This window comes from Gossypium arboreum, chromosome 8, assembly GCF_025698485.1.
Source record: "Gossypium arboreum isolate Shixiya-1 chromosome 8, ASM2569848v2, whole genome shotgun sequence".
Taxonomy (NCBI): domain Eukaryota; kingdom Viridiplantae; phylum Streptophyta; class Magnoliopsida; order Malvales; family Malvaceae; genus Gossypium; species Gossypium arboreum.
In genome coordinates this window covers 95,607,109-95,751,287 of record NC_069077.1, presented here as the reverse complement: position 1 = coordinate 95,751,287, position 144,179 = coordinate 95,607,109, and the positions used below count along the sequence as shown (strand labels likewise).

General features: G+C 35.5%; 1 non-coding gene across 1 annotated transcript; it reads left to right on the top strand.

Annotated features, from left to right (window-relative positions):
- The first annotated feature begins 88,684 nt into the window (after nucleotides 1-88,684).
- LOC128279760 (small nucleolar RNA R71) lies at nucleotides 88,685-88,791 on the top strand. Its single transcript, XR_008269956.1, has one exon. It is a non-coding gene; the product is annotated as a small nucleolar RNA R71 (small nucleolar RNA).
- Nucleotides 88,792-144,179: the final 55,388 nt, after the last annotated feature.

Here is a 144,179-nt window from a genome sequence, read left to right as displayed (position 1 = left end):
TTAAAAGAGTTCCTGATGCTATAACAGTTATAAAAAGCTCCAAAGCTCACTATTACTTAGGGACTCGAAACTCTACTGGGAAAGGTTCTCCACGATTGCCATGTCCTGCTCGACCACGACCATAACCAATTTCAGATATAATATTCTTTTGGCGTAGGACTTATGGACTAATGAACCTCTACCACCGCCGGAGTATCCTCCTCCACCCTCATGCTGATTATTCTCTGAAACTCCAGTTCAAGGAAATTGATTCATCACTCAGGAAGTTTCACTTCTCTCCCTATCTTATTTTGACATTCTTTTCTATATATCTATCTTTGTACAATAAGGGCAACGTACATCTTAAGTGTGGGTGGTATTCATTTCATTATCAAAAAAATCCCTGAATGACTGCCTTGTTCTCTTGAAAAGCTCTCATATCATATGTTGGATAAATTTTGATTGATTTATGATTTTGATTGATATATCTTGAATTAAAACATAGGCATTTATGCATTGATTGTTTAAACTTTAAGACATTAAGAGAATCAAGCATGATAAGTTGATTTTTAAGAATCTAAAATTTTAGGTTGTTTCCCTAAATTTTAGGTATTACTTTGAGTTGGAATTCGCAAGTTTTAAACATCAAAAAGCCATAATTCTTGTGAGATTTTTTAGCCTTTTGAGCATCTATTAATTCTTTCATGCTCACTTTTATTATTGCTTTGAGTGCGTCAGTATTGAACTGTTATTCTAGAACTTGCTTGATTATGCATGTCAAGACCACACCATTTGATTTGATATGTCTAAATGATTAAGGCACTTAGGATTAACCCACTCATGCCATGAAAAGCCTACCTCCACGATTAACCCCTAGTGAACCCCCTTGAGCCTAACAAGCTATTTCTTGTATTACCTTTAATATTAACCCTTAACCCATTATTGTTGAAATCCTCTAAATTAAATTTGATCCCTATTTTTGTCGAGATTTGAATTGAAATAGTTGCTCAGCTATGTCTTGTTCTTAATAGTTAGTCTATGTTATTTGGCTTGCTCTTAAAAAAAAAAAACTGTGTATACACATTAGTAGTAATCTTTTGTTTTTGAGCTTAAGTATTTAAATTCCATATTCTGAAAAGAAGCTCTGTTGTACACAAGTGATGATTAAATCTTTTTCTAGTTAAGTGATTTTTCAATTCAATCTCGATTCTAACCGTTTCTTTCAGCTTATGACCACACCCCCTAACCAAAGCCATGTTACAACCCTCTAAAGACCTTTTGATTGATGTATCATCTAAATTTATAGTGGTGAAGATGTGATTTTCATGCAAGCCTATGGTAATAACTTTTCATATTGACTGATGAGGGCTACTTTCATTGTCCTTAAACACTTTGAGTGATTTGAGTGAATCTTTAGTGAGGATATTAAACTCCGTGAGATTTCGAATCGAGGTAACCACTTAGATAAGGGGAGATGCCTAAGTTTTGCATGATTAAATACTCAACTTGGAATGTTTGAAGCTCTAATGTTCTTTTAATTGAATTCTCAATGTACGAATACTCATGAATTAGTTTGAGATATTTTCGATAGAGATTATAAGTTAAGAAGAATTTATTTTGATTATGAGTTGAGAATTTTGCTTGAGGACAAGCAAATGCTTAAATGTGGGGGTATTTGATAAACCGTAATTTTATACATATTTTTACCCAATGCTTAACACATTTTATGGATGAATTTTCCTTAGATTTGGTGAATTCGATGCTTCTGATGCCTTAATTGCATGTTTTATACTTAGGAGAGCATAGGAGAGCGAAAGAAACGAGAAACAGGCCAAAAACGAAGAAAATGGATCAAAGTATGAAATCAACATGGCCTGGACTTCCTCACATGGGCAGAACACATGGCCGTGTCAATTTGGCAGAATTGAAGCACGACTCACACGGATATAACACACGCCCGTGCCATTCTAACAGGTTCCAGCACGGCCTGAAGTAATCACACACGGGCGTGTCACACGGGCGTGTCCCTGCCGAGCCCAAGTTGAGTCCAATTCAGAAAAGGCTAATTTTAAGGTCTCTTAGGCATTCCAAAGCCTATAAATACACCCTAGAGGAGGAAGAAAGAGGCACACAGAGAGAAGGAGGCAGGGAACTGCTCAAGGGAAGCTGATTGATCCATCTCAGAAGCCGGATTCACTATCAAGACTAAAGATCTCCCCTCAATTTCCCTCTAGGAGTTTTGGGTTTTCTTTATGTTTTGTATCCATTATTCTTCTGAGATGTTTTCCTCTTTAGTTATGAACTAAATCCCCTAAATACCTAAAGGGAATGAAACCTAAGACGAATCTTGTTATTATTTTCTGAATTGTATGATAAATATTTGGCTTGTTCTTAATTATGTGTTCTTAATTCTTGTTTTTATATTCCAGGATATTGATTCAAGTTAAGCTTTTATTCAAAGGAGGAATAGACCCTGTCTAAGAGTACAATTGTCATACTTAAGCGGAGTTGATTGCGCGCCTAGAGATAGTGTATCATCCCGATTTTGGGCTTAGTCGGAACAGTGGTTTCGGGACCACAAATTTGATGAGGAAAATTTCATTTTTATTATATTTTTATGGCCTACGATTTCACGAAATGATTTCATGGAAATTTTGTTCAAAAATTTCGACGTTTGGGCACTCAATTTAGTAAAAAGGACTAAATTGTAAAAAGTACAAAAGTTGAGTTTTATAAGTTAGAGGTGTCTAATTGTCATGAAATTTTAAATAGGAGGTCCTTAAATGATAATTAAACCATTTTATAACTTGTTGGACAAAAATGGCCTTGTTTGGGTAAAATTTGAAAGAATAGTAAAAAAGGACATTGTGGTTATTTAAGGGTAAAATGAATTAAAATACAAATTTTAAACCCCAAATGTGTCCCTTTCTTTTTGCTACAGAAGAATGTACCAAGAGCAGCCATGGTTAGGGTTTGGCCAAGCTTCCAAGCTTAATAGTAAGTGATTCCGAGCTCCGTTTTTAATGTTCTATGTATTTTTGAAATCCCAGTAACATGATTTTCTTATTTCTACCATTATTTTGAGTTTGGATTTATGTTTAAAATTTACCCATGAATGATATGCATGTATATTGATGTTTAATGGTAGAATATGAAGCTTGAAATTGTGTTAAACAACTTTTACTAAGCGATTTTACGTGAAAACGAGTAAAACAATATAATCGGTAAAAATACCTAATGTTCATAAGTACACGTTAGAGTGAGAATTTGATGTTGCCATAGAAGGGAAAAATGATCAGCATGTCATAAAACATAAGAAAATAGGAAGAAGTTTAATTTCCGAACCTTGGGGCAAAAGTGCAAATATGCAAAAGTTTAGGGGTCAAAATGAAAATTTTTAAACATATGATTTTTAGACCCATATGAATAGTGTGACTAATTAGTAGGCTAAATGTGATATTATAGATCAAGGAAATCGAGATTTGGGCTTAAATCAGGAAAATACAAGGTTATGGACGAGAATGGTAAATTGCCATTTCTGGATCCAAGGTAAGTTTGTACGTAAATAATTTATCGATTATTTTTATTTTATTATATTTTGTTATCATATGAAATGTGGCTGCCTATAGAATGATTATTTTTTGTAAATTGCAAATTGAAAAAGGACTATGAATAAATTGTAACATGTTGAAAAGTGATGAATTTCCCGGTTAAGCCTTCGGAATAGAAATGATACGAATGATCTATTGTGAGGTCACGTGTGTAGTACTAAGTGCAGGCTACTACGTGTACCGGATAATTGGTCGCATGTGTAGTACTAAGTGCAGGCTACTATGCATACCAGATAGCTTTGGCTACAAGTGTGAAAATATGTGCAGGCAACTGAGTATCAGTTATTATTCCGAAGAGTCCAACGGGAAAATTGATTAAGTAAAAATACATGTGAACATGATTATATGATGAATAAGTGAAGGTATATGTTTAAGAAAATTTTGAGCAATATGCTCGATATTTGAGTGAACTTTGATAAGAAAAAATGAATTAAGGGAAATTATGTAAGAGTGAATTTTAGTAGTAAAATAGTGTTGGACAGCAGCAGTTGTGTGACTTTGAAAATTCACCAAAAATTGTGTAAGTTGAATTAAATTTCAAATAAATTATGAAATTAAATATTAATGAGTCCATTTTTATATAAAATAAACATGGGGAGAAAAAGAGTTATATATTATGTGATATTCTAATTTTTGTGAGACAGTGCTAGAATGAATTCGAGATCCCCTGTTCTGACTTGTAAAAATTGTTAAAAATTGTAGAAAAATAATTATGGGTTATAATTTATATTCTTAGAATTATTAGTGAGTTTAATTTTAGTATAAAGAGACATGAACATTATCCGAGTCTCGTACTATGAGATAAATAAATTTTAGTGAAGAAAGGTTGAAGCTGTCTAACAGCAAAATAGGGGAGAATTTTAATAATAAACTGTACTTATTAGCTGGACTAAAAATTCTGAAAATTTTATGGTGAAAATATATATGAGTCTAGTTTCTGGAAAAATTTACAGATCTTAATTTAGAGTTTTTTAACTCCAGATATAAATGATTTAGTGACTGTAACTCAAGAAAGTAGCTTAACCAGAACATGTGTAAATGTACAATTGAGTTAGTTTTACTATGGAAAGCATGTTAGTAAATTGCTTATTATTTTCATGTGAGCTTACTAAGCGTAAAGCTTACCCCCTCTTTTCCATTTCTTTTAGTGTTTTTAGGTTAGCTCAGGGTTGGAGATCGTCGGAGGCAGCATCACACTATCAAGCCAACACCTTGAGAGTATAAACACATATGCTGGAATTATCAAGTGAGTGGCATGTATAGGGACCTAGTTTTATAACATGTGTGTTATAGGCTTCAAAGGCCTATATAAGGGACGATATGCATGTGTTTAAGATGTTTTAATTTTGGACAAAAATTTTGAGGCCTGATTTTGCATGTTGTAAATGTTTAAGTCCGGTAACGCCTCGAACCCTATCCCGGCGTTGGATACGGGTGAGGGGTGTTATAGATAGGCTGACAAGATTTTGCCGAATTAGGGTGAAACCTAATAAGGGGATCCATAGATCGAGTTAATGCAACCCTAGGGTGTTAATTAGAGAAAAGCCTCAATTATTCAATCTAGGGATTAGACGTTATTAACAACCCTGGGGTGAAGTCTAGACGTTATTCCTCAATTATTCAATTATTCAATAATAGTTAGTTTCATGAACGATTCATTATAAATATTTAAAACCTGTCACGAAAATCAAGATGAATACCTATTCACCCATCACAATTTTCTAATTTTACTGAAGAATTATTATCCTCATCGAATATCATAGATAACAATATACTTGTCATAGTGTGGTAGTTACTTTGCATTTGTATGTAATGGCAAAATGAATGAAAAAATGCATGAATACTAAAACATATATCTATGCGTACTATATTTACAACACAACACACCCCTAAACCTAAGGGATGCATTGTCGTTAATGCATGAACAATGAAACATTACAAAATGAAAAAACAATAACTTACAAATATAAAAATGCAATGACAACCAAATATGAGTGTAACACCCCTAACCCGTATTCGTCACCTGAAAGGGTTACAGAGCACTACCGGAGTTTACAAATCAAATAGATAGAAATTTCAAAAATTTCATATCATATCAATGAACATATTGAAACTAAGTTAAAACATACATATTGTCCTTTATACGAGCCCTCGAGGCCCAAAATATGCGTTAGAAATAAGTCGAGACTAAATCGAAAACTCAGAGAATTTTTCAGAAAACATTGAAAATTTTAAACACTGTAAGGGTCACATGGCCGTGTGGCTAGGCCATGTGACTCACATGGTCAAGAGACACGCCTATGTGGGCATTCGAAGTAGGGACACACGGCCGTGTTCTAGCCTGTGTCCGTGCCCATATAACTCATTACTTGGTCACACGGTTAAGCCACACGCCAGTGTGCTAGGCTGTGTACCCTTCAAAATAACCTCATACGCCCGTGTGCCAGGCCGTGTAACAGCCTGACTTGCAACCCTTTGAAAGCTACAGGGGACACATACCACGTCGTCTTGCCATGTGTCACACACGGCTAAGACACACGCCCGTGTGGACGAAAATAGGCCATTTTACAAGCCATTTTTTTCACCCAACTTGTCATGTACCTGTAACCAAAATTGCAGATATGCACAAGCCATAACAATGCACCAAAATAATGCATAATCAAGTCATATTCATAGATAATGTCATACAACCATTATGCCCTTAGGCACCTCAAATGATGTAAAATCATGTAATCCATTTGGCCAAAATAATAAACTAAATTACAATCCAGATTGCATAAATTCAAGCTATTACAATCTAGATTGCATAAATTCAAGCTATTGAATTAACTTACCACAAACTATCAATTAGTACCAATTATGCCATTCGACCACTAGCATCTAAAACCATATAAGCCATTCAAACAAAGTGCCATTTCACATCAATTTCAAACATCAACCATTAGAAAACTAATATTCACTTGCGATATACTAAGTTCATCTCATCATCAAAGTGTTAAATCACAAGCCAAAACAAATGGCCATTTCAACAACCAAAACACATGGGCAACACTAACCAAAATACCTATACATGCCGTTATAATCAAAATTAAAACAACCGAATGTACCAAAAAAAGCCGATGGATAGTGTGATATAGCTCTGACAAGCTTCCAACCTGAACGAGCTTCCGGTTCTCTATAAGACACGAAAAATAACAGAGTAAACATTTAAGCTTAGTAAGTTCGTATAACATAGAACATAACTTACCATTTAGTCAAATAATAGGTAAGTAAACATAGCATATCCCAACATAACTTGGCAAAATGCCTAAGCACATATACATCAACCATGTTAGCCATGTAAATACATATATAAACCAAAAATCATGGATCAACACAAAAATTGATTAAGTTTCATATACATGTATCATCCAATTCAAATTTCATATACCAGGTAACAATATTTCCATGTAATTCATATATGTCCTTGTAATAGTCCGTATCGAAATCTTACCAATTCGTATCACAATATTGCCCATTGAACCATTTAGAATATTGTTAGATACCTGGGATAGCTCACACATAGTGTGCTAAATCATATAACTGTAATCTGTCAAATCCTGTACATGTATGCTCACATGAGCTGTAAATCGGTACGCTCTCACAAGCTGTAATCGGTATGCTCTCATGAACTGTGGCTTGGAATGTAGCTACACGATACTACTCACACGAGTTGTGGAGCATCTGAAACACATGTCGAACCTCAGCCATCGGTAGGACATTCGGGACCAGCACCAAAATCATGTAAACCCTAATGACATGTCATTTGTATCCTACGTATTCCTAAGGTTCAAATTGGGCTCGATAATTATCGTACATCATTGGATATGTAGTTGTTATATATGTATGATATTTCATAACACATGTATAATTCAATTAAAAACATATATACACAATTTAATTACACAAGCTTACCTCGACGAGTATATGTAGATACGGAGGCGATCAATCCGAGACTTTCTCTTTGCCCTGATCTAAAGCCATATGAGGTCTATCTTTATTTATTCAAATAAATTTAACTCAATTTAATATATAATTCATTCAATTTAGCCAAAAATCATATTTTGGAAAAATAACTATTTTACCCCTATACTTTTAATTTCATTACAATTTAGTCCCTAGCTCATAAAAATGGAAATTCATGAAATTCCACCACAACCCACTATAGCCAAATATCAATTAGGTCTCTAAATATTTCATTTATTTCACAATTTCACCATGTAAAAATTTCAAAATTTCAATTTAATCCTTATTTGACAATTTCATCAAAAATCTCTTTACAATTTTTTTTTTTATTTTTTTTATCTAACAATAACCATCCATTTTCTAACATCAAACATTAAAACTCATGTATATTCAATAATGGTAAAACCCTAGCAGTTTAACAGTTTCACAAATTAATCCTCAGGCTAGCTAGATTAAGCTATAACGATCCCTAAAACATAAAAATCATCAAAAACGGGATAAAAATACATACCAATACAGGGGAAATTAGGGTTGTCGAAACTTCAAACTCCCATGGCTATTCTTTCCTTTTAATTTCATTTGAGAAAGATGAACAAAGGGTGATGGCTTTGTTTAATTTGATTAATTTTATCATTATTAACCTATTTACTAATTTAACCTTTAAAAACATTAAAAATTACACAATTGCCAAGCCATGTACATCCACTATCACTATTTATGCTCTAATTACTATATAAGGACTTCCACTTTAAAGTTCTATAACTATTTAATACCTTTAGCTATTAGAACTCAACTTTTGCATTTTACACGATTTAGTCCTTTTTTTATCAAATTGAGTATGTAAATAAAATTTCTTAATGAAATTTTTATAGGGTATTACTATCATGTGTTAGGCAATAAAATAATAATAAAATAAATTTTTTGACTTTGGATTTGTTGTCCCGAAACCACTATTCCGTTTTCACTGAAAACGACCTATTACAACTCTCCCCCTAAAGGGATTTTTGTCCCTGAAAATCTTACTAGAAAAGAGGTTTGGATATTGCTTTCTCATAGCTTCTTCGGTTTCCCAGGTGGCTTATTCTATTTCTTGTCATTGCCAATGAACTTTTACTAAAGCTACATTTTTGTTTCTCAATTCTTTCACCTCTTGTGCCAGAATTATGATCGGTTCCTCACTATACGATATATCAAGCTAAATCTCGACATTCGTTGGTGAGATAACATCTGAAGGGTTAGATTGGTAAGGTCGTAACATAGACACATGTAATACATTATGAATCTTTTCTAGTTCTATCAATAAAGCTAAATGATATGCAACAGGTCCGATTCTTTTAGTAATCTCATACTGCCTGATAAATTGCGGACTCAGTTTTCCTTTGCGACCGAACCGAAGAACTTTCTTCCAGGGAAATACTTTAAAGAATACTCTATCGCCGACTTGGAATTCTATGTCTTTTCATTTAAGATCTGCATACGATTTCTGACGGTCTAATGCTTCTTTCAAACTATCTCGGGTCACTTTTACTTTTTCTTCAATCTCACAAATCAAATCGACCTCGTGTATCTTTTTCTCACTGAGCTCGATCCAGTACAATGGAGTTCGGCATTTACGACCATACAGAGTCTCATACGATGCCATCTTTATGTTCAATTGAAAACTGTTGTTATACGCGAATTCAACCAACAATAAATATTTCTCCTAGTTACCTTCGAACTTTAATACACAGAAACGAAACATATCCTCGAGAATCTAAATTACTCACTCAGATTAACCATTGGTCTGAGGATGAAATGCAATGCTAAAATGTAACCTCATACCTAGAGCTTCCTATAACTTTCTCCAAAATCATAATGTAAACCATAGACCTCTATTTGAGATAATGGAAACTGACACCCCGTGTAATCTGACTATCTCAAAAACATATAACTCAGCTAACCTCTCAAGGGAGAAATCTATATGCATCAGAATAAAATGTACTAACTTTCTCAAATGATCAACAGCAACCCAAATGAAATCTTTCTTTTTTGGAGATAAGGGTAAACCCAATACAAAATCCATAGTAACTAGATCCTATTTCCAGTCCGATATCTTCACTGGCTGTAATAATCCAAAAAGTACCTGATGTTTAGCTTTAACTTGCTAACATACTAAACATCTCGATACAAAGTCAGAAATCTCGTGTTTCCACCAGTACATTTGTTTCAAGTTATCGTACATCTTATTACTTCCTAGATGAACAGACAAGCTACCACTATGAGCTTTGTACAATATTCTCTGAATAAGCTCTAGATTCTTCGATACATGAATTCTACCTCTGAACAATAAGCAATCATTGGGTCCTATCTGAAATTCTGAATTACAAGTTGACTCACACTGTACCCATTTAGCTAGCAACTCGTCATCACATCTCTAAGCTTCACAGATGTGCTGTAAAAACATCGGTCAAGCTTTCAACTCGGCTAAGATTGAGCCATCATCAGATAATTTCAGTCACGTATTCATCGCTCATAGAGAAAATAAAGACTTTCTACTCAGAGCATCAACAACTACATTTGGTTTTCCTGAATGATAATCAATGATCAACTCATAGTCTGTTAATAGTTTGAGCCATCTACTCTGTCTTAGATTCAAATTCTTCTGAAACATTAGATACTTCAAACTCTAATGATCGGTAAATGTTTGACACTTTTCACAAAAAAAATGATGTCGCCAAATTTTCAATGCAAACACAATAGCTGCCAACTCTAAGTCATGTGTCAGGTAATTCTTTTCGTGCAGTTTTAACTTTCTGGAAGCATAAGCTATTACTTTGCCTTCCTGTATCAAAACACAACCTAAACCATTAAAAGATGCATCGTTGTAAAACACAAATTCTTTACTCGATTCAGGCTGAACCAAAACTGGTGCCTTAGTTAACGGTGCTTTTAACTGATTGAAACTTTGCTGACATTTCTCGGACCATTCAAATTTCACATCTTTCTGTAATAGTCGTGTCATCAGTATAACTATCATCGAGAACCCTTTGACGAGTCTTTGGTAATAACTGACTAACCCTAAAAAACTTCTAACTTTGGATAAATTTCTTGGTGGTTTCTAGTCAACAACTGTCGAAATTTTACTTGGATCAACTCTGATGCCTTTAGCTGACACTATATGTCCCAGAAAATCGACTTCTCGGAACCAAAACTCACATTTGTTAAATTTAGCAAAATGTTATTTATCTCGCAGGGTTTGCAACACAATTCTCAAGTGTTCAATATGCTCAAACTCGTCTCGTGAATATATCAGAATGTCATTAATAAATACTGCAATGAATCTGTCTAAATACGGTCTGAAAATTCTATTCATCAAACCAATAAATACCGCAGGTGCATTTGTTAAACCAAATGGCATCACAAGAAATTCATAATGTCCTTACCTGGTTCTGAATGTAGTTTTTGGCATGTCCGAATATTTAACTTGTAACTGATAGTAGCCAGAACGAATATCAATCTTCGAAAATATTGTGGCACCTTTCAACCAATCAAACAAATCGTCAATTCGAGGGAGTGGATACTTTTTCTTGATTGTAACTTTGTTGAGCTAATGGTAACCAATACACAATCTCATCAAACCGTTCTTTTTCTTAACAAACAGAACTGGTGCACCCCAAGGTGAAAAACTGGATCGAGTAAAACCCCTATCTATCAAATCTTACAGTTATTCTTTCAATTCTTTCAACTTTTTAGGAGCCATTCTATAAGGTGCTATTGATATCGGTTATGTCTCCGGTACCAATTCAATAGCAAACTCAACCTCTCTGATCGGCGGTAATCTAGGTAACTCCTCTAAAAATACATTAGGATACTCACAAACTACTAACACTGATTCAAGCTTCGATTCAAACATTTTAGAGTCCAATACATAAGCAAGGTAAGCATTGCAACCTTTTTCACATATTTCTGTGCTGACATAGCTGAAATAACCATAGGCAACCCTCTCAGATTATCTGATTCAGTACAAAGCGTCTAATCATTCTGACATTTCAATACAATAAGCTTTCATCCACAGTTTACAATAGTGTCGTGTAAAGTTAGTCAATCCATGCCCAAAATCACGTGGAATTCATCAAACAGTAATAGCATCAAATCAGCTGGAAAATTGTAATCCCGAGTAATCAAAGAACAATTCTTACAAACTTTATCAACTAGCACATACTGACCTAGGGGGATTGATACTTTAACCACGAATTCAATGGATTTAATAGGTAAATTCTTACTAAATACTAAATTCATGTAAACATACGAATGGGTTGATCCTGGATCAATCAACACAGTAACATCAGTATAAAAAATAGAGAAAGCATCGTAACAACATTTGGCGCAAAAGTATCCTCTCGTGCGTGTATCCTATAAGCCCTAGCTGGTGCTTGTAACACCCCAAACCCGGCCTAGACGTTATGACTGGATCTGATGCGCCACATCGAAGCGTTCAAAACATTCCGTATTACTTAGTTGGAAAACTTAGTTGGTGTTGTAAAAGAAACTTTTTAAAAGTAGGTTAAAGTGAATGGAAGCTGTGCACCAGGTAGGAAACCAGGAAGAAGAGGAGGTGAGTCCGTCGGACTGCTTAAGTACCAAGCTCCCTTCGGATCCAATCCTAGACATGCACACCGCCATTGCCACACTCTAACATCTCGTATAATTTTGAGAAAAACCATTTGGTTATGTCCATCTTAAGAAAATGATTAAGGTTGAAAACATTTGCTTAGCTGAAGTCTTACTTGTGTTCGTGTTATTTTGAAATCACTTAACGTTTTTGAAAACGCATCCTAGATCTAATCCATTCCGTTAATTATCATAGTTCAGTTTTATCATAATAGAGTTAAATAGTAAAGAAACAACCCAAACCATAAAATAATTAGCGGCCTTATTACAAAAAAACCCAAAACCAGAAACGAAAAATATGGAAAATCTAGTTCACCAGAAGAAAACGAATTTGCAGAAAACGTGTGGCCACTCCGAATCCCACCCAGCTCCAAGTCCACCAACTAAGGCTCACCTGCAAGGATGGAAGAAAATGGGGTGAGTTTGGGAAAACTCGGTGTATCTGAAACCCATCCAAAGCCCAAATCAGCTCGAGCCCATTGGGCCTAAGCCCCACTCGAGATAACAAAGACACAATGGATGAAGCTATTTTCGAATCTGAGAGCAAGGCCTTAGCCCTTTTAACATAATAGTGTGGCCCATAGGCCCGATTCAAGAACATAAGTAACAATAATAGTAATGAATGCAAGCCCATCCTGGGAGACTACTTAACCCACCAACCGCTACATCGCCTGCATCATTTCTACACTCCATGTGGGGAATATCTCAACCCACCCAAATTTACACTCCACAGTTTTAAAGAACGCACTCAAATATCGAGAAGTTGAGGCAAAGCCTCCAATACGTGGATGAACCACTTTCAATACTTCCTCCATCAATACCCCAATCCCATGCAACAGATATTAATAAAGCATATCATGTACAATACAATAATAATCAATCATGCAGTTTAGCTAATTGAAACCCTAGGGGTACATCGGTAATTTTGCTCTTTAGGGGTCATTTTCGTAACTTAGCAACTACACAAATTACTTCAAAAATTTTCAACAGTTTTATGCAATTTGGTTCCACCATCTAACTAACAGGCTAATTTGCCCATATCTTACCCATATTGGTCCGTAAGCCCACTGGGCCCAGTTTTGGCCCATCTGGCCCCTTTTTCCGAAGTACGCTAAAATGTCACACGAACTTGCTTACCACCTTGCGGTGTTAGATCTAACAATTACTCTATGTCTTGAGAGCATTCGCATACTCACAAGCCTATGAAATGCCGGAATTTCGGCATTTCGGCTTTTGCCGAATTGAACTAAGGAAGGGTGTTCGGTACACACTTGATTCGCGACGACTGCTACCGAGATCCCTTTTGATGTCCTACAATTGATTAGCACAGTTCTTATTTACAAACCGTAATCACTAAACCCAAAACTTGCTCAACCAAAGTCGAACCATATTCCTAAAAAGCCTTTGAACCCTTACCTTTTTGCCAAAATCGATAGCTAGCTCCGAATCCGATTGTTCCAATGATTCACGCTTTTGATCCAACGCTTAAGAAGACTCTAATCACCGAAAGAAAACATCAGTTACAAACCCTTAAAGCCTTATGCTCAAATCGACAGCCTCCCTAATTTTTAGAGACTTTGGCTTTTCCTAACATCGTAAAATAAGAACAGATCTGAGATGATAAGTACTTACCCCTTACTCCTACTTGATTTCCACGCAATCCGGTGCAGATTTATCCTGAGAACAATGGTAAAACCCGAATCCAAGGGTTGAAGAAGTTTCGACTATAAGCCCCTAAACCAATGGTACTTTCGGCTTTTGGGTGGTGAAGGAGATGACGATATGAGGCTATGACCTTGAAGTAGAATTGCCGTCAGGTATCTAGGATTAAGAAAAGATAATCATAGATTTAATAAAAACAAAAGAACATAGAAGGACACGGCTTTGAAGAAATCGACAAGCAAAGGATCACAGGATTTCACTTTTTGCGACTTGGCAAAGGTGCTTGATAAATAGCGAGTTTGATGGACGGCTTTGGAGAAGAAAGTAGAGAAAGAAGAACAGGATAGGTGAAAGTTTGACTAGAGAGGAAAAGAGAAAAGAAAACTCTTGTGGTGCTCGAAGCGTGACGGCACCTCACAAAGCCTTAGGTGCCGAAATATTACCTAAACCCTCTGCCGAATTTTCCTCTTCAATTCCCTAAATTCGGCCAACTCTCAGTCTCTCACCCAATCCCTTAAATCTCTCCCCTTATCACTCCTTAATTCAAGCATTTGACTGGTTCAAACTTTCCTTTAGCAGAATCCACTTGGACTCCAACACTTACCCCTCCTGCACTTAAAAAATAAATGCATCTATTTGTCAACACAGGGAATCGATCCCATGCCTTCCCCAATGCTCCACACGCCACCTTTTTAGGAGCCTAGTGGCGTCACCCTTGCCACTTTACTAAGGCTCTTTTTGTGATGCAATTTACCCATCACTCCACTTAAGGGCCACTTAGCCAGAACCCCTAACTCCTAAGTCCAAAAATTCAAAAATTCAACCAGGTTTTGGCCAACACATGTGCCTTCTATAAGCCCATTTACATACTCAAAATATTAATTCCACATCCAAATACAAAATTTTAAAGTCTTTACAAAATATTGAAAACCGCGAATAAATCCGAAAATCAGGATGTTACAACTCTACCTTCCTTAAAGAAATTTCGACCTCGAAATTTTACCTTATTAGAATAGTTGAGGGTACTGTTGACGCATAGCCTCCTCAGTCTCCCAAGTAGCTTCTTTTTTGCCATGGTTCCTCCAAAGTACTTTCACTAGTGGAACTGATTTCCTTCTCAACACCTTGACGTCACGATCAAGTATTTGCACATGTTTCTCTTCGAAAGTTAAATCTGACTGTATCTCGATTTCTGCAACTGGTATGATATGAGTTGGGTCAGATCGATACCGCCTTAGCATGGATACATGAAAAACGTCATGGATACAATACAGTTCTGGTGGTAACTCTAGCTGATAAGCCACTGGTCCAACCCGCTTAACAATTCAGTAAGGCCTAATAAACCGTGGGCTCAACTTACCCTTCTTACCAAATCTCAAAATTTTCTTCCAAGGGGAAACCTTCAAGAAAACCATATCCCCAACAGCGAACTCAATCTCCTTGCGCTTCAGATCTGCATACGACTTCTGTCTATCGGATGCCTCCTTTAACCGATCCCTTATCAGCCTAACTGTGACAGCCTTAAAACGACCCTAGTTGGAATGTGGTTTCGGGACCACAAAACAACCGAGGCATAAAAATAATTTAATATTTATGTTATTGCCTATAATATGTGTTAACTCATGTGTGACATTTTTGATGTTTTGATTTAGAGTTATAAATGTGAATTTCACTAGAAAGGACCTAGTAGAAAACTTTGGAAGTATGATGGGGGAATGTGTAATGACTAATTAAAGCATGCATGCAAAACAATGGCCTTGCATGTCAAATATCCCTCTTTTTATAAGAGGTGGCCGGCCATGACAAGGAGGGATGGGCAAAACATGTCATAGACATGTTTTGTTGGTGCATTAGGGAGAAAAGAAATAAACAAATAAGCATGGGTAATAAAGAATGAAAAAAATGTGTGAGTGAACCCCCTATTGCCGTGTATTGAAGAAAAGAAAAGAAAAAATTGATCATCCTTTCATTCTCTCTTGACCGAAAATCCTAAGGAAGAAGAGGGAATTTTTGCTTCATGTTTGGTTTGGAAGAGGATTAGGAAGGGTTTGGCTATACTTGCATCAAGATTAAGGTATGTTTGAGGTTGTGCCATGAGATTCATGCATGTTTTTAGTTACTAGCTTGATGTTCTTATTAGCCCATGGTTCAAATCTTTGTTATATCATGGGGATGGTATTTGGCCAAGGTGGATTTTGTGTTAATGCCATTGCATGTTAAATCTGAAGCTTGTTAATGGTATATGTGATGGGGATTGATGGCTCTTGGACTTTCTTTTTAGTATTTTTGAGTAAGACATTAAGTTCTTTGCTTAATCATGACCAAAATTATGGTGTTGTGATGTATTCGGTCATGGTATATCCATAAGTATGATTCATGCATGTTGCATGGTAGGTAAAATTTGAGCTTTGGATATGTGTTTATATTTGGATATAAACAACTTGAGATTGACCCTTGCACCTACATGAATATGTGTTTGCACATGATGAATTGGTATGACATATATACTATTTCAAGGTGTATATTTGCTTGTGATGATGTTTTGGTTATGTAGTAAATGAGAGATGTGTATTGAGCTACAATATGTAATGCGTTAGTTAGTAAAATGTATGCTGTTTTTTTGTGTGGTATTAAGTGTAAATTGGCCTCAACATAGACATGCATATTCGGCCAAATGAAGTAGATTGGTGTGCATGTATTCTATTAGAGGCAACCGTATTGAAGCCTTATCTTGGCTTAGATAATTGACTAAATGGGTAATAAGTGAGGATAGTGGCTGAATATACAAACATACATATGCATGTGTAATTGAATTATGAATGTTTAGCAAGATGGTTAAACTAGTTGATTTATTGATTAAGCTCAAGGAGTTAAAGAAGGAGAATCAAGCAAGAGAAAGACGAAGGTCATCGAGTAGCCGACTTGGACTGTTTTACCCAACACAAGGTAAGTCACTAAGCATATATTTTGTATTGATTTGAATAGACATAATGTCTATGTAATTATGCCAAAAGGAATGATGAATTCATATACATGTGTGTATGTGGTGATGGAAGTATTGAATGGAAGGAAAAGAGGTGAGATGTATTGAGTTGTTGATTTTGGCACTAAGTGTGCGGGTATAAACATTTGTGATCATGAGAATGGCACTAAGTGTGCGGGTTTAAAACTTGTACAGCACTAAGTGTGCGAGTTTGATCATGTAGCACTAAGTGTGTGAGTTGATTATATAGCACTAAGTGTGCGGACACACTATATGCTTTTGAATCACTATTGACACTGAGTGTGCGACACTATTGAGTTGATCACGGACAGCGGATCGGGTAAGTACCTTGAGTTCATGGCTAATAGGCGCTATGTTTATATTTGGGGTCGAGCTTGGTAAGTTTGAACCTATGTGACAATGTAAATTGAAGTCACGTATATAAGAATTATTGCAGAATGAGTGAAAGGTCATGTAGATGTATGATTGAATCGAAAGGTCTAAGGAACTATGGTATAGTTCGGTTTGAATGGAGTAATTCGCCTCGTTCCATTTTGTTTCCTCTTGCGATAATGTTATTAATGGTTGTTAGTGCATTGCTTATGACTTACTGAGTTATATACTCATTCGGTGTTTGCTTGTCACCTATTTTAGGTTTCTTGGACTCGACTTTTTGCATATTCAGGACCGTCATCAAGTCATCACACCGCTAACAACTTTTGGTATTTTCTTCGTAGTTGGTCTTGGAGTACATTTCGCATGTATAGGCTATTATGTTTTGTTTGAACTTGGTATGTAAAATTTTGAATAGCCATGCGAAAATGGCTTATAAATGTTTTGAGCATAATGTTATAATCATTTGGTATGTATATGCTCATTAAAAGCACGAAATGTTTGGCAATGACCAGCCATTAGAATGGGTCATCATGATTATATTTTGGACTATATATGTAAAAGGGTGGTTGAATCATAGAAACTATGTGTTAGAGAAAGTCTACCCTAGAAATAGATGCTGGCAGCAACAGTGACGTGGATGTGAAAAATCACTAAAAATAGTAGAAATGGAATTAAATAGTGAATAAATTATGTAAATGAACCTTGATGAATCCATTTTCATATGGAAGAAACGAAACTGACATATGAGTTGTATGTTAAAAGATATTCGGGTTTTCGTGAAACAGGGCCAGAACTGTTTCTGGATTCTCTGTTCCGACTTTGAAAATTCATTATAAATTAACCAGAGATAATTAGGAGTCATACCATATATGTATAAATTCCTATTTGAGTCTAGTTTCTATAGAAACAAACGGTATCAGTATTGAAGCCCTGCACAGGGAGTTATTCGAGTTTTAACGCACGAAGGTCAGTTTAGTCGACCCCTGTAACATGGGAGACTTTAACTAATAAAATGTACTAATTGGCTTGACAAAAAATTATAGAAAAAAATCTGTAGATGGACATATGAGTCTAGTTTCAGGAAAAAATTACAAAACTGATTTTCAAGTTGTAAAACTCAAGTTATGATTTTTGAAGTGACTAGTACATAGATTGGCAGCTTGTCTGGGAAATTCTCAATAAGTGGTTTGAAGTCTGTTAACACCTCGTGTTCGACTCCGGCGACGGTCTCGGGTTCGGGGTGTTACACTAACCTTGCTTTCAGTGTCTGCCACCAATTCTGGTCCAATCACTCGTCGTTCACCCAACTGTGTCCAACACGTCGGCGTACGACATCTTTGCCCATAAAGCGCTTCATATGGTGCCATCTGAATACTTGCTTGATAGCTGTTATTGTAAGCAAACTCCACCAATGGCAAGTAGTCCTCCCAACTTCCAAGAAAATCAATGATACAACCTCTTAACATATCTTCCAGAACCTGAATAAACCTTTCTGACTGTCCATCTGTCTGTGGGTGAAAACAAGTGCTAAAATCCAATCGTGTACCCAACGCTTCCTGCAACTTCCACCAAAACCGAGATGTAAACCTAGGGTCTCGATCAGAAATTATCGATACTGGCACCCCATGCAATCGCACTACCTCCGCCATATATAACTTGGCCAACTTTTGCAGTGAGTAGTCGGTACGAACAGGTATGAAATGAGCAGATTTTGTTAACCTATCCACAACCACCCACACCGAATCTTTCTTGGTGGGTGTCAAAGGTAACCCACTCACAAAGTCCATTGTTACTCTTTCCCACTTCCATAGCAGAATTTTCACAGGTTGCAGTAATCCCGAAGGCAATTGGTGCTCAGCCTTAACTCGCTGGCACGCCGACATTTCCCAACAAATTCGGTCACTTCTCGTTTTAATCCGCCCCAAGTACACTTCTCGCAAGTCTCGATATAACTTATTCCCTCCAGGATGCATGGCACAGAGTCCACCATGAGCCTCTTTTAGAATTAACTGCCTCAATTCAGGGTCCTTTGGAATACAAACCCTTCCATGAAAGCAAAGAACTCCTTCAGTGTTCAACCCAAAATCCTCGTTCTCACCATTCTTAACTTGTTGGAACCGAAGAGCTAATGAATCGTCCTTCAACTGTTTTTCCTTAATCTGCTCAGTCCAAGTAGGCCTTACTTGCAGTTCTGCCAACAAGCTTCCATCATCGTACAGACTTAATCGTGCGAACAAGGCTCTCAAATCAGTAAAATCCCTTCGACTCAACGCATCCGCCACCACATTAACCTTTCTTGGATGGTACTCTATCGAACAGTTGTAATCTTTAAGCAACTCCACCCATCTTCGTTGCCTAAGGTTCAACTCCTTCTGAGTCAACAAATACTTTAGGCTCTTATGATCTGTATATATAATGCATTTTTCCCCATATAAGTAATGTCTCCAAATTTTTAATGCAAAAATCACCGCTGCTAGCTCCAAATCATGCGTAGGGTAATTCACCTCATGAGCCTTAAGCTGTCACGATGGATAAGCGACCACCTTGCCCTCTTGCATCAGTACGCATCGCTATATACAGTAAAGTCCTTCCCAGACACCGGTTGAATCAACACTGGCGCTTCGGTCAATACCTTTTTCAACCGATCAAAAGCTTTTTGCTGTATCTCAGTCCAGACAAATGGTACTCCTTTCCTTATGAGTTTTGTCAAGGGTGCCGCCATTACCGAGAAACCCTCCACAAACCTTCAGTAGTAACTCGCTAACCTAGAAAACTCCAAATTTCCGATACTGACCTAGGTGGCTTCCATTCCAGAATCGCTTCAATTTTACGAGGATCCACCTTAATCCCCTCGGCAGAGACCACATGCCTTAGGAAGGTTACCTCCCTCAACCAGAATTCGCACTTGCTGAATTTCGCATAGAGCTCCTTTTCCCTTAACACTTGCAGCACAATACGGAGATGCTCATCATGCTTCGCCTCCGTTTCAGAGTATACCAGGATATCGTCGATAAAGACGACTACGAATCGATCCAAGTAAGGTTGGAATACTCGGTTCATCAGATCCATAAAAGCTGCAGGTGCGTTCGTCAGCCCAAACGGCATGACCACAAACTCATAATGTCCATATCGAGTTTGAAATGCTGTCTTATGAATATCCCCTTCTTTTACCCTTAGCTGATGGTATCCAGAACGAAGATCGATTTTGGAGAATACCGAAGCTCCCCTCGATTGATTGAGCAGATCGTCAATCCTTGATAGTGGATACTTATTCTTAATCGTCGGTTTGTTCAATGGCGATAATCGATCTAAATGCGCATCGTTCGTCCTTTTCTTCACAAGCAGGATCGGTGCTCATGAGGAGACACACTAGGCCTAATGAAGCCTCTGTCTAACAACTCTTGAATTTGAGCCTTGATTCCACTAACTCCTTGGTGCCATCCTATAGGGTGCAATAGATCTGAGTATTCCAGCAACAAATCGATTCCAAACTCAACTTCCGATTCAGAGGTAATCTAGGAAGCTCGTCCGAAAAAACATCCGGAACTCCCCAGCAGATTACGATGGTCTCCATCGAGATCCTCGATTTCACTTGGCTTACCAAAGCCGATATGCCTCGCACTTTGCGCATCGGTTTCTCGACCCTCAACGCCAATACTATATTGGATAAGTAATCCCTTCGTTCTCCAATAATCATTACCTCTTCATCATTGACAGTCCTTAACACCATCCTCTTAGCTACACAATCCAAAGTTGCCTTATGCTTGGTCAACCAATCTATCCCTAGTATCAAATCGAATTCTTCAAGCGGTAACTCCATCAAATCCCCACAGAAAACCCCGCCTTGAATCTCCAGAGGCACCTCCTTGAAGAGTTTCTCTACCTTTAACCGAATGACCTAAAGGGCTTATCACAGACACCCCACACACAGTCTACTCGAAGTGCACACCCAGTGCCCCAAAAATGTTATATGCCACATATGAATGGGTTGATCCCATATCAATCAGAGCAGTATAAGGTACACCATAGATAAAAACTTACCAGTTATGACATCAGGTGCGTCACCCTCCTCGCGGCGATGAGCAGCATACACCAAAGCTGGCTGACGAGCATCCGCGTTACCAATACCCCTGCTGGGTGCCCCACGTCCACGGCCATTACCACTACGACCTTGTCCACGACCTCTTGGCAGCGGCGGTCCATCCCTCACAGGTTGAGCCGGTCATGATCGACCCTTGTTCGCCACCGAGCTCGAGTGGCCCTCCTAGGACAATCCTTAATCCTATGCTCCTTAGACCCACAACGAAGACAAGCCCCAGAATGCTTCCAGCACTCTCCTTGATGCATTTTGCCGCAATCCCCACAAGCTTGCGGTCTACCTGTGTTCACCGGAACTGCTCGAATCGGTTCCTCCATCCTAGCTCTCTTAACATTTCGATTTGCAGTACCCGCTGGTCTAGCATCCCTCCTAAACCGATTCCAATCCCTATCACGATTCCTCCGTTCGATTTGCTTCACCTCCTCGGCTATCTTAGCCTTCTCTACCAGTGCAGCGAAATCTCGCTCTCTCTGCGGAGCTATGAGCACCCTTAACTCATCTCTGAGGCCATCCTCAAAACGAACGTTGTGCTCGTATTCGGTGGAAACGATGCCATTAGCATACCAACTCAATCGTAGCAACTCCGCCTCATATTCAGCAATGATCTTATTTCCCTGAGTCAGATTCAAGAACTCCTTTTTGCGTGCATCCATATAGCTAGCTCCAACATATTTTGCCTTAAAGGTGCATTTAAACGGCTCCCATGTTACCCTCTCGGTGGGGTACCCTCTCTCACGATAATCCACCACCGACACGCTTCATCCCGCAAAGAACGACACCACCCCTTTCAACTTCATTCTCTTGGCGGTCCCGGTCATCCATGATGCGCTGCTGGCTTCAACCGATGATTACCACATTTGGGGCCACTTCAGATCGCCCTAAAATCTCAAGCTCAGTTGTTCAAGTCGTTCGAAATGGACCCCTATTCATGGGCCCGATGTTAGCTCCGCCACCCTTTCCAAAACCCTCAACATGGCACGAGACAAAGCGTCATCCCTGCGTCCGGCCATACGGCCCATTTTCATTAGCGGTGGTAGACGTACCTCGCCGGTGGTATGTGTTCAGATGACTCAGATCCGGCTTGAGTGCTACCTCGGCCTCTTCCCGAGTAACCCTTGTACTCATAATGATTTATCGACACGAATTTTATGACATTAGTTCTTGGTTTCACTGTTTATTACTGAGAATGTCTTATGAGCAGATAGAGTTTGAGTTATTTTCGGCAATCACAATTTAGCTACGGTCCAGTTTTGTAGCCCTAATACTACATTATCACTAGCACTATCTTTAAGGCTCAAGACTATCTACGATATTATTTCGGTCAGTTCCATATAAATATTTAAAGCGAAAAAGAACACTTACAGACTTGGTGCCGGGGATTCAGTGTGCCACTTCCTTATCAGTCCATTTAACTTCTTTTTTTTTTAAAAAAAACCATGTTTTTTTTGTTTACCGAAAAAGATTTGTTTTGAAAACACTTTTATTTTAAAACTATTGATTTAACCCCGTTTAACAATAGAAAAACTTGAACATTCTTCGAAAAACTTACCATTTCCAAAAATACCCTTCTTAGGCCCAAGTTTTTGAAAAGATTTTCGGACCCGATCCACAGCCGAGTTGTTGCAACCAGGCTCTGATACCACTAAATGTAACACCCCAAACCCGGCCTAGATGTTATGACCGGATTTGATGCGCCACATCGAAGCGTTCAAAACATTCCGTATTACTTAGTTGGAAAACTTAGGTGGTGTTGTAAAAGACACTTTTTAAAAGTAGGTTAAAGTGAATGGAAGCTGTGCACCAGGTAGGAAACCAGGAAGAAGAGAAGGTGAGTCCGTCGGACTGCTTAAGTACCAAGCTCCCTTCGGATCCAATCCTAGACATGCACACCGCCATTGCCACACTCTAACATCTCGTATAATTTTGAGAAAAACCGTTTGGTTATGTCCATCTTAAGAAAATGATTAAGGTTGAAAATGTTTGCTTAGCGGAAGTCTTACTTGTGTTCGTGTTATTTTGAAATCACTTAACGTTTTTAAAAACGCGTCCTAGAGCTAATCCATTCCGTTAATTATCATAGTTCAGTTTTATCATAATAGAGTTAAATAATAAAGAAACAACCCAAACCATAAAATAATTAGCGACCTTATTACAAAAAAACCCAAAACCAGAAACGAAAAATATGGAAAATCTAGTTCACCAGAAGAAAACGAAATTGCGAAAACGTGTGGCCACTCGAATCCCGCCTTGACTCCAAGTCCACCAACTAAGGCTCACCTGCAAGGATGGAAGAAAATGGGGTGAGTTTGGGAAAACTCAGTGTATACAGAAACCCATCCAAAGCCCAAATCAGCTCGAGCCCATTGGGCCTAAGCCCCACTCAGATAACAGTACACAGTGGACCGAAGCTATTTTCAGAATACAGTAGCAAGGCCTTAGCCCTTTTTAACATAATAGTGTGGCCCATAGGCCCAGTTCAGTAACATAAGTAACAATAGTAGTAATGAATGCAAGCCCATCTGGGGAGACTACTCAACCCACCAACCGCTACACTGCCCCATACCAGCCCTACACTCCATGTGGGGAATATCTCAACCCACCTAGCCCTACACTCCACAGTTAACAACAGCACTCAAATATCGATAAGTTGAGGCAAAGCCTCCAGTACGTGGATGAACCACTTTCAATACTTCCTCCATCAATACCCCAATCCCATGCAACAGATGTTAATAAAGCATATCATGTACAATACAGTAATAATCAATCATGCAGTTTAGCTAATTTAAACTCTAGGGGTACATTGGTAATTTTGCTCTTTAGGGGTCATTTTTGTAACTTAGCAACTACACAAATTGCTTCAAAAATTTTCAACAGTTTTATGCAATTTGGTTCCACCATCTAACTAACAGGCTAATTTGCCCATATCTTACCCATATTGGTCCGTAAGCCCATTGGGCCCAGTTTTGGCCCATCTGGCCCCTTTTTTCGAAGTACGCTAAAATGTCACACAAACTTGCTTACCACCTTGCGGTGCTAGATCTAACAATTACTCTATGTCTTGAGAGCATTCGCATACTCACAAGCCTATGAAATGCCAGAATTTCAGCATTTCGGCTTTTGCCGAATTGAACTAAGGAAGGGTGTTGGTACACACGATTCACGACGATCGCTACCGAGATCCCTTCGATGTCCTACAATTGATTAGTACAGTTCTTATTTACAAACCGTAATCACTAAACCCAAAACTTGCTCAACCAAAGTCGAACCATGTTCCTAAAAAGCCTTTGAACCCTTACCTTTTGCCAAAATCGATAGCTAGCTCCGAATCCGATTGTTCCAATGATTCACGCTTTTGATCCAACGCTTAAGAAGACTCTAATCACCGAAAGAAAACATCGATTACAAACCCTTAAAGCCTTATGCTCAAATCAACACCTCCCTAATTTTTAGGGACTTGACTTTTCTAACATCGTAAAATAAGAACAGATCGAGATGATAAGTACTTACCCTTTACTCCTACTTGATTTCCACGCAATCCGGTGCAGATTTATCCTTAGAACAATGGTAAAACCCGAATCCAAGGGTTGAAGAAGTTTCGGCTATAAGCCCCTAAACCAATGGTACTTTCGGCTTTTGGGTGGTGAAGGAGATGACGATATGAGGCTATGACCTTGAAGTAGAAGTGCCGTCAGGTATCTAGGATTAAGAAAAGATAATCGTAGATTTAATAAAAACAAAAGAACATAGAAGGACCTGGCTTTGAAGAAATGGGCACAAGCAGTGATCACAGATTTGGCTTTTGCGACTTGACAAAGGTCTTTGATAAATAGGAGTTTGATGGATGGGTTTGGAGAAGAAAGTAGAGAAAGAAGAACAGGATAGGTGAAAGTTTCGGCTAGAGAGGAAAAGAGAGAAAAAAAACTCTTGTGGTGCTCGAAAGAGCGAAAACGGCACCTCACAAAGCCCTAGGTGCCGAAATATTACCTAAACCCTCTAGAATTTTCCTCTTCAATTCCCTAAATTCGCCAACTCTCGGTCTCTCACCCAATCCTTAAATCTCTCCCTTATCACTCCTTAATTCAAGCATTTGGACTGGTTCAAACTTTCCTTTAGCAGAATCCACTTGGACTCCAACACTTACCCCTCCTGCACTTAAAAAATAAATGCATCTATTTGTCAACACAGGGAATTGATCCCATGCCTTCCCCAATGCTCCACACGCCACCTTTTTAGGAGCCTAGTGGCGTCACCCTTGCCACTTTACTAAGGCTCTTTTTGTGATGCAATTTACCCATCACTCCACTTAAGGGCCACTTAGCCAGAACCCCTAACTCCTAAGTCCAAAAATTCAAAAATTCAACTAGGTTTTGGCCAACACATGTGCTTTCTATAAGCCCATTTACCTACTCAAAATATTAATTCCACATCCAAATACAAAATTTTAAAGTCTTTACAAAATATTGAAAACAGTGAATAAATCCGAAAATCAGGATTTTACAGTGCTCGTGCTTCAGATCTCATAGAAGAATCTTTTGTTCCACCATGGCTACCACTCATATTTTTGGGATTATGAGGTGGTCTACCTCTCGCAGCAGTGTTACTCTGCCTCAAAGTCTGAACTTTCTCTTTTTTAGATTTCTTTGGGCAATCTCTAAGATAGTGGTCTACGGAACCATACTTGAAACACGCTCCATTCTTCAGTCGACACTCACCATAATGTGGTCTTTTACAGTGCTCGCACTCGGGACAAACATTTCTAACACTACCCACCCTTGCTACTGATGTAGCCTAGGGTTTAAGACCCAAACGTCAGTTGCCTCTGTCTCTACTAGAGTACCCCCATTGAAGCTGTAGAATGGTTTTCATGTTTTTTTGATCTCTTAGATGTCGATTGATATGACTTCCTATTTTATCTCTTTCTCGAGTCACTAGCTTCACAATCAACATGTCTTTTCTCTTTACTTAACTCTTCGGCTTTGTGCGCTCAATCAACTGAGATATCAAATTATTTTAGCTCAAGAATTCCAACTAGAAGCTTTATGTCCTCATTTAACCCTTCTTTGAATCTTTTACACATAATAGTCTCGGTCGGGATATATTCACAAGCATATTTACTCAATCTGACAAAATCCTGCTCGTACTCTGACACAGTTATACGGCCCTGTTTGAGCTCAAAAAATTATTTACGTTTTTGATCCAGAAATCTTTGACTAATGTATTTCCTTTAGAACTCAGTTTGAATGACCGCTCTCTCAGCACAACAGAAATCAACGTATTCCACAACTGATAAGTTGAATTTTTCAACAAAGATACTGTACACATAACATATTTAGCTGATAAACAAGACAATTCATCGAAAACTCTGATTGTATTATCTAACCAGAATTCTACTCTCTCGGGATCATCTTCAGCAGTAGCTCAAAATTCTTCATCCTCGTATTTACGAATCTTATTAATAGGTTGCTTACAAACTTGTATAGGTTCCAAACCTTGAGGAATAATGGGAACTAGTTGAGGAGAAGGAGGGGGTGGAGGTTGTTGAGCAGCCGGGTTCGTCCGTACAAACTCAGTAAACCATTTGTTCATCATTTGAAGAAGGCTTCTGTATCCTCTCCTCCTCGACCCTCAAATACAGGCCTTGTACCACTCGATGCTACTCTGTAAACGGAGGCTTTAGTATTACTCTCAAATTTATCAGAGTCAGCTTTGTTGGATGTCATTGCTATATGAAAACATGTTTTGAAACGACTAGGAGATATCATACTATCACGGGTTATATCATGGCATGTATAGCTAGACTCATACACGCTATGTTCAGTCCAAGAATTGACTAAGCCATAACTCTGATACCAATAAATGTAACACCCCTAACCCATATCCATCACCGAAATAGGGTTATGGAGCATTACCAGGGTTTATAAATCAAACGAATAGAAATTTCAAACATTTCATATCATATCAATAAACATATTGAAACCAAGTCAAAACATACATATTTCCCTCATACGAGCCCTTAAGGCCCTAAATATGCATTAGAAACAAGTCGAGACTAAATTGGAAACTCAGAGAATTTTTCAAAAAACATTGAAAATTTTCAACATTGCAGGGGTCACATGGCTGTGTGTCCAGGCCTTGTGACCCACATGGTCAAGAGACACGACCGTGTCTCAGGCCATATGGGCATTCGAAGTAGGGACACACGACTATGTCTCCGCCCATGTTCATGCCCATGTAACTCATTAACGTGGTCACACGACCAAGCCTGTAACACCCCTTACCTGTATTCGACGCTGGAATAGCGTACAAGGCATTACCAGATGTAAACACAAGCAAACATACATTCCGAGTTGTAAATTTGGCACGAAATTAAAACTTTTTAACAATCAATCACATCGTCCCAAAAATAAGCCTATAGGGCCCAAAACATGCTTTGGAAGTGGTTTGGGACTAAACCGAGAACTTTAGAAAATTTTACAACACTTAGAATTTTTTCCTAAAACAGGGGTCACACGCTTGTGTGGCTTGGGACACGCCCGTGTGGGCAAGCCGCATGGTCACACACGCCCATGTCCTTAACCTGTGTAACTCTTTGTTTGTCACCCAAGAACAAATTGAAGTTCCATGGCGAAGACACACGCCCGTGTCCCAAGCCCGTGTCCTTCACATGGCTGAGACACACGGTCGTGCCTCATGCCCGTGTGCTCGATACTGAGCTTTCTGTTTTGCAACAATTTAGGTGCAGGGGGCACACGACCGGATCACACGCCCATAGGGCTGACCGTGTGTCACACACGGCCTAGACACATGCCCGTGTGTCTACCCATGTGGACAATAAGAGGGCTATTTACCAAGCCATTTGCCACCCTTATTCACACATACACTTAACCCAATTGAAAGGTAGAAAACAATACATACTTAGGCAACCAAAACATCCACATTCATGGTTAAAACATATCAACTTTATATATTTATCTAACATATTCACTACATTTATTAAGCCCTAAATCAAACATACAAATCTCACATTCACTAGGCTTCATTCAATTACTATCTAGTTACCAAATTATACTCAAATTCCTCATCTCATCAATAGGTCACAATTCCAAACATTACACAATCATGCCATAAATCACATTTCCAAATATTTCACATTAGCCAAGCATACCATGATTATATCACCATAGACATTGACACATATATGAATATACTGAGGCTCACAACCATGTTGCCACTATAAGCCAACTTACATGGCCAAATAGCAAAACAAGCCTTTGACGATTACAAGCCATTACATTGGCTAAAATCATATGACGTATATAACAAAATGACCAAGTCCATATACTTTCCATAACTCAAAATACTTGAATTCATCAATTCCCAAAATGATAGCTTGATAGTGTGATAGGATCTCCGGCGATCTCCAACCCGAGCCAGCTTGACGACACTATAAAACATGGGAAAGGAAATAGGGTAAGCTATATAGCTTAGTATAATAAGCAACTCTTACCAAACATTTACCAGGTCTACAATATAAACACGAAACGAAATAGTATAAATTGCTTTAAACCTCATAGTTATAAATTTTTCAGTCCCATTGTTTGCTATATCAATTTGCAAGCATAATTTAACATGTCTTGACTTTAGCCTAACAATCGTAATATCTCCATTATAATCGATTACCACAATCAACCATTCATTTCAAACCTCATAATAAACATACACATTAATTATGAGTATTCACTTTTCAAGCATATATTTTAACATCTTTCAATTGTTAAAGCTCATATCTTCCCATACTTCCATAGTCATTTTAATAGGCAATTATGCCAATCATTCCTTTTTCTCATATCCAATAAATCACAATTTGTGTGAATAAAACATGCTATATCATAACTCAATTTGGCCCTGAAGCAAATCACATGATCCTCAACCAAATTTATCATGAATTTCATTCGTCACAAGTATAGGCCAAAAATCACAAGGTTTTCACAAAATCATTCTCATGGAAATCATGAACTCACAATTTCATAAAGTCAATGCATATAGACTTTACGAACATACCTGTACCAATTTGTAATACTTACATACTTTTTCTCTTCTTTGACATACCTGCTGAATTTCCTGTTGAACCACTTGGAATACTAAATGATACTCGGGAATCTCGTACACACTGTACCATACCAATGCCATATCCCAAATATGATCTTATATGAAATCTTGTATCGATTCCAATAGCGCAGCTACAGTCTTACACAAAGTCTTGTATCGATGCTATATCCCATATATGGTCTTACATGTAATCTTAGTAAGCTTAACGTCATGACATTTGTATCCTATCTATTCCTAAGGTTCAACCGGGACTTTCTCTGTATCGAATCTCTGTCAGTCATTTCCGTAGTATCATACTCAATAGCATTCATATTTCATTTCAATAATATAGAATTTAGCACAATTATATCAATTAAGTGTTTATACATATATAATTTAATGCTTATTAAATATACAAACTTACCTCGGCATAAAAATGAAGAAAATGGCCTAACCGTCAAATACTTATTTTTCCCACGTTCTATTTCTATTTTCGAACCTCGTTTTTTCTTGATCTATATTATCACATTTAACTTATTTAATCATTATACTATTCAAATCAGGCCAAAATCATATTATAGAAAAAATTACATTTTTTGCCCCTAAAGTTTCACATTTTTTACATTTTAGTCCCTAGGCTCGTAAAAAGAAATGTACTCAATTTATTCAATACCCATGCCTAGCCGAACCTTATACTTGCTTATAGTAGCCCACATTTTTCTTTTATTCGCATTTTAATACTTGTTTTACAACTTTTTACAAATAAGTCTTTTTTAGGCATTTTCATCGACTAACATGCATTTTCTACCATTAACATCAAAATACACAAATATCCATCTTGGGTAAAATTTTAGACTTTGATTATGTCTTAAATTAGTGGTAGAAATAGATAGATCATGTTACAAGGATTTCAAAAACATAAAAGTCATTAAAAACGGGGCTAGAACGGACTTACAATCAAGCTTGGAAGCTTTACAAACCCTAGACATGGTTTCCCCTTGTGAATTTCGTCCATGGGAAGAAGATGGATAAAAATTGGCTTTTAATTTGGCTTTTTAATTATTTAATTACCAAATTACTAAAATGCCCTTAATGAAAAACTTTAGAAACATACCTAACCACGTCCATTTTTTCCACGAACTTAACCAATGTATAATTACCATTTAAGGACCTCCAATTTAAAATTTCATAATAATTAGACACCTCTAGCTTATAGAACTCAAGTTTTGCACTTTTTACAATTTAGTCCTTTTGGCCAAATTGAGTACCCAAATGTAAAAAATTTTAACGAAATTTTCATGAAAGCATTCCATAAAACTGTAGACCAGAAAAATATAATAAAAATAATTTTTTTACGTCAAATTTGTGGTCTCGAAATCACTGTTCCGACTAGACCCAAAATCAGGATGTTACAAAGCCACATGCCTATGTGCTAGACCGTGTACCATTCGAAATAACCTCACACGCCCGTGTGCTAGGCCGTGTGGTAGGCCATGTAACAACCTGACTTACAACCCTTTGAAAGCTACAGGGACACATGGCCATGTGTCACACATAGCTGAACACACGCCCATGCCGCCTAGCTATGTGTCATACACGACTAAGACAAATGCACGTGTCTTTGCCCGTATGGATGGAAATAGGCCATTTTACAAGCCATTTTTCTCACCCAGCTTGTCATGTACCTACAACCAAAAATGCTTATATGCATAAGGCATAACAATGCACTAAAATCATGCATAATCAAGTCATATTCATAGGGTATAATGTCATACAACCAATATGCCGACATTATACCCTTAGGCACCTCAAATGAAAAAATATAAACATGTACAATCATGTAATCCATTTGGCCAAAATAATCAACTAAATTGAAATAAAGATTGCATCAATTCAAGCTATTGAATTAACTTATCACAAACTATTAATTAGTACCAATTGTGCCATTCAACCACTAGCATCTAAAACTATATAAGCCATTCAAACAAAGTGCTATTTCACATCAATTCCAAACATCAACCATGAGAAAGTTAATATTCACATACCATATACTAAGTCATCTCATTATCAAAGTGCCAAATCAAAAGCCAAAACAAATAGCCATTTCAACAACCAAAACACATGGCCAACACTGATGCGGTCATGGTCTAAGACTCAACCAAGGCTACTGAAGAACCGATAGAGCTACCAATAGGGCCGATTACTCGTGCTTGAGCTAAGTGGTTCAAAGAAGCTGTTATGGGCCTCATTGATCAAATTTGAGGAGAAGCAGTTGTGGGGCTCATTGATCAATCATGGACATGTATTCCATGTGTGCCATGCAACTTGCTTCAAGCTAAACTTTAGTTTCTTCAGCTTGTGAATTTGGTTGTTGAAATAAAGAATTAAATTCAGTTTTAGTTATTTTAGTTAAATTGGTTTAAGTCCTTAATTAAGTCATAATCTGAACATATTTAATAAGGGTTTTTAATTATGTCATAGTTTAGGATATCTTTAATATATGTTTTAAATATGTCTTAGTTCAGACATATTTAACACATGCTTTTAGTTCAGACAAATTAAATTGTGTTATTAGTGTATTTAAGCAGAGTTTAATGTGTCTTGTAGGTTGTTCACATTGGCTACCCAACAAGCCTATTCAATGGACGGCATTTAAAGGAGAGACATGCATTTGGACATGCATGCATGAGGGAGCTGCCGATTGCTTTCTTCCAAGCAACTTTTCATGGAAGGCAATGGACACAAGTGTTTTCACACTTGTCTAACCAGCTGGTTGCTAAGTTCACACCAAGTGACCGTCCAATTTTGGCTATTCACACTTGAAGGCTATTTGTGCACCACAAGCAACATTAAAATGAATAATGCACATTCAGCTTCCCAAGAAGGCATCAACCCATATTCACACCTTCTAAATCGATCAGCTACTTGAACATTCAGCTCAACTTAAAGTCCACATAGTTTGGCTGTTAGGGAATTGCAATTGACATGGTTGTTGGCGTCTTCAAGAGCTTTGTTGGATAGTTCTGTAACACCCCGTACCCGAGACCGTTGCCAGAGTCGAACACGAGGTGCTAACCGACTTAATTCATTTACTCTCACAGTCCATTTAAAAATTTTCCAGACGACTGGCTGACTACGTCACTGTTACTTTAAAAATCATAACTTGAGTTCCACAACTCGAAAATCAGTTTCGAAATTTTTCCCCGAAACTAGACTCATATATCCATCTACAAAATTTTTTCTAGACTTTTTGGTCAGGCCAATTAGTACAGTTTATTAGTTAAATCCTCCCAAGTTACAGGGTGCGACTACACTGACCTTCATGCATTACGATTTGGATATCTCCCTGTACAGGGCTTCAATACTGATGCCGTTTGTTTCTATAGAAACTAGACTCAAAAAGGAATCTATAAATATATGGAATGACTTCTAAATGTCTCTGGTTAATTTATAATGAATTTCCAAAGTCAGATCAGGGATCCAGAAACCGTTCTGGCCCTGTCTCAAAACTTTAACATCTCATAATATACTGTTCATATGAACGTTTCGTTACTTTCCTATGAAAATAGATTCATCAAGGTTCGATTACATAATTTATTCGCTATTTAATTCCATTCCTACTATTTTTAGAGATTTTTCACATCCATATCACTGCTGCTGCCAGCATCTATTTTAAGGTAAACTTTACCTATTTCATGATCCTCCATGGATCAACTAGAGTTTGTCATACATATACCAAAAGTGATCATGAATAACCATTCCCATGACTAACCGTTACCAACATTTCCATACCTCTCGACGATTCGACATACAAAACGATTATAATGCTATGATCAAAGTATACTTAAGCCATTTTCGCATGGCTATCCAAATTTACACAAAACCGAAAGGTACATGACCTACAACAAAAGGGTAGTCCTATACATTAACCAAAATATCCTCTCACTACTAGTCTATTCTATACATGCCATAAGATATTCCAAAACGTAGTAGTACCAAACAGTGGATGGTGATAATGTGACTAGTTGCTGACGATCCCCGAGCCTGTAGCTTCCAAATGAGATCTATAAAACAAAGGAAACAAAGTACACGAAGTAAGCATTACAATGCTTAGTAAGTTTCAAGCAGTGTCAACAGATAACAATCAAATTATAACATAGTTGTTCGTATTTTTATTTCACTCTTCCTTCGGGCATACCATCCCCTTTTCCCAATATGCACGTCTCATCATATGTAATAGGCAGATAAATTCTCACTTGATGGTGACCTCTTATGATCATAGGTACATTACATATTTTTTTTACTTGTCTTTCCACATTGACCAAATGCACAATAATCATAGAACAGTCTTATTGCTTTACTCACATGTGCATCACATGACGACCTTGTGATTTAGTTTAAATCAAACTTAAATATAATCTCAAAATACATACCTGACCAACTTAACGCATTGAACGTATTTATTACTAATTGTCACTGTGAAGTCGCATAATCTTACGCTTTACTTGAATCTTCAGCAAAACCTTTAGTTCGGGGCTTACCCGGACAAAATCTCCACACGTAGTCATCGGGTCATTAGAGCTCGGATATAGTACGAGCATGAAGCCTACGGTCATTAATCAGTGATAATATTCTCGCATAAGGCCTGCGGGGTTTTAACCCGGATATAGTACTGACACAAATGCCCATCGGGACTTATCACATTTATACACTTTCACATCCATCACGTTGGCCACTCGGCCCTATCACATATATACACTTTCACATTCATCACATTGGCCATTCGGCCTTATCACATATATACACCTTCACGTTCATCACATCGACCATTAGGCCTTATCACATATATACACTTTCACATTCATCACATCGGCCATTAGGCCTTATCACATATATATATACACTTTCACATTCATCACATCGGCCATTAGGCCTTATCACATATATATACACTTTCACATTCATCACATCGGCCATTAGGCCTTATCACATATATACACTTTCACATTCATCACATCGGCCATTAGGCCTTATCACATATATATACACTTTCACATTCATCACATCTACCATTAGGCCTTATCTCATATTTATACACATTCACATTCATCGCGTAAAATCTTAAATCAAAATATAAATTTTCATGTATTCACATCACAATTATTCAAATATACTTCACATACCACATATACTATCATGTACAGACTTGGTCTTGGCCGAATCTACATCAATCATTTTCCAATGAATAATTCAATTTCACGCCATACTATCATTTCATATTCGAATACTCATAAACTTACAATTTCACAAATTTTAATATCAAAGATCCATCTAACACTCATATATCATTTTACAATATCACGAATTAGAATTCAAGTATGGGTTTAATCAATAGCTTATGAGCAACTAAAACAAGTTTTATCCATGTTTACAACAAAATCACATATTCACTACAAGCTATTTTCCTGAGCAATGGTCACTAAATTATTTATAACCGGAGCTAAAAAGCTCCAAATCACTTGCCGTTAATTTTCCCTGAATATAGACTCGTATATCTTCCATCCATAAATTTTTCAGAATTTTAGGTTTGGCCAATCAATACCAGATTTTTCTTAAAATTTCCACTGTTTGACTAACCTGACCAGTCTTCACTACGAATCAAAATTCTCATTGTACAGAATTCAAAGTATGTTCTATTTGATTTCATTTGAAACTAGACTCATTAAGGAGTCTAAGCATATAAATTTTATCTTGTAACCATTTTGTACAAATTATAGTGATTTTCTTAAAACAGAACAGGGGATTTGAGTCATTCGACCTGTCCCACACAACTTTAAATATCTCTTTATAGGAAATTTCTTTGCTTCCACGGTCTCTTTTATAGGAAACTAGACCAACTAAGCTTTGATTACATATTTTATTCAGCCTATAATTCCACACCAACAATTTATAGTGATTTTCTAAAATCACATTACTGCTGCTGCCCAAGCAAATTATTACAATTTGCTCTTAAATTTCAAGTCCAAACACATATGAACTTACCATTTGAGTTTAAGACATATCATGGCCACATCATATCTTATTAAATCAACTCATTATGTCCTATTATGGTTGAATTTACTCAACGTTTAATCGCTTAAAACTTACCTCGGAAGTGGTCGGCGATTAGATGTCCACGACTATTCGTTTACTTCCTCTTTTCTCCTATCCGACTTTGATCCTCTTTGCTCTTAAGCTAATTCAAACAAATTTAACTTATTAAAGTCTCATTATGCTAGCTTATGGCGAATATGACAAGGAGTTTGATAGGTCATATGGCCACCTTTAGCTCAAACACAAAATGGTCATACGCGTTTTTAATCACATTGAGTAATTTAATACAATTAATCTAACATTTCCTCATGTGCACCTTTATGACCGAATACATGCAACACCAAGCTATCTATTCATTCATGTGTGCATCTTATTTAAGCATGTATATCCACAGTCAAATTCATCATATAAATATCTATGATTTCACTCAAATAATCTCATTACAACACATGGTGCTCCAACCATTATTTAAATTCAAAGCTCGGCTAGTACACATATATACACTAGCAATCCATTACTAACATTTGCACTTCATCTTAATAGCTAGCTTAGCAAACCTTAATTTAACACATAATTCATACATATCACATTCCAAGCATTCACTCAATTCTATCACTTAAAACACACACATTACTCAATAACTTCATAGTTCAAATTCGGCAACTACACCACTAATATTCAAAATCATATTCGGCCTTAGTACTCCCTTGTTAGCCGATTTTTCTTCATTTAGCAACTAAAATATAATAAACCACAACATTTAAATTCATCTCATTCTTCTCCCATTTGACCGAATGAACATTTATCAAATGAAAATTCAACTAAACAACAACATCTTTCTTTCTAAAATGTATATACACTCACACGGCAACTTTCAATTTATACTTTTCAACCATGAACTCTACTCATTCAAACATCATTTAAGCCACTTAACAATTAATTAACATCTTTCAAAAAACTTATCAAAATGACACCAATTTAGCACTTGCCGAATGGACATTTGTCTATTGATGCATGAAATTAAACCATGGGTTAAATAAGCTATGCACTTATCAATCTAATCTCATAGTCAATTAAAAAGAAAATCACAATGCATACCTTAAACTAGGATAGCCATGGCCGACTACCTTGGTTTTTTTCCTCTTCAATATTCCCTTTCCCACATTCGACAATCAAGAAGAAGGATGAGCATGCATTTTTTTTGTTTCCTTTTTGTTATCTTTCTTCAACCCACGGCAATGGAGGGGGGGGGGAACATGGATGAGACAACTTTGTTTTCATCACCCCTCCCTTTTCATTTCTTTATTACCAACCTTTTTTTTCTTTTATTGTTTCCTACATACCCCATTATCACAAAGTGTTTATAATATGGTTAATCCCATAGCATGGCCGGCCACTAGTTCATCTTTTGGGTATTTTGACATGCAAGGACAACATTTTCTAAGATGCATCAATAGGCCACTTTAACATTTGCCTAGCACATTTCTAAATTTTCTCACACAAATCCTATTTAGCAAAATTCACTTACAATTAACAAAATTCAAACATGAAATTTTCACACATGCCTATATACATATAATAAGCATCAAATATAATGGTTAATTATTTTTATGACTCGGTTTTGTGGTCCCGAAACCACTTTCCGATTGGGGTCACTTTAGGGGTGTCACAACTCTCCCCCCCTTTAAGGATTTTCGTCCTCGAAAATTTCCACCGATGCATAGTTTAGGATAACGTCCTCTTATTGAATTATATTCATATAAACATTAGCTCATTGATAGCAATTGTAATTCATTATTGATTTCGCATCGATCTATAAAAAAATCATTTTCTTATCTTAAAACAAATACATGAACATTTCTACAAGTATGCACATATATCTCATTCTCTTGATTTCATAAGCAATAATCACTTAATTTAATTCACAAATGCATTTCAAACACATATTAAGCACATATTAATATGTATAATTCACATCATCATCCCACATATTTGTAACCCACATTTTATTCATGTATAAGTCAGTAACTCGACCGAAAGTACACATATACTCAAACATCCCAATAAATATCCTTTATAATTCCATCATATCTCACTATTCAACTTAACCTCTTTCCAACAGTAAAATCAACTTCCACATACGAACATTGAATTCATTTAGCACATTCAATCACCGTTAACGATACCCGTTGAATCATTCAAATCATTACGGATACTCATTAAGCACATATAGCTCTTACAATGCCATATCCTAGATATGGTCTTACATATTCTCACATATCGAGCCGATGCCATGTCCCGGACATGGTCTTACACACTATCTCAAATCAATGCCTTCGTCCCAGACGAGGTCTTACATAATTCCACTTCACACACTTAGTGCCCATCGACCGATCTCGCACTCATAGTGCTCGGTTAAAGGATTTACACACACAGTGCCTCTAATCATTCACACACATAGTGCTCTTATTCATTCGTTATTACACATTGAAATGACTTAACCAAGTCGATAAACATCATGTATGTACACTTTTAAACATATCATCTCATTTAAATTTGAATTCGTATAGTAATGAACACTTAAACTTTGCTCAAATTACCGGCACGAAGCCTACTAGGCACGAAGGCCCGAATACACGTCACCAGCATGATTGCTCTTTGGGACCTAGCCCGGATACATCACTAGCACGAATGCTCTTCGGAACTTAGTCCGGATACATCACTAGCACGAATGCTCTTCGGGACTTAGTCCGGATACATCACTAGCACGAATGCTCTTCGGAACTTAGTCCGGATACATCACTAGCACGAATGCTCTTCGCTTAGTCCGGATACATCACTAGCACGAATGCTCTTCGGGACTTAGTCCGGATACATCACTAGCACGAATGCTCTTCGGAACTTAGTCCTGATACATCACTAGCACGAATGCTCTTCAGGATTTAGCCCGGATATATCACTCTCAATTCTCATGTACATATACACATATAGCAATACACATTAGTATATCATTTACGTTACTTGAATACAAACACAACATGCTTATCGACCATTCAACTTCCAGTTCCATAGCCACATACAAAAATCACATTTATAGTCATAACACTCTTTCAAAATTGCATCACTTATACCCTTAATTCAATCCAAATCAAAATTCAAATACGAGTACATGATCGTGCACTGATCAACTTAATAATTTAGGCATATCTAAGTGAAGTTATATCGCAAATTCTCATAGTCAGAAGCTTGCTACAGCTCGATCGGGATCAAGATTCATTACAATACAGCAACCACATTTTAATAGTAAAAAATCATCACTCTATCATTTTATCACTTTATGGCATGTATAAATAGACTCACGCGTGCTACGCTAGTCTTAGAATAGACTAAACCGTAGCTATGATACCAATATAATTGTAACACCCCGTACCCGAGACCGTTGCCGGAGTCGAACACGAGGTGCTAACGGACTTAATTCATTTACTCTCACAGTCCATTTAAAAATTTTCCAGACGACTGGCTGACTGCGTCACTGTCACTTTAAAAATCATAACTTGAGTTCCACAACTCGAAAATCAGTTTCGAAATTTTTCCCCGAAACTAGACTCATATATCCATCTATAGATTTTTTTATAGAATTTTTGGTCAGGCCAATTAGTACAGTTTATTAGTTAAAGCCTCCCCAGTTACAGGGTGCGACTACACTGACCTTCATGCATTACGATTTGGATATCTCCCTGTACAGGGCTTCAATACTGATGCCGTTTGTTTCTATAGAAACTAGACTCAAAAAGGAATCTATACATATATGGAATGACTTCTAAATGTCTCTGGTTAATTTATAATGAATTTCCAAATTCAGATCAGGGGATCCAGAAACCGTTCTGGCCCTGTCTCACAAAAACTTTAACATCTCATAATATACTATTCATATGAACGTTTCGTTACTTTCCTATGAAAATAGATTCATCAAGGTTCGATTACATAATTTATTCGATATTTAATTCCATTCCTACTATTTTTAGAGATTTTTCACATCCATATCACTGCTGCTGCCAGCATCTATTTTTAAGGTAAACTTTACCTATTTCATGATCCTCCATGGATCAACTAGAGTTTGTCATACATATACCAAAAGTGATCATGAATAACCATTCCCATGACTAACCGTTACCAACATTTCCATACCTCTTGACGGTCGACATACAAAACGATTATAATGCTATGATCAAAGTATACTTAAGCCATTTTCGCATGGCTATCCAAATTTACACAAAACCGAAAGGTACATGACCTACAACAAAAGGGTAGTCCTATACATTAACCAAAATATCCTCTCACTACTTGTCTATTCTATACATGCCATAAGATATTCCAAAACGTAGCAGTACCAAACAGTGGATGGTGATAATGTGACTAGTTCTTTGACGATCCCGAGCACTGTAGCTTCCAAATGAGATCTATAAAACAGAGGAAACAAAGTACACGGAGTAAGCATTACAATGCTTAGTAAGTTTCAAGTAGTGTCAACAGATAACAATTAAATTATAACATAGTTGTTCGTATTTTTATTTCACTCTTCCTTCGGGCATACCATCCCCTTTTCTCAATATGCACGTCTCATCATATGTAATAGGCAGATAAATTCTCACTTGATGGTGACCTCTTATGATCATAGGTACATTACATATTTTTTTTACCTGACTTTCCACATTGACCAAATGCACAATAATCATAGAACAGTCTTATTGCTTTACTCACATGCGCATCACATGACGACCTTGTGATTTAGTCTAAATCAAACTTAAATATAATCTCAAAATACATACCTGACCAACTTAACGCATTGAACGTATTTATTACTAATTGTCACTGTGAAGTCGCATAATCTTACGCTTTACTTGAATCTTCAGCAAAACCTTTAGTTCGGGGCTTACCCGGACAAAATATCCACACGTAGTCATCGGGTCATTAGAGCTCGGATGTAGTACGAGCACGAAGCCTACGGTCATTAATCAGTGATAATATTCTCGCATAAGGCCTGCGGGGTTTTAACCCGGATATAGTACTGACACAAATGCCCATCGGGACTTATCACATTTATACACTTTCACATCCATCACGTTGGCCACTCGGCCCTATCACATATATACACTTTCACATTCATCACATTGGCCATTCGGCCTTATCACATATATACACCTTCACATTCATCACATCGGCCATTAGGCCTTATCACATATATATATACACTTTCACATTCATCACATCGGCCATTAGGCCTTATCACATATATATACACTTTCACATTCATCACATCGGCCATTAGGCCTTATCACATATATACACTTTCACATTCATCACATCGGCCATTAGGCCTTATCACATATATATACACTTTCACATTCATCACATCGGCCATTAGGCCTTATCTCATATTTATACACATTCACATTCATCGTGTAAAATCTTAAATCAAAATATAAATTTTCATGTATTCACATCACAATTATTCAAATATACTTCACATACCACATATACTATCATGTACAGACTTGGTCTTGGCCGAATCTATATCAATCATTTTCCAATGAATAATTCAATTTCACGCCATACTATCATTTCATATTCGAATACTCATAAACTTACAATTTCACAAATTTTAATATCAAAGATCCATCTAACACTCATATATCATTTTACAATATCACGAATTAGAATTCAAGTATGGGTTTAATCAATAGCTTATGAGCAACTAAAACAAGTTTTATCCATGTTTACAACAAAATCACATATTCACTACAAGCTGTTTTCCTGAGCAATGGTCACTAAATTATTTATAACTGGAGCTACAAGGCTCCAAATCACTTTCCGTTAATTTTCCCTGAATATAGACTCGTATGTCTTCCATCCATAAATTTTTCAGAATTTTAGGTTTGGCCAATCAATACCAGATTTTTCTTAAAATTTCCCCTGTTTCACTGTTTGACTAACCTGACCAGTCTTCACTACGAATCAAAATTCTCATTGTACAGAATTCAAAGTATGTTCTATTTGATTTCATTTGAAACTAGACTCATTAAGGAGTCTAAGCATATAAATTTTATCTTGTAACCATTTTTTTACAAATTATAGTGATTTTCTTAAAACAGAACAGGGGATTTCGGAGTCATTCTGACCCTGTCCCACACAACTTTAAATATCTCTTTATAGGAAATTTCTTTGCTTCCACGGTCTCTTTTATAGGAAACTAGACCAACTAAGCTTTGATTACATATTTTATTCAGCCTATAATTCCACACCAACAATTTATAGTGATTTTCTAAAATCACATTACTGCTGCTGTCCAAGCAAATTATTACAATTTGCTCTTAAATTTCCAAGTCCAAACTCATATGAACTTACCATTTGAGTTTAAGACATATCATGGCCACATCATATCTTATTAAATAAACTCATTATGTCCTATTATGGTTGAATTTACTCAACATTTAATTGCTTAAAACTTACCTCGGAAGTGGTCGACGATTAGATGTCCACGGCTATTCGTTTACTTCCTCTTTTCTCCTATCCGACTTTGATCCTCTTTGCTCTTAAGCTAATTCAAACAAATTTAACTTATTAAAGTCTCATTATGCTAGCTTATGGCCGAATATGACAAGGATTTTGATAGGTCATATGGCCACCTTTAGCTCAAACACAAAATGGTCATACGCATTTTTAATCACATTGAGTAATTTAATACAATTAATCTAACATTTCCTCATGTGCACCTTTATGACCAAATACATGCAACACCAAGCTATCTATTCATTCATGTGTGCATCTTATTTAAGCATGTATATCCACAGTCGAATTCATCATATAAATATCTATGATTTCACTCAAATAATCTCATTACAACACATGGTGCTCCAACCATTATTTAAATTCAAAGCTCGGCTAGTACACATATATACACTAGCAATCCATTACTAACATTTGCACTTCATCTTAATAGCTAGCTTAGCAAACCTTAATTTAACACATAATTCATACATATCACATTCCAAGCATTCACTCAATTCTATCACTTAAAACACACACATTACTCAATAACTTCATAGTTCAAATTCGCAACTACACCACTAATATTCAAAATCATATTCGCCTTAGTACTCCCTTGTTAGCCGATTTTTCTTCATTTAGCAACTAAAATATAATAAACCACAACATTTAAATTCATCTCATTCTTCTCCCATTTGACTGAATGAACATTTATCAAATGAAAATTCAACTAAACAACAACATCTTTCTTTCTAAAATGTATATACACTCACACGGCAACTTTCAATTTATACTTTTCAACCATGAACTCTACTCATTCAAACATCATTTAAGCCACTTAACAATTAATTAACATCTTTCAAAAAAACTTATCAAAATGACACCAATTTAGCACTTGCCGAATGGACATTTGTCTATTGATGCATGAAATTAAACCATGGGTTAAATAAGCTATGCACTTATCAATCTAATCTCATAGTCAATTAAAAAGAAAATCACAATGCATACCTTAAACTAGGATAGCCATGGCCAACTACCTTGGTTTTTTCCTCTTCAATATTCCCTTTCCCACATTCGGCAATCAAGAAGAAGGATGAGCATGCATTTTTTTGTTTCCTTTTTGTTATCTTTCTTCAACCCACGGCAATGGAGGGGGGGGGGAACATGGATGAGACAACTTTGTTTTCATCACCCCTCCCTTTTCATTTCTTTATTACTAACCTTTTTTTCTTTTATTGTTTCCTACATACCCCATTATCACAAAGTGTTTATAATATGGTTAATCCCATAGCATGGCCGGCCCCTAGTTCATCTTTTGGGTATTTTGACATGCAAGGACAACATTTTCTAAGATGCATCAATAGGCCACTTTAACATTTGCCTAGCACATTTCTAAATTTTCTCACACAAATCCTATTTAGCAAAATTCACTTACAATTAACAAAATTCAAACATGAAATTTTCACACATGCCTATATACATATAATAAGCATTAAATATAATGGTTAATTATTTTTATGACTCGGTTTTGTGGTCCCGAAACCACTTTCCGACTGGGTTCACTTTAGGGGTGTCACAAGTTCAATGGCCATTCAGCTCAATTAAGCTAATTTAAATCATGTCCATTCGGCTGGTCTTTTGTACAACCTATAAATACTAGGCTTAAAACATGTAATGGGAACTTTTAAACCTTTGATGAATTTTATATCTATTTAACTCTCCTTGTTCTTTTGTGACTCAAATGGACTTATCCAGCTAGTCTATTGGCATCAATCTGATCCTTTGTGAACTTATCTCTTTCATGAATGTGGCATTCAGCATGTACAGATTGGTTCTTATCTTTTATAGATAGAGGGTCATGGTTATCAAGCTATCAATTCTATTTCCACCTAAGAGATAACATAAGAATTGGGTCAATATTCCCTTTAATATTGGTTCGTTCTTCAGCCCTTAAGCCCATATTTAAATCAACCACCCTCCATACCAACTAAACAACATTTTTTTCAAACCAAACTTATTCGATTACAACCCTTTTCAAGAACTCAGCACATACTACTTAATTTTACGATCGGGAACACGACCGACTCGATTAGTCCAACAAGTACGAGATCAAATCAAACACGAGTTGTATGCTTTCACGAGCTGTAATCGGTATGCTCTCATGAGCTATGGGTCGGAATGCAACTACACGATGCTGCTTACATGAGCTGTGGAGTATCCGCAACACATGGCGGGCCTCAGCCATTGGTAGGACGTTCGGGACTAGCACCCAAATCATGTAAACCCTAATGACATGTCATTTGTATCCTACGTATTCTTAAGGTTCAAATGAGGCTCGTTAATTGTTGTACGCCATTGGATATGCAGTCGGTATATATGTATGACATTTTATAACACATGTATAATTCAATTAAAAACATATATTATAACACTCCTAACCCGTATCCGTCGCCGGATTAAGGTTATGAGGCATTACCGAACATATTCCAATTCACACAGATATGCATAACATTATATAGTTCAAAATTTTAATCACATCAATTATTATAACTAAATCAATTAACAAAACTCATAATATATGCCATTCATAGCATGATATAGATTACACATAACCCATCATTTATACATATACGAACATATAACACATCAATAATTTCATTGTTGAATATTAGACCTATTTTTATAAAAGTCCCGCACATGCATAAATTATACACCATTTAAAATAAAATATATATTATCAACCTTTTGTTTCATATATATACGACACCAACATATTAATCTATATGAAACTTGTATATTTTGCATATTAACACCAAATATAATGAGCTTCCATTTAAAAACAAACTCATTCTAGTTACTAGTACATTCGGCTAACATAGATCATTGCCTTAGTATATATGATAAAAGTACACTAAATGGTATCATGTTTGTGTCTTAGTTTTTAATTAACAATCACATGGCCTACTTTAACTTATTTAACACTCAATATAAACATATAGCAGAAATACAAAACATTTTCACATGCATCATATACTTAGATACACTTCCACTATAAGCTCAAATCAAGATTAAATATTTATATGTATTTATAATCATATAACATAACCAATTTGTTCATGCCACATTCGAAATCAACAACCAATCCTCAAGACTTTCATATAACAGAAATTATGATCAACCATGATATATAGCATGATAACCAAATAAACTTTAACTATAATCCAACCAATACCGAATTTAAACCTAATAATAAAGCCATTTCGAATGCATAAAACATTTACCAAAAACATCAACCATCCATAGTACTTAACACTTTAACTGAAATGAATTTTTACCACATTCATGCATAGCTCATTAATCATAATAACTAAGTACACATAAAACCAAGACTAAGTATAAATACCTAGACATTGTCGCATGGCTTTATACAAAACCAAAGTTCGTCGTTTCAACACATGTTCTAGCCTATACATGCCATAAGTTTAAAAATTCAGTTTATAAAATACCGAAGGTGATCGATAGTGTGTTAGACTTTGCTGACGATCCCCGAGCTTGTAACTTGAATCTGAAATCTATAAAATAGAGGTAAACATAAATACACAAAGTAAGCTAATTTAGCTTAGTAAGTCATAAGCAAATTTTGTAATAGCCCAAAATTGGGTCTAGTTGGAACAGAGGTTTCGGGACCACAAAATCTGAGATATAAATAATTATTTTATGATTATTTTGAGGTCTATGATATGATTGCATGATTGTGTGAAAATTTCATGAAGAAATTCTATGCATAAAGTGCTTAATTCGAAGTTAGGGACTAAATTGAATAAGTTGCAAAACTTGCATTCTAGAAGTTTCTAGTATGAAATTGATTTGAAATATTAATTAGGAGGTCTTAAATAGCAATTTTACCAATTTCTAAGTTATGGACAAAATTGGACATGGATGGAATTTTGGAAAGTTTAGTAGTAAGGGTATTTTGGTCATTTAGGGTAAAATGAATTAAAATACAAAATTAAAAGCCAATTTTGCTCATCTTCTTCACCATGGACGTGTATACCAAGGGTGACTCCATGGCTAGGGTTTTCAAGCTTCCCAAGCTCAATTGTAAGTCCGTTCTAACCCCGTTTTTCAAGTTCTTTACGTTTTTGGAGTCCCGGTAACTTGATTTAGCTTATGCTAGCAATAATTCAACCTAGGGTTCATATTTGGAAAAATACCCATAGGTAAAATTTGTGTATTCTGGTGTTTTATGATATAATATGAGGTTTTAAGTTATGTTAGACAACTTGTGCTACTCGGTTTTAAGTGAAAACGAGCAAAAGGGCTTAATCGGTAAAAATACCTAATAGTCATAAGTATATGTTAGAGTGAGAATTTGATGTTTCCATAGAAGGGAAAAGTGATCATAATGTAATAGAACATAAGAATAAGGGATGAAGTTTAATTCCCGAGCCTAGGGCCAAAAGTGTAAATATGCAAAAGTTTAGGGGCAAAATTTTAATTTTTCCAAAGTTTGAGTTAAGGACTGTTTTGAATAGTACATTAATTAAATAAGTAAAATATGATGTTTTAGGTCCCGGAAAACGAGATTTGAACCTAGAATGAGAGAAAAATTGAAAATTGGGAAAGTTGGTAAAATGGCCGTTTTAATATCAAGGTAAGTTCATATGTATAATAAGCAATAATTTATGCATGTTTCAATGTAAAATTGATATATTTACTATGATCTCCGAGGTGTTGAAAGTATGTAAGTTGGTATGATAATAATACAACAATAATTTGTAATTTATATTTGAAAGTTAAATTTAGTGAATTAATTGAATTATGTTAAATTAAATGATTATGGTGCCAAGTTTATGAATTGATTTAAAAATATGTCTATGGTACATGAAGTGCATTGAATTATCATACATAAATGTGATTTCTATGATTATGGATATTATGGGAAATTGTAAGTTCATATGATTTTAATAAGACAATGTGTAATTTAATGTTATTGCGTTGATATTAAATGAGATGTAAGTTTATATGTAAGTAATACATCACTATTACTTGTATTATGATATTTTATAAAAATATTGGAAATATGTTTGTGGATAATTACTTGATTGGTGAAATTGTTGGAAAAGAGAGAAATCCGGTTGAACCTTGGAAAGATTGGATGATCTGAGATGGTATGTAGCTAGGTCACATGTATAGTCTTGAGTGCACATCATGTGTACAAGAGAGCTACAAGACATTATGATGTAGCTAGGTCGCATGGGTGATACTATGTGAACACCATGTAGACAAGAGAGCTACGGGATATATGTAGCTAGGTCGCATGCGTGGTTCCAAGTGAAGGACACCATGTAGACAAGAGAGCTACGAGATAAACTGGCTAGGTCACATGGGTGGTACTAAGTGTTCACCATGTGTACAAGAGAGCCGAACTATATGATGGGTGGAGCTATGTGCTAAAACCACCAAGTATCGAGGATTGATCCGAAGTGTTCAACGGGAGACTCTCTATGTATTGCTTTGTGAGTTTTGTGATGAATAAGTGCAAGAACTTGGTTATGTGAATTATGTGTTCATTAAGTGACCAGGATGTGGTAAGGTTATAAACAAGTAAGTTATACATGAGGATGATTTTATGGTGACCTTGTGATCATGGGCCTATACTTGTGATGTATGAAATGTGGTGAAAATGATTTGTGATACGTATGTTAAAATGAGGTTAATACAAAGAAAGTGTGAAAGAGTGAATTAGCAATAAAACTGTTTTGGGCAGTAGCAGTGACGTGATTTTGAAAAATCACCAAAAATATTATAAATTGAATCAGAGACTGAATGAGATATAAAATTAAATCTTAATGAGTCTATTTTCATATAAAAGAAATATAGAAAGCAAAGGAGTTCTATATTTTGAGATATTTATGTTTTTGTGAGACTGATCCAGAATGATTACGTGATCCCCTGTTCTGACTTTGGAAAATCACAAAATTTGGAGAAAAATAATTAGAGGCTCAAAATTATATTTTTAAAATCCATAATGAGTCTATTTTCAAGATAAATCAACAAGAACATTATCCGAGTTCTGTACTGTGAGATAATTATTTTTTAGTGAAGAGAGGTCAGAACTGTCAGAAAGTGAAACAGGGGAAACTTTAATGAATAAAATGTACTAATTGGCTAAACCAAAAAATATGAAAATTTTATGGTGGAAAGATATGTGAGTCTAGTTTCAGGGGAAATTTACGGATCTTAATTTGGAGCTCTGTAGATCGAATTATAAATAATTAAGTGACTATAACTTGTGTGGATAGTTTGATGTGAACATTTATTAGTAAATTGTGAAATCGTACTTACAAGAATGCTATATACATTAAGGATGTGGAATGGAGAGGAGGAGGAGGAAAATAAATATATGTGGAATACATGGAAACTATGGTATATGAAATATTGATATAATGAAATAAATGATATGTGTTTATAAGAAAACAAAAGAGAATGTTATGTATCATGACATGTATATATATATATATGACTAGTCTCAATGTAATGCTTGTTGGGTATGGAATTGAATTGAAATGTTTCAGAGCAAACATGTTATTCTCATGATCTGAATCGTGGTATTTTATAAAGATATGATCTAGCTTTAAATATGAATGCTTGATGATTAAGCTGAAGATATTTGGTAAGATGATAATCTTGGTATAAATGTATAAGTGGTACTATAATAAGCAAGGTAAAATGAGTATGAGAGACACATGTATGATGACATACAAATGCTATGTTTTTGGTTTAATTGAGGATGTTTAATTGAGTATGAGAGACACATGTATGATGCCATACAAATGCTATGTTTGTGGTTTAATTGAGGATGTTTAATCATTAAATGAATACCATGTTATATGCTTTTGATTTTGTATAAGTCTGTAAGAGATCAAGGTTGACCAAAGCTTGGAAAATAGCCTAGGTATATTCCACACAGGCAGAGACACGACCATGTGTCTCGGTAGTGTATGGAACACGACTTTGGGACAGGCGTGTGGAGCCTTAAAGCATGAAATTTCCAAGATTTTCGTAAGTTCTCGGTTTAGTCCCAAACCCTTTCTAAAGTATGTTTTGGGCTCCGTAGACTCAAATAAGGGACTATGTGTAAGAGAATGAACGCTTTGAAATATGAATAAAATTTTATGGCTCGTATTTTAGTTTAATGTTTGTATGTTTGTGCAGTAGCATACTGCACCTTAGCCCGGCCTCGAATACGGGTAAGGGGTGTTACATTTAGTGGTATCAGAGCAGGTTTAGTTAATTCTCGGACTAACATAGCAAGTGTAAGAGTTTAGTTATACATGCCACAAATATGTGATAGTGTGATGTCTCCCGACACTAATAAGGACTATTTTGTTTAAAATGAAATATTCTCCAACCGAGCTACATCTGACCACTTGATAGTGATATTGAAGTATTTGAATAAAGTGTAGCTATGATGTGTTAAACTCGGAAAGGTATGAATAAGAATTCGTGATATATGTATATGTGATAATATGTGAGATGAAAGTTTATATAGTGATATATTTATTCATATTTGTTTGGCCTTCATATGCTGTTGCATGCTTGACTAAATTAATAGTAAATGTGATGATTAAAGTTATTCAAAATTTGTAGAATGTATGAGTGAGTGCACTTGTTTGAAATGAGATAATTGGAAATTTTATGTAAGACAGGTATGAATAATAAATTGTTTGAAGTGGATAGTATGATTATAATGACATATGTGGATAATGAAAAAAATGTGTCATATAGATATATGTCAGAATCGAGTTAGAGATCAGCGACCTCACCCTCTTACCGATGAGGTGTATATAACGGAAATTCATGAGAATCATGTTGACTATGTTCCTAAGTGTGGAATCAAAGAGTTCTGTGATAAAATAATTATAGATATGACCAGAGTCTGAGAATGGTTGACAAGTGAAGGACGAGTTAGAGAAATATCGAGTTTCTTGAGTTATCTTGGGATTCAAATTGATGGCAGAGTGTTTCTGAAAGTATCATCTTGAAAATAATTAGTTAGTAATGCTGGAAATTATGAGAAAGATACTAAACCTCACTCCGGTAAGATTTTCGAGGATGAAAATCTCTGAAGGGGAGAGTTGTAATAGCCCAAAATTGGGTCTAGTTGGAGCAGAGGTTTGGGACCACAAAATCTGAGATATAAATAATTATTTTATGATTATTTTGAGGTCTATGATATGATTTCATGATTGTGTGAAAATTTCGTGAAGAAATTCTATGCATAAAGTGCTTAATTGAAGTTAGGGACTAAATTGAATAAGTTGCAAAACTTGCATTCTAGAAGTTTCTAGTATGAAATTGATTTGAAATATTAATTAGGAGGTCTTAAATAGCAATTTTACCAATTTCTAAGTTATGGACAAAAATTGGACATGGATGGAATTTTGGAAAGTTTAGTAGTAAGGGTATTTTGGTCATTTAGGGTAAAATGAATTAAAATACAAAATTAAAAGCCAATTTTGCTCATCTTCTTCACCATGGACGTGTATACCAAGGCGACTCCATGGCTAGGGTTTTCAAGCTTCCCAAGCTCAATTGTAAGTCTGTTCTAACCCGCTTTTCAAGTTCTTTACGTTTTGGAGTCCCTTAACTTGATTTAGCTTATGCTAGCAATAATTCAACCTAGGGTTCATATTTGGAAAAATACCCATAGGTAAAATTTGTGTATTCTGGTGTTTTATGATACAATATGAGGTTTTAAGTTATGTTAGACAACTTGTGCTACTCGGTTTTAAGTGAAAACGAGCAAAAGGGCTTAATCGGTAAAAATACCTAATAGTCATAAGTATATGTTAGAGTGAGAATTTGATGTTGCCATAGAAGGAAAAGTGATCATCATGTCATAAAACATAAGAATAAGGGATGAAGTTTAATTCCAGAGCCTAGGGGCAAAAGTGTAAATATGCAAAAGTTTAGGGCAAAATTTTAATTTTTCCAAAGTTTGAGTTAAGGACTGTTTTGAATAGTACATTAATTAAATAAGTAAAATATGATGTTTTAGGTCCCGGAAAGCGAGATTTGAACCTAGAATGAGAGAAAATTGAAAATTGGGAAAGTTGGTAAAATGGCCGTTTTAATATCAAGGTAAGTTCATATGTATAATAAGCAATAATTTATGCATGTTTCAATGTAAAATTGATATATTTACTATGATCTCCGAGGTGTTGAAAGTATGTAAGTTGGTATGATAATAATACAACAATAATGTTTGTAATTTATATTTGAAAGTTAAATTTAGTGAATTAATTGAATTATGTTAAATTAAATGATTATGGTGCCAAGTTTATGAATTGATTTAAAATATGTCTATGGTACATGAAGTGCATTGAATTATCATACATAAATGTGATTTCTATGATTATGGATATTATGGGAAATTGTAAGTTCATATGATTTTTAATAAGACAATGTGTAATTTAATGTTATTGCGTTGATATTAAATGAGATGTAAGTTTATATGTAAGTAATACATCACTATTACTTGTATTATGATATTTTATAAAAATATTGGAAATATGTTTGTGGATAATTACTTGATTGGTGAAATTGTTGGAAAAGAGAGAAATCCGGTTGAACCTTGGAAAGATTGGATGATCAGATGGTATGTAGCTAGGTCACATGTATAGTAATGAGTGCACATCATGTGTACAAGAGAGCTACAAGACATTATGATGTAGCTAGGTCGCATGGGTGATACTATGTGTACACCATGTAGACAAGAGAGCTACGGATATATGTAGCTAGGTCGCATGCGTGGTTCCAAGTGAAGGACACCATGTAGACAAGAGAGCTACGAGATAAACTGGCTAGGTCACATGGGTGGTACTAAGTGTTCACCATGTGTACAAGAGAGCCGAACTATATGATGGGTGGAGCTATGTGCTAAAACCACCAAGTATCGAGGATTGATCCGAAGTGTTCAACGGGAGACTCTCTATGTATTGCTTTGTGAGTTTTGTGATGAATAAGTGCAAGAACTTGGTTATGTGAATTATGTGTTCATTAAGTGACCAGGATGTGGTAAGGTTATAAACAAGTAAGTTATACATGAGGATGATTTTATGGTGACCTTGTGATCATGGGCCTATACTTGTGATGTATGAAATGTGGTGAAAATGATTTGTGATACGTATGTTAAAATGAGGTTAATACAAAGAAAGTGTGAAAGAGTGAATTAGCAATAAAACTGTTTTGGGCAGTAGCAGTGACGTGATTTTGCAAAATCACCAAAAATATTATAAATTGAATCAGAGACTGAATGAGATATAAAATTAAATCTTAATGAGTCTATTTTCATATAAAAGAAATATAGAAAGCAAAGGAGTTCTATATTTTGAGATATTTATGTTTTTGTGAGACTGATCCAGAATGATTACGTGATCCCCTGTTCTGACTTTGGAAAATCACAAAAATTTGGAGAAAAATAATTAGAGGCTCAAAATTATATTTTTAAAATCCATAATGAGTCTATTTTCAAGATAAATCAACAAGAACATTATCCGAGTTCTGTACTGTGAGATAATTATTTTTTAGTGAAGAGAGGTCAGAACTGTCAGAAAGTGAAACAGGGGAAACTTTAATGAATAAAATGTACTAATTGGCTAAACCAAAAAATATGAAAATTTTATGGTCAAAAGATATGTGAGTCTAGTTTCAGGGGAAATTTACGGATCTTAATTTGGAGCTCTGTAGATCGAATTATAAATAATTAAGTGACTATAACTCGTGTAGACAGTTTGATGTGAACATTTATTAGTAAATTGTGAAATCGTACTTACAAGAATGCTATATACATTAAGGATGTGGAATGGAGAGGAGGAGGAGGAAAATAAATATATGTGGAATACATGGAAACTATGGTATATGAAATATTGATATAATGAAATAAATGATATGTGTTTATAAGAAAACAAAAGAGAATGTTATGTATCATGACATGTATATATATATATATATGACTAGTCTCAATGTAATGCTTGTTGGGTATGGAATTGAATTGAAATGTTTCAGCAAACATGTTATTCTCATGATCTGAATCGTGGTATTTTATAAAGATATGATCTAGCTTTAAATATGAATGCTTGATGATTAAGTGAAGATATTTGGTAAGATGATAATCTTGGTATAAATGTATAAGTGGTACTACAATAAGCAAGGCAAAATGAGTATGAGAGACACATGTATGATGACATACAAATGCTATGTTTGTGGTTTAATTGAGGATGTTTAATCATTAAATGAATACCATGTTATATGCTTTTGAGTTTGTATAAGTGTGTAAGAGATCAAGGTTGACCAAAGCTTGGAAAATAGCCTAGGTATATTCCACACAGCAGAGACACGACCATGTGTCTCACCTGTATGGAACACGACTTTGGGACAGGCGTGTGGAGCCTTAAAGCATGAAATTTCCAAGATTTTCGTAAGTTCTCGGTTTAGTCCCAAACCCTTTCTAAAGTATGTTTTGGGCTCTGTAGACTCAAATAAGGGACTATGTGTAAGAGAATGAACGCTTTGAAATATGAATAAAATTTTATGGCTCGTATTTTAGTTTAATGTTTGTATGTTTGTGCAGTAGCGCTGCACCTTAGCCCGGCCTCGAATACGGGTAAGGGGTGTTACATTTAGTGGTATCAGAAAGCAGGTTTAGTTAATTTCGGACTAACATAGCAAGTGTAAGAGTTTAGTTATACATGCCACAAATATGTGATAGTGTGATGTCTCCCGACACTAATAAGGACTATTTTGTTTAAAATGAAATATTCTCCAACCGAGCTACATCTGACCATTTGATAGTGATATTGAAGTATTTGAATAAAGTGTAGCTATGATGTGTTAAACTCGGAAAGGTATGAATAAGAATTCGTGATATATGTATATGTGATAATATGTGAGATGAAAGTTTATATAGTGATATATTTATTCATATTTGTTTGGCCTTCATATGCTGTTGCATGCTTGACTAAATTAATAGTAAATGTGATGATTAAAGTTATTCAAAATTGTAGAATGTATGAGTGAGTGCACTTGTTTGAAATGAGATAATTGGAAATTTTATGTAAGGCATGTATGAATAATAAATTGTTTGAAGTGGATAGTATGATTATAATGACATATGTGGATAATGAAAAAATGTGTCATATAGATATATGTCGAATCGAGTTAAAGATCATGCGACCTCACCCCTTACCGATGAGGTGTATATAACGGAAATTCATGAGAATCATGTTGACTATGTTCCTAAGTGTGGAATCAAAGAGTTCGTGATAAAATAATTATAGATATGACCGAGTCCGAGAATGGTTGACAAGTGAAGGACGAGTTAGAGAAATATCGAGTTCTTGAGTTATCTTGGGATTCAAATTGATGGCAGAGTGTTTCTGAAAGTATCATCTTGAAAATAATTAGTTAGTAATGCTGGAAATTATGAGAAAGATACTAAACCTCACTCCGGTAAGATTTTCGAGGATGAAAATCTCTGAAGGGGGGAGAGTTGTAATAGCCCAAAATTGGGTCTAGTTGGAACAGAGGTTTCGGGACCACAAAATCTGAGATATAAATAATTATTCTATGATTATTTTGAGGTCTATGATATGATTTCATGATTGTGTGAAAATTTCGTGAAGAAATTCTATGCATAAAGTGCTTAATTCGAAGTTAGGGACTAAATTGAATAAGTTGCAAAACTTGCATTCTAGAAGTTTCTAGTATGAAATTGATTTGAAATATTAATTAGGAGGTCTTAAATAGCAATTTTACCAATTTCTAAGTTATGGACAAAAATTGGACATGGATGGAATTTTTGGAAAGTTTAGTAGTAAGGGTATTTTGGTCATTTAGGGGTAAAATGAATTAAAATACAAAATTAAAAGCCAATTTTGCTCATCTTCTTCACCATGGACGTGTATACCAAGGGCGACTCCATGTCTAGGGTTTTCAAGCTTCCCAAGCTCAATTGTAAGTCTATTCTAACCCCGTTTTTCAAGTTCTTTACGTTTTTGGAGTCCCGGTAACTTGATTTATCTTATGCTAGCAATAATTCAACCTAGGGTTCATATTTGGAAAAATACCCATAGGTAAAATTTGTGTATTCTGGTGTTTTATGATACAATATGAGGTTTTAAGTTATGTTAGACAACTTGTGCTACTCGGTTTTAAGTGAAAACGAGCAAAAGGGCTTAATCGGTAAAAATACCTAATAGTCATAAGTATATGTTAGAGTGAGAATTTGATGTTGCCATAGAAGGGAAAAGTGATCATCATGTCATAAAACATAAGAATAAGGGATGAAGTTTAATTCCCGAGCCTAGGGGCAAAAGTGTAAATATGCAAAAGTTTAGGGGCAAAATTTTAATTTTTCCAAAGTTTGAGTTAAGGACTGTTTTGAATAGTACATTAATTAAATAAGTAAAATATGATGTTTTAGGTCCCGGAAAACGAGATTTGAACCTAGAATGAGAGAAAAATTGAAAATTGGGAAAGTTGGTAAAATGGCCGTTTTAATATCAAGGTAAGTTCATATGTATAATAAGCTATAATTTATGCATGTTTCAATGTAAAATTGATATATTTACTATGATCTCCGAGGTGTTGAAAGTATGTAAGTTGGTATGATAATAATACAACAATAATGTCAGTAATTTATATTTGAAAGTTAAATTTAGTGAATTAATTGAATTATGTTAAATTAAATGATTATGGTGCCAAGTTTATGAATTGATTTAAAAATATGTCTATGGTACATGAAGTGCATTGAATTATCATACATAAATGTGATTTCTATGATTATGGATATTATGGGAAATTGTAAGTTCATATGATTTTAATAAGACAATGTGTAATTTAATGTTATTATGTTGATATTAAATGAGATGTAAGTTTATATGTAAGTAATACATCACTATTACTTGTATTATGATATTTTATAAAAATATTGGAAATATGTTTGTGGATAATTACTTGATTGGTGAAATTGTTGGAAAAGAGAGAAATCAGTTGAACCTTGGAAAGATTGGATGATATAGATGGTATGTAGCTAGGTCACATGTATAGTCTTGAGTGCACATCATGTGTACAAGAGAGCTACAAGACATTATGATGTAGCTAGGTCGCATGGGTGATACTATGTGTACACCATGTAGACAAGAGAGCTACGGGATATATGTAGCTAGGTCGCATGCGTGGTTCCAAGTGAAGGACACCATGTAGACAAGAGAGCTACGAGATAAACTGGCTAGGTCACATGGGTGGTACTAAGTGTTCACCATGTGTACAAGAGAGCCGAACTATATGATGGGTGGAGCTATGTGCTAAAACCACCAAGTATCGAGGACTGATTCGAAGTGTTCAACGGGAGACTCTTTATGTATTGCTTTGTGAGTTTTGTGATGAATATGTGCAAGAACTCGGTTATGTGAATGATGTGTTCATTAAGTGACCAGGATGTGGTAAGGTTATAAACAAGTAAGTTATACATGAGGATGATTTTATGGTGACCTTGTGATCATGGGCCTATACTTGTGATGTATGAAATGTGGTGAAAATGATTTGTGATATGTATGTTAAAATGAGGTTAATATAAAGAAAGTGTGAAAGAGTGAATTAGCAATAAAACCTGTTTTAGACATAAGCAGTGATGTCATTTTGAAAAATCACCAAAATATTATAAATTGAATCAGAGACTGAATGAGATATAAAATTAAATATTAATGAGTCTATTTTCATATAAAATAAATATAGAAAGCAAAGGAGTTCTATATTTTGAGATATTTATGTTTTTGTGAGACTGATTTAGAATGATTACGTGATCCCCTGTTTTGACTTTGGAAAATCACAAAAATTTGGAGAAAAATAATTAGAGGCTCAAAATTATATTTTTAAAATACATAATGATTCTATTTTCAAGATAAATCAACAATAACATTATCCGAGTTCTGTACTGTGAGATAATTATTTTTTAGTGAAGAGAGGTCAGAACTGTCAGAAAGTGAAACAGGGGAAATTTTAATGAATAAAATGTACTAATTGGCTGAACAACAAATTATGAAAATTTTATGGTGGAAAGATATATGAGTCTAGTTTCAGGGAAAATTTACGGATCTTAATTTAGAGCTCTATAGCTCGAATTATAAATAATTAAGTGACTATGACTCGTGTGGACAGTTTGATGTGAACATTTATTAGTAAATTGTGAAATCGTACTTACAAGAATGCTATATACATTAAGGATGTGGAATGGAGAGGAGGAGGAGGAAAATAAATATATGTGGAATACATGGAAACTATGGTATATGAAATATTGATATAATGAAATAAATGATATGTGTTTATAAGAAAACAAAAAGAGAATGTTATGTATCTTGACATGTATATATATATATATATATGACTAGTCTCAATGTAATGCTTGTTGGGTATGGAATTGAATTGAAATGTTTCAGGCAAACATGTTATTCTGTGCATCTGAATCGTGGTATTTTATAAAGATATGATCTAGCTTTAAATATGAATGCTTGATGATTAAGCTGAAGATATTTGGTAAGATGATAATCTTGGTATAAATGTATAAGTGGTACTATAATAAACAAGGTAAAATGAGTATGAGAGACACATGTATGATGACATGCAACTGCTATGTTTGTGGTTTAATTGAGGATGTTTAATCATTAAATGAATACCATGTTATATGCTTTTGATTTTGTATAAGTGTGTAAGAGATCAAGGTTGACCAAAGCTTGGAAAATAGCCTAGGTATATTCCACATAAGCAGAGACACGACCATGTGTCTCGGTAGTGTATGGAACACGACTTTGGGACAGGCGTGTGGAGCCTTAAAGCATGAAATTTCCAAGATTTTCGTAAGTTCTCGGTTTAGTCCCAAACCCTTTCTAAAGTATGTTTTGGGCTCAGTAGACTCAAATAAGGGACTATGTGTAAGAGAATGAACGCTTTGAAATATGAATAAAATTTTATGGCTCGTATTTTAGTTTAATGTTTGTATGTTTGTGCAGTAGCATACTCGTACCTTAGCCCGACCTCGGATACGGGTAAGGGGTGTTACAAATTTAATCATTCAAAAGAAAAATCATAGCATTTAAAACAAGCCAAATTATAACATTATTGTTATATTTAATCTCAAACATATCATCTCATTTATTTATAACTTATACTTTTATACAAATAAGTTACCTTGGCCGAATGCTAATGTATCACATTTAGCATAATATCATTCAACTTTTCATTACCAAAATGACATTATACCAAGTATGCTTACATTCAAATATATATATACTCCTGAATCAAAACTCAACTTCATATATATATATATATAGATGAAACATACTTCTCGTATCTACTCACATTCTTCACTCATATCTTCCATATCTTATAATAAATATCAAGAAGCTTACTTAACTTGTTTCAATTAAGTAATAAGCTAAGCTCATACCTGGTCATTTTAGCTCATTGAACGTATTCAATTTCCACATCAGCATAAAGTCTTTTAAGCATAAACTTATAATAATTCACCGGCATAAAGCCTGCTAGGCCTAAGCCTGTATTTCACACTGGCACAAGACCTGCTAGACTCAAAGTCTAATTTTTATACACCGACAATAAGTCTGTAAGGCAATAAGCCCGATTAAATTCACCAACACAAGGCTTGCTAGGCTCAAAGCCCGAATATCACTATTATAACATTTTCTCATAAACAATTCATATATCAAAACTTTCAGATATTCCAAAACAGCATATTAAACTAAGTTACATCTAAAATTAACGATGTTTAATTGCTTAAAGACTTACCTCTGATGATGAAAAACCGGTACGGATCGGCTAGTCGACAACTTTATTTTTCCCCTGATCTAAATCCTATTTTCTCTTTTCTTGATCTAAATTAATATAAATTAAACTTATTAAATCAAATATTCAACCAAATTCATCCAAAAACGCACAAATGGGAAAATTACACTTTTACCCCTGATATTTCACTTTTTTCACAATTTAGTCCATATTGCATAAAACACAAAATATGCACAATCTCACAACAACATAGTTAGGCTGAATATTCCTTATACTCATACTAGTCCATATATTTCATTTATTTCATATTTTAGTCCTTTAATTTATTATTTTTTCAATTTAGCCCTAATTACTCAAATTCATCAAAAATTCCAATACAAAACATGTTAATCTAAAACATATCTTTAATATTTCATCATCAAACATCACAAAACACAAATATTCATCTATGGCACAACTCAAAACATTCATCAAAATCAGAAATTCTAGCATGGGTCGTGTAACACCCCGTACCCGAGTCCGTTACCGGAGTCGAATACAAGGTGCACACAGACTTAACTTAACTGTTTTCACAGTCCATAAAAATAAAAAATTTCCAGACAAGCTGGTTACTGCATCACTGTCGCCTTAAAAATCATATCTGGAGTTTCAAAACTCGAAAATCAGTTTTGTAATTTTTCCCCGAAACTAGACTCATATGTCCATCTACATATTTTTTTCTAGAATTTTTGGTCAAGCCAATTAGTACAGTTTATTAGTTAAAGTCTCCCATGTTACAGGGGTCGACTACACTGACCTTCGTGTGTTACAACTTGAATATCTCCCTGTGCAGGGCTTCAATACTGATGCTGTTTATTTATATAGAAACTAGACTCAAATAGAAATCTATACATATATGGTATGACTCCTAATTATCTCTGGTTAATTTATAATGAATTTCCAAATTCGGAACAGGGAATCCAGAAACCGTTCTGGTCCTGTTTCACGAATACTTAAATATCTCTCAATATACAACTCATATGACCGTTTCGTTTCTTCCATATGAAAGTAGATTCATCAAGGCTCATTTACATAATTTATTCACTATTTAATTCCACTCCTTCTATTTTTAGTGATTTTTCACATCCACACCACTGCTGCTGTCAGCATCTATTACTAAAACAAACTATGCCTATTTCATGACTTTTCCTTGATTTAACTAATAATTCATCATGCATGTCCCAAATTATAACCATGATTTGTGTCCAAACATCACAAAACCAATTCCAACCGAACATTTACGCCATTTTCGCATGCCTAAAAGTTTACATACCAAATTTCAACAAAGCATAACAGCCTATACATGCCGAAATGTACTCCTAGACCAACTACGAAGAAAATACCAAAAGTTGTTAGCCGGTGTGATGACTTCGATGACGGTCCCGAATGCACAAAAAGTCGAGTCCAAGGAACCTAAAATAAGTGACAAGCAAACACCGAATGAGTATATAACTCAGTAAGTCATAAGCAATGCACTATCATCCATTAATAACATTATTACAGGAGGAAACAAAATGGAACGAGATTAATTACTCCATCCAAACCGAACTATACCATAGTTCCTTAGACCTTGCGGTTCAATCTCATACCAAGTTACACATTCACATCCCATATACTAATCAATAGGATATTAGAGGCATTTTTATACATCATTTTGTTCTCATTACAATCATACAACTAAATGACCTCTCACTTATTCCACGATAAGTCTTATGTACGTGACTTCAATTAAAATTGTCACATAGGTTCAAAACTTACCGAACTCAACTCCAAATATAAACACAGCGCCTATTAGCCATGAGCGCAAGGTACTTACCCGATCCGCTGTCCGTGATCAACTCAATAATGTCGCACACTCAGTGTCAATAGTGATTTCAAAACATATAGTGAGTCCGCACACTTAGTGCTATATAATCAACTCGCACACTTAGTGCTATATAATCAAACTCGCACACTTAGTGTTGTACAAATTTTAAACCCGCACACTTAGTGCCAATTTCATGATCATAAATGTTTATACCCGCACACTTAGTGCCGAAATCAACAACTCAATACATCTCACCTCTTTTCTCTTCATTCGATACTTTCATCACCACATACATACATGTATATAGATTTATTATTCCTTTCGGCATAGTTACATAGACATCATGTCTATTTAAATCAATACAAAATATGCGCTTAGTGACTTACTTTGTGTTGGGTAAAGTAGTTCCAAGTCGGCTACTCGATGACCTTCGTCTTTCCCTTGCTTGATTCTCCTCCTTTAACTTCTTGAGCTTAATCAATAAATCAACTAGTTTAACCATCTTGCCAAACATTCATAATTCAATTACACATGGATATGTATGTTTGTATATTCGGCAACCATCCACACTAATTACCCATTTAGTTGATTATACACTTCCAAATGGGCATCACAATTAGATTTAACACTACCTTCATACTCAATTGGATGGCCGAATGTATGTATATATATATACAATGTCAACTATAACATCTTTTAACCACCTAATTTCATCTCATGAACACTTAATCAAATTTTCCTAATCTAGCATATATTTTCACATCTATTTGTAACATCATGTAAATTCACATATAACTACATTTCTTAAGTTCTACATCTTAATGCCCATTATAGCCACTCCCAAAACCTAAATCTAAAAATCGGCAACATCCCTTTCAACTATGTTAGCGAACCCTCATCCTCTTCTTAGTCCTACATTCGGCTCCTCCAACACCATGACTTAACAACTTCAACTTTCATGCTAACATAACAAGCAACTTAACACATCCATATAACTAACACGTTAATAGCATCAAGGTATCAACTAAAATTTTTAAGCTTCTTTGTCAAATCCCAACTCTCCAACAACCCCAAATCCAACCATGGGATAGATAGAATTCAAACTAACAATTAAAAACATGCATGAATCTCATGGACAACATCAAACATACCTTGGTCTAGCAACTACCATGGCTGATTTTCTCAAGCTCTTCCCCCCTCTTCTTCTTAGGACATTCGGCCAAGCAAAGGAAATGAAAGGATGGACACTTTTTTTTTTCTTTTCTTTGTTTTCATCATATTTCTTTTTTTTTTTCATTATTTTATCACCCATGCACCTTATTTTATTTATTCCAACATAAAGCACTTACACAACATGTTTCATGATATGTTTTGCCCATAATTCCTTGTCATGGCCGGCCACTAGCACTTGGGGGGGAAATTTGACATGCAAGTCCTCCCTTTTGACTACATGCACTATTAGGTCCTTATAGATTAGCCTATCACTTTTCAAAAGTGTCACACAAGTCCTACTAACTGAATTCAGATGCAATCGACTAAATCAAAGCTTGAAATTTTCACACATTCATAAATACATATTCTAGACAATAAATATTACGTTCAAACATTTCGGTGACTCGGTTTAGCGGTCCCGAAACCACTTCCCGACTAGGGTCAATTTTGGGCTGTCACAACTCTCCCCCACTTAAGAAATTTTCGTCCCCGGTAAATAGGTTTGGGTAACGCTCTTTCATAGAGTTCTCGGGTTCCCAAGTAGCTTCTTCCATCCCGTGTTTGAGCCATAACACTTTTACTAATGGAACCCTTTTGTTTCGCAACTCCTTCACTTCACGAGCTAGGATACGAATCGGTTCTTCTTCATAACTCATATCGGCTTGAATTTCAACCTCCAATGGACTAATTACGTGCGACGGATCAGATCTATAATGTCGAAGCATCGAAACATGAAAGACGTTGTGAATCTTTTCAAGTTCAGGGGGCAAAATCAAACGATATTTAATCGGACCGACTCGTTCGGATATCTCATATGGCCCGATGAACCTCGGACTCAATTTGCCTTTACTACCAAATCGAGTATCTTTTCCAAGGTGAAACTTTAAGAAACACTTTGTCTCCCACGATACTCAATGTCTTTTCGTTTGAGATCCGCTGCGATTTACGACGATCGTGGGCGCCTTGAGACTTTCACGGATTACCTTTACTTTCTATTCAGCATCTTTAATCAAATCAACTCGAAAATTTTACTTTCACCGAGCTCGGTCCAAAACAATGGTGTACGGCATTTACGATCGTACAAAGCCTCGTAAGGTGCCATCTTAATACTTGATTGAAAACTATTGTTGTAGCGAATTCAATCAAAGGTAATCTTATTCCCATGAACCACCGATTTCGAGGATGCAACATCTCAACATATCCTCAAGTATCCGAATTATCCGCTCGGATTGACCATCGGTTTGGGGGTGAAAGGCGGTCTTTGAAATGCAACTTGGTACCCAAAGCTTCTTGCAATTTCTTCCAAAATCGCGAGGTGAATCTCGGATCTCTATCCGACACAACAGAAATCGGTACCCGTGTAATCTCACAATCTGAGAAACGTACAATTCAGCTAGTTTATCCAATGAAAAATCCGTACGCACGGGGATAAAGTGAGCCGACTTAGTCAGTCTATCAACAACAACCCAAATCGCATCCTTCTTACTTGCGGACAATGGCAGTCCGGACACAAAGTCCATTGTGACTCGATCCCATTTCCACTCAGGTATCTTGATCGGCTGAAGTAATCCTGAAGGCACTTGATGTTCTGCTTTCACTTGTTGACATATTAAACATCTTGAAACAAAGTCGGAGATGTCTCGTTTCATACCATGCCACCAAAACCGACGTTTCAAATCGTTGTACATCTTTGTACTCCCCGGGTGAATTGACATTCGGCTACAATGAGCTTCGTTCGTAATCATCGAAATGAGTTCGAATTTCTTGGAACACACAAACGATTTCGAACCTCAAACAATCGTCATCATCAACTTGAAACTCGATTCCACATTCGAACACATTCAGCCCGCTTTGCAACCAATTCATCATCGACTTTTCGAGCTTCACGAATTTGACGAATCAACAAGGGTTTGGCCTTTAATTACGCCACTAGTACATTGTCGGATAGAATGCACAAGTGTACATTCATCGCTTCGCAAGGCAACAAAGTGATTTACGACTTAAGGCATCCTCAACCACATTAGCCTTTCCGGGTGATAGTCAATGACAAGCTCACAATCTTTCAACAACTCGAGCCAACGTCTTTGTCGCAGATTCAAGTCTCTTTGAGTCATCAAATATTTGAGACTTTTGTGATCCGAATACACATGGCACTTCTCCCCAAATAGGTAGTGTCGCCATATTTTCAAAGCGAATACGATGGCAGCTAGTTCGAGATCATGGGTCGGATAATTTTTCTCATGTGGCTTTAATTGTCTCGACGCATAGGCCACAACTCGACCTTCTTGCATCAATACGCAACCCAACCCAAGTAGGGAGGCGTCACTATAGATGAAAAATTCTTTGCACGATTCGGCCGCACTAAAATTGAGCTTAGTCAAATAAGTTTTCATTGATCAAAACTTTTCGACATTTTTCCGTCCATTCGAACTTAACATCTTTTGAAGTAGCCGTCATGGGTGTGGCTATCATCGAGAAACCTTTCACAAACCGTCGGTAGTGTAAGCAAGTCCCAAAAAGCTCCGAACCTCGGTAATATTTCTGAGGCTTCCAGTTAAGTATGGCTGAAATTTTACTGGGTCGACTCGAATACCCAATGCCGATACCACATGACCCAAGAAGCTAACCTCTCTTAACCGAACTCACACTTCTTGAACTTAGCATATAACCGCTTATCCGTAAAATTTGCAACACTAGTCTCGGTGTTCAGCATGTTCGGTCTCATTTCTTGAATAGACCAAGATGTCATCAACGAACACAACTACGAACCGGTCCAAATATCGTCAAGATCCGATTCATCAAATCCATAAATACCGCGAGGGCATTAGTGAGCCCGAACGGCATCACTAAGAACTCGTAGTGACCGTACCTCGTTAAAGCGGTTTTGGGTGCGTCCGAATCTCGAATCCATGAATCGATAATAACCCGATCTCAAATCTATCTTGAAAACACCGAGGCTCCCTTTAGTTGATCAAACAAATCATCAATACGCGGTAACGGATATTTATTCTTTATCGTTACTTTATTCAGCTGACGATAGTCAATACACAATCTCATAGTTCCGTCCTTCTTTTTCACAAACAACACAGGTGCACCCCAAGGTGAAAAACTTGGTCGAGCGAAACCTCTATCCGTCAACTCTTGCAACCGAGCTTTCAACTCCTTCAACTCGGTTGGTGCCATACGACACGGAGCTATCGAAATTGGCGTAGTCCTGTACAAGCTCAATACCAAACTCTACTTCCGAACGGTGGTAAACCCCGTAATTCTTGGGAAAAACATCCGGTATTCACAAACCACCGCGCAGATTCGGGTTTCTTTTCTAACTCTTTGTTATCAAATACGACGCAAGGTATGCTTCGCACCCTTTCTTACATATTTACGAGTCAACATTGATGATATTATAGCGGCAACCCTTTAAGTCCGTAGACTCAACTCGGATTATCTCGTTATTTGCGCACCTTAAATCAATGGTTTTCTTTTGCAACTCACCTTTGCATCATATACGGTCAACCAGTCCATACCAAGAATAACATCAAATTCATCAAATGGTAAAAGCATCAAATCGTCGAAAAAGCAGATTCCCGGATCATTAGAGGGCATCTATTACACACTTTGTCAACAAGCGCATATTGACCCAAGGGATTTGACACTGAATTACGAATTGAGAGACTCAACGGTAGAGTCTTTTTGGATGCTAAGGTTTCACATACATATGAATGAGTAGAGCCAGGTCAATCAACGCAATCACACTAGTATCAAAGAGAGTGAAAGTACCGGTGATAACATCGGGGAGGATGCCTCCTCTCGTCTTGTGAATGGCGTATGCTCTAGCAGAGTACTGGTCTCGGACCGAACAGCCGTATCGAGGCCCTCTCGACTACCACCCTTACCTCCTGAAATTCTCGGTGGTCTACCTCTAGTTGTCATTCCACTAGGTCTTGCACCTTGCATCCTATTCTTCTCATCAAGCTCCGTGCAATCTCTAATGAAGTGGTCCTTGAACCGCATCCGTAATGAGCCCTGTTAGTAGACTTACCCCAACATTCACCTATGTGTCTTCTCCCACATTGGGGGCATTCGGGTTTCTCTTGGCGGTTATTGCCCACACTAGCTACCAAGTAGCTCTGGAGTCCGTCGATGGTCGTGCTCTAATGGAAATTCCACATCGTCCCGATTTATTAGTCTCCTCCCGAACTTCTTTACTGTAGAGAACGGAGCTTTAGCCGTCGATCTTTTGCGATAGTCTCTAGCTTCAAATTCAGCCTTCTTCTTCTCCTTTCCAAGTTCCTCCGCCTTGCGGCTCGCTCAACTAGTGTTACGAATTCTTTTATCTCCAAAATACCCACTAGTAGCTTTAAATCTTCATTCAATCCTTCTTCAAATCTTTTGCACATAGCAACCTCATCGCCACACACTCCCGAGCATACCGACCGAGTCTTACGAACTCATGTTCATATTCGAATCTTGTCATACGGCCTTGCTTGAGTTCCAAGAATTCCTTACGTTTTGATCGATGAACCGTTGACTAATATACTTCTTTCGAAATTCGTTTGAAAGAAATCCCAAGTAACTCGTTCGTTTGGGACTATGGAAATCAAGGTCCTCCACCAATAGTAGGTGAGTCCCATAACAAGGATATAGTACACTTTAGACATTCATCGGTGTGCATGATAGTTCATCAAACACCGAATGGTGTTATCAAGACAAAACTCGGCCCTTTCGGCATCATCGGTAACTATGGCCTGAACTCCTCATTGCCCCGCTTCCTAATCAAGTCTACGGTGGCTTACTCGGCCTCACAGGTCGATGAATCGATGGCATTACGGGCTCTTGGGGTGGATTATTCAAATTCGGGAATTGTTGGACAGCCGGATTGGTTCGGGTATATTGCGCGACCCACTCATTCATCATGGTAAAGAAGGCTTGTTTAGCCCCCTCACCTTGATAATTCACAGATGACTAAGGTTCAACAGGCGGCGTCCCTTGTGCAGGAGCAGCCGCTACACTTTCAACGTCATCCGCCAAGGTTCTCTCTACACCGGGATCCATTTACTAATCAAAACAAAAATTTTAACCGTCGAAGTCATCACACATTTAAACATTAACATTAAGGCATGTATAGCTAGACTCATACGTGCTATGGTAGTCCTAGAACCGACTAAACCATAGCTCGATACCAATAAATTGTAACACCCGTGCAGCAGTCCGTTCTGGGAGTCGAATACAAGTGTGCACAGACTTAACTTAACTGCTTTCACGATCCATAAAAAAATTTCGAGACATAATTTGGTTCTTTGCGTCCTTTGTCGCTTTAAAAATCATATCTGGAGTTTCAAAATTTGGAAATCGGTTTAGTAATTTTTCCTAAACCGGACTCATATGTCCATCTACAAATTTTTTCTAGAATTTTGGTCGAGCCAATTAGTACAGTTTATTAGTTAAAGTCTCCCATGTTACAAGGTTCGACTACACCGACCTTCGTCCGTTACAACTTGAATATCTCCTGTGCGGGGCTTCAATCTGATGTCGTTTATTTCTATAGAAACTAAACTCAAATAGGAATCTATACATATATGGTATGACTCCTAATTATCTCGGTTAATTTATAATGAATTTCCAAATTCGAACAGGAATCCGAAACCGTTCGCCCTGTTTCACAAATACTTAAATATCCCTCAATATACAACTCATATCCATATGAAAGTAGATTCATCAAGGCTCATTTATATAATTTATTCACTATTTAATTCCACTCATGCTATTTTTAGTGATTTTTCACATCCACACCACTTCTTCTTTGTCAAGATCTATTACTAAAACAAACTATGCCTATTTCATGACTTTTCCTTGATTTAACTAATAATTCATCATGCATGTCCCAAATTATAACCATGATTTGTGTCCAAACATCACAAAACCAATTCCAACCGAACATTTACGCCATTTTCGCATGCCTAAAAGTTTACATACCAAATTTCAACAAAGCATAACAGCCTATACATGCGAAATGTACTCCTAGACCAACTACGAAGAAAATACCAAAAGTTGTTAGCGGTGTGATGACTTCGATGACGGTCCCGAATGCACAAAAAGTCGAGTCCAAGGAACCTAAAATAAGTGACAAGCAAACACCGAATGAGTATATAACTCAAGAAGTCATAAGCAATGCACTATCATCCATTAATAACATTATTACAGGAGGAAACAAAATGGAGCGAGATTAATTACTCCATCCAAACCGAACTATACCATAGTTCCTTAGACCTTTCGGTTCAATCTCATACCAAGTTACACATTCACATCCCATATACTAATCAATAGGATATTAGAGGCATTTTTATACATCATTTTGTTCTCGTTACAATCATACAACTAAATGACCTCTCACTTATTCCACGATAAGTCTTATGTACGTGACTTTAATTAAAATTGTCACATAGGTTCAAAACTTACCGAACTCAACTCCAAATATAAACATAGCGCCTATTAGCCATGAGCGCAAGGTACTTACCCGATCCGCTATCCGTGATCAACTCAATAATGTCGCACACTCAGTGTCAATAGTGATTTCAAAACATATAGTGAGTCCGCACACTTAGTGCTATATAATCAACTCGCACACTTAGTGCTATATAATCAAACTCGCACACTTAGTCTGTACAAATTTTAAACCCGCACACTTAGTGCCAATTTCATGATCATAAATGTTTATACCCGCACACTTAGTGCGAAATCAACAACTCAATACATCTCACCTCTTTTCTCTTCATTCGATACTTTCATCACCACATACATACATGTATATAGATTTATTATTCCTTTCGGCATAGTTACATAGACATCATGTCTATTTAAATCAATACAAAATATGCGCTTAGTGACTTACTTTGTGTTGGGTAAAATAGTTCCAAGTCGGCTACTCGATGACCTTCGTCTTTCCCTTGCTTGATTCTCCTCCTTTAACTTCTTGAGCTTAATCAATAAATCAACTAGTTTAACCATCTTGCTAAACATTCATAATTCAATTACACATGCATATGTATGTTTGTATATTCGGCAACCATCCACACTAATTACCCATTTAGTTGATTATACACTTCTAAATGGGCATCACAATTAGATTTAACACTACCTTCATACTCAATTGGATGGCCGAATGTATGTATATATATATACAATGTCAACTATAACATTTTTTAACCACCTAATTTCATCTCATGGACACTTAATCAAATTTTCCTAATCTAGCATATATTTTCACATCTATTTGTAACATCATGTAAATTCACATATAACTACATTTCTTAAGTTCTACATCTTAATGCCCATTATAGCCACTCCCAAAACCTAAATCTAAAAATCGGCAACATCCCTTTTCAACTATGTTAGCCGAACCCTCATCCTCTTCTTAGTCCTACATTCGGCTCCTCCAACACCATGACTTAACAACTTCAACTTTCATGCTAACATAACAAGCAACTTAACACATCCATATAACTAACACGTTAATAGCATCAAGGTATCAACTAAAATTTTTAAGCTTCTTTGTCAAATCCCAACTCTCCAACAACCCCAAATCCAACCATGGGATAGATAGAATTCAAACTAACAATTAAAAACATGCATGAATCTCATGGACAACATCAAACATACCTTGGTCTAGAAACTACCATGGCTGATTTTCTCAAGCTCTTCCCCCCCCTTCTTCTTAGGACATTCGGCCAAGCAAAGGAAATGAAAGGATGGACACTTTTTTTTTTCTTTTCTTTGTTTTCATCATATTTCTTTTTTTTTTTTCATTATTTTATCACCCATGCACCTTATTTTATTTATTCCAACATAAAGCACTTACACAACATGTTTCATGACATGTTTTGCCCATAATTCCTTGTCATGGCCGGCCACTAGCACTTGGGGGGGGGGAAATTTGACATGCAAGTCCTCCATTTTGACTACATGCACTATTAGGTCCTTATAGATTAGCCTATCACTTTTCAAAAGTGTCACACAAGTCCTACTAACTGAATTCACATGCAATCGACTAAATCGAAGCTTGAAATTTTCACACATTCATAAATACATATTCTAGACAATAAATATTACGTTTAAACATTTCGGTGACTCGGTTTAGCAGTCCCGAAACCACTTCCCGACTAGAGTCAATTTTGGGCTGTCACAGGTCGGATAGTATTTGAAGCAACGATCTCAAAAACGTAAAAATTTTCAAAAACCAAAACCAAACTAACCTTGAATCAAGCTTGAGAAATGGTCGAATATCACCAAGCTTTAGTTTCTTTTCTTTCTTTTTATTTTCGGTCAAATCATGCATATATGAACATCATTTTATTATAAATGTTATATTATAACATTTATATTATTTACCTAATTACATATTTAACCTTTTAAAACTAATAACAAAAACATACATAATAAGGATACATTCAGCAATCAAATAGTCTAAAGGTTTATTTGCAACATAAATACTTCAATTTATAAAGCCATTAACAAATTGGTCTTTATAAAATAAACTATCAATTTTTCATTTTACGCGATTAAGCCCTTTTATTAAATTAAGCACACAAATGATCAAATTTTCATACGAAACTTTCACACATGCAAATTCGCATATAATAAACACAAAAAATAATATTTAAATATTTTTTTACTCAGATTCGTGATCCCGAAACCACTGTTCTGATTAGGGTCTAAATCAGGCTATTACAACTCTTCCCCTTAAGAATTTTCGTTCTCGAAAATCTTACCGGTAAATAAGTATGGATAGCATTCTCTCATTACATCTTTTGACTCCCATGTTGCTTCCTCAACGCTGTGCTTATGCCATAGTACTTTAACCAATGAGATTTTCTTATTTCGTAACTCTTTAATCTTATGATCCAGAATATGAATCAGTTCTTCCTCGTACGTTATATTGGGCTTAACCTCAACTTTGGTCAGACTAATCACATGTGAGGGATCAGATCGATATCTACGAAGCATCGAAACATGAAATACATTGTGAATCTTTTCTAGTTCAGGTGGTAACAACATGCATGGATACAGTTTTCTCCTCATCTCCCTCTTTTTCTATGTTCTTCGTCTTTGCAGTGGCTTCTTCTCTATGTTCATCATAATCTTTTGGCTCCAACAAAAAATCTTTAAGAAAAACAGGGAATGTAGGTATAGGTTGAGAGAATTTCTTTTGAAGAGATTTCTTAATGGCTTTGTCTCGTCATCTAACATATCCCAAAAATAAAGCCATTTCTTCTTGAGCTTGGCCAAGATAAGTGACAATTCTCAATTGTTGTTTTTCTATCATTCAAAATTGTTGTTGCAACATCTCAAGAGCATTAATCACGTTCTTCTCAAAGTCATTGTAAGATGTTATTGGGGTAGCATTAGAAGTTATAGGTGGAGAAACAATGGATGAAGAGCCCAGATATCGTGTCCTCTCTAGAAAATGCCAGGGCAATTTTTTTTGTTATGGCACCTTTATTGGGGATTATGTCTTCATTCACTTGAATTCACCCTTTGAAAAAGTGTCGTAATAAGGGATGAAAAAATTAAGGTACCGACATTCTTTTGGGAGCAGTGGTGGACTTCTCTAAAGATAATGTTTCCAACATTTATCTTTTATTCAGTCATAATCGATGCAATAATAACATGCCTTCTTTTGTTGTGAGTAGAATGGATGAGACGAGTTTTAAGGAAATTATACCAGACCCTAAATTGAGGCTTCAACGAAACACGGTCAATGGTGTAGCAATCATTTCAAGAAATTTTCCACTTCTTTCCCTCTACACATAAATCTGCCAGAACTTGGTTGAGTCCTTCAGTTGTCATGGTCTTGACAAATTGGGAGTGTTCATTAGGGCCGTTAGATAACCCGTATTGTGCATTGATTAAGTCTTCATTGAATAACACCGAGACACAGAGCACATATATAAAAGCATTATTAGAAGAGGTGAGATGAGCATAAAATTCTTTCACTACCTTAATGTGGATGTCATCAGGGTGGAGACAGAAGATTTTCCACCTGTGTTTCTCCGCGACAGAATAAATTGCTTTAGAGTAGCCCATAAAGGGGGCATCTTGGAAAAGGAAACCGTTTTCCATAGAAAATGGCATCTTTGATATGTTCTTGTTATATTTTTCTTTTTGCGATTTTGCTAAAGAATGTCCATAGAGGCACAGAGGTGGAAGAAAATGGCCCTTAGCAAGCCATTTGAGAGAAAATAATAACTATAAGATGAAAAAGGTGAGACCTTTACAATTTTATAGAGTAGAAACAGAAAAGGGTGAAGAAGATGAAATGAAAAGGAAATTAGAACAGAAGTGAATCAACTAGGGTAATTCGTGAGAGAAAATATAGCAGTGACATGGGGGATAAGATTAACCTAACTTGTGCCTTGACGTAGAAAAAAGAAAAATTGAGCGAGAAAAAAGTAAAAAAATTATTAACTAACATTAACAAATTTATTAAATGGGCTGATTTCTACAAATCTAGGCCATAATGTGGTTGCAACAAAAGAAAATAAAAGTTAAGTAAACTTATTGAATAAACTAAATAAAGAAATTAAAAACAAAGTAAGTGAATAAAACAATGCAGAGGAGAAATATTAAGCAATTGGAAAAGTGATGGAATTTTTATCACGAATTATAGGAGCTCCGAAGTAATGCTTTAATTGTTGGCCATTGACTTTGAAACTAGAATTAGTTTTGTCGCCTTTGACTTCTACAGCTCAATGAGGATGAATATGCACTATCTAAAATAGGCCAGACCAACGGGATTTTGATTTTCCAGCAAACAATTTAAGCCTAGAATTAAATAACATGACTTTTTGTCTAGGTGCAAATTGTCATGGGAAAATCTTGTTATCATGCCATCATTTGGTCTTTTCTTTGTACATCTTGGCATTCTCATAAGTTTGTGCTCAGAATTCTTCCATCTCATTCAAGTCCAATAGGCGGTTAGTACCAGCAGTGTAACACCCCTAACCCTAATCCAATCGCCGGATTAAGGCTAAGAGGTATTACTGAACTAAACATTTAATTAGCTCATTTACATTGTCAATACACAGAAATTGAGATCGAGCTGAAATACATACTGATATTTAAGTTATACACCATTTTTGTATGGTCAAAATATTTACAATTTCAAAACATCGTTATCATCAGCCTAACCTATACATGCCATATCGAGTCCAAAATATAACTGTACCCAAAAAGATTGATAGTGTGATGAACTGCTGATGATCCCCGAGTCGGTGGCCAAAATCAACAATCTATAAAACAGAGAAATAAAGAACAGAGTAAGCTTTCAAAGCTTAGTAAGTTTTAAGCAATTCAAACAATTAAAACTTGTCATTTAAATCGAGCATTTAGTATCACAAAACGAATATTCTAATTACAAATCACTTGGCCGAATAGACACAAGTACACCAATTAAAAAGCCTATTGGCCGAATATATATGTATATAAATATATAAATACACAAAGAAATTTCAGCACATACTTTACTTTACCTTATAGCTCATACAATTAATTTAAGTCACATACTCTCATGTAATGATAGACATCGACCGAATAGGTCATGCTCTTATTCGTAGATATAATAATCATTCACACACATATATCATTCTTTGATACTAATAATTCACTTTAAAAAAATCAATTCACATACGAGTACCTAATACGTACTTGAATATCATAATGTATCATACATAATCAATAGTAGTTTACCTCGAACTTTCGAACTCATAATCTTACTCGAATCACCGGGTTTAAGCCTGCTAGGTTTAAAACCCGAATCTAGTCACCAGCACAAAACCTGCGGGACTTTAAGCTCAGATATAATACCAGCACTAGGCTGCGGGGAGTTAACCGGATATAATACCAGCCACGAAGCTGCGGGATTTAACCGGATATATTACCAAGACGAAGCCTCACGGATTTAACCGGATATAATTCCAAAGATATAGCTGCGGGTCTTTAAGCCGGATACACATCAAATATCATGCATATTTAATCATATATTAACACATCTCATTCAACATATCACATTAGTAGTCATTTGCTACATTCGGATATAAACTCAATATGAACACCATCATTTACATTTCGGTTCAAAAGTCATACATAAATATCACATATCCATTTCACCATTCAAACTTAACCCATAGTGACCATTCGACTATAAGTCATATACATAAATTATTTATCACACAACTTAATTCAAGTAGAACCAAAAGGTCAAAATTCATCTAATATATACATATCAAGGCATCATCAATTATATACTAAAGGTCACTACTCAAAACTTACCTCAGATATACTTGAACGGTTGCGGAAAGGCTACTCAATTACTTTCTCTTTTCCCCTATCCAACTTCGATCCTCTTTGCTCTTGAGCTTAAATTCAAAAATTTTAAACAAGTCATTATTTGACTATTCAAGCATTACTTCAGGAATATAATATATATATATTCGAATTTCACACATATAGATCATAGTAAGTTTATAAGAAAACATTAAGCAATTCATTAACAAATTTTTATCAATGTTTACCACAATATCATAAATTCACAATAAGCTGTCTTCCTGAGCAACAGTCACTAAATTATTTATAATTGGAGCTACGAAACTCCAAATCAATTTTCGTAAAATTTCCCTGACAATAGACTCATATATATTTTATCCATAAAATTTCCAGAATTTTTAGTTTGGCAAACCAATACCAGATTTTTCTTAAATTTTTCCCCTGTTTCAGTGTTTGACTAATCTGACCACTCTTTACTACGAATCAAATTTCTAATTGTACAGAAGTCAAAATACATTCTCGTTGATTTCATTTGAAACTAGACTCATTAAGATTTAATTACATAATTTATTCAGATTCTAACTCCACTCCCAAAATTTATAGTGATTTTTTCAAATTCACGTTACAGCTGTTGTCCCAAGCAGATTTACTACAATTTACTCTTTCACAACTCTTTGCATTCATATTATTTAAACATGTATATCACCAATCAATTTCATCACATATATCTATAATTTCACTTAAGCATAATCTCAATACAACACATAGTGCTCAAATCATTATTCAAGTTCACATTCAGCATTTTCACAAATACACATGCCGATTTCATGCACTCATCTCTAATGTTAATTAAGAAATGCCGAATGCACATACTTAACTAAAACTCAAAATTTAACTTTTTCACTTCAATAAACCACTACTTATTCATCAAGACATCAAATATAAAATGCATAACACTTAAACATTTATACCGAATTTTCTAGCACATAAGACCTTTGGCCGAATGTCATTAAACTCTAGCCACATAATTTTATTCCTTAAGACACATCCAAAACCACATTCGACACCTCCCAACAACAATTTAGAAATTCTCAAATTCACTCACAAGTACAATTATATAACATATAAAGCATTAAACATTTTTCATCATGAATCTATAGCATGACCGAATACTTAATTTCTTTTCTCCTTAAATTTAAATTCGGCAATCACATGATCAAATACCAAACCTAAATTTTCAAGCCAAAACAACTAGCAAACTCAACATATCCAACTTAAATCTCCATACTAATGACATCGAAACATCTACTAAGAATCTCAATCTCTTTGGTCGGATTTCAATCTTCCAAAATAACAAAATGTTGAACCATGAGATAGGTAGAATTCAAACTAACCATTCAAATTATACATGAATTTCCAAGAGTGGCATTGTACATACCTTTTTCTAGCAACTTAGCCAAAAATTTTAACAAAAATTTCTTCTTTCTCTATGCTAGCTACGGCAATGGAGGAACAAAGATGAACCAGCTTTGGTTTCTCCTCCCACTAACACATTATTTTATTACTCTTATTCTTCTATTCATCTTTAATTTATCTAATAGAAATAAAGCTAATTAAAAATACATATAATATATATTAAACAACATCATGGCCGACCACTATCAAAAATGGTTAATTTGACATGCAAGTCTATTTTTTTTTTTTGATGACATGCATTACTAGACCATTTTAAATTAACCTATCACATTTCAAGAATGTCTCACCTAAGTCCTATTTGATAAATTTGACATATAATGACAAAATCAAAGCATGAAACTTTCACACATGCATTTACACATATAATAAGCATAGAATATAACGGTTAATTATTTTTGGGTCTCAATTTTGTGGTCCCGAAACCACTTTCCGACTAGGGTCACATTAGGGCTATCACAACTCACCCCTCCATAGAAATTTTCGTCCCTGAAAATTCTTTCCGGTGAATAAGTTAGGATATCATTCTTTCATAGAGTCCTCAAGCTCCCAAGTAGCTTCTTCTACCCCGTGTTTGAGCCACAATACTTTCACTAAATAAATTTTCTTATTTCGTAGTTCTTTTATTTCACGAGCCAATATACGAACTGGTTCTTCTTCGTAACTCAAATCAAATTGAATCTCAACCTCTGATGGATTAATTATATGTGATGGATCGGATCTATAACGTCGAAGCATTGAAACATTAAAACCGTTGTGAATCTTTTCAAGTTCAGGGGGTAAAATCAATCTGTATGCGACCGGCCCAACTCGTTCAGATATTACATACGGCCCGATGAACCTCGGACTCAATTTGCCCTTACGGCCAAATCTGAGCACCTTTTTCCAAGTTGAAACTTTAAGAAACACTTTGTCTCCGACCTGATACTCAATGTCTTTTCGTTTTAAATCCGCATACGACTTCTGACGATCTGAAGCTACTTTCAGACTTTCACGGATCACTTTTACTTTCTATTCAGCATCTTTAATCAAATCAACCCCGAAGATTTTACTTTCGCTAAGTTCAGTCCAAAACAACGGTGTACGACATTTACGACCGTACAAAGCCTCGTAAGGTGCCATCTTAATGCTTGATTGAAAACTATTGTTGTAAGCGAATTCAATCAAAGGTAAATACCGTTCCCATGAACCACTAAACTCAAGGATGCAACATCTCAACATATCCTCGAGTATCTGAATTATCCACTCGGATTGGCCATCGGTCTGGGGATGAAAAGCGGTGCTAAAATGCAACTTAGTACCCAATGCTTCTTGCAATTTCTTCCAAAATTGCGACGTGAATCTTGGGTCTCTATTTGACACAATTGAAATGGGTACCCCGTGTAATCTGACAATCTGAGAGATATAGCTTATCAAGTGAGAAATCCATATGTACAAGAATGAAATGAGCTAATTTAGTCAATCTATCTACAACAACCCATATCGCATCTTTCTTGCTCGGTGACAAAGGTAACCCAGACACAAAATCCATCGTGACTCGATCCCACTTCCACTCGGGTATCATGATTGGCTGAAGTAAACCCGAAGGCACTTGATGTTCCGCTTTCACTTGTTGGCATATCAAACATTTCGAGACAAAGTTGGAAATGTCTCGTTTCATACCATGCCACCAATACTGACGTTTCAGATCGTTGTATATTTTCATACTACCCGGGTGAACTGACATTCGGCTACTATGAGCCTCGCTCAAAATCATCGAAATAAGTTCCGAATTTCTTGGAACACACAATCGATTTTTGAACCTCAAACAACCATTGTCGTCCATTTGAAACTCTGAATCCATATTCGAAACACATTCAGCTCATTTAGCAACCAATTCCTCATCGACTTTCTGAGTTTCACATATTTGATGAATCAATAACGGTTTGGCTTTTAATTCTACTACTAACACATTATCAGATGAAACGGACAAGTGTACATTCATCGCTCGTAAAGCAAACAGTGACTTGCGACTTAAAGCATCGGCAACCATGTTAGCTTTTCCCGGGTGATAATTAATGACAAGCTCATAATCTTTCAACAATTCAAGCCAACGTCTTTGTCTCAGATTCAAATCTCTTTGAGTCATCAAATATTTGAGGCTTTTATGATCCGAATATATATGACACCTCTCTCCAAATAAGTAGTGTCCCCATATTTTCAAAGCAAATACGATGGCAGCTAATTCGAGATCATGGGTCCGATAGTTTTTCTCATGTGGCTTCAATTGCCTCGAAGCATAAGCTACAACTCGACCTTCTTGCATCAATACACAACCCAGCCCATGTAAGGACGCATCACTGTAAATGACAAACTCTTTACCGGATTCAGGCTGCACTAACACTGGAGCTTCAATCAAATAGGTTTTCAGTTGGTCAAAACTTTTCTGGCACTTTTCTGACCATTCAAACTTAACATCTTTTTGAAGTAGCTTCGTCATTGGTGTGGCTATCATCGAGAAACCCTTTACAAACCGTCTGTAGTAACCAGCAAGTCCCAAAAAGCTCCGAATTTCAGTAACATTTCTAGGAGGCTTCCAATCAAGTATGGCTGATATTTTAATCGGATCAACACGAATACCCGATGCGGATACCACATGCCCCAAAAAGCTAACTTCTCTCAACCAAAACTCACATTTATTGAACTTAGCATATAACTTCTTGTCACGTAAAATCTGCAACACTAATCTCAGGTGCTCGGCATGTTCGGTTTCGTCTCGCGAATAGATCAAAATGTCGTCTATAAACACAACTACAAACCGGTCCAAATAATGTCTGAAGATCCAATTTATCAAGTCCATAAATACCGCAGAGGCATTAGTGAACCTAAACGGCATCACTAAGAACTCATAGTGACCGTATCTCGTTCTGAAAGTAGTTTTAGGCACATCTGAGTCTCGAACTCGCAACTGATAATAACCCGATCTCAAATCTATCTTTGAAAACACTGAGGGTCCTTTCAGCTGATCAAACAAATGATCAATACGCGGTAATGGATATTTGTTCTTTATTGTCACTTTATTTAATTGACAATAGTCGATGTACATTCTCATAGTTTCATCTTTCTTTTTCACAAACAATACTGGTGCACCCCAAGGTGAGAAACTCGGTCGAGCGATACCTCTATTCGTCAACTCTTGCAACTGAGCTTTCAATTCCTTCAATTCGGTTGGTACCATACGATACAGAGCTATCGAAATTGGTGTAGTCCAAGGTACAAGTTCAATGCCAAACTCTACCTCTCGAACAGGTGGTAATCCCAGTAACTCCTTAGGAAAAACATCCGAATATTCACAAACTACTGGCACTGATTCAAGTTTCTTTTCTAACTCTTTACTATCAAGTACGTACGCAAGATATGCTTCACACCCTTTTTTTACATATTTTTGAGCCAACATCGAGGATATTACGGCAGGTAACTCGTTCAAATCAGTAGACTCAACTCGGATTATCTCATCATTTGCACATCTCAAATCAATAGTTTTTCTTTTGCAATTCACAACTGCATCATGTACGGTCAACCGATCCATACCGAGAATAACATCAAATTCATCAAACGGTAAAAGCATCAAATTGGCTGGAAAATAGGAACCTCGGATTATCAGGGGGCATTTCCTGCACACTTTGTCGACTAGCACATATTGACCCTAGGGATTCGACACTCGAATCACGAACTCAGTAGACTCAACAGGTAAAGTCTTACTGGATGCTAAAGTCTCACATACATATGAATGATTAGAACCAGGGTCAATCAATGAATCACATCAGTATCAAAAAGAGTGAAAGTACCGGTAATAACATCAGGCTAAGAAGCATCCTCGCGTGCCCGTATAGCATAAGCTCTAGCAGGGGTACGAGCCTCGGATCTGGTCATAGCATCTCTAGATCCTCTCTGACCGCCGCTAGCATTTCTCGTATTTCTAGGTGGTCTACCTCTTGCTGTAGTAGTACTCGATTTCCCACTCTGATTCACATTCTACTTAGACAATCTCGGGCAGTCCTTGATAAAGTGGTCAGCTGATCTACACTTATAACAGGAGCGGTCATAAAATCTACAACTCCCCGAATGCCATTTTCCACAAAACTTGCACTCGGTCCTATCCCGACGATCATTTCCAGCACTGGCAACTGAAGTGGCTCGCGTACTCACAGAGGGTCTATCACAGTCTCGTCTGGAGAAGCCCGAAGTGTTCTTAGATTAGCCCGAATCATCTCGAAATTTCTTCGGTGACTACTGAAAGGGCTTTCCCGAAGATCTTTTACGGAACTCTCTAGCTCCATCTTCAGCTTTTCTTTTCTCTTTACTGAGCTCTTCGACTTTGCAAGCTCGCTCGACAAGTACTACAAACTCTCTAATTTCAAGAATGCCAACAAATAGTTTTATATCTTCGTTCAATCCATCTTCAAAATGTTTACACATAATAGCTTCTGAAGAAACACATTCTCGGGCATACCGGCTAAGTCTCACAAATTTTCGTTCATAATCAGTAACTGACATGGAACCCTGTTTAAGTTCAAGAAATTCCTTTCGTTTCTGATCAATGAATCTCTGGCTGATATACTTTTTCTGGAACTCGGTTTGGAAGAATTCCTAAGTCACTCGCTCTCTAGGCACAACAGAAACCAATGTATTCCACCAATAGTAGGCAGAATCACGTAGCAAAGATATAGCACATTTTAGACATTCATCGGGTGTGCAAGATAGTTCATCGAACACTCAGATAGTATTGTCCAACCAAAATTCAGCCTGCTCAGCATCATCACTGCCTGTAGCTTTAAATTCAGCAGCCCGTGCTTTGAATTACATCAGAGGGCTTATTCAACCTCATCGATCAATTACGGAGGTATCGTGAGGTCTTGGGGTGTATTATTCAGGAGTGGGGGTTGTGGAGCAGCCGTATTAGTTCAAATGTATTGGTTGAACTAATCATTCATCACACTATAAAAGGCTTGTCTAGCCTTGTCATTTTGATTGCTCGCAATAGGTTGAGAGTCCACCGGCACTGTCCCGTGCACGGGAGCAGACGCTACACTCTCGATATCATCAACTACCGCTTGATCGGGATCGGGATCCATTACTATACGAAAACACAATTTTAACTGTCAAAAATCTTCACACTATCGTATTATCACATAATGGCATGTATGGCTAGACTCATATACGCTACGTTAGTCCTAGAATCGACTAAACCGTAGCTTTGATACCAATAAAATGTAACACCCCTAACCCAAATCTGATTGCCAGATTAAAGCTAAGACGTATTACCGAACTAAACATTTAATTATCTCATTCACATTGTCAATACACATAAACTGAGATCGAGCTGAAATACATACTGATATTTAAGTTATACGCCATTTTTGTATGGCCAAAATATTTACAATTTCAAAACATCGTTATCATCAGCCTAACCTATACATGCCATATCGAGTCCAAAATATAACTGTACCCAAAAAGATCGATAGTGTGATGAACTGCTGACGATCCCCGAGTCGGTGGCCAAAATCAACAATCTATAAAATAGAGAAACAAAGAACAAAGTAAGCTTTCAAAGCTTAGTAAGTTTTAAGCAATTCAAACAATTAAAACTTGTCATTTAAATCGAGCATTTAGTATCACAAAACGAATATTCTAATTACAAATCACTTGGCCGAATATACACAAGTACACCAATTAAAAAGCCTATTGGTCGAATATATATGTATATAAATATATAAATACACAAAGAAATTTCAGCACATACTTACTTTACTTTATAGCTCATACAATTAATTTAAGTCACATACTTTCATGTAATGACAGACATCGACCGAATAGGTCATGCTCTTATTCGTAGATATAATAATCATTCACACACATATATCATTCTTTGATACTAATAATTCACTTTAAAAAAATCAATTCACATACGAGTACCTAATACGTGCCTGAATATCATAATGTATCATACATAATCTATAGTAGTTTACCTCGAACTTTCAAACTCATAATCTTACTCGAATCACCGGTGTTAAGCCTGCTAGGTTTAAAACCCGAATCTAGTCACCAGCACAAAAACCTGCGGGACTTAAGCTCAGATATAATACCAGCACTAGGCCTGCGGGATTTAACCCGGATATAATACCAGCACGAAGCCTCACGAGATTTAACCGGATATATTACGAAGCACGAAGCCTCTGAGATTTAACCGGATATAATTCCAAACATATAACTGCGGGTCTTTAAGCCGGATACACATCAAATATCATGCATATTTAATCATATATTAACACATCTCATTCAATATATCACATTAGTAGTCATTTGCTACATTCGGATATAAACTCCATATGAACACCATCATTTACATTTCGGTTCAAAAGTCATACATAAATATCACATATCCATTTCACCATTCAAACTTAACCCATAGTGACCATTCGACTATAAGTCATATACATAAATTATTTATCACACAACTTAATTCAAGTAGAACCAAAAGGTCAAAATTCATCTAATATATACATATCAAGGCATCATCAATTATATACTAAAGGTCACTACTCAAAACTTACCTCGGATATATTTGAACGGTTGCGGAAACGCTACTCAATTACTTTCTCTTTTCCCTTATCCAACTTCGATCCTCTTTGCTCTTGAGCTTAAATTCAAAAATTTTAAACTAGTCATTATTCGACTATTCAAGCATTACTTCAGGAATATAATATATATATATTCGAATTTCACACATATAGATCATAGTAAGTTTATAAGAAAACATTAAGCAATTCATTAACAAATTTTTCTCAATGTTTACCACAATATCATAAATTCACAATAAGCTGTCTTCCTGAGCAACAGTCACTAAATTATTTATAATTGGAGCTACGAAACTCCAAATCAATTTTCGTAAAATTTCCCTGATAATAGACTCATATATATTTTATCCATAAAATTTTCAGAATTTTTAGTTTGGCCAACCAATACCAGATTTTTCTTAAATTTTTCCCCTGTTTCAGTGTTTGACTAATCTACCCACTCTTTACTACGAATCAAATTTCTAATTGTACAGAAGTCAAAATACATTCTCGTTGATTTCATTTGAAACTAGACTCATTAAGATTTAATTACATAATTTATTCAGATTCTAACTCCACTCCCAAAATTTATAGTGATTTTTTCAAATTCACGTTACAGCTGTTGTCCCAAGCAGATTTACTACAATTTACTCTTTCACAACTCTTTGCATTCATATTATTTAAACATGTATATCACCAATCAATTTCATCACATATATCTATAATTTCACTTAAGCATAATCTCAATACAACACATCGTGCTCAAATCATTATTCAAGTTCACATTCAGCATTTTCACAAATACACATGCCGATTTCATGCACTCATCTCTAATGTTAATTAAGAAATTTGAATGCACATACTTAACTAAAACTCAAAATTTAACTTTTCACTTCAATAAACCACTACTTATTCATCAAGATATCAAATATAAAATGCATAATACTTAAACATTTATACCGAATTTTCTAGCACATAAGACCTTTGGCCGAATGTCATTAAACTCTAGCCACATAATTTTATTCCTTAAGACACATCCAAAACCACATTCGACACCTCCCAACAACAATTTAGAAATTCTCAAATTCACTCACAAGTACAATTATATAACATATAAAGCATTAAACATTTTTCATCATGAATCTATAGCATGACCGAATACTTAATTTCTTTTCTCCTTAAATTTAAATTCGGCAATCACATGATCAAATACCAAACCTAAATTTTCAAGCCAAAACAACTAGCAAACTCAACATATCCAACTTAAATCTCCATACTAATGACATCAAAACATCTACTAAGAATCTCAAGCTCCTTGGTCGGATTTCAATCTTCCAAAATAACAAAATGTTGAACCATGAGATAGGTAGAATTCAAACTAACCATTCAAATTATGCATGAATTTCCAAGAGTTGCATTGCACATACCTTTTTCTAGCAATCTCCTTAGCCGAGAATTTTAACAAAAATTTCTTCTTTCTCTATGCTAGCTACGGCAATGGAGGAACAAAGATGAACCAACTTTGGTTTCTCCTCCCACTAACACATTATTTTATTACTCTTATTCTTTTATTCGTCTTTAATTCATCTAATAGAAATAATGCTAATAGAAAATACATATAATATATATTAAACAACATCATGGCCGGCCACTATCAAAAATGGTTAATTTGACATGCAAGTCCATTTTTTTTTTATGACATGCATTAATAGACCATTTTAAATTAACCTACCACATTTCAAGAATGTCTCACCTAAGTCCTATTTAATAAATTTCACATACAATGAAAAAATCAAAGCATGAAACTTTCACACATGCATTTACACATATAATAAGCATAGAATATAACAGTTAATTATTTTTGGGTCTCAGTTTTGTGGTCCCGAAACCACTTTCCGACTAGGGTCATATTAGAGCTGTCACAAGTAGCACTCCAATCTATATTTGATTTCTTAATTGCCCAATATGTCTTGTGTTCAAGTTCAACAGGAAAATTGTAGGGTTTCCCATAAACAAGCTTGAAAGGAATCCCCAATGGTGTCTTGAATTCAATGCGATATGCCCACAAAGCTTCAGCCAATCTGGATGACCAAGCTTTGCGGGTGGGATTGACTACCTTCTCCAGAATTTCTTTAATCTCTCTATTAGAGACTTCCGTTCCATTTGTCTGGGGATGGTATGCCATGAAAATTTTATGTTTAACTCCTTACCTGATCAAATATTAGCAACTAATTTGCAGTCAAAGTGTAAACCTTCATCACTAATCAAAGTATGAGGGGTACCAACCTGGTAAAAATATTCTAATGTAGAAATTTTAGTACTAATTTGGCATAATTCATTGGCAGAGCAACAACTTCAACCCACTTGGAGACATAATCAACAGCTACAAGTATGTATATATTTCCTTAAAAAGGTGGAAATGGACCTATAAAATCAATTCTCCATATGTCAAACAGTTCCACTTCTAAAATAGTTTGCAAGGGCATTTCATACCTCCTCGATAGATTTCCAATTCTTTGATAGCTATTGTAAGCTTGAAAAAATTTATGAGCATCTTTAAACATGCCAGATTGGAGAAATTTTTTAGCAGTTCTTATGCCCCCAAAGTGTCCTACATCCAATGCTGAATGACAATGATATAAAACACTTTGAATCTAATCACCTGGAACACACTTTTGAATTATTTGGTTTGCATACTATTTGTGTAAAAATGACTCATCCCAATAATATTAGTTGGCATCATAGATAAATTTCCTTCATCTTTGATTGGTGAGCTCAGGTGGCAGCAGTCCACTAACCAAAAAATTTTACCATATCGGCATACCATGGTAATGCCATGGCAACTAACAGTTGCTTATCTGGGAAATCATCCTGAATGCGCTGAATATTACCGTATTCACTTCTTGCTTCAATTCGAGACAAGTGATCAGCCACTTGATTTTCTGTGCCTTTCCTATCTCTAATTTCTAGATTAAATTCCTACAGAAGTAGTATCCATCGAATTAATCTGGGCTTGGCATCTTTCTTCTTAATAGCAGAGTGGTCCATATAAACCGTAACTTTGTTGCCCACTAAATAAGCTCTGAATTTTTTGAAGGTGAATACCACAGCTAACAAATCTTTATCAATGGTGGTTTAATTGAGCTGTAAATCTGTTAAGGTACGACTTGCATAGTAGATAACATGAAATACCATGTCCTTTCTTTGCTCAAGTACTACCCCTAGAGCAAAATAACTAGCATCACACATAAGTTCGAAAAGTAAAGTCCAATATGGTGCTATGACTGTTGGTGTTGTGACTAGTCGCTTTTTCAATTCCTCAAATGCTTGTAAGCACGGCTCACCGAAATTGAAAGATATATTATGTTCTAACAATGTACACATGGGTTTGGATGTTTTTGAAAAATCTTTGATAAATTGTCGATAAAATCTTGAATGACAAAGAAAACTGCAAATATCTTTAACTATGGAGGGTGGTGGAAATTTCTCAATAACTTTAATTTTTGTTTTGTTGGCGGCAATGCCTTGCTGCAAAATTTTATGTCCCAGAATAATGCCTTCAGACCATGAAGTAACATTTCTCCCAATTGAGAACAAGGTTGGTTTCTTCACACCGATAAAGAACTAACTCGAGATTTTTTAAACAATCTTCAAAAGTATCGCCAAACACCGAGAAATCATCCATAAAAACCTCTAAAAGTTTCTCCACCATGTCTGAAAATATTGCCATCATGCAATGCTGAAATGTTACAGGGGCATTGCATAATCCAAATGGCATTTTTCGAAACATAAAAGTTCTGTAAGGGCATGTGAATGTGGCCTTCTCTTAATCAGTAAAAGCTATGGCATTCTGGTTGTACCCCAAATAACCATCCAGAAAATAATAGAAGGCTTTCCCCACTAATTTATCTAACATTTGGTCGATAAATGGCAGAGGAAAATGATCCTTCATTATTGCTTTTTTAAGTTTGATAGTCCATACAAACCCTTCATCTCGTGATAGTACAAGTAGGAATGAGTTCGTTGTTATCATTGCTTACGACGGTGACACCCCTTTTTTTAGGTACACACTAGGCAGGGCTCACCTAAGAACTATCAGAATTTGGGTATATAATTCCAACATCCAGCCATTTGATAATCTCCTTTTTGACAACTTCCTTCATAATAGGATTCAGTTTTCTCTACTGCTCGATAAATTTGCCATGGAAACCCTCTAGTAATATCTTGTGCATGCAAATTGCTGGATTGATTCCTTTGATATTCGCAATCGTCCACCCCAATGCCTTCTTAGATTTCTTTAAAACTTTCAATAATTTAGCCTCTTGGTCTAATGTCAATATCGCAAAGATAACTGTTGACAATGTATTGTTATCTCTCAAATAAGCATACTTCAGATATACGGGCAAATGCTTCAATTCCAACATAGGAAGATATTCTATGGATGGTCGAGGAGGTTTAAAAGAACAATCCGATAAATTTAATGATTTGAAACTTCTTCTTGATCCATTCTCAATTTACTTAACTTCCATAAGTTCACTAAGCTCTTCAATCATTTTTGATTCAATTAACTTAAATGAGTTTTCATCATCATTAGAATTATTGTGATAAAATTATGCAAATTCTTCCTGAACTATTGTGTCAACAATCTCAACAACATGACATTTTTCATCTGTATCTGCACACTTCATAGCATCAAAAACATTAAGGGCTATCTACTGGTCATTAACTCTCATTGTGGATTCACCTTTTTGCATATCAATTAATGTTCTACCAGTTGCTAGAAAAGGTCTCCCAAGTATGATTGGTACCTCTTTATTAGCCTCACATTCAAGAATAATAAAATCTGCTGGAAAAATAAAATTATCAACTCTTACCAATACGTCTTCAATTTTACCTTCTGGATGTGCATTTAAATGATCAGCTGATTATATTGTGACAGGTGAAGGTCTCGCCTTCCCTATTCCCAACTTCCTAAAAACAGGCATAGGCATTAGATTTATACTTGTACCTAAGTCACATAATGCTTTGCCTACATAATGATTTCCAATAGAGCAAGGTATACTAAAACTCTCTGGATCCTTCAGTTTTGGTGACAATTTGTTTCTCAGCATTGTTGTGCACCCTTCAGTAAGAGAAATAGTTTCGCACATAAGATATCTTTCATGAATTTCACATAGTTGGGCATTTGTTCCAATGCTTCGACAAACGGTATGTTGATATGTAATTGCTTCAGGACATCCAATAAATTTCTTGAATTGAAAATCTTGCTTACATTTTTGGAAACACTGAGGAAAAGGTGGTGGTGGCCTTCCTTCCATTTGTTGAGGTTGTTTTGCCATGGAATTTTTATTGGCAATACAAGATGAATCTGCTTTAACATTTTTCTGGTTGCTCTTTTATTTTATAGCCTACTCCACTATTAATTCTGAATTCTTTTTATTTGTGAAATTTGAACTACCTTCTTCACTAGTGGTGTCATTAACAACTCCTAATAGCTGCGTACAACTTCTGAATGTAATGTATTTGCATTGTTCCTTCCCTTGAAATCGTGAATTTTCGGTATCACTATGCAGTGCTCCTTGTGGTCTTAAGCTTAATTCTTTTGCAATTTTCCCCACTTGATTTTCTACAGCTTGTAAAGATGCAACTTGAATTTGAATGATAACATCATTCTTGGCCATGTATTTAATCAATAGATCTTCCAAAGATGAAGAACTCAATGCTAAATTTTGCTAAGCATTTTGCCATAGCATGGGCTGATTGTATCCATGTGGTGCACTCGCAATATTCTGTCGAATAGCATTATTGGAATTTCCCACCCATTGATTACTCCAACTAAAATTAAGATGTTGCTTCCACCTTGAATTATATGTGATGGAATATGGGTTGTTGTTGTAGCGATTAAAATTTCCCATAGGCATTCATCAAATACATGATTTTCTTCATAATAAACACATACTAACTCAGCTGCTTTCATTTCTTGCACTGTAGTTGGTCCTTGTAGTGTTCTAATCATATCCATTAAAGATGATACCTAAGATGTTAGGGAAGTAACCGCATCAAGTTCCATTGCTCCAGCAACTCTTCTGCCAGTCCTTACTCTTGTAGTGGGGTATTAATAATCGTTGTTTGATATCCTCTCCAAAATTTGATGTCTCATTATATGATTTATAAAGTAAAGTCCCATTGGCAGATGCGTCAACCACCTTCCTTGTATGCACATTCAATCTATTGTAAAATATTTCCATTTGCATCCAATGTTGGAAACCATGCATTGGGCATTTTCTAATTAACTCCTTGAATCACTCCCATGCTTCATATAATGTTTCATCCTTAGATTGTCGAAAGGACGTAATATCGTTCCTCAATTTGACATTAATGTTTGGAGGATTATGTCTTAGCAGAAACTTAAAACAAAGTTTATTCCAAGATGCCATCGTACTTGACAGCAATGCATTTAACCACGCTCTGGCACGATCTCGTAGTGAATAAGGGAATAACTTCAGCCTCAAGGCTTCTTTAGGAACACCCTGCTGCCTAAATGAATCGCAAACTTCCAAAAAGAGTCCTAAGTGCAACCGTGGATCTTCAGTAGGAAATCCACTAAACTGCCCTACAGTTTGTAACATTTGAAACATCATCAACTTTAACTTGAAATATTGAGCTTGAATATGTGGCCTGACAATTCCTGGATTTAGATAATCCAAGATCGGCACTACATGTTCTCTGATGGGTCTGTCTCTGTCATCTATTTTTTGAGGAATATCAGTACCCCTTCCATTCTGATGTATTGGCTCTTCTCTAACCTGATCATTTTTAATTCTTTCCATTTCTCACAATTCTTTTCTCCTTCTTCTCAAGGTTCTCTTAATTTTTAGATCAAAATAATACTTTTCAAGTGTAGAAATGTCTCTACTCATGCACTAACAAAAATCCTGAAAAATAAAAAAAAAATCAAAACAACTAAATAAGTGAAACTAACAAAATTTAAGAGGGAATAACACACCAAATTTTCACCAATATTACTGATCCCCGACAACGGTGCCAAAAACTTGTTACCTGTGAATGTGTAATGAGCATGTGCAATTATACACGTTGAATCAATTAATAAAGTAATGAGTGAGTGTCGTCTCCATAGGGATCGAAATTGATTAAAAAATGGTTATGTTATTACTATGAAATTGACTAAATAAATTGTCCAAAACAAACAAATGAGAAATTAATGAAAAAAATTAATGAATGGATCAATAAAATCAATTATGAATGAAAAATGTTAGGGCAATTGAAATGTTGTGGAAATTCTCAAAGAATAACTTGGGAGGATTTGTACTGTTGAATGATAAAGGTCGTAATTACTCATGTTTTATTTTTATATCATAAAAATGCCATAGCAAAGTTTTGACTATTCTACTATTCAGGGATTCACTACTACAGTCTACTTTTTTCGAGAGCCAGACTTTAAGCCATCATTCTAAGTTTTTGTATGTTTATAGAACTTAAGAATGATATCCAGACTGTTCTTCCTTCCCCTATACAAATCACAACTTCTATGTCTAGAGTGCTACGGATATTCTTTCGAACACTTGCTTGTATCAACTGATAGTAATCTAATCTATTCAACCTTTTCAAAATTAAATCAGATCTAACAACATACCATAAAATCATCTATGTCTAGAGCTTGCATGCATGCATTTAAAATAATCACAAATCGAATAAAACAATAATCTACTCAAAATCAGACCATAGGCATTAAGGATAATAAAAATTCACCTAAATAATTCCAACCCAATGGGATTTAACTCATTGATTGGACATTCAAATCCAAAACAAAACCATTCAACATCATCATTCAAGTTTACGAATCATAAAGTTCAAATAAGAAAATAAAGGCAGAACTGTAGGAAACTCTCACTACTCCAGCTTTCACTTTAATACTGAGATTTGATGCAAAACCCCGGGTAGATTTCTCTTCCCTTTCCTTGTGTCTGTGATTTTTTTACTCTAGAAACTACTATCCTCTCCTCTCTTTTCTCTAGAATTTTCCACGAGATTTTGATGCAGAGAAAAATTGCTCTCCAATTCCTCTCTCTCCAAAATCCTCTTTACTTTTCTTTTCTCTTTCCTCCTTTATAGGGTAGGTCCCTCCCTCTCAGCACACACCTTTTGCTTCCTCTTTTTTAGGGTGGTTTATCTGGTACAAGTACAACTAGCTGAGAATGACCTGAACTGAGTGCTACGTCATATTTTTAGAATTGCCATGGCATTCTTGTTGGCAATTTAACCAACATTTTGCTATGGCAATATTTCACTTCCTTCATTTTCTTTCTTCTTTCTCTCTTGTCTTAATCCTGCACCTACTGCAAACAATAACCAACACCTTTCTTCCCTAGTAACAAATAATGACATTTATAGAACAATCCAAGCTTTATTATGTGATGTCCTAAAAATATCCTAAAAATGCAAACATATTTACTTAATTATAGAAAAATAATTAAATCTAGATGCCTAAAATATAACTCTTTTCAAAAGTTATCAACTATTGATTTCGATAATTTAATTTTTTTAGATTTTGTAATTTTTCTATATAATTAAATGATTAATTTGATGCAAATATGTTTCGTGAAATGAATGTGGAAAATTCTAAAAGTTTTACTTACATAGAAAGGCCAAAAATTGATAATGCTAATTTGAAGGGACTTGTGGTGAATAGTAAAGATGAAGTTTATAATTTGTATACATATTATGGCCACCGTATTGGTTTTAGTGTTTGAAAAGGAAAAAAATAGATATCTTTCTGACATAAAGATTATTCGCACTAGAGACTATTATTGTTCCAAACAAGGTTTCAAAGAATTTGAAGATGTTGTGGATACAAACAAACATAAAAATTTGGAAACAAGAACTGGATGTCCAGCAATGATTTGCTTTTACAGTACAAGATGACCAATAGATAGTCACTCATTTTAGTTTTGATCATAATCATGAGTTAGCAACTTATTCAAAAAGACATCTATTCAGGTCAACTAGATTAGTTCCGGTAGCTAAAGTTAAGGTTATTAATTCAGTGGTTAGTACATGTCAAATGAAGTTGGTGGAACTAAACATGTTGGGTTTATAGAAAGAGATTGTTGTAATTACATTAACAAATAGATGATGATGATTGAAACCAAAAATGGTTAAAGTTTACTTAACCATTTCAAGGTTAAAGCAAGTGAAGATCCAATGTTTTTTTATATAGTTCAAATGTATCAAGAAAATCAAATGAAAATTTCTTTGGGGCTAGATGGTATATCAAGAATTGATTATGATTGCTTTAGAGATGTTGTGGTTTTTGATAAACTTATCGTACCAATAGATATAACCTAATATGTGCACCCTTTGTGGGGTATTAATCATCATCGACAAATAATAATGTTTGGGTGTGCATTTTTGTTAGATGAGATTGTTGCTTCTTTTGCATGGTTGCTCAAGTTTTTCTTGCAATCAATGGGTAGTCAGTCACTAAAGGCTATAATGATTGATCAAGATCGTAACTTCCCAAAAATGGGGTTAGAAAATTTGGGTATGTGGTTGATTGGTTGATTGGATTTAAGCTTGAATATACATAATTGTTAAAGTTTTGGTTGCATGATGGATGATATGCATATGCTTAGTGAATTATTGTTATAGATGCTTGAATAACTTGCTAAACATTGAAACAAACTTAAAATGACCAAATAGGTAATATATGAACCTATAATGCACTTAGAAAAGTATAAGATGCAAATTTGATATGTTAAGTAATATGAAATTGTGACTTTAGGTTTACATGCTAGTATAGTTAATCAATTAGAGTGTTAATGTGTGTTAATGTATGTTTTTGTAATAGCCCGGTTTAGACCCTAGTCAGAATAGTGGTTTTGTGACCACAAATTTGAGTAAGAAAAATATTTTAATATTATTTTATGTGTTTACAGTATGTGTTTAAGCATGTGTGAAAGTTTTGTATGAAATTTTATCATTTGCGTGCTTAATTTGATAAAAGGACTTAATCGCATAAAATGTAAAAGTGGCTAGCTATTTGTTAAAAGTACCTAAGTGATATGTCTTAATGAAGGAAAGGTTCATATGTTGTAAATGTGCCATTGAATTTATAAAATTACATAAATGGACATGAGTTAGTGGATTTTAAATGAAATTAAAAAGGTTATATTTGTAATTTGATAATTAAATATTGATTTAATAAAAACAAATGCATAAAATTTGTCCATTATCATCCAAATTTGCCAAAAATTTTAAAGAAAAAGAAAAGAAAAGATCAAGCTATGGTTCGGCACTTGTGATTGGTGATTAAGGTATGGTTTTGACTCGGTTTATAGTGATTTTTACGTTTTTATGATCATTGTTAAGTGTTCTAGCTAGCCTATGCTTAAATTCATGAAATATATGGTGATTTGATGAGATGCCATTGATGAATTCATGAATATTTTGTGGTGTTAAATGGTGAAATATGAAAGCTTGGTAATAGATAAACATGTTTTGTATTGTGATTTCTGATGAATTTGCTTATTATGGACTAATTTGTGAAAATGAGAAATTGAGGGGTTGAAATGTGAAATAAATGATAAATATAGGTTGATAGGGACCAAGGAAAATTCGGCTAAGGTATGGTTTTGATGAATTTTGTTTATTTGTTGTTTTGTGTAATAAGGACTAAAATGTCAAAATATGGAATTTTAAGGGCTAAAGTGAAAAAATGCCCAAAAATCTGTTTGTATATTAAATTGAATGTGTTGGTGATCAAATGAGCTAATTTTGAATATATATAGATCAAGAAAGGAGAAATTCGGACCTAGATCGAAGCAAAAACAAAGTGCTTGATTCATCGACTAATATCGTCATTTTTACGTCTGAGGTAAGTTCGTGTATAATACATATCATTTGTATAGTGATTGTATGTGATGAAATAAATCTAAATTAGATTGAGAAGTTGGAGTATGTGAAATGTGAATCGAATTTGAGACACTAAGTGTGCGAGAAATGAAGTAGCTACGGCTGTTAAAAATGGCACTGAGTGTGCGAGAATATACCAGCGATGGATGAATAAATGGTAGTATGTGTGCGATACCGATATAAGTTCAATTCAATGGAATGGCACTAAGTGTGCGATATTATTATAGCTTCAGTTAATTAATTGGCACTAAGTGTGCGAGTTCATTGAATGTTCGAGTATGATTGAATGTAGTGCATTGAGCATCGAAGTGATAAATGTGATAGATAAGAACGTGATGATACAGGTATGTGTGGAACCTATGTGGTTGACGATATTGAGTATGAAGTAGATGAAAGTTTATGTAAATGAAGAATGAGATGAGTTGCATTAAGTGTTAGCTAATTGATAGAATTATATTTTAATTAATGAGTTAAATGTGTTATATCATGAACTTACTAAGCTTTAAAGTTTACTGTGTGAATGTTCTTTGTTTTACAGTGTTATAAAGCTAGCTCAGATCCAGGGATCGTCAGCAACTTATTCACACTATCGGACATCTATTTTGCACCATTTTGAGAGTTTTATATATGGTATATGGCATGTATAGGCTAGTGTCACATTGGTATGTTTTGTGTTGTGTTTAGCCATGAGTATTGGCTTGTAAATATAGGTGTGTATGGCCTCTTTAGTTGGCCTAAATGGTACGTTTGATAAGTAAGATATAGGATATTGAAGTAATGAGTTTGTGTATTTGGAACTTTGGTAAATTGTGATGATGTTGGCATATTGAATTGGTTGAGATTATATAGTTTGATATGTGAATGAATTCGCATGTTTTGGTTGCCTTTAAATGTATACAAATGATGCAAAAATGTTGTGGTTTTTGGTGTGCCTAAGATAGGTGGGAAATGTGGCTTAAACCAAGCCTAATTTCACCCCACACGGTTGAGCACACGGGCGTGTGTCTCGACCGTGTGTCTGTTGTGATTTAGTTATTCAAGTCAGTCTTGAGCATGGCCTGGACACACGGGCATGTCTGGTAGCAGTGTGAGGCACATAGCCTTAGTACATGGGCGTGTGTAGCCATATCGAAGGGTACATGACTAGACACATGGGCGTGTGGTCGGCCGTGTGACCCAATTCAGTTTCTACCACGGCCAAGGCACACGGGTGTGTCTTGTGGCTGTATGGTTAAGTCAGTATGTATACCCTGTTTTGCCACGGTTCAGACACACGGGCGTGTCTAAAGCCGTGTGAGGCACACGGTCTGTTCACACGGGCGTGTGACCTGTATCACTTTGAAAATTTTGTTAAGTTTTTGAGAAAATTTGTATGTACTCGGTTTAGTCCCGACCCCTTTCTAAAGCATGTTTAAGGTCTCATTGACCTATGTAAGGGACTTTATAATGATGTGTGACGATGATGCTATGATGATTGAGAAATGAATGCAAGATGTTTAGATTTGTTCGGTAATGCCTTTAACCCTAGCCTGACGACGGTTACTGGTTAGGGGTGTTACATTTTTAGTGTACCTAAGTATGATTTATATGATCTATGTATGATATACGATATGTTAGAACAGGAAAATTGACATGAAAACACGAAATAGTGTGTATAGGTGTCAATCTGTCATATGTAGGTTGGGCATGTTTTGTTATCTTTGCAATTCAATCCTGATTTTTATATCATGCAATTGGAGTCCCTAGATGCTATGAAATGAATTGAAAATTTGCATGATTAAGCCATATTTGGATTATTTCATAATTTTACTCTCGGTTTTACAAAAAAGGTTTATTAAAATATTTTACTAAAATTATGATTTAATCCTTAAACTTTGCTCTAAAATTAATTTAGGTTTACTTATTAGTTCTAGTGTTTTCTTTCAATTATTGCCTTTACTAAATTTTTTATATTGTACATATGATTTAATTATTGAATTACGAATGTTACTTATGATGTATGTTAAATAAGAAATGAATATTAGGCTTGTTAGTTTATGTGTATCTAAGTTATTTTATTAGAGTTTACTAAGGGTGAAATGAATTAAAATATTAATAATGAGACTTGACTACGAGTATTAATTGTTATATATAAACTAAAGTGGAATGTGTTAAGAACTATAAGTTAAATAAGTTAATAAAAATTGGGTAAATGTGTAAGCTAATAAAGAATATGTAAGTTGAGCTCGAAATAAATATATATGGTTAAAAAATAAGATTAAACAAGAAATAGGCTTTAGGTCTAATGGTTAAGAGTTAGCTTCCTTCCCTTCTGATCCTAGGTTTGAACCCTTCACTTTCCTTTTATTTTGGAAAATTCTGCAAGTCTCCAGAAAGAAAGAAATATGTACTATTAAGTGTCTAAATTAAGCAAGAAATGAGTTGTAGGCTCAATGGTTAAAACGCTAGAGCCCCTCCAGACCCAAGTTCAAGCCTCTTCCTTCCCTTTTTATTTCATAATTTCACCAAAAATGCCCCAAAACATATATATACGATTGAGTGGAAAAAATAAACAAGGATCAAGCAATAGACTAAATGGTTAAGATGTTAGTTCTCCTAAAAGCCCTAAGTTTGAACCTCATTCCTCCCTTTTCTTTCCTTTTTATTTTCAGCAACATTGGATAAAAGTCACAATAAAATATATACTGTCAAGAATAGAAACTAACAAGAAATGGGCAATAACCATAAAAAATGACATTTGCACAAGAATTAACTATTCGTTTTAAGATTTGACAAGATTAAGAAAAGATTTGGCAAGAACAATATCAAATAGGACATTTATACACGACCTTTTGCAATAAGCTTATAACAGCCCGATATACACCCTAGTTGGAATAGTAGTTTTGGGACCACAAATCCGAGTCAGAAAAATATTTTAATATTATTTTTCGTGTTTATACTATGTGAATTAATATGTGTGAAAGTTTCGTATAAAAATTTTATCGTTTGGGTATTGAATTATGAAAAAGGACCTAATCATAGAAAATGCAAAAGTTACATTCTATTGATAAAAGTGTCTATTTGTTATTACTTTTAATTGTGAGGTCCTTATAATGTTAATAGACCATTGGAAGTGTAAGTGGACTATTATGGCCATTTATTTGTTGTTTATAAATGATATTCATTAAGGTCATAATAGTAATTAACATAATTAATATTTGTTAAATAAAACTAAATCAAATTTTAGCTTCATTATCATGTTGTTGGCCGAATATTAAGAAAGAAAAGAATGCTTTAATGGTGTTTTAGGGTTCAACATACTAAAGCTTGATTAAGGTATGAGTTTTGCTCAGTTTTTTAAGATTTCTACGTTTTTATAATCGTTGCTTTGTATTCTATCAAGCCCATGTCTCAATTTCTGAATTTGATGATGATTTTGAGTTATGCCATTGATGAAATTGTGAGCTTTGTAATGTTAGTTCATGAAAAATGAAAGACATGAGTTAGATTAATATGTTTTGTATTTGAATTTTTGCTGAATTTGAGTTATTTGGTCTAAATTGTGCAAATGAGATTTTGAGGGACTAAAATGTGAAATAAATGAAATATGTGAGCTTATATGAGCTAAGGGAATATTCAGCCAAGCATAGGTAATATGAAATTTTGTATATTTTGTGATTTTAAGAACTAGGGACTAAAGTGTTAAAATGTGAAAATGTGAGGGCTAATATGTAAAATGCCCTAAAATGTGTTTATGGATTAAATTGAATGATTTGTTTAATAAAAGAGTTAAATTTAAATTTATATAGATCAAGAATCAAAGAAAATGGAATTAGATCGGGAAATTCGAAAGTCGTCTAGTAGTCGATTTCGTCCGTTCAAATTCGTACGAGGTACGTCGATATACAAATAAATGTGTTTGAATTGAATTATTATTGCTTTTATGTTAATGAATTGTGATGAATGGCTATTGGGGATAAATATGTGAAATCCGAGATAGTTTTGATAATGTGACGACGTCCTGAAAAGTCTAGTACTGTAACATCCCAAACTCGGCCTGGACGTTATGGCCAAATCTGGTGATGTCACATGTGATGTTTTTGAAACCGCATGGACCTTAAATTGTTCCAATTACTAACTTGTACTTAGCCCAGGAAAACACATTCTAATTGATTTGATATAAAATGTTGCTTTTACGCAGAAGCTTTTAAAAGCATTTTCATATGCGTGGTGGTTTTATAAAGCATTCGGTCCTTTTGAAGACCCGAGTTTTCCTACTACTAGCAATAAAAAAACCATAAAACATTTCAAAATCCCAAAATAAGAAAAAATCCGTAAAGGCCTTAATTACATCAAATTTTCCCTAAATATAAATTAAATCATAAGTAAACAAAAAATAGTCCAAGTGAAAAACTGTGTGGCCACCATTGAGTCCTCCGCTGCTCCGACCCATCAAGTTTTGGATTACCTACATAGATTAAATAGAAAAATGGTGAGTTTTCACAACTCAGTGTGTAATCCCCACAGAAAAACGTGCATACAGTCATACATTAGATCATAATCAGAATCAGTCTGGGCCGAAGCCCCTTATAGAAATCAGTGTAGGCCTTGGCCCACTCAGATGAAAAATCAAACATATATATTAGGGCCTTGGCCCATCTCAAATATAGTATGCATAACAAAACAGATTAAACAGAGTCTTACCCACTAGCCTCTACATAGTAGCTCTGTCCAACCTTACCACCATGTGGGGATAAAATCTACCCACCTATCCCTATACACCATGCTGTACCGAAAGCGGCACATAATCAGATAATTGCAGCTGTTCTGGCGGATATTAGGCTTAGGAGCCTTTCAGAATACTTCCTCCATATACATTAACCCAACCCCGATGCAATGCAGCATATAATACATGACATGCAAATATGTAATTAACAAATCATACATACAAATCGGTGTACATGCTAAGGCACATATATAACATAGTCAAATCATGAAATTAGGGGGTCAAGTAACTCTCACCGACCCTACAGTAGGTCCCACTCGACTTGGGCGACCCGAGCAACCCTTCGTCGTATTTTAGAAAATTGGCCTCACATGCCCATGTGGCCTGCCCGTGTGGGCCGACACACCCGTGTGGCCCACATGGCCCAAATTAACCTTGGCCTGTGGATCACATGGCCTAGCCCAAGATCCCACACACCTGTGTGGTTCACTCGTGTGGGCCCACACTCCCATATGGCCCACACAGCACAATAGGTTGAACCCGTGTGTCGCACATGGCCTCACTGGCCATCACATGGTCGTGTTATGTGCCCGTGTCTTGCATGCATGACCTGGCTCATAGATCACACGCCTATGTGACCACACGGGCGGCCACACGCCCTTGTGGCATCAACAAACTCATTTTTTGGCTTTCGTCGATTCTTGTTTTCTATGTTTTCAGGAACACTCCTGGTTCGTTTTCGATGCGTAATCACTCCCGAGCATGCCCAAACCTATAATTGAACATGTTTTACTATGTTAATTCCTTAAACGATCGAATTGCACCAAAACCCTAAAATAGATTAGATAAATAATTGAATTGCACCAAAACCCCAAAATAGATTAGACACTTCCTGAGCATAAAACCCTTACCTTGCAAACCAAAAATTCTTCCCACTATGATTCGGCACTAGAACAGCCTCTCACACTAGATTTCTCACTGTCAAAACAGATAACAAAAATCCCAATTATTAAACTAAAAACCAAAGCTTCAAGGCACCATAACCACGTACCGAGCAAGGGAAAACAACCGCAGAAGAACAAAATTGGATTGATTAAAGGAATAAACAAGAAGGATGAACAAAAGAAAAACGGAAACGAATAGGAAAGAGAGAGACGACAAAGAAAAATGGAGAGAAGGAAAAAAAACGTAGAGACGGAGAGAAATTTATTTTTTGAAAACCTATCAGATTTTCCCCAACTCCCCACTATCCCCTAAATCTTTCCACTAAACCCACCTCTCAGAATTCCTGTTTGAATGAAACTCTCTCTGTCAAACGGGCAAAAATATTCTCCCATGCTCGCACAGGAATTCGAACTCTAGACCTCCCACACTCCAACACACACCTTAACCACCAGACCAGCAGGCCCATTTTAATATGAAATTACAAATAACTTAGTATAAGCCTGCTGACTAGAAGTTAAGCCTTAAATCAGGAAAAAGCCAAAATTCGCCTAAGACATGGCTTGAACTTGGGATCTCTCACACACACCTAGAACACTTAGCCACTGAAGCAGATACACAGTTGTGTGTTAAAGACCCACAGAAATGAATTAATCAAATTTAGGGCATTACAACTCTACCACCCTAAAAGAAAATTTTGGCCCCGAAATTTACCTGATCAGAATAGATAAGGATACTGCTGACGCATCGCATCCTCAGGCTTCCACGTAGCCTCTTTAGTGCTATGATTCCGCCATAACACCTTCATTAAAGGAATAGGTTTCCTCCTCGAAACTTTAATGCCGTGATCCAGAACTTGAACCGGCTCCTCCTCGAACGTCAGATTAGGCCAAACCTCAATCTCCTCAACAGGAACAATATGTGTGGCATCAGAGTGGTAGCACCTCAACATCAAGACGTGGAAAACATCATGAATATGATCTAACTCCGGAGGTAGCTCTAACTGATATGCGACTTGTCCCACTCGTCTCAAAATCCGATACTACCTAATAAACTGAGGGCTTAGCTTGTCCTTGCGTCCGAACCTCAGTACCTTCTTCTATGGCGAGACCTTAAGAAAAACAAAGTCTTCCACAGAATACTCTATCTCTCTATGCTTCAGATCTGCATAAGACTTCTGCTATCAAAAGCTACTTTCAGTCGATCTCAAATCAAATGGACCTTATCCTTAGTCTCAGAAACCAACTTCGAACCTAAAATACGTCTCTCACCCAACTCAGTCCAGCACAAGGGAGAGCAACACTTACGATCATACAATGCTTCGTAAGGGGCCATCTAAATGCTAGACTGGTAGTTGTTATTGTAGGCAAACTCTACCAAAGGCAAGTACTCCTCCCAACTGCCCCAGAAATCGATAACACAACTTCTTAACATGTCCTCCAGTATCTGAATCACCTTCTCTGACTAACCATTTGTCTAAGGATGGAAAGTAGTACTAAAGTCTAACCTCGAACCCAGAGCCTCATACAATTTCTTCCAGAACCAAGACGTGGAACAAGGATCCCTATCAAAGATGATCGAGACAGGTATCCCATGGAGCCTCACAATTTCAGAGATGTAAAGTTTAGCCAATTTCTGTAGAGAGAACTTTGTCCTAACTAGGATGAAGTGAGCAGATTTGGTCAATTGATCTACGATGACCTAGACTCAATCCTTCATAGTGGGTGTTAGAGGCAACCCACTAACGAAGTCCATCGTTACTAGCTCTAATTTCCATAACGGTATCTTAACTGGCTGCAGCAAACCCGAAGGTAACTGATGCTCAGCCTTAACCTGCTAACAAATCAAGTAGTGAGCAACGAAGTTGGTAACCTCATACTTCAACCCTAGCCACTAGTATAATTCTCGCAGGTTTCGATACATCTTATTCCCGTTGAGGTGCATAGCATACGGGCTACTATGCGCTTCCCTCAGAATTGACAATCTTAAGTCCTTATCATTCGGTAAGCAAATCCAATCGCGGAAACACAGTACCCTATCCTTATTAATCCCAAAATCCGTAGTAACACCACTCTCCACTTGACGAAAACGTAACTCCAGAGACTTGTCCCCTCTTTATTTATCTCTAATCTGATCAATCCATGTCAGTTTCACTTGAAGTTCAGCTAATAGACTCCCATCATCGAAAAGACTCAGATGAGTGAACATCATTCTCAGATCGGTCATAACCCTACAGCTTAATGCATCGGCCACCACATTGGCCTTACCAGGATGGTACTCGATAGTACAGTCTAATTCTTAAGCAATTCAGCCTATCTGCGCTACTGAAGATTTAACTCCTTCTAAGTGAGGAGATATTTGAGGCTCTTATGATCAGTGTAAATAGTACACTTCTCACCATACAGATAGTGCCTCCATATTTTCAGAGCGAAGACTACTGCTGCCAACTCTAGATCATGCGTCAGATAGTTAGCCTCATAAGTCTTGAGCTATCGAGACGCATAAGGAACTACCTTTTCGTCTTACATCAGAACACTACCCAGACTCACATGTGATGCATCACTGTATACCACAAAGTCTCTACCAGGCTGAAGCTGTATCAGAACAGGAGCTTGAGTCAGAACTGTCTTAAGCTTATCAAAACTTTCCTACTGTGCCTCAGTCCAAACGAAAGGAACTCCCTTACGCAAAAGCTCAGTCAATGAAGTTGCGATCAAGGAGAACCCTTCTACGAATCATCGATAATAACCTACTAGCCCCAGAAAGCTGCAGATTTCAGACACATTCTTCGGCTGTTTCCAACTCAACACAGCCTCAATCTTATGAGAATCAACTCGTATCCCCTCAGAAGAAATGACGTGTCCCAGAAATGTCACTTCCCGAATCCAGAACTCACACTTGCTGAAATTTGCGTATAACTGTTTCTTACGAAGAATATGTAGAACCACTCTGAGATGCTCATCGTGCTGATCCTCTATCATAGAATACACCAAAATGTCATCGATGAACACCACTACAAACTGATCCAGGTAGGGCTGAAATACTCAGTTCATTAAATCCATAAATGCCGCTGGTGCATTAGTCATATCAAAGGGCATAACTAAGAACTCCTAATGTCCATATCGAGTCCTAAATGTCGTCTTATACATATCGGCCTCCTTGACTCTCAACTGATGGTAGCCAAACATAGATCGATCATAAAAAATACAGAGGCCCCTCTGAATTGATCGAATAAGTCATCTATCCTCGGAAGTGGGTACTTATTCTTGATCGTTAGCTTGTTCAACTGACGGTATACAATACACATCTTCATTGTCCCATCTTTCTTTTTCATGAAAAGAACAGGTGCTACCCACGAAGACACAATGGGACGAATGAACCCACGATCCAACAACTCCTGAAACTAAGCCTTAAGTTTCGTCAGCTCTTTTGGTGCCATTTGATAAGGGACGATATTCACCAGAGCTGTGCAAGAAATCAACTTAATCCCCAACTCCACCTCACGACTCAGAGGTATTCCCAGTAGCTCCTCAGGAAACACATCTGGAAAATCCCTCACAGTTCTGAATTCCTTAACTGAAGAGTCCCCAAAATCAAAAACACTGATGTAGGCCAAGAATGCCTCACATCCTTTTCGAACCAACTTTTCTGCTACAAAAGCTGAGATCACATTAGTCAGGTAGTCACGTTGTTCCCTAATCACCACTACCTCCCTATCTTCCACAGTCCTCAAAACAACCCTTTTCGTCGCACAATCCAGACTCACCAGGTGTTTAACAAGCCAATCCATTCCCAAAATCAGATCGAAATCCCCAAACGGAAGCTCCATTAGATCAGCTAGAAATATTGTCCCTTGGACCTCTAACTGAATGCCTCTAAACAGTTTACTCACTCAAATAGACTGTCCCAGCGGATTCACAATGGTTACCTCGCTAGAAGTACTCTCAACCGGAATTTTCAAGGTTTCAGACACAGTACTAGGTACATATGAACGGGTAGAGCCTATGTCTATCAATGCTAAATAAGGTACATTAAATATTAAAAACGTACCCGTAAGGACATCTGGAGCATCTCAGTCCTCACGACGCTTCCTCGCCTCAGTCGGTCTAGTACCTCTACCCGGTGCTCTCTATCCTTGGCCCATATCGTTACCACTCCTGGCCTGCCTTCGGCCCCTAGGTGGTTCCTGAACTTACCTCGACGGCTGTACAGTCCCAGTAACTGGAGCTTTCATCTAATCAGTTCTTAATGGACAATCCCGAACATGGTACTCAATCGACCTATATCTCAAGCACGCCCCAGTAGTCCTCCAGCACTTGCCCAGATGGCATCTACCACAGTGCCCACACAGTGCCACCCTAGTAGGTGTAATAGGGGCCCCAACTCTAACTAGCCCATCAGGTCTTGCCTTTTTCTTAGGCCTCATCACAGTACTCGAGGGCTCCAATTCCCTCTTATTCTTTCCTTTCTCTTGGTTTTGGCGCTCTGCGCGCTTAACCTCCTCGGCGATCTTCGTCTTCTCAACTAGAACAGAGAAATCAGACTCCCTCTGTGGAGCTATCAGAACTCACAAACTGTCCCTAAGACCATCCTCAAACCAGACACAGCCCTTATACTCAGTTGCCACCATGCCTTGCACATAACGGCTCAATCTCAAGCACTCAGCCTTATACTTGGCCACTGAGCAGTCTCCCTGGGTGAGATTAAGGAACTCACGCCTCCTAGCATCAATGTAGCTGGCCTCTACATACTTACCCTAGAACATAGTCTTAAAATAATCCCAGGTCAATCGGTCGAGCTGAGTGCCCTCCTTAATTGTAAACCATCACTGGTATGCCTCATCACGTAACAAAGAAACACCCCCCTTAAACTTGTACTCAGCGGTAAAATCCAAGTCATCCATAATTCTCTCCGTGGCCTCGATCCAATACTCAGCCACGTTAGGGGTGACTCCAGCGACACCCCTAAATAACTCAGCCCCATTGTACCAGAGTCGTTCCGTAACCGACCCTCGGCCCCTAGATCCAGTATTGGGCCCAACAACCCTCTCTAAAATCCTGAGCATAGTCTGGGACAATGCGTTATCCCTGCCCATGCAATCACATGACCCAGTCTTAGTAGCAGGTGACACTAGTGTCTAACTCGTGTCCAAATTCAGTATATTATCCATGGAAGAAGACTCAGCTCGAGCCCCTTCACGGCCTCTACGTCAGCCTCTAGTACAACATTCGCGGATACCTCGTGCGCTCATTATCTAATCGAATTTATCTATATTACAAATTTTATGGATTAGTTAACAGTTCCAATATTTTATTAACAGATATTTTATGTAAAACAGTATCAGAAGTTTAGAGTCTGTTATCGTGAATCGTAGTCTCACTACTGGTTTCCGTTTACACTGCCTAGATTGTTTTTAGTATGGTATACTACCTAAAGTAGTTTTAGTATATTCTAATCATACTTTCAGACAATTCTAAACAGGGTTTCAGAAACTTACAAGATCGATGCCAGAGACTCGGTGTGCCATATATTTTTTTCTAAAAATATTTCAAATTATTTACAAATCATTTCTTGAAAACCAATCTTTAAAAACCCAAATCCATAGTTGAGTTTTGTAACCTGGCTTTGATACCACTAAATGTAGCACTCCAAACCTGGCCTGGACGTTATGGCCGAATCTGGCGATGTCACGTGAGATTGTTTTTGAAACTGCATAGACCTTAAAACGTTCCACTTATTAACTTGTACTTAGCCTAGGAAAATGCATTCTAATTGATTTGATTTAAAACATTGCTTTTACGCTGAAGCTTTTAAAAGCACTTTAGTATGCATGTTAGTTTTGTAAAACATTTGGTCCTTTTGAAGACCCGAGTTTTCCTACTACTGGCAATAAAAAAACCGTAAAATATTTCAAAATCCCAAATTCAGAAAAAATCCGTAAAGGCCTTAATTGCAACAAAATTTCTCCAAATATAAATTAAATCATAAGTAATTAGAAAATAGTCCAAGTGGGAAATCGTGTGGCCACCGTTGAGTCCTCCGCTGCACCGACCCGTCAAGTCTGGGGAATACCTACACAGATTAAACAGAAAAAGGGTGAGTTTTCGCAACTCAGTGTGCAATCCCCATAGAAAAATGTGCATACAGACATACATCAGATCATAATCAGAATCAATCTAGGCCTGAGCCCCTTACAGAAATCAGTGTAGGCCTTGGCCCACTCAGATGCAGAATCAGACATATATATTAGGGCCTTGGCCTGCATCAGATACAGTATGCAGAATAGAATAGATTAAATAGAGTCCTACCCACCAGCCTTTACACACCAACTCCGTCCAACCCTACACACCATGTAGGGATAAAATCGACCCACCCATCCTTGCACACCAACGCCATCCAACCCTACACACTATGTAGGGATAAAATCGACCCACCCATCCCTACACACCATGTTGTACTAAAAGCGGCACATAATCATATAATTGCAGCTGTGCTTCCAAATATCAGGCTTAGGAGCCTTTCAGAATACTTCATTCATATACATTAACCCAACCTCCGTGCAATGTAACATACATTACATGACATGCAAATATGCAATTAATAGATCATACATACAAATCAATGTGCATGCTAAGACACGTATATAACATAGTCAAATCATGAAACCAGGGGGGTCAAGTAACTCTCACCAAACCTACAGTAGGCCCCAGTCGACTTGGGCAGCCCAAGCAAACCTTCGGAGTTTTTTAGAAAATTAGCCTTGCACGCCCATGTGGCCTGCCCATGTGGGACTACACAGCCCAAATTGGCCTTGGCCGTGTAGATCACACAGCTTGGCCCAAGATCTCACACGCCCGTGTGGTTCACTCGTGTGGTCCCACACGTCTGTGTAGCCTACACGGCCCAATAGGTCGAGCCAGTGTGTCGTACACGGTCTCACCGACTATCACACGGCTGTGTCATGCACTCGTGTCTTATGCGCATGGCTTGGCTCATCGATCACACACCCGTGTACTACCACACGACCTACTACACAGGCGACCACACACCTATGTGGCATCGACAGACTTATTTTTTGGATTTTTTCGATTCTCATTTTCTATGTTTTCGGGTACACATCTGGTTCGTTTTTGATGTGTAATCACTCTTGAGTACACCCAAACCTATAATTGAACATGTTTTACTTAGTTAGTCCCTTAAACGATCGAATTGTACCAAAACCAAAAAATGGATTAGACACTTCCAGAGCCTAAAACCCTTCCCTTGCAAACCACAAATGCTTCCCACTATGATTTGACAGTAGAACAACCTCTCACACCAGATTTCTCACTGTCAAAATAGATAACAAAAATCCCAATTATTAACCTAAAAACCAAAGCTTCAAGGCACCATAACCATTTATCGAGCAAAGGGAAACGACTGCAGAAGAAAGAAATCAGATTCATTAAAGGAATAAATAAGGAGGAACAAAAGTGAAATTGTAGCAAATGGGAAAGAGAGAGACGACAGATAAAAAAATGGAGAGAAGGAAAAAAACATAGAGATGAAGAGAAATTTCTCTTTTGAAAACCTATCAGATTTTCCCTAAATCTCCACTATCCCCTAAATCTCTCCACTAAACCCACCTCTTCGAATTCCTTTTTGACCGAAACTCTCTCTGTCGAACGAGCAAAAATATTCTCCCAGCTCGCGTAAGAATTCGAACTCCAAACCACCCATATTCCAACACACACCTTAACCACTAGACCAGTAGGCCCATTCTGATATGAAATTAAAAATAACTTAATATAAGCCTGCTGACTAGAAGTTAAGGCTTAAATCAGGAAAAAGCCAAAATTCACCTAAGACATGTCTTGAACTTGGGACCTTTCACACACACCCAAAACACTTAGCCACTAAAGCAGACACACAGTTGTGTGTTAAAAACCCACAAAAATGAATTAATCAAAATTGGGGCGTTATACGTACAAACCATAAGAATAGTTAGGATACATATGTCCTGACATTGGATTTCGATATGTGTTATCGTGTAAGACCACGTCTGAGACGTTGGCTTCGATTTGAGATTTACATGCAAGACTATGTCTGTGACATTGGCATCGTATTTGATTTCATGTAAGACTCTGTCTGGGATAGTGGCATAGATATTTGATTACATGTAAGACCACGTCTGGGACATTGGCATTGTATGAGCTTTTCAAGATATCCGCGTATCCTATTTGATTCCATATGGTTCAACGGGCATTCTGAGAAATGAATAGCTATGTGAATGTATATCTAATTCAGGTACATATAAACTGTACATGGAATTTTGGCATTGTAAGGTGAGTATGAATATGATATTTTGATATGTGATATAAGTATGAAAAAATATACTATATGTGTAAATGAATTGGTAATATGTGAATTGTATATGAACTATATGGTTTGCCATAGTATTTGGCAATAGAGTATATGTATTTTGTGATGCTTATGTGCTTAAAATGATAAGTTTATTTGTATATGGCTTACTAAGCTTTTGAAAGCTTACTTTGTCTCTTTTCAAATGGCTTATTTTTGTCTACCCGGGCAGAGACACGGGCGTGTGTCTCAGCAGTGTGCAACACACAGTTATGTTGCACAGCCGTGTGTCCCTTGGGGTAGTCGTACAATTTAAAGTCAGTTTTAAGCACGGCCAAGGCACACGGGCGTGTGGCTAGCCATGTGACCCAAGTCAGTTTCGACCACAGTCAAGGCATATGGGTGTGTCTTGTGGCCGTGTGAATAAGCCAATATGTATGCCTTGTTTTGACACGGCCTAGACACACGAGCCTGTCTAATGCCGTGTGAGGCACACGGCCTATTCACACGGGCGTGTGACCTCTATAACTTTGAAAATTTGTTAAGTTTTTGAGAAATTTTGTATGAGCTCATTTAGTCCCGACCCCTTTCTAAAGCATGTTTAAGGTCTCGTTGACCTAAGAAAGGGACTTTATGTTGATATTTGACTATGATATGATAATGCATTATTATTTATTGTAAATTGGTTGATAAATGTTCCGATATGTCCGGTAATGCCTCTTAACCCTAGTTTGACGACGGATTCGGGTTAGGGGTGTTACAAAGCTAGTGTTTATTTTTATATTCTAATGTTAATTTCTTATTCTATATTTTGATGTTAATATAGGCCATGTTTGGATCTTATAAAGATCTTTTGTAAAGAGCTATTTTCCTTTTTCTAGAAGGTAAAATGTATAATTTCATTAATGAAGTTACTACACCTTCAAATCAATAAGTAACAATTTTGGAACAATATTAGCTCCAAAGAACATACAAAACAACAATTAAAATAAATAATTAGAGAACATATTCAATTCATAATCTCATCAAATTCGTACACTTTCTTTAACCAATTAAAGCAAGACTAGTTGAAAACAAAATGATTAAGCATTGTTGAACAATGTCATCACTTCTAAATAATGACTAGTCCAATGGCACAACTAATCTTATTCTAATTGGTGGTACCATGGAAGTGGGACACATACAACCAAGGTTTGTTCTTTTAAATTTGGGTCTGGTGGAAAATGATGGAGCTCTTGTTCTCATTCTTGGCGGGATAGGAACTTGAGTTGATGTCGACCTTTGAGTGTTCAGTCTCGTGGAAGAAATAGGGCTCAACATTCATGAAAAGGTAGGAACATGGCCTGGTCCAGATTGAATAGTTGTGTACACTGGAAGATTTAAACTAGCTCTATGAGCAGTCCCTTGAAGCTAATTCTTATATATATCAGCGTCATCCTATGTAGTAGAGATAAAGTCAAGTGTAGCTTTATTTCTTCCCCAAAATGAATAATCAATAGTTGCAAATTCCAGCTCAAAGACTTATGCAAAACAGTTGGTTGCCTAATGCAAATTTGAGTAGGAAAATGGAATCTACGTAAGTTTAGCTCGAAAGTAGATAAATTTTAAGTTGAATGCTTACCAATATTCTAGTAACCAATGCTTTGGAAGGGCCTTTGTTAACAAGTGTATTTAGAGCTACTTCGGCTACAATATGTTTGGCTTGTCTCAAAGTAGAGCAAAAAGTAAGGCTTTTGAAAGTTTCTCCATTAAATTTGATAGAATCTTTAAACTAAGGAGCATGATTCAATCGTTCTCAATTGCATGAATAAGACGACAGATTAAAGCGACTTCTTTGAGCCAACTCTTGCAGTTGGTTCTTGTACATATCTAAAAACATAAAACATATTTGTTAACAATGGAAATTGAAACGAAAAATCTACAATTTAACTTCACTTCCATACTAATACATTTTTAATATACATAAGGAAGGCTAAAAAAACTAATATTCAATTATCAAAATCATCAGATAGAATAAGATTTCACAAAATTCTCAAGTGCAACATTAGATTAACAGATAATCAAAATAGCTAAATTGTAAGACATCTAAATCAAAACACACATCATTAATCTCAAACAGAGCCCATACAATTACATAAGACTTATCAGAAAATGAAAATCTCAATGAAACTATTCAAAGAGGTATATTTTTCAACATTATAAAAAAATTCTCATTCACCTCAAACTAAAACGGACCTTACATTTTCTTATTGTTCTTCCACTTTCTAATCAACCAAACAAAAACTAAAGTTTAGATCACATAATCCAAACACCAAATTCTTAAATAAAACAAAATCCAAGTAAAAAGATAAAAAAAAAATTTAAACCTATATCGATCTGGGTATAAACCAAAACTTAAAAAACAAAACAAACAAGATGTTAATTGACCATCTGGCTATGTAGGCTTTCTGGGTATTTCTTTATTGTTTTGTACTTAAAAAATCTAGAGAAAGTTATGAAAAAAATAGGGAATTTAGTGAGAAAATACCACTAGTAAAGTTAGTCGTAGCATTTCCCTCATTTTTGTTCAACAATTAAAAAATGAAAATTTGACTTTTAACTACATTTAAAATGTAAAAAGTGATAGATTTTTTTTCTTTTTCCTACTGAAAACATGAAAGTTAGATTTCTCTTTGGCTTTAGTGATAATTAACAAAAAGTACAACTATAAAATCTAAAATTTGGACAAATAAATAGGAACATATATTTTAAATTAATCCATAAATATCTACCATTAAAAAAATTATGAACTAAATTCAATAACTATTTCATAGTTGAATGACCAGATTAAAAACCATTAGTTTTAATCACTAAAATAGGAATAAACTAGATTTTGCAATCCCTCCATTTCTTTGCTCAGCCTGAAATCCTTCCATTGTTGATGTTGAGTTGCCCAAAAACCCTAAATCCTTTTACTCTAATAGTGAAGAGACGATGAAGAAAGGAAAAAAATTAGGAAAATCACCTAAACCCTAAATCTTATTCTTCTAACAGTGAAGAGACGATGGGAGAAAGGAAAAAAAATCAAGAAAATAAAATCTCCAAGAAATTGCATAACCCAAAATCTAAGGTGAAAATTGTTTTAATCTTTTAAATTTTAGTTAAATAAATTGTTGATGCAGCGTAAAATAATTGGATAGGACCATATATGAGGTGGTGGGAAGGATCCATTGTAACACCCTCTACCCGTATTCCGGGCCTAGAATAGGGTACGAGGCATTACCGAACTTAATATGATCAATCATGTAAAAATCGACCATAAAATTTCTTCTAAATTAAAAACTTTCATATATATGTTTAACGTCTCTTACATGGGCCTACGGGGCCCAAAACATACATTCAGGGTGGTTAGGGACCAAACCGTAAACATATGAAACTTTTGCAACACTTAGAAAATTTTCACACTTTGGAGAGTCACACAACTGTGTTTTCAACCCGTGTAACTCTCTGTTTATAACTTCATCACCCTTTTCAGTCGTACACTTCATATAAATAACAAGAAACGTGTATGGGCTTAATTCTCATTAAATTTCTCATATATATACACAATTTCACGTTATGTAATCATACAACATATATCAGCCATATCTCTGTAATCTAAATATATTTTCATAACAACTTATCTTGATTTCATACTATTTCATATTTAAGCTTAAATAACCAAAGTATTTCAAATATCATCTTTATGCAAATAGTACACATGAGGTATATAATTCCATAATTATGAATAAACACATTTATCAAACATTTTCCATATTCATATATCAATGTCTCATGTCTCCATATATCAATAACCGTCATTTTCATGAATTCCGAGTTCAATTTCATAATTATTTGTCTAGTGTTCAATTTATTCCATGTCGGAACTTTATTCATTAAAACATTTGAATTATCAATACATATGGACAGTACATTCAAGTTGAACAATTATATAATCACAAATGAATTCATTTATCAACCAAGTTCTATACTCATATCTTATCAACTCGTACTTCCTTGTATCACATAATTCCATGTAACACTTACCAAACTTTGTAAAATTAGTGAACGTCTTACGAAATTGAGTACTTCGTTTTCTCGATGCCATAGTTCAACTATGTTCTTACACATCTTCACATAATGATGCCATAGCCCAGCTATGGTCTTACACATATTTATATATCGATGTCATAGCCCAGCTATGGTCTTACACATAATCACATATCACATATCGATGCCATAGCCCAGCTGTAACACCCCGTACCTGAGTCCGTTACCGGAATCGAACACAAGGTGCACACAAACTTAGTTTAACTATCTTCACAGTCCATTTAGAAATTTCCAGACAATCTGGTCACTGCATCAGTGTCGCCTTAAAAATCATATCTTGAGTTTCAAAGCTCGAAAATTTGTTTTGTAATTTTTCCCTGAAACAAGACTCATATTTCCATCTACAGATTTTTTTCTAGAATTTTTGGTCAAGCCAATTAGTACAGTTTATTAGTTAAAGTCTCCCCTGTTGCAGGGATCGACTACACTGACCTTTGTGCGTTACGAATTGGATATCTCCCTGTACAGGGCTTCAATACTGATGCCGTCTGTTTCTATAGAAACTAGACTTATATTGGAATCTATACATATATGGCATGACTCCTAATTATCTCTGGTTAAATTACAATGAATTTCTAAAGTCGGAACAGGGGATCCAGAAACCGTTCTGGCCCTGTTTCACTAGAACTTTAATATCTCTTAACATATAATTCATATGACCGTTTCGTTTCTTCCATATGAAATTAGATTAATCAAGGTTCATTTAAATAATTTATTCACTATTTAATTCCATTCCTACAATTTTTAGTGATTTTTCAAATCCACACCACTGCTGCTGTCAGCATCTGTTTTTCAGGTAAACCTTACCTATTTCGTGGTTTCTATGGACCAACTAAAGTTTTGTCATACATAGGTCCACATAATATCATTTTTAGCCATTCCAATGGCTGATCATTTGCTCACACTTCCATTCAGTCCGTAGTCACATCATAAAACCATACATATATACATAAGCACAAATGGTCTAATGCCATACTCCACTTTTACGAGCCATTTTCGCATGGTCGTATACACATACATCACAAAAGTACTTAAAAGCGCAACAAAAGGGTAGTCCTATACATGCCATTTCAAAATCCAACCAAAATATATACGAAAGGGACTTTGATAGTGTGGGAGACTTGACTTCCGAAATCCCAGTCCGATGGTGACGAGCCAAAATCTATAGACAGAGAAAGCAGAAAGCGGAGTAAGCAATTTATGCTTAGTAAGTTAGAGCAAGGATTCCAGCACAACAAAAGCATAACATTCATATAGCTAACGGATAATTTCATATGCACAAATTCTCAATATCATACTTATTTCACATTCCAACCCCTATATTCATACATAAGGGGTTCATCTTAGCCAAATGCCGAAAGCTCATTTCTCGATTGAGCGAGTATTATTGAAGGAATCAACTATTCCAAAGCACATACGAACATACCTCGTTGCTGGAATTTTCAAGCGTATTAGCTGAAATTTTACAGCGAGTTCATTCATTCTTGAATCACGTATCTTGAGTTTAACGGATATGGCTACACATTCAAATGCCTTGGGACATAGCCCGATTCTGATAACTTCATACGAATGCCTTGGGACTTAACCCGGATTTAGTAGCTCGCTCGAAAGCCTTCGGATCTTAGTCTGGATTTAGTAACTTCGCACGTATGCCGTCGGATCTTATTTGGATTTAGTCACTTAGCCCAAAGCCTTGGGACTTAGCCGGATATCATTCGAATAACCATGTACATTTATCAATAAATCATAACACATTCATATTTCGTTTTCATTAGCAAAATTCAAACACAAGTCACTTATCACATTTGCAATTTGGCTCAATAGCCACACACAAAGAGCATGATTTTAATTTGCTTTAAACATGATCTAATCAATTCAGAATTTAAGCTCTATTACTCAAGAACTTACATAGGATGTCGTCGAACGATTTCAATGGCTAATCGACCACTTTTTCCTTCCCTTTGTCGGATCTAGTTCCCCTTTGCTCTTGAGCTTAATTTAACAAATAAATCGGTTTAATCATTTGAGCATCGAAAGAGGAATACAAGGTACTTAGCCAATATATATACTCGTTAGGCATCAATATGCTTGCCTCTAACCGAATGCATGCACACCAATTTCCCCTCATGTGGCGAATATGCATGTCCATGTTGAGGCCAATCATACATAATACCACACAAAACAGCATACATTTTACTAACTAACGTATTACATATCGTAGCTCAATACACATCTCTCATTTATTTCATAACCGAAACATCATCATATGCAAAATATATACCTTGAGATAATATATATGTCATACCAATACATCATGTGCAACATATATGCATGTAGGTGCAAGGGCCGAATCTCAAATTGATTATAACTATCCCATATATTTTCATCATGGCCGAATGTTCCTTCCACACCATTTACCATCACAAAGCATGGATTTCATCATCCAACTTACAAGCTTACAATGTCATGAAGTTTAATCTCATAGTATCTATCAAACTCTCACTCAAAAGTGTTAAAAAGAATATTCAGAAATCATCAATCCACCATCACATGCACCATTACAAAGTTTCACTTTTAGCATGCAAATGATGTCAACACAATCTCACCTTAGCGAATATCATCTCCATGACATAGTGAGGATTTGAACCATGGCTAGTTAGAACTCAAGCTAACTACTAAAATATACATGAATCTCATGGCAAAACATCAAACTTACCTTAATCTCAACACAAGTATGGCCAAACCTCCTCCTAATCCCCCCTCCAAACCAAGCATGAAGCAAGACCCCTTCCTTCTTCCTTAGAATTTCAGCTCAAAGAAAGTGAAAAAAAGATGAACAACAATTTTTTCTTCTCTTTTCCTCTACTCACAGACTGGGGGAGAAGCCTTCACACACATTTTTTTCTTTCTTTATCACCCATACTTATTTGTTTATTGTTTCTCCCTAATGCACCAACAAAACATGTTTCATGACATGTTTAGCCCATACACCCTTGTCATGGCGGCCATTAGCTAATAAATGGGGAAGTTGACATGCAAACCCCTCATTTTGCATGCATGATCAACTAGTCATTACACATTTCCCCTCATACTTTTAAAGTTTACTACTAGGTCCTTTCTAGTGAAATTCACATTTATAACTCTAAATTAAAGCATCAAAAATGTCACAAATGAGTTAACACATATTATAGGCATCAAAATAAATATCAAATTATTTTTATGCCTCGGTTTTGTGGTCCCGAAACCACATTCCAACTAGGGTCGTTTTAAGGCTATCACACCAGCTATGGTCTTACACGAATCACATATCTCACTGATGCCATATCCCAGATATGGTCTTATACAGTAGCATATATCACACTGATGCCATATCCCAGATATGGTCTTATACAGAAATCACTTGTCACTTGTAGCCAAAGCTACCACTATTGTAACGCCCCAATTTTCGAGAATTCTGTAAAAGTTGTAAAATTTAAAATTCTGTGTTCTGTTTGTTATGTGTAGGATTAATCATGTTGGTGGGCCTCTTGAAGGCCCAAACTTAGGATAAAACCCGGTAGTTTTCATTAAATTTAATTCTATAGGAGAAAGGGGTTCTGATAAATTGGGCTTTTAGGAATTATTTGTGAAAAATGGATCACAAGGAAGCAAGTGGTAAGTGGCATGTGGCGCCCTTTGGGAAGGATGTAGTGGCGTGTGGAAGCTTGGGAGGACCCAGGATCAAGTCACAATGACACAAATTAAGTGATTAATTTTATGTACAGAAAGGGAAGTGATGGAACTGAAATAAAAGTCTGTCAGGAAGAGTTTAAGAGGGTAAGGGGATTAAATAAGGATAGAGATAAGGGAGGAAATCTAGGAGCTGATTGGGGTGAGCTGAGTTGGCCGAATTTTGGACTCTTGAGGAGCAAGAGGTGGCCAGCCAAGGGTTTCTTTAGGGGGTAAATTCGGCTAGGTTAAAGTGCTAGTATAAATTCGGCAATAGGGAGGGAGTTGTGCCGTTTGCTGCTTTTCTCACCTTCTCCCTTTAGCCATTTTTGCTTTCTTCTTATTCTCTTTCTCCATAGCCAAACCTTTCAAACCTCTTGTCCATCTACACCCTACTCTACATCACTTTCCTCCATTAATTTTCTTAGACTAAAGCCGAACCTCAAATCTCAAAATCTCGAAAGCTATATTCTTGTACCGTTTTTCCAAAGCCATATTCCTCAATATGTTTTCCTTTTGACCAACATTCCTCTCCTCTAAACCCCTAGCATCGTCGACAACATTACCGGGGTTATAGCCTCAAATCATTATTTTCTATATCACCTAGAAAAGCCGAAACTACTATAGAGTTAGGGACTTGTAGCCGAAACTTCAAAGCTTCTAGATTTGAGTTTTACCATCATTTAAAGATTGAATCTGCATCAGATCTACGTGGAAAGCAGGAAGGAATAAGTGGTAAGTGCTCATCACTCCAAATCTAGTCTTATTTTTCAAGTTCGGAAAAAGCCGAAGTCCCTAAAATCTAGGGAGGCTATCGATTTGGGCATAGGGCATAAAGGGTCTTTAACCGATGATTTATTTTGATGATTAGTGTCTTCTCAAGGGTTGGATCGAAGGCTTGGATCTTTGGAGCGATCAGACTTGGATCTAGCCATCGGATTTCGGCAAGAAGGTAAAGTTTTAAAGGCTTTTAGGGGCAGAGTCGAATATGGGTAAGTAATTATGGAGATTAGTGTTGTGATTTGCAATCTAAGAATTGTAGCAACGTAATTGTAGGCAATTCGTGCGTGGATCTTGTCAGCAAGTCGTCACAAATTAGGTGTGTAACTGACACCCTTTTATAGGCTAGATCGGCAAAAGCCGAAAAGCTGAAATGCCGAAAAGCTGGTATTTTGGGAACTTGCGAGTGTGTGAATACTCGTAAGACGTATGGGTAATTATTACTGGTAATCAAAAGTGATAAAACTGCAGTATGCGCTATTTCGTGCGTTTTGATATTTTGGGCTTAATGGGCCAAAACTAGGTTAATGGGCCAACGGGCCCAATTCAGTAAGAACGCTCGGTAAGTGTTTTTGGCTAAACGTAATAGCTACGATATGCATGAAAACCTTAGAAATAGTTAGATTTACTAGAATACCCCTATGTATGCAAAATTACCATTATACCCCTATGTATGCAAAATGACCTTTATACCCCTAGGGTTAATTTTGTCGAAAAGCATGATGAATTAAATCGTATGATGTATGCCATGAATGTATATCATTGCATGGGGACATGGGTTATATTATGGAGGAAGCGTCACGGTGGCTATGCCACAAATTATCTGATCGTGGCCCTACCACGTATATTCATTACGGTGGCACCGCCACAAAATATCTCAGATCTGGTGACTCTGTCACATTTTACATATCTGCGACCATGCTGCATATTTCGTGGCATGTAGCGGTTGGGTGGGTCGAGTAGTCTCCCACATGGTGAAAGGATGGTATGGGGTGTATGTGGTTGGATATGGTTGGGTTTCGCATAAGCATGATATATCTGTTCAGTGCATTGCGGGCCTACGGGCTTTATTCGATATCTCGTGCAGGTGAGGCCAACTTATTCTGTCTCGTTGTTTGAACTGATTTAGGCTATGGTTGGGTTGAATTACACACTGAGTTTTCCAAAACTCACCCTTATTTTCATCCTCGCAGGAAATCCTCAACCATAGTGGGCTTGGAGTTGTGAGGGATTTGGACTGGCCACATGTTTCTACGAACCTAGTTTCTTTCTGGTGAACTGGACGTCCTTTTAATTTCATCTATGGTTTTGGGTTTTAAGTGTAATAAGGCCTTTTAATTATTTTTATGGTTTTGTTTTACTTTTATTATTTTATTTTACTATGATGAAAAAAACTATGATGACTAAGGAAAATGAGTTAGCTTTAGGACGCGTTTTCAAAAACATTAAGGGATTTCAAAATAACACGATTACAAGTAAGACTTCCGCTAAGCAAACGTTTTCAAACTTAATCATTTTCTTAAGATAGACATAACCAGACGGTTTTCTCAAAATTATACGAGTCGTTAAGGTGTGGCAATGGTGGTGCGCATGTCTAGGATTGGATCCGAAGGAGCTTGGTACTTAGCGATCGACGGACTCACCTCCTCTTCTTCCTAGTTTCCTACCGGTGCATGACTTCTATTCACCTTAACACGCTTTAAAAGTATCTTTACAACCCCAACTAAATTTTCCAAACTAAGTAAAACGGAACGTTTTGAACGCATCGATGTGGCGCACCGGATCCGGTCATAACGTCTAGGCCGGGTTTAGGGTGTTACAACTATTCACTGATCAGGTAGCCAAAGCTACCATTTTTCACTGATCAGGTATCTGGAGCTACCACTTTTCACTGATCAAGTAGCAGAAGCTACCACTTTTCACTGATCAGGTAGCCGAAGCTACCACTTTCCACTTGTCATTTGTCCTTGATCAGATAAGTGTAGCCAAAGATATCACTTATCACTTTCACTTGTCTTTGATCAGATAAGTGTAGCCGAAGCTATCACTGTGACAGCCCAAAATTGACCCTAGTCGGGAAGTGGTTTCGGGACCGCTAAACCGAGTCACCGAAATGTTTGAATGTAATATTTATTGTCTAGAATATGTAATTATGAATGTGTGAAAATTTCAAGTTCCGATTTAGCCGATTGCATGTGAATTCAATTAGTAGGACTTGTGTGACACTTTTGAAAAGTGAAAGGCTAATCTATAAGGACCTAATAGTGCATGTAGTCAAAGGGGAGGACTTGCATGTCAAATTTCCCCCAAGTTCTAGTGGCGGCCATGACAAGGAATCATGGGCAAAACATGTCATGAAACATGTTTTGTTGGTGCATTAGGGAGAAACAATAAACAAATAAGTATGGGTAATAAAGAATGAAAAAAAAAATGTGTGTGAGTGAACCCCCCCTTGCCGTGTATTGAGGAAAAGAAGAGAAAAAATTTGTTCATCCATTTTTTCTCCCTTGACCGAAAATACTAGAGGAAGGAAGGAATTTTGCTTCATGTTTGGTTTTGAAGAGGATTAGGAAGAGGTTGGCTATACTTGCATCAAGATTAAGGTATGTTTGAGGTTGTGCCATGAGATTCATGCATGTTTTTAGTTGCTAGCTTGATGTTCTTGTTAGCCCATGGTTCAAATCTTTGCTATGTCATGGGAATGAAATTCGGCCAAAGTGAATGTGGTGTTAATGCCATTGCATGCTAAATATCAAGCTTGATAATGAAACATGTGATGGGGGATTGAGGACTCTTAGATTTTCTTTTAGCATTTTTGAAGGAGATACTAAGTTCTTTGTTTAATCATGACCAAAATTATGGTGTTGTGGTATTCGGCCATGGTATATCCATAAGTATGATTCATGCATGTTGCATGGTAAGTAAGATTTAAGCTTTGGATATGTGTATATATTTGGATATAAGCCACTTGAGAATTCGGCCCTTGCACCTACATGAATATATGTTTGCACATGATGTATTGGTATGACATATATACTATTTCAAGTGTATATTTGCTTGTGATGATGTTTGGTTATGAGTAAATGAGAGAGGTGTATTGAGCTACGATATGTAATGCGTTAGTAGTAAAATGTATGCTGTTTTTGTGTGGTATTAAGTGTATAATTGGCCTCAACATGGACATGTATATTCGCCACATGAGGGAAATTGGTGTGCATGCATTCGGTTAGAGGCAAGCATATTGATGCCTATTCTTGGCTTAGAAAATTGCTAAGAGGAATATTAACTAATGTGTTGAGTTCGATTCATGATTTCGCACATATGCGACTTTGATGCCTAATGAGTATATATATTGGCTAAGTATCTTGTATTCCTCTTTTCGATGCTCAAATGATTAAGTCAATTTGTTTGTTTAATTAAGCTCAAGAGCCTAGAGGATCAAGTTGGATAAGGGAAGGGAAGAAGTGATCGAATAGCGCGAAATCGTCCGACCACATCCGAGGTAAGTTTTAAGCGATTAATCGTTGAGTAAATTCAATCATAATAGGACATAATGAGTTGATTTGATAAGATATGATGTGGCCATGATATGTCTTAAGCCCAAATGGTAAGTTCATAAGTGTTTGGACTTGGAAAGTTAAGAGCAAATTGTAATAAATTGCTTGGACAGCAGCAGTAATGTGATTTTAGAAAATCACTATAAATTGTTGGTGTGGAATTATAGGCTGAATAAAACATGTAATCAAAGCTTAGTTGGTCTAGTTTCTTATAAAAGAGACCGTGGAAGCAAAGGAATTTCCTATAAAGAGATATTTAAAGTTGTGTGGGACAGTGTCGGAATGACTCCGAAATCCCCTGTTCTGTTTTTGGAAAATCATTATAATTTGTACAAAAATGGTTATGAGATAAGATTTATATGCTTAGACTCCTTAATGAGTCTAGTTTCAAATGGAATCAAATAAAACACATTATGAATTCTGTACAATGAAAACTTTGATTCGTAGTGAAGAGTGGTCAGATTGGTCAAACAGTGAAACAGGGGAAACTTTAAGAAAAATCTGGTATTGATTGGCCAAACCTAAAATTCTGAAAATTTTATGGATGAAAGATACATGAGTCTACATTCGGGGAAAATTAACGGCAATTAATTTTGAGTTTTTTAGCTCCAGTTATAAACAATTTAGCGACTGTTGCTCAGGAAAAGAAAACTGCTTGTAGTGAATAGGTGATTTTGTTGTAAACTTTGATGAAATTATTTGAGTTGCTTATGAGCTATTGCTGAAATTGATGTACAAGAAAAATATGAAATATGTCGGAGATGTATATATGTGATAAGGCCTAATGGCCGATGTGATGAATGTGAAGGTGTATATATATGTGATAAGGCCTAATGGCCGATGTGATGAATGTGAAACATATGTGTGATATGTATATGTGGTAAAGCCGAATGGCTAATGTGAAATATATGTGTGATGTGTATATGTGGTAAAGCCGAAGGGCTAATGTGAAATATATGTGTGATATGTATATGTGGTAAAGCCGAATGGCTAATGTGAAAAATATGTGTGATGTGTATATGTGGTAAAGCCAAAGGGCTAATGTGAAAAATATGTGTGATATGTATATGTGGTAAAGCCGAATGGCTAATGTGAAATATATGTGTGATATGTATATGTGGTAAAGCCGAATGGCTAATGTGAAATATATGTGTGATGTGTATGTGTGGTAAAGCCGAATGGCTAATGTGAATGTTGTAACATGTGATTAAATGTACATGAAACTTGGAAATATGTTCCGGGTGAGACCCGATGACTACGTGTGGAGATTATGTCCGGGTAAGACCCGATGACTACGTGTGGAGATTATGTCCGGGTAAGACTTCGTAATAAGAATTGCTTATAAATATATGCAATGCGAAGGGTTAAACAGGTATGTACTCCAAGTTTATATATGATGCACACGAGAGCAATCTATGGGACTATTCCTATGATTATGTGACATCGGTTTAGTGTGAGAGGTTAGGTGAAATCATACGATATATCTATGTCACATGAGCTCACTTTTATGTGAGAGTTTATCGCCTATTGTATATGATGAGATGTGCATATTCGGAAAAGGGATAGTATGCAGAAGGAAGAGTGAAATAAAATACGAACAACTATGTTATGATTTGGTTTGTTATCTATTGACCTTGCTTAAAACTTACTAAGCATTGTAATGCTTACTCTGTTTACTTTGTTTCCTCTGTTTTATAGATCTCATTGGAAGCTACAGTGGGGATCGTCAAGACAACTAGTCACACTATCACTACCCTCCGTTTGGTACTGCTACGTTTTGGAATATCTTATGGCATGTATGGAATAGACTAGTAGTGAGAGGATATTTTGGTCAATGTATAGGACTACCCTTTTGTTGTGGGTCATGGACCCTTTGGATTTGTATAATTTTAGATAGCCATGCGAAAATGGCTTATAAATGTTTTGAGCATAATGTTATAATCATTCGATATGTATATGCTCATTAAGAGGCATGGAAATGTTTGGCAACGATCAGCCATTAGAATGGTTCATCTTGATTATATTTTGGACTATATATGCAAGAGGGTTAGTTGAGTCATAGAAACTATGTGTTAGATAAAGTCTACCCTAAAAATAGATGTTGGCAGCAGTAGTGATGTGGATGTGAAAAATCACTAAAAATAGTATAGATTGAATTAAATAGTGAATAAATTATGTAAATGAGCCTTGATGAATCTACTTTCATATGGAAGAAACGAAACGGTCATATGAGTTGTATGTTAAGAGATATTTAGGTTTTTGTGAAAAAGGGCCAGAACGGTTTCTGGAATCCCTGTTCCGACTTTGGAAATTCATTGTAAATTAACCAGAGATAATTAGGAGTCATGCCATATATTTATAGATTCCTCTCTGAGTCTAGTTTCTATAGAAACAAACGGCATCAGTATTGAAGCCCTGTACAGGGAGATATCCAATTCGTAATGTGTGAAGGTCAGTGTAGTCGAACCCTGGATTAGGGGAAACTTTAACTAATAAACTGTACTAATTGGCCCAACCAAAAATTCTAAGAAAAAATATGTAGATGGACATATGAGTCTAGTTTCAGGGACAAATTACGAATCTGATTTTCGAGTTGTGGAACTCAAGTTATGATTTTTAAGGTGACAGTGACGCAGTTAGCCAGTCGTCTGGAAAAATTTTTAATTGGACTGCGAGAGTAAATGAATTAGTCGGTTAGCACCTCGTGTTCGACTCCGGTAATGGTCTCGGGTACGGTGTGTTACAATCACTTATCATTTGTTGCTATGAACCAACCATGGTCTTTTCCTTCAATTCATTTTGTCACTAAACTGAAATGCTTAATTTGATCATTTATTCAATTTTCATGCTTTTACATTATTCACGATTTTATCATCAATACATATGAAATCACACATCATGAAATTCATAAAATTAACAAATAATCACTAAAATTTAGCCATATAAACTCACAAGTTATATTTTTGTATAATAACGATAATCATAATTTCATTATAAATATTTCAAATAAAACATTATATCATTTCTAATCCAACCCTTATCGATTATAATCGGGCATGTGATCAATTTATACACGAGTCATTCATATATTTTTCCTCCTCCTCCTCTCCATCCACATCCTTGGTATAAATAACACACTTGTAAGTAACCTTATCCATAATTTTCACTAATTACTTGTTGGAACGCTGGTACCCCCATGGCATAGCGGAAAAAAAATATATATATACATTCTGGCGATCCAAACCATGGATCCATGTACGAGGAACGAATCAGGGTGAAAAAGTTTCGAAATTACCAAAATTTCGATCTAAGTAGACAGGCAATGAGAATACTATTTTGATTTCGAATCCAAGCCGCAATCCTTATGATCCCAACCTCTACGCAATCCACCCAGTTGACAAAGAATGGAAGAAATCCCCAAAAACTATTTTCAGAGATATTTTGCTTGACGGCTGCTAGACCTAATAGCAAAGCTTCGGGTTTATATATATATTCACTTTTTAGGGTTTTTCTCCCTTTCTAAATATAACTCCCTTTATAATTGGTATGTATAAATCGAATTAATTTTAATTCGAACATAATAATCATAATTAAAATAAATAAATATAATAATGTTTTAACCGAAAATTATAATTACATTAATTATAATAAAGATTTGATAAACTATATATATTTAAATTTATATACTGAACCAAATTCATATATTAATAGAATTATGTTCTCCTTATGTGTACAACGTCCTTGTACATATAATATGTTCGATATTTGATTGCCCAATTAAATTAATTTTATAATTAATTTAATTCAGGTGACAACCAAACACAATACCAACTATGTTTTATTCCATTCATTTCAACCATAGGGTGTGACCCTATAGGTTCTTGTACATTAGCAGTAATACTAGAACGATTCTAATGTTACAAACAATGAGTGGCATCTAGCAATGCATCATTGCTACCTAATTTATAAGAAGTCATGATTCAACATAACCTTTTGTGATTAATCTTTTATGCATTAATCCTTAAGTCCTTTATCTCTGAAATGGACACAAGTCATGGAATAGTCACACTTGCATAGTCCATCCCATGTTTATTGATACCTTGAGTAGACTATGATACACAAATAAGTATGACATCTCATATCAACTTATTTGAGCATGGCCATGCATTTCTAGTCTCACTCAATCAAGTGGCCTAAGATATTACTCCTATTATGTAGGAGGGACTTATCCTATATTGATCAACCATATCCCTCTACATAGATTGTGGTATATCCAACATCAGCTTTTATAAATCAACCAGTTATGGTGTACATTTGACTGTATCAAAATATACAACTCACGATGTTGGGATAGTGATGATCTCAAGTCTGAGGATCATATACATATTAATCACTATGAGTAATGTTGTGACAATTACATAGTAATCAAAGAAACATACTCATAGCGGGTCAGTCCAATATGTTGTTCTCTAACACACATATTCATGCATTGATTCTGACACTCCATGTCAATTACAACTCTTTATCATCAATCAACTACATGTTAGTCTTAATGCATTATTGTTGTCCTAGTCAACAATAGTACTTGACTAAGGACCCTTTAAGAATAATCATATTATCCTCAAGACATTATTATAAAACAGTTTATTTATACACACAGAAAAGAAACTGAAATAATAATGGCAACGCCTTATATTAATAAACATGGTAAATCAAGTATGTTATTACAACCATCTCATGATTGATATTTGGGCATACTCTTACAATCTCCCACTAGCACCACGACCAATCATTCATATATCTAATACCAAGTGACTTAATGTGACGATCATGCTTTTGCTGTGTCAGAGACTTGGTCAGGGGATCAGCAATGTTATCATCTGTATGTACTCTGCATATCTCTACATCCCCTCGATCGATAATCTCTTGAATAAGATGGTAGCGCCTAAGTATATGTTTGGATCGCTGGTGAGATCTGGGTTCTTTAGCTTGTGCAATGGCTCCATTGTTATCACATCGGAGTTCTATAGCATCTGATATGCTAGGCACAACCCCTAGTCCAGTGATGAAGTTCTTGATCCAAACCGCTTCTTTTGCTGCCTCACTGGCTGCAATATACTCGGCCTCTGCTGTAAAATCAGCTACTGTACTTTGCTTTGAACTCTTCTAGCTCACAGCACCACCATTAAGGCAAAACACAAAACCTAATTGCAATTGAAAATCATCCTATTGAAAATCATCCTTGTCGGTTTGGAAGCTGGCATCAATGTAACCTTTTACACTTAACTCTTCCTCACCTCCATATATTAGGAATGTATCCTTAGTTCTTCTCAAGTACTTAAGGATATTCTTGGCTGTGGTCCAGTGACCTTCACTGGGATCTACTTGGTACCTGCTCGTTATACTTAAGGCATATGAGACATCTAGACGGGTACATAACATGGCATACATGATAGATCCAATAGCAGAAGCATATGGAATTTTACTCATACGTTCTCTCCCTTGTGGAGTTGAAGGACACATTTCCTTCGAGAGTGAAATACCATGTCTCATAGGTAGGAATCCTCTCTTAGATTCTTCCATGTTGAACCTTTTCAATACTTTATCTATGTATGTACTTTAGCTTAGACCTAGTAGTTGTCTTGATCTATCTCTATAGATCTTGACTCCTAATATGTAAGTGGCTTCGCGCAAGTACTTCATAGAAAAACAAATTCCTAACCAAGTCTTAATAAACTGCAAGGTAGGTATGTCATTTCCCATGATAAGTATGTCATCCACATACAGTACCAAGAATGTGATAGTGCTCCCACTAACTTTCTTGTTAACACATGGCTCATCTTCATTTTTGATAAAACCAAACTCTTTGATTGCATCTTTAAAACGAATATTCCAACTTCGAGAAGCTTGCTTTAATCCATAAATGGATCTTTGCAGCTTACATATCTTTCTAGCATCCTTTGGATTGACAAAACCTTCAGGTTGTGTCATGTACACATCCTCTTCAAGTTTCCTGTTAAGGAAAGCTGTTTTGACATCCATCTGCCAAATTTCATAATCATGAAATGTAGCTATGGCGAGCAAGATCCTGATGGATTTAAACATAGCTACGGGAGAAAAGGTTTCATCATAGTCAACACCATGAATTTGTCAAAAACCTTTAGCGACTAATTGCCCCTTGTATGTTTGTACATTACCATCCATGTTGGTTTTCTTTTTGAAAACTCATTTGCACCCTGTGGGTTTAACCCCTTCAGGTGGGTCAATCAAAGTCCATACTTGGTTTTCATACATGGAATCCATCTCAGATATCATGGCCTCAAGCCATTTCTCAGAGTCTGGGCCTGTCACCGCTTCTTGATAAGTTCTAGACTCATCTTGATCTATAAGAAGAACGTCACCATGCGTTGTAATGAGAAATCTATATCTCTCAGGTATATGGCGTTCTCTTAAAGATCTGCGCAGTGGTTGTGTTTCTACAGCAATTACGTGTTCCTCAATTTCTTGTGGAATTTGATGTTGCTCTATCTCTGGTTTAGTGGTATCTTGTGATTCTCGAATTTCTTCAAGTTCAATCTTTCTCCCACTTCCTTTTCTAGAAACAAATTCTCTCTCTAGGAAGACACCAGTTTGAGCAACAAACATTTTGTTCTCAGTGGGATTAAAGAAATAATACCCTTTGGTTTCTTTTGAATACCCCACAAAAATACACCTTTCAGATTTGGGTTCAAGCTTAGTTGACGTCTGACGTTTAACATAAGCTTCGCAACCTCAAATTTTCATAAAAGACATACTGGTACGTTTCCCAGTCCACATCTCATATGACGTCTTTTGAACCGATTTAAATGGAACACGATTTAGTGTGAAAGCAGCTGTTTCAAATGCATGTCCCCAAAAGGAAGTAGGTAGATCAGCATGACTCATCATGGATCGAACCATGTCTAACAAAGTTCAATTTCTTCTCTCAGAAACTCCATTCCATTGAGGAGTACCAGGAGGAGTAAGTTGTGAGAGAATCTCACATTCCTTCAAAAGATCATCAAACTCTAGGCTCAAATACTCTCCACCTCGATCAGATCAAGGTCTCTTGATAGTTTTGCCTAGTTGATTTTGTACTTCATTTTTGAATTCCTTGAAATTTTCAACGGCTTCAGACTTATGACGCATGAGATAAACATACCCATATCTACTGAAATCATTAGTGAAAGTAATGAAGTAGTGAAATCCACCTCTGGCCTGTGTATTTATTGTTCCACATACATCAGAATGTATTAAGGCCAATAAGTCACTAGCTCGTTCACTTTTACCAGTAAATGGAGATTTAGTCATTTTTCCAAATAAGCAAGATTTACATACTTTCAAATTGTTCAAAACCAAATGAATCCAAGAGACCATCTTTATGGAGTTTGGATATGCATTTCTCACTTATGTGGCCCAAACGACAATGCCAAAGATAAGTTTGATTTGAGTCATTTATTTTAGATCATTTAGTATTTATGTTGTAAATGGGATTCATTTGATCTAAAATATAGAGGCCATTAATCAATTGTGCTGAACCATAGAAAACATTATTGAGATAAAAGGAACAACAATTATTCTTAATAATTATCTCAAAACCAATTTTGTCTAAACAAGAAATTGAAATAATGTTTTTAGTCAAACTGGGAACAAAATAGCAATCCTCTAAACATAAATGAAGTCCACTAGGTAAAGATAAAGTATATGTTCCCACAGTTAATGCAGCAACTCTTGCTCCATTTCCAACTCGCAGGTCCACATCTCCTCTAGCCAAAGTCTTACTACTTTGTAGTCCCTGTATAAAAGTATAAATATGAGAACCATAACCAGTATCTAATACCAAAGAAGTAGTTGATAAATTAATATCAATAACATAAATACCTGAAGCAGACGTTCCACTTGCCTTGGCCTTTTTAATTTCCTCAAGATAGATAGGGAAATTCCGCTTCCAATGTCCAATCACACTACAATGAAAACAGTTTCCTTCCTTAGACACCCAACCTTTAGGTTTCAATGCAGCCTTTCCTTTTCTAGGATTGGGCCTACCTTTGCCCTTGGGCTTTGTCTGAAATTTGGCATTTCCCTTGCCCTTGTTGTTACGGACCAACAGTATGGGCTTGGGTCCAACCTTTTTAATGTTGCCTTCAGCAGTTCGCAACATACTGAGCAACTATGGCAGAGTCTTGTCAATTTCATTCATATTGAAATTTAGGACAAACTGGCTGTAGCTATCCGACAACGATTGCAGAATAACATTAGTGGCTAACTCTTTGCTCAATGGAAACCCAAGCCTAGACATGCTTTCAATATAACCAATCATCTTAAGGACATGAGGTCCTACTAGGCTTCTTCAGCCAGCTTAAATTGGAATAGGGCCTTAGAGATATCTAACCTCTCTTGCCGTGCTTGCCCCTGATAAAGTTCTTTCAGGTGCTCGATCATATCATAAGCAACCATGTCCTCATGTTGCTTCTGAAGCTCAGGATTCATAGTAGCAAGCATAAGACATCCAACATCTACCATGTCATCGAGACGTTTCTTGTAAGCATCTCTATCAGCCCTCGAGGCATTAGCGGGTGGTTCATTAGGAAGTGGTTGTTCAATGACATATAATTTTCGTTCTTGTTTGAGGACAATCCTCAAGTTACGGAACCAGTCAAGAAAGTTCAAACCATTCAATTTGTCCTTCTCAAGGACCGATCGCAATGAGAGTGTATTAGTATTTGCAGCCATAATATATCTACAACAATAAAATATTCGTGTGAATAAATTTACCAAGTTTATATCAATCATCAAAAGGACTTTATTATTTGATGTTCCCACTATTTTATTTCAAAATTAATAACCCTCATATATTAATTTCAGAAAGACTTTCTTGAAAGTATTTCTAGTGGGCTAAGGATCCATATTTCACCTCCTTTTAAGTCAGCTTTGGTTTTACTCTCAAGATTATGGTTATTTAGGTAAGCAACACTTGCTAATTACATCATATATAACTCCTACAATTTGGTGAACAACTCTTGTTCTAATCATCTTATGATTTATCCAAATTACTTGCCTCTAGGTTTCTAATCCTATTAGAGTAACCTAGTTAAGTCATTAACCAATTTTTAACCAGCGAATATCACTTGTTTATTCTTCGCGTTTAACCAAGATAAATACCAGTACTTCGCTTTGGCAGAACCTACATAGTATTGATCGAGGCCTTAACGAGGGAAAAAAATTTGGAAGGCCATGTTGACTTAATATTTTAATAGAGGGATTTTATTAAAGTTGTTGTATCTCACCAATTATGGTCTACTTCAGACCATTTAATCTTTTAATTGATCTCATCAATTAATGGGGTTTATTTGTAACACCCCTTACCCATACCCGAGGCCGGGATAAGGTACGAGGCATTATTGGACAAACATACAAACATTAAACTGAAATACAGGCCATAAAATTTCATTCATATTTCAAAACGTTCATTCACTTACACATAGTCCCTTATTTGAGTCTACGAAGCCCAAAACATACTTTAGAAAGGGTTCGGGACTAAATCGAGAACTTACGAAAATCTTTGAAATTTCATGCTTTAAGGCTCTACACGCCCGAGTCCCAAAGTCGTTTCCATACACGGTTGAGACACATGGTCGTGTCTCTGCCTGTGTGGAATATACCTAGGCTATTTTCTAAGCTTTGGTCAACCTTAATCTCTTACACACTTATACAAAATCAAAAGCATATAACATGGTATTCATTTAATGATTAAATATTCTTAATTAAACCACAAACATAGCATTTGTATGTCATCATACATGTGTCTCTCATACTCATTTTACCTTGTTTATTATAGTACCACTTATACATTTATACCAAGATTATCATCTTACAAAATATCTTCCGCTTAATCATCAAGCATTCATATTTAAAACTAGATCATATCTTTATAAAATACCACAATTCAGATCATAAAATAACATGTTTGCTGAAACATTTCAATTCAACTCCATACCCAGCAAGCATTACATTGAGACTAGTCATATATATATATATATATATATATACATGTCATGATACATATCATTCTCTTTCTATTTTCTTATAAACACATATCATTTATTTCATTATACCAATATTTCATATACCATACTTTCCATGTATTCCACATATATTTATTTTCCTCCTCCTCCTCTCCATTCCACATCCTTAATGTATATAGCATTCTCGTAAGTACGATTTCACAATTTACTAATAAATGCTCACATCAAACTGTCCACACGAGTCATAGTCACTTACTTATTTATAATTCGAGCTAAAGAGCTCCAAATTAAGATCCGTAAATTTCCCCTAAAACTAGACTCACATATATTTCCACCATAAAATTTTCATAATTTTTGGTTTAGCCAATTTATACAGTTTATTCATTAAAACTTCCCCTATTTCACTTTCTGACAGTTCTGACCTCTCTTCACTAAAAATTAATTATCTCACAATACAGAACTCGGATAATGTTCTTGTTGATTTATCTTGAAAATAGACTCATTAGGGATTTTAAAAATATAATTTTAAGCCTCTAATTATTTTTATCCAAAATTTTGTGATTTTCCAAAGTCAGAATAGGGGATCACATAATCATTCTGAACCAGTCTCACAAAAACATAAATATCACAAAATATAGAACTCCTTTTCTTTCTCTGTTTCTTTTATATGAAAATATACTTATTAATATTTAATTTGATATCTCATTCAATCTCTGATTCAATTTCCACTATTTTTGGTGATTTTTCAAAATCACGTCACTACTACTGTCCAAAACAGTTTTATTGCTAATTCAATCTTTCACACTTTCTTCGTATTAACCTCATTTTAACATACATATCACAAATCATTTTCACCACATTTCATACATCACAAGTATAGGCCCATGATCACAAGGTCACCATAAAATCATCCTCATGTATAACTTGTTTATAACCTCACCACATCCTGGTCACTTAATGAACACATCATTCACATAATCAAGTTCCTGCACTTATTCATCACAAAACTCACAAAGCAATACATAGAGAGTCTCCCGTTGAACACTTCGGATCAATCCTCGATACTTGGTGGTTTCAGCACATAGCTCCACCCATCATATAGTTCGGCTCTCTTGTACACATGGTGAACACTCAGTACCACCCATGTGACCTAGCCAATTTATCTCGTAGCTCTCTTGTCTACATGGTGTCCTTCACCTGGAACCACGCATGCGACCTAGCTACATATATCCCGTAGCTCTCTTGTCTACATGATGTACACATAGTATCAACCATGCGACCTAGCTACATCATAATGTCTTATAGCTCTCTTGTACACATGATGTGCACTAAGCACCATACATGTGACCTAGCTACATACTATTTGTATCATCCAATCTTTCCGAAGGTTCAACCGGGATTTCTCTCTCTTTTCCAACAATTTCACCAATCAAGTAATTATCCACAAACATATTTCCAATATTATTATAAAATATCATAATACAAGTAATATTGATGTATTACTTACATATAAACTTACATCTCATTTAATATCAAGGCAATAACATTAAATTACACATTGCCTTATTAAAAATCATATGAACTTACAATTTCCCATAATATCCATAATCATAGAAATCACATTTATGTATGATAATTCAATGCACTTCATGTACCATAGACATATTTTAAAATCAATTCATAAACTTGGCACCATAATCATTTAATTTAATATAATTCAATTAATTCACTAAATTTAACTTTCAAATATAAATTACAACATTATTGCTGTATTATTATCATACCAACTTACATACTTTCAACACCTCGGAAATCATAATGAATATATAAATTTTACATTGAAACATGCATAAATTAATGCTTATTATACATATGAACTTACCTTGATACTAAAACGGCCATTTTACCAACTTTCCCAATTTTTGATTTTTCTCTCATTCTAGGTTCAAATCTCGTTTTTCAGGATCTAAAACATCATATTTTACTTATTTAATTAATGTACTATTCAAAACAGTCCTTAACTCAAACTTTGGAAAAATTACAATTTTGCCCCTAAACTTTTGCATATTTACACTTTTGCCCCTAGGCTCAAGAATTAAACTTCATCCCTTATTCTTATGTTTTATGACATGCTGATCACTTTTCCCTTCTATGGCAACATCAAATTCTCCCTCTAACATATACTTATGACTATTAGGTATTTTTACCGATTAAGCCCTTTTACTCGTTTTCACTCAAAACCGAGTAGCACAAGTTGTCTAACATAATTTAAAACCTCATATCCTATTATAAAATAGAAAAATAAACACATTTCACCTATGGGTATTTTTCCAAATATGAACCCTAGCTTAAATTATTGCTAGAATAAGCTTACTCAAATTACCGGGATTCCAAAAACGTAAAGAACTTGAAAAACGGGGTTATAACGGACTTACTATTGAGCTTGGAAAGCTTGAAAACCCTATACATGGCTTCCCCCATGCTAATTTCAGCCTCCATGAGAAAGATGAGTCAATTTTGGCTTTATTTTCCCTTTTTATTTCTTTTAATTACCAAATGACCAAAATGCCCTTCCTTACTAAACTTTCAAAAATTCCATCTATTTCCAATTTTTGTCCATCACTTAGAAATTGGTAAAATTTCTATTTAAGACCTCCTAATTAATATTTCAAAGCAATTTCATACTAGAAACTTCTAGAATGCAAGTTTTGCAACTTATTCAATTTAGTCCCTAACTTCAAATTGAGCACTTTATGCATAGAATTTCTTCACGAAATTTTCACACAATCATGCAATCATATCATAGACCTCAAAATAATCATAAAATAATTATTTCTATCTAAAATTTTGTGGTCCCGAAACCTCTGTTCCAACTAGACCCAATTTTGGGCTATTATATTATTATTACCAAATTTGCATGCTTTAGACATCCATAGCATCTCATACACGAATAGATAAAGCAATAAATAAATGCAATAGTTATAGCCCATAATCTATGGTGGTTCAACCCAAGCCAATGGGAGAACCAAAAGGAAACCTAAAGGTGTAAGCAGTTTCACAAACTGTCGGTCCACATTAGTTGGCCCATCTGTTGGTCCACATTAGTTGGCCCATCTTCCTTCTCGTCTAGTCCACAATAACTTTTGCAAATTACAATATTCAGAAACTTACATACGAGGGAGTAAGATGAGAAGAGAAATACAAGAGAATAGTAGTAAGGCACGACACCCAGGCCGTATTTATAAAATTACAACCTTTTATCAAATAGGGTCATTGGGCTATAACTATGCATTTCAAACACCGTGCATTTCAAAAAAATAGCATACATCATTCAACGTTTTGCTAAATGAATTATAAAATATCCTTTCAATGTTTTATGGCCCATCAAGTTTTATTTATTATAAAATACTAAAGGGAATTGTCATGGTAAGAGCCAAGGGTGCAGGGGCGGAGCCCCCGCGGTATGCGGTACGAACCACATACCCCAGTCAAATGAAACCTCACGATTTAATAACTTTTATCAACAGAATCATGTTTTCAGGATTTGAATCCTTGAGGTTTCATGTCGGAACAACACTTGTTCCACTAGCCAGTTAACTCTTACTGGAAACTGTAAATACCACTATCGCATCATTACAGATTTTAAAGTTAACAGTAATAACATAAAACCAAATAGGCCATAACACCATGATTAACATTTAATCAATTATTGAAAGGAACAGTAATCAATTTATGCATAGACGATATTAACAATCAAAAATCGTAATAAAATTAAAGCATGCATATCATACAATTGCATCACCCAAGTATTTAAACCCGAGTCCGTATCACACAAGTGGCTCTGATATCACTGTTGTAATGCCGGTACCCCCATGGCACAGTGGAAAAAAATATATATACATTCCGGCGATCCAAACCATGAATCCATGTACGAGGAACGAATCGGGGTGAAAAAGTTTCAAAATTACCAAAATTTCGATCTAAGTAGATAGTGAAGCCTCAGCAATGAGAATACTATTTTGATTTCGAATCCAAGCCACAATCTTTATGATCCCGACCTCTACGCAATCCACCCAGTTGACAAAGAATGGAAGAAATCCCCAAAAACTATTTTCAGAGATATTTTGCTTGATGGTTGCGAGACCTAATAGCAAAGCTTCGGGTTTTTATATATATATTCACTTTTTAGGGTTTTCCTTTCTAAATATAACTCCCTTTATAATTGGTATGTATATATCGAATTAAATTTTAATCCGAACATAATAATCATAATTAAAATAAATAAATATAATAATGTTTTAACCGATAATTATAATTACATTAATTATAATAAAGATTTGATAAACTATATTTATTTAAATTTATATCTGAACCAAATCCATATATTAATAGAATTATGTTCTCCTTATGTGTACAACGTCCTTGTACATATAATATGTTCGATATTTGATCGCCTAATTAAATTAATTCTATAATTAATTTAATTCATGTGACAACCAAACACAATACCAACTATGTTTGATTCCATTCATTTCAACCATAGGGTGTGACCCTGTAAGTTCTTGTAACGTTAGCAGAAATACTAGAATGATTCTAATGTTACAAACAATGAGTGACATCTAGCAATGCATCATTGCTACCTAAGTTACAAGAAGTCATGATTCGACATAACCTTTTGTGATTAATCTTTTATGCATTAATCCTTAAGTCCTTTATCTCTGAAATGGACACAAGTCATGGAATAGTCACACTTGCATAGTCCATCCCATGTTTCTTGATACCTTGAGTAGACTATGATACACAAATAAGTATGACATCTCATATCAACTTATTTGAGCATGGCCGTGCATTTCTAGTCTCACTCAATCAAGTGGCCTAAGATATTACTCCTATTATGTAGGAGGGACTTATCCTATATTGATCAACCAAATCCCTCTACAAAGATTGTGGTATATCTAACATCAGCCTTTATAAATCAACCAGTTATGATGTACGTTTGACTGTATCAAAATATACAACTCACGATGTTGGGATAATGATGATCTTAGGTCTGCGGATCATATACATATTAATCACTATGAGTAATGTTGTGACAATTACATAATAATCCAAGAAACATACTCATAGCGGGTCAGTCCAATATGTTGTTCTCTAACACACATATTCATGCATTGATTCTGACACTCCATGTCAATGACAACTCTTTATCATCAATGAACTACATGTTAGTCTTAATGCATTATTGTTGTCCTAGTCAACAATAATACTTGACTAAGGACCTTTTAAGAATAATCATATTATTCTCAGGCCATTATTATAAAACAGTTTATTTATACCCACAGAAAAGAAACTGAAATAATAATGACAACACCTTATATTAATAAACATGGTAGATCAAGTATGTTATTACAACCATCTCATGATTGATCTTTGGGCATACTCTTACATTACTTATGTGAATATTCAAGCTATCCACCCGTGTCATATTCACTAAATTATTTATATCTGAAGCTACGGAACTCCAAATTAAGATCCGCTACTTTTCCCTGAAACTAGACTCATATATCTTCTTACCATAACAATTTCATAATTTTTGGTTGGGCCAATTAATACATTTTATTCATTTAATTCTCCCCTGTTCTGCTGTCTAATAGTTTCGACCCTTCTTTACTAAAAATTAATTATCTCCTCTTATAGAATTCAAATGATGTTCCCGTTTGTTTTTCTTAAAAATAGACTCATTCAGGATTCTAAACATATAAATGTAAGCCAATAATTATTTTTATCCAATTTTTTATGATTTTACAAAGTCAAAACAAGGAAACCCGAAATCATTCTGACCTTGTCTCACAAAATTTATCATATCTCATTATTTACAATTTCATTGCTTACATCATTTCTTCTATAAGAAACTAAACTCAATAATATTTAATTTCATATTTTATTCATCCTCTAATTCCATTTCTACAATTTTTGGTGATTTTTCAAAGTTAGACTACTGCTGCTGTCCAAAACAGTTTTAGTGCAAAATGTTGATTTCCATTTTGCCCCAAATTTCACAATTCATACAATTCAGTCCTTGCTCAATTAACCCCTCAATTAAGATAATTTTCTCAATTAATACTTTTACTAGACATTATAAGTTATTTCATAACTATTAAAATTCAGAATTTCCACATAAAACTCTAACTTCAAACTCTTTTACAATTAGGTCCCAAACATTCACTTTTTATTCAATTCTTTCAATAAAATCAGCATATAAACAATTTAAAGCTCTAATTCCATGCCAAATTATCATATACTTCCAGCACATATTCATAGCAACTTTCAATTTCTTTCATAGAATCAAAAACTAATGAATTCAACAAGTGGACCTAGTTGTAAAAGTCACAAAAACACAAAAATTTTAAGAAATAATCAAGAATTGAACTTACTTGAAGTAAAAATATGAAAAACCAGCTTAAGGGAACTCTTCCATGGTGTTTTTGCTGATGAGAATGCAGAAAAATAAAGAGAAATCTAAATAATTCTACTTTAGTCCTAGCTTTATTAAGTAAATTTTGTAATTTTCCAATTTTGCCCTTAATTCTCCTTATTTTCTTGCTGATTTCATACCCTTGCCGTCCAGCCCAAAGAGACCTTGGGTCTATTTTCCTTTTAAACCCTCTTTATTTTATCATTTAAGCTATTTAATCATTTCTCACAATTTTGCATTTGATACAATTTAGTCCTTTTTGTTCAATTAACTATCAGAACTTTAAAATTTCTTGACGAAACTTTAATACTAACTTATTAACACTCCATAAATATTTATAAAAATATTTATGGCTCCATTTAAAATTCCCGAGATCTCGATACCTCGTTTTCGATTCTAATTATTTTAATATTTATTTTTAGTACACTATTCACTATTTCAAAATTTTTCCTAACTTCAGATTTAACTTATACTCACTAAATTAATAATATTTCCTACTCATTTGTCAGATTTAGTGATCTCGAATCACTGTTTCGACACCACTGAAAATTAGGCTGTTACATCCATGAAATAATTTTTCACAACTTAATATATATAGTCAATAGATTTTTTTCACATTATAATTAATATATCTATCATTATCAATTATTAATCCTAATATATTAATTTTTATTTTAGTATATACTTAATTAAATGATAAGTTTTGTATAATTTATGAATATTAATATTATATAATTATATAATATTTAATTTTATATTTTAATATTATTATACTAATTTATATAATAACCATATAACCATATATGTTAATTAATTTAATATAAATTTATTATATATACACATGTTACGTGTATTAACTAAATTTATATAAATTTGTTATGAGTTAATTTATTATATATATTTGGACTATCTATGTAATTAATTTTTGTATTTCTATCACTTGGATTAATTTATTTACTTGGATTGTATTTCTAATTATTTATTACATATTTAAATTTGAAAAAATTTAAAATATTATTTTCTATTAATTCAAAAAATGGATATATAGATAGATTGTATTGTTATGTATCTATAAGATAAAAATGCCATATGTTAAAAATTAAGTCGCCATGTCAGTTGGACTCTAAGACATTGTAATATAATAAATATAGGAAATGATTGTATGAAACAACGACGCCACATCATCTTGTATCCTTTATTAATTATTTAATGTCATCTCATCATGTTTTTCATGTCATTGAAACATCATTTTGATAATTTTTGAAACCTGAATCTTAGACCTTCGACCTTGAACCCTAGACCTTAAACGCTAATCCCTAAACCTTCAACTCTAGACCTTGAACCCTGAACACTGGACCTTGAATCCTTGATCTTGTACTATGGACCCTAAACCTTGGACCTTAGACCTTGGACCCTGAACTTTAGACCTAGACCTTACACCTTGCACCATGGGCCTTGGACCTTGAACCCTAGATCATGGTTCAGGTTCAATACCGTACTGGGTCAAGGGTCCAAGGTCTAGAGTTGAGGTTAAAAAAATCATCAACATAATGTGTTAATGACATAAAAAAAAAAATCTTAAAATGACATTAAATAATTAATAAGAAATACAAAATGATGTGGGGTCTCCGTTTCCTATACTTCTTTCCCATATATTAACGAAATTTCTAATATCCTATAGAATTTACCAACAATTATATGCTACTTACGTCCTAATTATTTAGGTGTTTTTTTTTGGTAAATATTATTTAGTTTTTAAAGGTAAACAATGGGAGAAAAGTTTACACACTAAAATAAATGAATTGGAATAACATAGTTAATTGTATTTATATAAAATGTATTTTAAAAATACAAAATTATAGAAAATTGAAATATGGAAAGTTTTAGAAATTAATAGAAAATATCTATTCAATTTTATTGTATTTGTACTTAAAATGTAAAATGCCAAAACTTTGATTCCAAAATATTTATAATATTGGTATTTTATTCCATGCATCATTCCACACATAAACTTTTGTATTATGCTTTATATTATAGTTTTAAAAGTTATTTAAAACACTATATTCGTTTGATCATTTATTATTCATTTTACATTAAAAGTTATAAAATATTTGAAAATTTTGCTTAAAAAGCAAAAGTTTCTATGATTTTGTATTTTAGGTAAGTAATATATTAAGAAAATAAAATATAATTACATTAAAGTGTTCATTTGTTAAAAAATTATCAATTTGTATTTGTATTATATAAATGTTTATATAAAGTTTAATACTTATATTAATTTAAAACATCTTTATGTATATAATTTGTTTACATCTTTATGTATATAATTTGTTCTCATGCCTTGCACAAGTTTAAAAGTAGTATTTATTAAGCATAATGATAAATTTAGCAATCAATGTTTACATTTTTAGTTAATTTGGCAATTATTATTTTAAGTTAAATTTGACCATTAACTTTTTAAAAGAGTTAAATCATTTTTAATGGAGATGTTGACTAAAACATAAGTTTTTAAATGATATTGGCATGAAAACTTGTCCGGCAATCCACTTATACTTTATACTAACATAACACTATTTATCTTATATGCCACATCAAAAAATAATTTAAAAGTTATAAAAATATTCAAAACTCAAAGTTCAATATATATAAATAAATAAATTAGCACGAAATACATGTGGATCGCTATGCGGGTTGCTACGTTGAAGAATTAATGTTTCAGTCAGAATTTTTGTTACCAAAACAATAATTCAACTCTTTTTAAAAGATTTAGAATTAAATTTGACTCTTTTAAAAGGTTGAGAGTTAATTTTAACTAAAAAATTAAATTAATAAAAATAAAGTTTAATGACTAAATTCTTCATTATACCTATTATATTATATCATCAAACTATTATTATATTTTAGTGAACAACAAACCCACATTAATTCTAAATGGTTTTGAGGGGAAAAAAAACAAAAATTAACTTTTATTTCTATCTTGGGAAATTAATTATCAGTCAGAGATTATCTTTTGGTCAATCACAGATTTGAAAAGATTTTTCGGGAATGAAATTCTCAATTTCTCATCACCAAATTCAAATGTTATGACTTAATTTACGACTTTCCAATTATATCATTTAATCCCTATAAAATGTTATCTGGATCCTTTCACACGTTAGGGAAAAAGAAAATTAAGCAGGAAATAATGGAGCGTGAAAATAGCATAGTTGAAGAAAAATCAAATCCATTGTTTCCGTTTGACGAAACGTTCTGGGAAAAACTTCTCTCAAGGAAGCCATTGAAGGGGCAATCCAAGAGAATGTTGGACAATGAAAATGTTGTGTCGGTTCCTTTTGATTGGGAAATGAAGCCTGGAACTCCTAAACATCCTCAAACTAATAATGTTGTACCGTTGATCAAGCCATCCCCGGCGGTGGAGAGCCAAAACTTGATGATCCCAAGCTTTGCTTTCACCCATACGACAATGACCTCATGCTTTTGGAATAAACCTCGGAAGAACCATCGTCAAGGCAAGAAGATGGGTAAGTGTAACGCCAAAAGCCGTCGAGGACGATTTCATAGTGGTAATAATGTAGCCGAGGCCGATGGTAAGGGCAATCATACCCCAGAGAGTGTTGAGCTTTCGGATGTTAATGCCTATTCGACATCCTCGTCTGATCACTCCAGGTCATGCTCATCATCATCGTCATTGGTGTCCAACTCTTCTTGCAATAGTAATAGTTCATCTAATTCATCAAGTTTACGTAGTTTTGCAAAGGGTTTGATTAAATGGTCTTTCTAGCTAGTTGCGAGTTATTTTATATGATATGTTTTAGGCTTGCTATTTTTAATCTCTAGTTTCAATGGTTTACAGGTTGTAGCATTAGTTGGAAACTTCGTTTAAAAGAAGGTTTTGGTTTTCAGAAATACCCCTTCGTTGTAATAAAAGTTATCTTAAATTGTAAAAAGATAATCTTACAAAAAAGACTTTCAGTCAAGTTCATTTCAATGTCCTCGCTTATTTCAAGTTAATAATGAAATACAACATTATACAAACATTTCATAAAATCCACTGATTGATCTCACGATTCAAGCCATAATTTAATTTGAATTCTGTAGGATTTTAAATCTAAGATTATGGTTTATTTTAATGTGTTTGCAATGTAATAGATGTTATTCTAGTTTATTACAGTGCATAACTTTTTTTTTTTATTTTCAATCTTAGGATAATTATAATTAAATGATATTTCTTAAACAGTTTTGAGTCAACGAATTTCATATATAAGAAAGCTCTAATTCTCATGTTGCAAATTAAATTTATATATAAGTGACTTGTGATTGCGAGCTAATTGTTATAAACTCTCGAACCATTCACATTTCGATCACGATGAAAGTTGACATCAACTATTATAAAAGGTTTTAACCTTAACATGTTTTTTCATTATTAACATTATTAATTAATATCTATCAATGGATTGTTAAAGGGAAGAATTGATGGTACGTTTTGGTAGCTTAGTGTTAAATATGACTTTTATTTCAATCAAATTTGAGAAATAATCTTCTAGGTAAATTTTGTTTATTTGTTTCAATCAAATACTGATTAGTTTAGATTATTTTATTATTATTTGACCCATTAATTTAGCCAATAAATAGGCTCTTTTACAACATTAGAAAATACACCCATTAGATATTAGAACTCATAACACATTTAGAGAATTTTGTGTTTAAGTTTTGAGGGTTCTTTGTTTTCGGGTTTTCAAGATTTAGTTTTTATCTCCATCTTTTGTACTCTTCATTCTTTTTCCATTATAGTAAAATTATTTTTCCCGTTGTTTTTATCCTCTTTGGAGGGGTTTTCCACCTTAAATTTGTGTGTTCAATTTCTCAATTTATTCCGCTATTTTTTTACTTGTAGCTTAATCGAGTCGATCCTAACAAGTGGTATCAGAGCTAGTTCAATTTTCATAGATCAGCCCATTGAGATATGGCAGTAACAAGGTTTGAAATTGAAAAGTTCGATGGTGAGACAAATTTCAATCTGTGGCAAGTTTGAATGATGACAATTCTAGTTCAAACCGGTTTGAAAAAGGTTGTTACTGGGAAAAAAGCATGAGAATCTAAATCAAACAGAATGAGAAGAGTTTGATGAAAAAGCCTTGTCTGCAATCCAGTTGTGCCTCGTGAATACGATATTGCAGGAGGTATTGGTGGAGAAAACCTCATCCGCCTTGTGGAAAAAGTTAGAAACTCTTTATCCTACTAAGTCTCTGGCTAACCGTTTAGTGTTGAACAACGTCTATTTACATTTTGCATAAACAAAGGTGAGCTTATTAGAGATCACATCAATTAATTTATTACTTTTTTAAATGATTTAAAGAATGTTGAGGTTCATATTGAAGATCAAGATCAAGCTATGCTATTACTGTGCTCTTTACCCCCTTCATACAAGTCTTTCAGGAAGACCTTGATTTATTGCAGAGGCAAACTCTCGTTCGAAGATGTGAAGGGTCATTTGTTGAGTAGAGAAAAACTCGACAATGAGTTTGGTTTGGACAGCAAGGCAGATAAGCAAGCTTCCGTTTTGGTAGCATCAAAGAAACAAGACAAAAAGTGTCACTATTGTAAAAAGTTAGGTTACGTCAAAGCAGATTGTTATAAACTGCGAAATAAAAGAGTTGTTGAGAGTAACGCGGAAGATGTAGCTGGTGCTAATTTGGCCGATGAAAGCGGTGATGATTTCTTGTTAGTGTTAACAAGCGATAACTTTAAGCTGACGTCCGAGTAGATCCTAGATTCGGGATTTTTTTTCACATGTCTCCCAATAGAGAATGATTCTCCACATACAATGAAGGTGGAGTTGTGCGCACGGGGAAATGATTCATCTAGTAAGGTAATTGGTATTGGTACTGTTAAATTAGGATACACGATGGGACGATTAGGACACTCTCAGATGTCAGGTATGTACCTGATATACAAAAGAATCTCATCTCATAGAGTATTTTAGACTTGAAAGGATGTAGAATCATCATCGAGTCGAGTGGCATTAAAGTATCTCGTGGAGCTCTTGTTTTGTTAAAAGGTAAAAAAAACTGGTAGCCTTTATATTCTGGAAGATTCTACAGTGACCGGTGAAATTGGACGTCCTTCGTTCGTTACAAAGTCGAAGTCAACTCGTTTGGAGCGGAGGCAACTTGGTCATAGAAGGGAAAAAGGTATGACTGTTTCGTTGAAGAGAGGTTCTCTTTTGGATGCAGGTTTTAAAAAGTTAGGGCACTGTGTTCGTAAAAATAAAACCCAAGTTAGTTTTGATTTGACAGCGTACAAGTCGAAGGCTAGATGTCTTCCAGTTTTTAAGCACAGATTTGACTCAGTTTGTGACAGCCCTAAATTGACCCTAGTCGGAAAGTGGTTTCGAGACCACGAAACCGAGTCTTATAAATAATTAAAGGTTATATTATGTGTTTATGATGTGCGTAAATGCTTGTGTGATAGTTCCATACTTTAATTTGGTTAGTGTATGTGAAATTTATTAGTAGGGACTTATGTGAGACAATTTAGAAATATGCTAGGCAAGTGTTAAAGTGGCCTATTAATATATGTGGGAAAGTGCTTGTCCTTGCATGTCTAATTAGCCAAATTAAAGCATAGTGGCCGGCCATGCTATGGGTGGAAACATGTCACAAACATGTTATGTTAGTGATGTATGTTAGGAAAAATAAAATAAGGGGCATGGTAATAAAATAATGAAAGGGAATATGATGAAAACAAAGAAAAAAAAAGTGTCCATCCTTTTCATTTCTTTTGGCCGAAAGTTCTAAGGAAGAAGGAAGGAGCTCTTGCTTCATGTTCGGCTTGGAAGAGGATTAGGAAGAGGTTCGCCATACTTGTATCTAGGTTAAGGTAAGTTTGATGTTGTGCCATGAGATTCATGCATGTTTTAGTTGTTAGCTTGAGTTCTAACTAGCCCATGGTTTAAATCTTTGCTATGTGAGGAGATGATACTCGGCCATGGGTGTTGTCTTCTTGGTGGATGTTTGATGTTGTGTTGGTGAGGTATGAAGATGATAGAGTGTGTGTGAGAATTTGAAAAGGTAGGCTTTAGCAACTTCATGAAGCAATCGGCCATGGTATATCCATAAGTATGATTTACGCTTGTTATGTTACTCATGGTTAAAATGATTCGGCTATGCTTCATGTAAAAATAAAATATACATGTGAATTCGGATATATGTTTATATTTGGTTAATGATTTATCCTTGTGAAGTATAAATTTGTAACATGATTTGAGTTGGAAGTTATTATAATGTATTTGTGCATTCGGGTATATGATGAAAATATATGAAATGGTTATAATCAACCTTATGATTCGGCTCTTGCACATATATATATATATATGTTTACACATGATGTATTGGTATGCCATTTATGGGTGGTATTAAGTATATAATTGGCCTCAACATATACATGCATACTCGGCCATATGAGAAGATTAGTGTTGCATGTATTCGGTTAGAGGCAAGCATATTGATGCCTTTATCTTGGTTTAGACAATCGGCTAAAAGGGAGTGTGGGTTAATATGTTGAGTTGATGCATGAATTCACATGTATGTGACTTTAATGTCTAATGTATATATATGGGCTAAGTACCTTGAGTTCCTCTTTTCGATGCTCAAATGATTAAATCAATTTATTTGTTAAATTAAGCTCAAGAGCAAAGGGGAACTAAATCCGATAAAGGGAAGGAAAAAGTGGTCGAATAGCCATCGAAATCGTTCGACAACATCCGAGGTAAGTTTTCGAGTAACGAGACTTAGTTATCGATTTGATTAAGTCATGATGTATGAGCATAACAAATATGCGGTGATATGATGATTCTACTTGAATCATATGTTGAGTTAATTAGTCTATACGTATGACGGGTAGCCGTATGTGCATAGAGATAGTGTCATAAAGCAAATTAAACCATGCTGTTTGTATGTGGCTAGTGAGCCGAAAATGGGATCGCTTAATACGTGACGTGTGTTTGAACTCCAATTATGAAAATGAAATATAGATGTGTCATGATTTATTGATATGTGTATGAATATTTGGATGATAACCGGGCTAAGTCCCGAAGGCATCTGTGCTAGTGACTAGTTCCGGGCAAGTCCCGAAGGCATTTGTGCGAGTT